At 39.6% G+C, this 144,179-nt stretch overlaps 3 protein-coding genes across 3 annotated transcripts; 2 read left to right on the top strand and 1 right to left on the bottom strand.

The window, feature by feature from the left end:
* Positions 1–10,863: 10,863 nt before the first annotated feature.
* On the top strand, positions 10,864–28,842 carry LOC116506369 (programmed cell death 1 ligand 1-like). The gene is made up of 6 exons (XM_032214075.1): positions 10,864–10,940; positions 15,230–15,298; positions 18,871–19,227; positions 21,275–21,556; positions 26,110–26,254; positions 27,184–28,842. The coding sequence occupies exons 2-5, from the start codon at positions 15,244–15,246 to the stop codon at positions 26,217–26,219; spliced, it is 804 nt and encodes a 267-aa protein (XP_032069966.1). The 5' UTR covers positions 10,864–10,940; positions 15,230–15,243; the 3' UTR covers positions 26,220–26,254; positions 27,184–28,842.
* A 9,268-nt stretch (positions 28,843–38,110) lies between these two features.
* On the top strand, positions 38,111–95,335 carry RIC1 (RIC1 homolog, RAB6A GEF complex partner 1). Its single transcript, XM_032213128.1, has 26 exons — positions 38,111–38,806; positions 51,256–51,363; positions 53,787–53,863; positions 64,941–65,048; positions 67,858–68,000; positions 68,170–68,303; positions 68,862–68,953; positions 71,042–71,130; positions 75,583–75,727; positions 76,608–76,656; positions 77,281–77,427; positions 77,722–77,925; positions 78,392–78,430; positions 78,616–78,726; positions 80,516–80,605; positions 81,281–81,441; positions 81,974–82,112; positions 82,726–82,842; positions 83,552–84,280; positions 84,687–84,845; positions 85,687–85,823; positions 86,040–86,326; positions 86,868–87,065; positions 92,121–92,298; positions 92,421–92,609; positions 93,305–95,335. The coding sequence occupies exons 1-26, from the start codon at positions 38,666–38,668 to the stop codon at positions 93,591–93,593; spliced, it is 4,260 nt and encodes a 1,419-aa protein (XP_032069019.1). The 5' UTR covers positions 38,111–38,665; the 3' UTR covers positions 93,594–95,335.
* Positions 95,336–96,287: 952 nt separating this feature from the next.
* On the bottom strand, positions 96,288–133,682 carry ERMP1 (endoplasmic reticulum metallopeptidase 1). The gene is made up of 15 exons (XM_032213834.1): positions 133,225–133,682; positions 127,758–128,059; positions 126,712–126,839; positions 125,861–125,966; positions 123,334–123,480; positions 122,252–122,344; positions 121,505–121,717; positions 117,337–117,557; positions 116,480–116,654; positions 114,179–114,369; positions 107,359–107,511; positions 103,303–103,505; positions 102,287–102,402; positions 101,305–101,338; positions 96,288–96,378 (listed from the first exon to the last, which is right to left on the bottom strand). Exons 1-15 carry the CDS (start codon positions 133,668–133,670, stop codon positions 96,288–96,290), a joined length of 2,619 nt encoding a protein of 872 aa, XP_032069725.1. The 5' UTR covers positions 133,671–133,682.
* Positions 133,683–144,179: the final 10,497 nt, after the last annotated feature.

Genomic DNA, 144,179 nt, shown 5'->3' with positions numbered 1-144,179 from the left:
CAGAACCTGCTGAGTACCACTTCTGGGCTGGTCCTTGGTGTGAGCTCAGGGATGTGGTTTGTGAACGTGCTGGTTTTAACGTGGGTCCTTCTTGTGCAGATGTGCAGTTCAGGATGCTTCTGATTTGAGCTTTGAACCTGAGGTGCATGTGAAATCCAGAAAGGAACATCACCCTCAGTTATATAGATTCCAACTTGGGTGTCTCCCTTTAATCTGAGGGGAGGGGATTCCGTTCTTTTTTAAAATATATTTTTATTGTTTTTGCATTTAAAATAGTGCAGTGCAGGAAGGCGTTGTGGCCATACAATCACAGAATATATACATAATCTCATCCATTAGCTGTTAGACTACTTAGTACATTTTCTATCCTTCTATACAATCACATTATTTACAGTTTGTTCCAGTCTTGTCACCTTGTCTTATACCAATAATAAAATCTGTTCATAATATTCCGACTCCCCTTTATTTTTTAATTCTAGGGTAAGCCTATCTGCTTCCACACAGGCCAAGATTTTTCTAATTATGTCTGACTAGGATACTTTCTTTTTTCCAATACTGTGATAGGTTATTCACGCCGTTGTCAATACATGGATAACTAAATAAAGCACATCCTTCTTATACCCCTCTGGTATTATAGCTAGGGGGAAAATTTCTGGTTTGAACAGAATTTGAGGGGGATTCTGTTCTTTGATGGAGTCAGTGAGATACAGATCTAAGCATTAGGATTGTATGTTTATTCTGAGGCTGATTGGAAGATCAGGGAGCTGTTAAAGTAGGGTGCCAGATCAGAGACCTTTTAATCAATTTTGCCCAAAATTTCTGATTGGCCATATAGTATAAACTCAGAATGGGTGTTCTCTTGGATACCTTTAGCCTAGCTTCTATTGCTGACCATAAGCCTATGGTACGGCATCTATGTTAAAGATCTAGGACACATCTGCTTTAGAGTCTGCTATATTGGAACATAGGGTGAGAGACAACATAGAGGAGGTTTAAAATGCTTTTTCACATGACCAAAGGCTTTTCCCCCAGGGTCTCTTGCCAAACTTCTAGGCATTTCATTCTTACAGAATTGATGACAACGATGTGATTTGAATTTCTGAGTCAACCAGTAAATTCCTGCAAATGATTAGCAGCGTTTCTTGCTTCATAAATCTGGAACGTGGCTGGGTTTACTTCGTTTCTAATAATTCAGATATAGGTATGTTAGGAAATCAATGTGCATTTTTTTAATTGCACAGTTTGTGAATTGTTACTGTATCAGGCAGGAACTGCCAAACTTTTGATTTCCTGTTGAGATGAAGTTGTTGATAAACCTTTTCCTTTTGAGATAAACTAAAATGTTTGTGTTCTGCCCCTGAAATGACTGAATATGAGCTATATGAGAAACATTTGTCCTTTACAACCAAAGACCTCATGTACGGAAAAATAGGGGAATTCCTTCTAGAGGCCTGATTAACTATTGATTTGTGCTATAGTACTGTGGAGCCTATGGTGGATGAAGATAAGTTGCATAAAGCTTCATAGGCCAATATGTCTCCTGTAGAAGAGAAACATCAAATGCGTGAAATTCCTATGGTGTAACAGTTATGTCTTTCATGAACCTAAAGGGGACGATCCTTTGTACAGTTACCTGAGGAGTGAGTTGTATTGAATAGAATTCACTTCATACACACAAGCACAGACATACGCACACATATACACACACAATCTCTTCCACTCATCTCTTCTCTCATCTATATCTCTCTCATCTAGCTGCATTGTACTCAAGCAAGCAAATGGGTATGTATGTATTATAAAAATAAACTCATACATTTTATTTCTTTGTTTATTTTTCACATTTTTGAACCACCCATCTCCCTTAAAGAGAAACCCTGGGTGGTATACAATGAAAAATCAGAATATAAATCATAAAATTAAAATGTTAAAGTTAAAAATTAAAAATATTTAATCATTCAAAACCAGATGTTAATAACGTGTTTTTTCCCCCTTTGCTTCACTGAGACCTTTGAATATGCACTCTCATAACTTTGTCTCCTGAGAAATTGGACTATTTGGACCTATTTGGAAGAAACGTCCATTTCCCTTATTTGGACTTAATGCCAAGTAAACACACTGAGGATTAATCTTTAATGCAGGAAACCCTAATTTCTGCAGCCAGATTTGGAATATTGAGAAGCTCTTTTGGATACTTGCACAAAATGATGGCATAGTGGGAATGTGGAACCTCAAGAGAACAATTTAGGGGAACCCCAACTGTGGCAATTGCTCTGGCATTTATACCCAAGTCTCTAAAGGGTGAAGTTTGCCTTTAGGGTGGAACCTCAAGAGAACAAGATGGAACAACAACTGATGACCTCCTTTTACTGCTCCACAATAGAAAACGTCCTCACTTATTGCATTACAATATGGTATGCTGGCTTGACAACTGTGGATAGAAAGACATTACAGAGGGTGATGAGCATGGCACACAACATCAATGACTGTCCTTTGACACTACTAGAAGAAATTGCTAGCACTCACTGCCTTAGAAGAGAGAGGAAAATCCTCAGGGATGACTCACACTCTGGTCAGCACTTCTTTACTCTCCTACCATTGGGTAAGAGATATAGAAGCACAGCCAGTCGTACAAATAGGCTGAAGAACAAACTTTATCTGTGGGCTGTCAGACTCCTGAATGCAATATAACATCATGATAGACTTGCCGGGCTGGTGCAACATGTTCATATTGGTGGAATATATTATAATGTAATGTTACACACATATATGTATAGAAGATTGCATGTTGTTAGTATGATTTATTGGGTTAGGGATTCTCATTGTTTCACTGAGTTGTTGATATGTATTTATGCTGGGTGGAGGGTGCCCAAAAGGAGGCTCAGCCAATCTCATTGTACACATGTTGTGCATTGACAATAAAGGTTGAATTGAATTGTGACATTACAACACATTTTGACGGAATCTTGGTTTGCTACAGATGCTCTTGTGGGAGATGCACTTATTCTTAATGACACACTTTGCAGCAGACTATCTCCCCATAGTTATAATTCCTTTTTATTTAAACATAAATTTACCAAACATTTACCAAACATAAATTTACCAAAATAAAATCAGGAACCATTGGAGGGACTGGAATACATGAAACCACATTGGGACTTGTGCTTCACTGTAACCGCTTATATTTCATACCAGTTAGTATTACTTGTAACTCCCCAAGTTATAATGTCTAATTCAGTTGCTAGATTGTTATCCATTTTCTACTTGCAGAGGAAGTCAAGTGGATTTTGTGACAGCCAAGTTCTAAATACGTTGAGACCCCAATCAAACATTCATTCATTCACCAGCCGCTCTATACCAGCTCCATCAACTCTCTGGCCCCGGAGCCTGGAGAAAAAGCCAGCTTTTTACTAGTTTCTTGAAATCCAGCAGGGTTGGGATCATCTGCATCTCCATACAGAGGTTGTTCTCTAGGGCTGGTTTCCAAAATCCTAGTAGGTGATTTTGTCTTTGAACAGGGTCAGGGTTAGATGGGGTGAATGGATGAGACAGGATTCGGGCTTCAGTGACAGCTCTTTATTAGAAAACTATTTACAAATCCAGCACTAGCCCTTTTATAGGGAGGTGTCAGAAGGTTCAGCCAATTGGCTTTGAGTATTCTCCAGACAGAATGGAGGACCTTGGTGGAGCCTATTGCTCCAGACTCGATATATAACAGTCACCAGATAGTGATCCATAGATGCAGTTGGTAATGAGAAGAATGGATCCAATGGAACAATGACCTCTTAATAGTGCTTGATTGTATCCACTTCTAGTTTTCCAGCACTACTTCTAGAGGCATTCTCAGTTGAAGAAGGCAGGGACTATCTCTTGGCCTTAATCCTAAAGTATTGGAAAGTCCTTCTCATATGTTTTCCTTAATGGCCTTTTATTTCCTCAAAAACACTTGGAATGTCTAGTGAGAGGAGGAAATTAAGGGAATTTTTAAAGGTCTTGTCCAATGAGAACAAAGTACAGTTCATAGAATTGTTTAGAGGAAGCTGGGACAATTTTTCTCTGTAATACCCAGAGCAGCATATCACTGACTTCGTGAGATAAATTTCATTGTAGATAAATTCTGTCCGTATCAGATTTTATATTTTGGCTGAAAACCAACAGTCAAATACAGAGAATTAAATGGCTATTAAAAAGATCAGAATAAAGCTGTATAAATGAAATGTTATAACATTTAAAAGCTAATGCATATTTCTAGTTTACTTCCTGTAGTGCAGGGATGGGTGTCAACCTCGGTTTAATTGAGGGCCACATCAGGGTTGTGTTTGATCTAGCAGAGGCCATTCCTTGGGTGGACAGGTAGTCCTTGATTTACAATCACAATTGAACCTAAATCATCCTAAAGGTGCTTTTTCAGGAAGCAATTGGACTTTCTTGTTTTTTCTTGGAAGACTAATAATAATTGAGTGTCAAATTCTGGTTGCTAAGCAAGACAGTCGTTAAGTTGGTTTTACCCTACTTCATTGCTACAATTGCTTTATTGCCACAATTGCTAAGTAAATCACTACAATTGTTAAGTTAGTAACACGCCAATGAATTGTTAAGTGAATCTGGTTTCTTCATTGACTTTGCTTATTAAAAAGTTGCAAAGGGGAATCACATGATCCTGGGATGGTGCAACAGTCATGAGTACATGCCAGTTGCCAAGTATCAGAATTTTGATCTTGGAGATGCTTCAATGGTCATGTGAAAAGTGGTCATAAGTAACTTTTTTCAGTTATAACTTCAAACATTCACTAAAGGAATGGTTGTAAGTTGAGGACTACCTGTACCGGCACATAAAAGTTAATCTAGTATTCCCCATTAGATTTTCTCCAGATATGTTGAGATTGTAATTCTCACTATTCCAAACCAGCCCAGTTACAGGTAGTCCTCGATTTATGTTGCTAATTGAAACATTTGTTAAGTGAATCTTGCCCCTTTTTACGAACTTTCTTGCCACAGTTGTTAAGTGAATCATTGTAGTTGTAAACTTGTTAAATTGAATCTTGGTTTCCCATTGACTTTGCTTGTCAGAAGGTCACAAAAGCTGATCACATGACATTACAATAGTCATAAATATGAGTCAATTGCCCAGCATCCAAATTTTGATCAGGGGGATGCTGCAAGTGTGGAAAAGGTCATAAATCACTCTTTTCAAGGCCATTGTAACTTTGAGCGGCCACTAAATGAATTGTTGTAAGACGAGGACTGCCTATGTTCAAGGCTAACCATCTTGGGGGAAGAGATGTCATGGAGAATGAGGAACATCTGTTGCTCCTAGCAGGCATGGCAATTGCTCTGGCATTTATACCCAAGTCTCTAAAGGGTGAAGTTTGCCTTTAGGGTGAAACCTCAAGAGAACAAGATGGAACAACAACTGATGACCTCCTTTTACTGCTCCACAATAGAAAACGTCCTCACTTATTGCATTACAATATGGTATGCTGGCTTGACAACTGTGGATAGAAAGACATTACAGAGGGTGATGAGCATGGCACACAACATCAATGACTGTCCTTTGACACTACTAGAAGAAATTGCTAGCACTCACTGCCTTAGAAGAGAGAGGAAAATCCTCAGGGATGACTCACACTCTGGTCAGCACTTCTTTACTCTCCTACCATTGGGTAAGAGATATAGAAGCACAGCCAGTCGTACAAATAGGCTGAAGAACAAACTTTATCTGTGGGCTGTCAGACTCCTGAATGCAATATAACATCATGATAGACTTGCCGGGCTGGTGCAACATGTTCATATTGGTGGAATATATTATAATGTAATGTTACACACATATATGTATAGAAGATTGCATGTTGTTAGTATGATTTATTGGGTTAGGGATTCTCATTGTTTCACTGAGTTGTTGATATGTATTTATGCTGGGTGGAGGGTGACCAAAAGGAGGCTCAGCCAATCTCATTGTACACATGTTGTGCATTGACAATAAAGGTTGAATTGAATTGTGACATTACAACACATTTTGACGGAATCTTGGTTTGCTACAGATGCTCTTGCGGGAGATGCACTTATTCTTAATGACACACTTTGCAGCAGACTATCTCCCCATAGTTATAATTCCTTTTTATTTAAACATAAATTTACCAAAATAAAATCAGGAACCATTGGAGGGACTGCTGGATGTATTCATGGAATACATGAAACCACATTGGGACTTGTGCTTCACTGTAACCGCTTATATTTCATACCAGTTAGTATTACTTGTAACTCCCCAAGTTATAATGTCTAATTCAGTTGCTAGATTGTTATCCATTTTCTACTTGCAGAGGAAGTCAAGTGGATTTTGTGACAGCCAAGTTCTAAATATGTTGAGACGCCAATCAAACATTCATTCATTCACCAGCCGCTCCATACCAGCTCCATCAACTCTCTGGCCCCGGAGCTTGGAGAAAAAGCCAGCTTTTTACTAGTTTCTTGAAATCCAGCAGGGTTGGGATCATCTGCATCTCCATTCAGAGGTTGTTCTCTAGGGCTGGTTTCCAAAATCCTAGTAGGTGATTTTGTCTTTGAACAGGGTCAGGGTTAGATGGGGTGAATGGATGAGACAGGATTCGGGCTTCAGTGACAGCTCTTTATTAGAAAACTATTTACAAATCCAGCACTAGCCCTTTTATAGGGAGGTGTCAGAAGGTTCAGCCAATTGGCTTTGAGTATTCTCCAGACAGAATGGAGGACCTTGGTGGAGCCTATTGCTCCAGACTCGATATATAACAGTCACCAGATAGTGATCCATAGATGCAGTTGGTAATGAGAAGAATGGATCCAATGGAACAATGACCTCTTAATAGTGCTTGATTGTATCCACTTCTAGTTTTCCAGCACTACTTCTAGAGGCATTCTCAGTTGAAGAAGGCAGGGACTATCTCTTGGCCCTAATCCTAAAGTATTGGAAAGTCCTTCTCATATGTTTTCCTTAATGGCCTTTTATTTCCTCAAAAACACTTGGAATGTCTAGTGAGAGGAGGAAATTAAGGGAATTTTTAAAGGTCTTGTCCAATGAGAACAAAGTACAGTTCATAGAATTGTTTAGAGGAAGCTGGGACAATTTTTCTCTGTAATACCCAGAGCAGCATATCACTGACTTCGTGAGATAAATTTCATTGTAGATAAATTCTGTCCGTATCAGATTTTATATTTTGGCTGAAAACCAACAGTCAAATACAGAGAATTAAATGGCTATTAAAAAGATCAGAATAAAGCTGTATAAATGAAATGTTATAACATTTAAAAGCTAATGCATATTTCTAGTTTACTTCCTGTAGTGCAGGGATGGGTGTCAACCTCGGTTTAATTGAGGGCCACATCAGGGTTGTGTTTGATCTCGCAGAGGCCATGCCTTGGGTGGACAGGTAGTCCTTGATTTACAATCACAATTGAATCTAAATCATCCTAAAGGTGCTTTTTCAGGAAGCAATTGGACTTCCTTGTTTTTTCTTGGAAGACTAATAATAATTGAGTGTCAAATTCTGGTTGCTAAGCAAGACAGTCGTTAAGTTGGTTTTACCCTACTTCATTGCTACAATTGCTTTATTGCCACAATTGCTAAGTAAATCACTACAATTGTAAAGTTAGTAACACGCCAATGAATTGTTAAGTGAATCTGGTTTCTTCATTGACTTTGCTTGTTAAAAAGTTGCAAAGGGGAATCACATGATCCTGGGATGGTGCAACAGTCATGAGTACATGCCAGTTGCCAAGTATCAGAATTTTGATCTTGGAGATGCTTCAATGGTCATGTGAAAAGTGGTCATAAGTAACTTTTTTCAGTTATAACTTCAAACATTCACTAAAGGAATGGTTGTAAGTTGAGGACTACCTGTACCGGCACATAAAAGTTAATCTAGTATTCCCCATTAGATTTTCTCCAGATATGCTGAGATTGTAATTCTCACTATTCCAAACCAGCCCAGTTACAGGTAGTCCTCGATTTATGTTGCTAATTGAAACATTTGTTAAGTGAATCTTGCCCCTTTTTACGAACTTTCTTGCCACAGTTGTTAAGTGAATCATTGTAGTTGTAAACTTGTTAAATTGAATCTTGGTTTCCCATTGACTTTGCTTGTCAGAAGGTCACAAAAGCTGATCACATGACATTACAATAGTCATAAATATGAGTCAATTGCCCAGCATCCAAATTTTGATCAGGGGGATGCTGCAAGTGTGGAAAAGGTCATAAATCACTCTTTTCAAGGCCATTGTAACTTTGAGCGGCCACTAAATGAATTGTTGTAAGACGAGGACTGCCTATGTTCAAGGCTAACCATCTTGGGGGAAGAGATGTCATAGAGAATGAGGAACATCTGTTGCTCCTAGCAGGCATGGCATGGCCTCCTCCTCCTGCTCCCAGAGACCATCGAGATCAGCTATCCTGTGAGGAAAGGCAACAGGAGAAATGTGGAGGAGGCTTCATCTCGGTCTCACTGATAGCTGATTTCAACCATAACTGGCCATCATAGAAACCCTGACTTAATAATGCCTTTTTTGGGTGGTTTGACTTAGTCCTAAAGGATCACTATTGCTAAGTTTGGATTCAGTATGTGTAATAAAATAGAATATAGAATAACAGAGTTGGAAGGGACGTTGGAGGTCTTCTAGTCCAACCTCCTGCTTAGGCAGGAAGCCCTACATCACTTCAGACAAATGGTTATCCAACATCTTCTTAAAAACTTCCAGTGTTGGAGCATTCACAACTTCTGGAGGCAAGTTGTTCCACTGATTAATTGTTCTAACTGTCAGGAAATAACAGTTATTCCTCAATTTTGATAGGCCTATAACTGAAGCATCTCTATTATCTTTCTTCCTTTATCTGAAATTATTTCCTTATAAGGTGCTGTATCTTCAGATGAAAGCATGTTTGGGTAGTTATATAAATATTTTAAATAAAGTTAATGTCATCATCTTCTACCTTCCTGAGAAGCAATTACTCACTGTCCTTTAGAATGCTGGGGATTTTTCCCCTCCATCCTACACATTACTCCACAGATTGTACAAGTCCTTACTACGGCATTTCCCTTCTCCCCTCCAATTCTCTCAAGGGCTTTCCTTGTCTCTTTTCTACCCTTCCTTCCCATACATTTCTGGCTTTTTTTCAATTGTGTTTTCTTGAGAAGGGAATAGCTGAATCACCTCCTCTCTCCACTCGCTGTGGCTGTTTAGGACTACCGTATTTTTCAGACTATAAGATGCACCAGTGTATAAGACGTATCAAGATTTCAAAGTGGTAGGTAAGTAAGAACAAAAAGTGTTTGTCTGCCCCGGCCCCCAGGAGCACTCCGCAGGCTTCAGCAGGGCTGGGAGAAGGCAAAAAATTTTCCCTTCCCCCAGCCCTGCTGAAGCCTGCGGAGTGCTTCTAGGGGGGGGGGGGAGGCAAAAGACCCCCATTTTTGCAAAAAACAGGTGGTCCTTCTTTATCAACCACAATTGGGACTGGCAATTCAGTCACTAAACAAAACAGTTCTAAGTAATTGTGGTTGGATTTACAGTTTTACTTCAGCTTTCCTTTGTTTTTATAGACCTGCAAAGTTGTAAATGAGAGGACTGGCCACAAAGTTACTTTTCATCATTGTTATAATTGTGAATAGTTGGAAAATGAGGCAGTCACTAAATGAGGACCATCTGTACCATTTTAAAGTAGGCTACCCCATTGCCAACTTATTTTCTGTACCTCTTGCCAGCCTCTCAAGTAGATCAAACAGGTAGCATGATGAACTAAATCTACCCTCTTGCAAGGTAACAGAAATTTGCAAGTCTGAAAGTGCAAATATCTGACAGTCTCTTTTTATCTTCTGATTAATTAGAGTGGATCCTTTCTAAGTTTCTTTCTCCGCCTGTTATTCACTTGTGGCCTCCTTCCCCTTTTATTTCATCATTCCCTACGCAGCATCTCTCTCTCCCATGCTTTTCATTATATCTCTGCTTTGATTCCTTGCCACATCTGCCCTAATTTTGTGTGAAAAGAGCAGGGTGAGCAAAGTGATTGGTTAATTCTTCAAGCTATGCTGCCCTCCCTTTTTGCAGACTACCAGCCAGTGAGAAAGACACCTGCCAATCAGGATAGGTTCATCTTTAGATTCCTTCTATGTCCTTCTCCTTCTCTGTCCTTCACACCCCATTCTAATTCAAAAAAAGTTAAAAAGAAAAAAAAACAATTGGAAACAAACACACTATTACTTTGGAATTCTCTATTATTTCCCCCTTTTTTTTTAAACAGAGGCAACAAATGCCAGTTTCCAGATTCCTCTGTGTTTTTGTGTATGAGGCAATAGAACGGATTTGTCCTTCCTTCCATCTATTCTATTATAACCCCATTTCTCAATTTTAGGATTTGGCACATTTCTTACAGACGTTGTCCAGTGATTGTGTGTGTGTGTGTGTGTGGGTGGTGGTGTAAACATTTGATTAGACAGCTTCAAGTGCCCAACAGGCACCAGGTAGATCATGGGTGTACTTGACTGGGCTTCTATCACCCTCTCCCCATAAACATCACAAGAGGCTGTTGCTGTGAAAAAAGGAAAATCACTTTAACTCACCTCTGGAAACCCAAGACTATCTTACTCATAGAATAGCACACAGATGAAAGCACACTGCAGGGCGGGGAGGAGGGGGGAAATGCCATCAGCATTTCTATTGTCATCAGATGCAAGCTAGGAAATTCCCAATGATGGTCAAAACAAGTGGGAATAGTGATTTTTGCTAAAAATGAAAGCAAATTCCGCTTCCTAGGAGAAGAAAAAACTGATTGTTTTTGCTGCTTTTTTTTAAACAACCAGCTGACTGCAAAGGAAGCAGAATCGTTGCATTCTGGTGTTATTTAGACACTTAGCTCAAGCCAGTGCAGAGGGAAGTCTGCTTGAGAGAAACCAAGGGAAATCATCTGACACGCTCCGGAGGTGAGTACAATCCTGATAAACAACAGTGGTATCTCTCCAGAGTACTAGAACAAGTTTCTCTAATGTGTTAAATCCTTTGCACTCAAAATGAAGAGAATTCAGAAGAGGTTGAGTGCATGATGGAAAAACTCTCAACCATGGCATAGGCAATGTCTTTGTGGCTTCCATCCACCAGGAGGCATTTTTAGCCATGGGCTCAACTGCATGTGGTTCCCAACCACAACCTTGTTGTGTTTGCAGGCAGCTCTCAGTACAATCTTTCCATTTGCAAATCCAGGTTTTCTATGGGGCTTAATCCATCCTGGTTAGGGAAAACCTCTGTTCAGGGGCCCCCAGGAGGACGGGAAGCATGCCTAATATTTATCCCGTGTTTCTTTTGGACCAGGCTAAGTCTTGTCTTCTTTCAGGTGTGTTTTAGTTGTTTTTTTTTCTTCATTTTATTTTAAGGGTTTGTTATTACATTGAGACAGAGAAATGGATGACAGAGGGGAAGAGAGAGAGAGGAAGGGAGGGGGAGAGAGAATATAATAAAAATTAGGTTTATGTATATTGCTTCCATAATTTTTATTTTGTATAATTATTTTCAATCACCTATGTTACACCCAGAGAACTCCAGGTATTGGGTGGATTGTAACAGGTAACAGGGAATATTAGAGTCATGAAAGGCTTCCCAAGCCTGTCATTCCCCATATGTGTTGGAGGTTGAATTTGACAGAATTCCCAGATGCTAAATTGTTTTTTTTTCTTCATTTTATTTTAAGGGTTTGTTATTACATTGAGACAGAGAAATGGATGACAGAGGGGAAGAGAGAGAGAGGAAGGGAGGGGGAGAGAGAATATAATAAAAATTAGGTTTATGTATATTGCTTCCATAATTTTTATTTTGTATAATTATTTTCAATCACCTATGTTACACCCAGAGAACTCCAGGTATTGGGTGGATTGTAACAGGTAACAGGGAATATTAGAGTCATGAAAGGCTTCCCAAGCCTGTCATTCCCCATATGTGTTGGAGGTTGAATTTGACAGAATTCCCAGATGCTAAATTTTAGTCAATGTTTTAAAAACATCCTCAGAAGAATGTGACAAAAGAGCAGAGATTTTGAAATCCTCTGGGGCAGCGTTTCTCAACCTTGGCAACTTGAAGATGTCTGGACTTCAACTCCCAGAATTCCCCAGCCAGCATTCGGGAGTTGAAGTCCAGACATCTTCAAATTGCCAAGGTTGAGAAACTCTGCTCTAGGGGAATGGCATTTCATTTTCCTTTGGCTTTGCTGTTTGGCATAATTTAAAGAGAAAAATATATTTAAATCTCTGTGCATATTCAGAGGAAGGTCATATTTCAGGTAACTTGTTAGCGCAATCTTCAAAAGCAAGTTTCTAGTCCAGATACAAAAGATATAGGTGTCTCCAAGGATTTGGGGGTAGGTAAAACAGTCATGGGGGTTCACAGGAGTGGGCGGGGGGGCATGACTGCAGTTTGCTATAGTCACCACTGGAACCCTTGCACCAATCCAGGTGTCAACAAGTCAGTAGAAGCTGAAAGAGCAACTGATAATCACATGATTTCATCTCCATATGCTTTGAAAAATATTGCAGATTTGGGGGCCCAGACAGCCCTAACATTTATCAAAACCAGAACGCAGGGATTCTCTGGAAAAGGAAAACATTCAATAGAAAACATCTGGTTTTGCTTTAGGAATACTGTGTACAGGACAAGACTAAGTAAAACTAAGACTGTGACTGTCGGGTCAGACCCCGTTCCCTAATGACATCTAAGCCGAGGAAAGCGGGTGCAAAAAAGAGGCAGGCATCTCAATTACAGCCAAAGGATGCTGGCCAGCTGCCTTCTCCCCTCCCTCGGCGTCCCTTGTCTCTTTCCAAGCCTCTTCTGGGAAGCTCTGTGTAGATGCGATTGTTAGGCTCCTGCCACTGTTTCCATTCTGCATTTCACCTCTGTTGGCTTTGAGCGTTTTTTTGTTTTGTTCTCACAATAAAGGTAAAGGTAAAGGGGAATTCCCATTTATGCCTCAATCCTGTTCCATCCTGCTCTTCCCTCTAACTGTGACCAGCTCCTTGAGTCATTAGAAATTTTCTCTCTCTCTCTCTCTCTCCATCTATCTCTCTCTCTCTCTCTCTCTCTCTCTCTCTCTCTCTCTCTCTCTCTCTATCTATCTATCTATCATCTATCTATCTATCTATCTATCTCTCTATCTATCTATCTATCTATCTATCTATCTATCTGGGGGTTGACCATATCATCTGAATCATCACACAGACGACAGCTGTTCTCAGGTCTGCTTTCTGTCATCCCAGAGGGCAGGATATAGGATGAGGGATTTGAAGTACAGGCAGGCAAGCTCTGGTAGGAAGTGAGGGTGAAAAAAGTCTTATTATAAGATGGTGGAACCAATCCAAAGGCTTGCCTTCACTGGCTACAATCCTGCAATTGTGCAGGAGCAGACTGCTATCTACCTACAATAGTTTAATTTGGAGCAGGGGGTTAGGCTCAGTAACTTGATAACTAGCTCATTAATGTTATGATTCTGCCTCACATTGCCAATTTATAGAGCAATTCTCTCTCACATGGAGAGATCAGAAGCAGAGGAAATTATGAGCCTGCATGACACACAAAACGGAGGGAGGGAAGGAGGGAGGCAGACCATGCCAATTCCCCCCCCCAGGTTTTAAAAAGTGTTTATTTTGCAAATCCTCTCCCCCTGAAGCTATCTATCTATCTATCTATCTATCTATCTATCTATCTATCTATCTATCTATCTATCTATCTATCTATCCATCCATCCATCCATCCATCCATCCATCCATCCATCCATCCATCCATCCATCCATCTATCTATCTCAGCAAAGCCCATGGTTTTTCTTCTCTGTGCCTGAGATTGGGATTTCTTTTGTAGAATTGGATTTCACAATTCTTTGAGGATGAGATCAGTCCTGTGACCTTTGGAGTGCCTTTGCATAGAACATGGGATTTAATTTAATAGGACATGGGATTTAATTTAAAAATGCACTTCTATTCTTGGGAAAAAATAAGACTTTTTGTCCTAAATTTTCCTTCTTACCTTACCAATTGGATTGGTATATACTTATTGATGCCTCTTTCCAAGGACCATGCATGAGTAGAACTATTGTATTTGGATAGGCCCTTGGTCTGATCCAGCCTGCCTCTTTTTGTTTTGGCCAAACAGGTAGCCTCAGCTTATGACCATTCATATAACAGCAATTCAAAGTTATGATGATGCTGGAAAAAGTGATTTGTGACAGGTCCTTGCATCAATAACATGGTTGAAATTTGGGGGCTTGGCAACTGGCATGTATTTACAATGGTTGTAGTGTCCCAGGCTCATGTGATCAACATCTGCAACCTTCTCAGGGAACTTCTGATAATTTTCTGACAAAAATAAACCGGGAAGCTGAATTTATTTAACTATTTTGTGATTTGCTGAACAACCACAGCAAAACTGATCATAAAATTGGGCACGACTGACTTACCCGTATTGCTTAATGCAGACGTTCCAGTCTCAAATGTGGTTGTAAGTTGAGGACTATCCAAAGTAGGTTGGATGTCCAAAGTAATGTCAAATACCCTCTCTGCACTAGAGAGTAGTTATTTTTTCCCCAATTAGATTTATTGAAATCTTTATCCATGCATCTTCAAGGCAGTTTCCAAAAGAAATATGTAGAAGCATACTGTCAAATAAAGACATGAAGTAAGACTACAAAGCACCACCTAGTACTAAAACAATGCATGAAAATAGCATGCAAGAGGTAAGTTATCAGGTTAAATGCAACTGTTAATCCATTTGAGCAGGAAATGTGAAGTTCTATGGAAGAACTTTAAACTTGGAAACCAGCCCAGCAAAGTTTCTACTGAATTATAAAATTAGCTCTCTCAATTTGCAACATTGCTGCAGCCCTAGCTATGAGACAGACATGTCATTACTGATGGGCAGGAAGATGCAAATGCTAGTTCATTTCTTCTGGTGAAATGGGAGTTGGAAGCAGCCAAATGTCTTGGGATCTGCCTGTCTACCCATTAAATTTCAAGGCCAGGGGACACATGGCGAATGTATCTGAGTATGGTCTCAATTGACAAGCATGTGGTTTTTTTAAAGATGCTAAAGAGCCATTTCTCTGTGGCAAAGGAAAAATATATCTTCTGTTTTTTACGTCCTCTGTGAATTGGCTTTTATTGACAGAAACATTGCAAAGCATGCTTGACTCAACCTGCTGAAGTAGTACAGTATTAATGATGCCACTCTTTTTTAAAGATATTTCTGGAAAAATGGACAATTTCCTACCAGTTCTGCAGTTTGCCATCCAGCTTCCTTTGACAGCAGGTAAGAGTTTTCTATTGAATATTTTCCGATAATATTCTCAGAATTGTCCACCAAATTTAGAACTTTATGTACTTTATGTAGATTTATGCCAGAACTTTAAACTGTTCACTACTCCCTAAAAATTCAGGTCAGGAGAACTGTGGAGTGATGGGCTTTAAGCTCAAATGAATCAGTGCTTACAGTGCTTTTGATGTGGTCATGATCCTTTAGGTACAAGCACTGTTGTAGTTTAGTGGGAGATATTCAAAAGGACAAGTGTTGTTGTTTGTGTCTCCCTCTTTTCCATTCAACCAGCATAAAGGGTATTCCAAATATATCTGGAATACCAATGGAAGAGAATATTTGTAGCTCTGGTTTGAATTGTGGCATCCTTGATGCTGTGTGGGCTTGGTTGTTTTCTTGCAGAGGTTTCATTCATTCATCCAACTAGGTCAGCAGCCTTCAATCTTTTGGGCACCAGGGATCGGTTCTGTAAAGAGATATTTTTCCGCAGACCAGAACGGGTGTGGTTTTGTGTGCTACCTGCATCCCACAGATGGAGCTTCACTTCTTTGTGCGGCCTGGTTTCTGGCATGCCATGGCCCATTGCTGATTCATGAACCAGGGGTTGGGGACCCCTGAACTAGGTAATATCATCAGTGCTAGAAGGGAGTGGGATTCACTGTCTGTTTGTATACAAGTGGCTTGACCCATCCGTGTTGGTGGGAGCAGTCTTGGTAATCCCTTGATTATTGCTGTTGTTTACTGTTTGATTGTTTGTCTGAGTTGTTAATTACTTGATTGAGGTATTGTTTACCTAGTTAGGTAATATGCAATAAAAGCTCAAAGAGGCCCAAGGACCCCACATATCTGGAATAATCTGCAAAGGATTGGTTCCGGTTATGGATTCAAACCAGTGGTGGGATTCAAATAATTTAACAACTGGTTCTCCGCCCTAATGATTTCTTCCAACAAGTTCACCAAACTGCTCAGAAACTTAACAACTGGTTCTCCCGAAGTGGTGCGAACTGGCTGAATCCCACCGCTGATTCAAACTCAGGGTAAGCAGCCAGGAACCAGAGACATTCTGGGAAAGAAGCCACATCTAAGCAGGCTTGGGGGAAATCATCTGGAACCACCAACCTGATGCTTTGGCCAGCAGTGTGCCTAAAGGTGTCTCCTTCAAAAACCCTTCCTATGTCTCACCTGGACTTTTCATTTTGTAATTCACCACAAAGCCACGATAGCAGGCTTATGAGCTGGGAAGACCATCCTTGTGACATGCCTAAGACCTTCCCTATACAGTCTGAATGCCAAATACCAGCAAAAATGCTGCCCCACATCCCAATTTATGCTATTGAAGATTTCCATTTTTAGAATTATAGGATTTTTTAAAATCATCTTCTTGATATTCACAGACCCTTAAAATTAGCAAAACGTATTTTAGTAATCATAACGAGAAGAAGAAAATGGTACCAACTGCAATAGATAGAGGTAGGTAGGTAGATAGGTAGGTAGGTAGGTAGGTAGGTAGGTAGGTGGGTGGGTGGGTGGGTGGGTGGGTGGATGGATGGATGATAGACATTTGGCCAAGTGTGATTGGACACACAAGGAATGTCTTGGGTGCACATGCTTTCAGTGTACATAAAAGAAAAGATATATTCATTACCAATCATTTTCAGATTTAAGCAGATTGCTTCCCATTTTGCATCAGTTCAAGTCAAAAAGAGAAAAAAAGGAATTCAATTAGAAGTATTTTCCCATTTTCAAATCTTTTTCTCCTAGTAGTTCTATGTTTAGTAGACATTTTTCCTAACATTATCTGTAGGCTGCTTTCATTGAGTTATAACGCTTTTTCACGCTATCAGTGAAAGTACAGCTAGCAGGAAAAACAACCTGATTTGCATACCAGAAATGCAAATGATATTACTGAATAAGTCTACATTAAAATGAGGACCAAAGGAAATGACTATTTCTGAGATCATAGTTACTCATGTAGACAGCCTGCAATGATTAAGACGACCCCATCAATCCCTTTCAATTAACTCAGCTTCTACATTATGGGAGCAGCAAGAAATCTGAGCACATGAATGTGCAATCCCTTAGAAAAAAACATGTCACACTAGTACAGGTAGTCCTCGACTTACAACTGTTCATTTAGTGAACATTCAAAGTTACAACAGCACTGCAAAAAAAGATTCATGACTGTTTTTCACAGTTACGACCTTTGCAGCATCCACATAATCATGTGATCCAAATTCAGATTGCTTTGGCAACTGGTTCATATTTATGACTGTTGCTGTGACCGTCATATGATCCCCTTTTGCAATCTCCTGACAAGCAAAGTCAGTGGAGAAGCCAGACTCACTTAACAACCGAGTTACTGACTTATCAACTTCAGTGATTCACTTAACAATTGTGACAAGAAAGGTCGTAAAATGGGGCAAAACTCTCTTAAGAAATGTCTCACTTAACAACATAAATTTTAGGCTCCATTGGACTATCTGTATAAACCAAAGGCATTTAATTGATTAGAGATCAATTGTATAAAGTATTTCTTTTGATTATATAAAGTATGTAAAAAGAGAGCAAACCAATTCCCTTCTAGCACTGGATGATTGTTACCTAATTTGATAATGAAACAACTACAAGAAAAAATTCAAGCTCAGTGAGCAGTAAAGACCTCACACTTCAGTTAGTATAAACCTTGGTGGTTGTGTTTCATTTATACTCTGGAAATGCACATATTTAGATCTTCAGCATATTTTGGTATTTGCAAAATATCGATAGAAGAGAATATTTGTAGCTCAGGGTTAAACTGTGGGGTCTTTGGTGCTACAGCACTGATGATGATACCTAGTTTGATAATGAAATATCTGCAAGAAAACAACCAAGATCAGAGAGCACCAAGGACCCCACATGATTAGAGATGTGTTCTGACCCCCCGGCCTGTGAATAAACCAGAACACAGGCTTGGCTGTTTGCCACTGTTCAATTACTGAGACAACAAATCCTTTGGCTGAGGGCCCAGGCAACTCACGTTCAATGGAGTAGTTCTGCAGCAATCCAGATAGTTCAAATGAACAGACACGGCTAGAATACACAGATAGATTTCCTTAACTACCAATTCGAATGGTTATTTCCTGTAAATGTCCCCTCCCAACACCTCACCTATAATCTGTCTTGGGAGGGGCCAATCAACAGCCACCTGTGCTTAATCATCTTCTGTGAGTCTGCCTACGGAGTTGCTGCTTCCGTTTCTCAGCCCTTCTCAATCTAGCATCAGAGACAAACTGCCTTTGATCCTCCCCACTGCTCCATGCCTCAAGCACCTCCTAGTGGCCAACCAGCCTCTCTGGTCCCTGATCTGAGTCTGAACCCTGCCCAGGGTCCTCCACATCGTCCAGGGCAGACTCATATGGTTCCTCGCTATCCGAGTCCATCAGCAGCTCAACCGGATCCTGCTGGGCCACAACAGAGATGTATCTGCAGGTTCTTCGTTAACTGAGTCGCAGCACACATACTCCTGCATAAAAATGTTAATTGCCCTGTGAATACTCAAGTATGTTTGCTTCTTTTATTTTTTTTTCCAGCTTTATTCAGGGTGAGTGTTATTCAGCCTCATTACTCTGCAGAATATGGAAGCAACGTGACCATAGGATGTCGCTTTCCAACTGATAATTCCTTGAATATGGCACAATTGAATATCTTCTGGCAGCAAAAACTGTCAGACGAAGTCAAGGAAGTTTACAAGCTCATAAATGGACATGAAGACCTGTCAGGGCAACACCAACATTTTCAAGGAAGAGTCACATTATTATATGAGGAATTGAAAAGGGGCTATTCTATGCTACATATCACCCATCTAAGGATTACAGATGCTGGATGTTACCATTGCGTTGTCAACTATCGTGAAGCTGATCACAAGTACATTGACTTGGAAATTGAAGGTTAGTAGCTATAGAATAAAGGGACGTGGTGACTCAGTGGCTAAGACGCTGAGCTTGTCGATCAGAAAGGTTGGCAGTTCGGCGGTTCAAATCCCAAACGCCACGTAAACGGAGTGAGATCTCGTTACTTGTCCCAGCTTCTACCAAACTAGCAGTTTGAAAGCACGTAAAAATGCAAGTAGAAAAATAGGAACCACCTTTGGTGGGAAGGTAACAGTGTTCCATGTGCTTTTGGCTTTTAGTCATGCCGGCCACATGATCACAGAGACATCTTTGGACAGCGCTGACTCTTTGGCTTTGAAACAGAGATGAGCACTGGCCCCTAAAGTCAGGAACGACTAGCACATATGTGTGAGGGGAACCTTTACTTTTAGCCATAGAATGTCACAGGCAAAAATCTGAATGACATTCCATTATTTTTCAGTGAGAATTTTAGAATATCCTTTTATATATTCAGCACTGAAGACTACCTGTGGGAGAAAAGATGCATTAGTCTATGATAGCCAAAAATCTGAAGAAGTATGCCTTGATAAAAATTGTTAGCCCGGAAATTGCTATCCTGACTTCTTCTGATTTTTAAAGATATATTCATTATGCAAATAGAATTGTGTAAAAGTACATTAAGGGCCCTCTTTGCTCTTTCTCTGTTAACTTCATACTACAGAGGCAAGATCTCAAGGGAGGGGATATTTTATACTTACAATAGCTGTCCTTTATTTTAGAAGATCAGGTGGAGAGCCTACACAACCAGCCTTGGAAGAAAGCTACCCAAGGAAGACAATCTGGTTATGTTCCAACAAAGTGACGCAGATGGGAGTGGTGGGACCAGGGCCATCTCCACCTTCCTCACATCCAATGGTGGGTTCCTACCGGTTCGGCCTGGTTGGGCCGAACCGGTAGTGGTTTGGCAGCCTGGGTCACTGGAACTGGCAGCAACCCAGGCCTGCCACGCCCCCAAAAAATTTTGCGCACACCAAACTGGCAGTAATGCTGGCAGCAACCCACCCCTGCTCACATTCTTGCAATCACAGAGTGATATGTCTCATTATTGCCATCATTTGTTTCATAATAAATAAACAGATTGACCTTCTTCATATCTTCTCAATTATCCCTATGAATATCCAAAGAAGAAATGAAATTCTACTTCCTGCCTCCTATTTTTATGGCTTCACAGAAATTTCCCTGGAAGGGAAGTTCTGAAATTAGCTCTCCCCACTCCTAATCTTGAAAAAGACATATATTTTATAATGGTAGCACTTGGCATTTGTTTCCTTTATATCAGAAGGGTAAAACATTAATGAATGCTTTACCTTTAACATGCAGATTTTTTAAAATGCAGCTGGGAACTTATGTGTGAATTCATAACTATCAAAATGTAGCTGGCAGCAAGAGAGATTTAAAATCTTTCTTCTTTTGTGTGGCCATGATAAAAATGGCTTTTTCTAAGCCAGTATTGGCAAACCTTTTCGGCACCAAGTGCCGAAACGGGAGGGCGCAGGCATGCTGGAAACCAGAAGAGTAGCCGCCTGGTGTGCATGTATGCACCAGGAAGATAATATTCTGGTTTCCAGTGCACCAGCTGGTCTTTGCATGCACATGAGCACCAGAAACTGGAAGACCAGATGGCCAGTGCACATGCGTGTGCTGGAAATTGGAAGATCATCTTCCCAGCAAGCGCATGTGCACTGGTGGCTGCTCTTCCAGTTTCCAGCACTCCCGTGCAGGTAAAGACCAGCTCGCCAGTGCACCAAAACCCGGAAGAGCAATGGGCAACAGCTTGCGTGCTCGGAGAGATGGCTCTGCATGCCACTTCCGGCACGTGTGCCATAGGTTCACCATCACGGTTCTAAGCCTTTGCTATTGGGAGGAAAACTGCTAATAATACCATTGTAGTTTTCTCCCCAGACATTTTTTAAAGACTTGCAGAGTTAATGAAAAAGCACATTTAACAAAAGCAACACAAAATATATTTCCTTGTATAATGTCTTTATCAATCACCTGTAAGGAAAATAAAAACTTCTTAAAAGCTTTATTTCTTTTTATGTAGCGCCTTACAAGAGGATAAACATCCAGGAAAGAAAAGAAGAAGAAGACCACATTTTAACTTGCCAGGCAGAAGGGTACCCTCTGGCTGATGTTCTTTGGTTTTATGAAAACAGAATCAATGACACGATATTTGCAAACACCACACATAAGCTGACAGACACAGGACTTTTCAACATAACCAGTGTCTTGAGAATCAAACCAACTGCTCCTGGAAATTACAGCTGCATATTCCAAAATAAGGAATGGAGGCAAACCTCAGCTCACAGAACAGTATTTCTAATAGGTAAAAAGAATAATGCATTGATTATATGGGAGTTTAATCCTGGCAGAAATGGAAAAGCTAGGGTTCCAACCATAAAAATGACAAAGGATAAAAGTGTTGTGTGAATAGATAGGGATGACTAGCCTGCAATATTGAAGATGCTCTAAAACAGAGGTCCCCAATCTTTGTGGCTTAGTGGCCTGGCTGGGGGTGGTGGAGAGGGAAACTAGTTGCAAGAGTGGTGGGCCGGCATATGCTTGTGTGCGCACATGCAGCCCTTATGCGAATGGTGGGCCAGCATGCAGCTTGTTATGGCCCATCAGTGGCCAGCAGAGCTGGCAGCAGATTCATACAGTGAGGAGGTTGGAGAGGAACATGGGCCAGTCCTGGAGTCTGGGGAAGGCTCTGATGAGGGCTCTGAGGCAGAGGGGGGGTCAGAACCGTATGCCAGTTATCAGCTGTCTTCAGAGTCAGACATCAGTGAGGCAGACGAACAGCTGAAGCCTGTTCCTAGTGTGCGCATGCGCAGAGTTGCCAGATGAAAGGAACAATTAAAGAACAGGGGTCGACTTGGGAGTAAGGCCAGAAGTGGATGATAAATGGCCCCTCCCAGAGGAAATAAAAGAGGAACGAAGGGGGAGTGGAATTTGCAGGAGACAATTAGTTTGCTTAATTGGTTCGTGACTCTCCGAGACTTCTTGCCAGGTTTTGCAGATATCGGCCTGTCAGCTCTCCAAGCCAGATAAGGTCTGGGGTTGTAAATCCTCCCTTGAAAGACTTTGTTGGATGTGAATGAGCAGAATTGACAGTAAATTAATAAAAGAGGCTTTTGTCGGGACAAGGAGTTTGCTTCATGCTCTTGGGAAGCCTCGGTCAGAACACAGCTCAACTTACATGAGCAGTGGATTGGCACACATGTGCATGAATGCCCATCAGCCTACCGCTCATGCAAGTTGAGCTGTGTGCAGGTGCTCTAAGCAGCCACTTATGGGGCCCAATTCCGAATAGGTCATGGTGCAGTAGTGGGCCGTGACGCAGGCCTTGCAGACCCCCTGCCCTGGAAACATGGAGATCAGTGGTTCTCAACATGTGGGCCGGGACCCCTTTGGGGGTCGAATGACCCTTTCACAGGGGTCGCCTAAAACCACTGGAAAACACATATTTTCGATGGTCTTAGGAAGTGAGACACCAATTTTATGGTTGGGGGTCACCACAACATGTGGAACTGTATTAAAGGGTCACGGCATTGGGAAGGTTGAGAACCACTGATGTAGATGATCACTAAGGAATCTAAATGTAGGGTAGTTGAAATAAACAGTCTAAGATGCAATGGCTTAAAATCTAGGAAGAATAATTGAGTGTGTCCAAGTCAGGAAGGAAACCAGTATAGGGAGGAATTTCTCTAATCCAGTCTACCAATTACTTTGTCACTCTCTCAGAGCCACAGATTGGATTTGAGACATAATTGCAGCCTTAGGACTTTAGTGTAGGATTGATACATTTCAGATTCCAAAGAACTTGAATTAAAAAAAAAAAACATGCAAAATTTAAGTATTTGGGGCAACATCTAGAAAGACTCACAAGCTGCTTAAATCAAATAGAACACCAATTAAGTTTCTGTGATGTATCCATTATAATATCCTCCTATGAGCCTCGAGTCCACTTCTCCTCTTACTCTTGTCTTTTCTTATCTTTCACCTGAGAAATCATTACTACCGTAGATGATTACTAAAATCTTCTTTCCTCTTAACAATTATTACTAAACAATTACTAAAATCTTCTCTCAAGTCTGTATGTAATTCAGGATAGCCATCCAAATGTATGTCAGAAATTTTTTTCTGCACATTTGCATGTCATTTTCAAGATGAATGTTTATTCAGGACTAAGAATGGCATGAAGTTTTCCATTTAAGGACAGATTATAAGCAAGGTAGAGTATGCAAGTTTGATGGCACCAGGTAAGGTAAGGCACCAGGTTAAAAAAAGGTCTAGTCTTGCCTGAGGCACAAAAGAAGCTGGGTGACTCTTTCTCTCTGCAAGCAGGTAGTAGCAAATCACTTCTGAAGTCTTGCCAAGGAAACCACAAACAGTTGTCAGGAGTCAACACTAACTTGAACGCACAGGAGAAAAACCATCTGAAATAGAATCCCTGCTCAACGCTATCTGAATATGCAACCAAGATACTGCAAGGAATCTAACCTTCAAGAAGAAGGTTAGAAGTAAATGGTACATTATGAAAATTCAGGATCTTAAAGTCCAAACTCAGTGCAGGAAATATCAAGGCAATTACTACCTGGGCAATTGCAATCATTAGTTGCACAGCTGGAAGAGTGGAATGGACTCACCCCAAACTATAAGAACTAAAAGCACCCATAATTCTAACTTAAATCAGGGATCAGCAACCTGTGGCTCTGGAGCCACATGTGGCTTTTTCATCCCTGTGCTGTGGCTCCCTGTCACCGGTTGGCTCCACAATTGATAGGGCTTTCGGTTAGGACAGGTAGAGGAAAAAGGACACCATTCTAGGAGGAGACTCTATGGTGGGGGAACCGGACTTCCACTTGGGTCCAGAATTTAACTGGGGTCTTCCAGTTTGGATCTTTGTGGCTCCTTGAGTGTTTAAGGTTGCTGACTCCTGACCTAAATTATGGGACCAAACACTTTCCAGTTAGGGGGATAAAATAATCTTATTGTTGAACATGAGAAAAGAAACCATGATGACCTAGGATGGGTCTGTGTTCAGCTCTTTTGAAAAGAAGAAGTCTTCAACCTAAAAACAGAGCATGTAGTATTTTAGCATATGTGCTAATTAGAGACCTAAAGGATTGTGCTATATCAAAGAAATCTTTGAAATATGGTTTGCCAATGTCTTTCACTTCAAGGGCTATACAAGTTGTCAATGCCTCAGACATTAACAGGCAGGCAGTGAAATTTTTTCCAACAATTGGTTCTCCGAACTGCTTAGAAAATTAACAACTGGTTCTCCCGAATAGGTGCAAACTGGCTGAATCCCACCACTGGTTATGGGCCCTGAGAGACTAATACTCAGGCAATTTATTGGTGCATTATTGCAAAAGTGAAATACTTTTTGGATACTGTCAATCCAATGAAATCAAAATAGCAGAATATTTTGCTGGCTTAGAGTTAGTTCTTCTAGGACAGCAATACAAGAATTATCTAAGGGACAATATCTCTGCTGGAACCTGACTTGTATTTACCTGCAAAATTAACTCCCATCTACCATTTTCAAACTGAATCTTAAATGCCAGTAATTCCATGTTCTAGTTTAATGCTTTTCAAACTTGATAACTTTAAAATGTATGAACTTCTCCTCCCACATTTCCCCAGAGGCCAAACTTCCTGTTCCATCCATATTTACTTATTTTAGTTTTAACCAAAAATATCAACTAGAACGCTGGCAAAGAAAGTACCAGCCTCTAGCTTCATTCCCACCCACCCACCCAAGATGTCCCTGTCAGGCCTGCAGCTGGTTCCTTTTGGGATCTTTGGCCTGCCACACTAATATTCTATTATACTATGCTGTTCATTAGTGGGGAATTGGAGGGAGAATAGTAAGGAGTAGAATGTGGTGTGTCAAAATAAAATTCCTTTCTAGAATCCAAGGTCATCCTTTGTCTCGACACCTTTGTACCTGACGGAAACTGGATGGGTGGAACTGCCAGCATGGTGGTGGAAGATTGGACCATGTGATGGATTTGTGGGTGTGGGGGCAAGATCATGAACATTCAACTGGGTGGGGAAACCCTAGGAAGCTCAGATTCGGGTTTCCCCAGATGTGTCAATGTGTCTCTCTTAATAAATTGGAACTTAGAGCAATACTTTGCCTTGCACTCTGATTTAATTTGGGATGTTATTTGGAATGCTGACAGTTTCCAAGACTTAAAAGAGGCCACATAGACATTCTTAAAAGTTGAAAATGGTAGATGGCTGGAGTGCAATGAGAAATGTGCCTACCAACTTCCTCCCAAATTAAAAATAAAAAAGACAGTTGCATAGCCATGTTGTGAACAGGCAAGCCCTTATCATAACAATCATGTAAAGTAAGGATGTCAAACTCAAGGCCCGGGACCCGGATCCGGCCCAGGGAGTGTTTAGATTTGGCCCGCGAGGCCAACTTAGAAACAGCAATGGACCGGCCCACAGTGCCTTTTGCCAATGAAAATCGAGCCCTCCCAAGCTCCATTTTCACTGGCAGAGGGGGGCAGGAGGCCATCACAGTTGAAAATGGAGCTCTAGAGCCAGTTTTTACTGGCAAAGCACTTTGGCCCTGACACAATTGATGTCAAGCTGGCCACGCCCACCCTGGCCATGCCCACCACATCCCTGAGGTCAAATACAACCCTGATGCAGCCCTCAATGAAATCGAGTTTTATACCCTGTTGTAAAGGGTCACATTTCTGTGATATATAAAGCATCTTTGGGTAAAAAAAAAAAATCCATTCTGCCATGGTAAGGATTCTGAAAAAAGATGCATATACCCAATTTTTTTAAACCTAACAATAGAGAATCAGATTTTGTCCAAAATCCCAACACGTTGTATTTTCTTATTTACAGATCAAAGAAATGAAAGAAATGCATCGGGCACTGGGAAAAATTCCATGATCTTGTTTATCCCAACAATTTTGTATAGTGCTATGATTTTATTTACTACCACTAAAGTCTAAGGGTGGGAAATTAATAAATTTGCACACCCAGAAAGGTAAGTGTCTATTTGTTTTCCAATTGAATTGGAAATTTAACTCCATTTGATATCTTAAGTATTTATTGCTTGGCAATTATATAGTACTAATGTATTTATGGGGAACCTTTAACACACATGGCTGTGTGAAAATGCGTGAGTTTAGCAGCTAAGCAAGAAATCCTGGTTACTATTCAAATGGGAAACTCGCATTGTGGCTGGAATGTACAGTAGATAGAGGGAAACTCTAGACAGGTGGCATGGCAATCCCAGTTCCATACTAATGTCAAGAAATGGGGTTTCCACAAAGTCACCAAAGATGAGCTTGATTTTTAATATACTAATTTTCTATTGACCGGGTTACATTTATTTGCTAACCTGATACTTATATCCCCCCCCATCTCTCCCTCCATCCACTGTGTGTGTGTGTGTGTGTGTGTGTGTGTGTGTAAAATCTCGTATTTACCCCATTATTTACCCCATTTACCCTCTATAATTTTGTCTATAATTTTTGTCTATAATTTTTGTCTATAATTTTGACAAGGCTGTTTCTGATAAAAGCAAGTTTGGCCCCTTTACTCTAAGGATTGAAAATGTCTATGCAAATGTGTGATCAAGCATGTGAAAAGCGAAAGTAATTTTTTTTTCTTCATCTGATTAAGCCTATATTGAAACAGAATTTTGGTTTATACTATTTCCTGTTGCTGAATGTGTCAAATCTGTATTGGAAATGAACTTAAGTGCTTTGATTTGAGAAACCAAAGTTGGGAAATTTGAGAAGCTGGGTCTCCCCCAATGATAATTTCTTAACTACGGTATGAAGTGCAGCTTGTAGCACTGATCCCAATTATTAGAAGTCTTAATGTTGGGATGTCCATAGGAAAAGGTTGGCTAACCACAACTCATTGTTTCTTATGTACCTCTTTTTGTCTCTCTGCTATTGGTTTTAGAAGAAGATCTGTAGCATCAAATCAAGGATAAAGTTTGGTGACTGATGCAGATGGAGAATCCTGAGCAAATACAAGAAGCAGTTCTTTTTTGTTGTTTGATCCTCCATTGAGTCTCCTCTTAGAAACTTCCTTAAGGAAGTTGGACTGTAGAGGTAATTAATGCTGATCTCTCTGGTTTTCTTATGTTCATTGTTCATTCCAAATACTTGTGGAAAATGTGCAGGTTAGAGATTTGGGAATTACTTATTTTCAAGACTCCCTGCAGCTTCCAGATATAGCCTCATACAGAACAGGTGATATATAAGAAAACATTCTTCTTCTTGTTGCAACACAAACTCCAGCCCTTATGGACTTGTGTGTGATGTCATGATTTAATTAAGAAGATAGGGTGTATCCTCTAATACTGCAATGAACATTTCCTTATGTTGGCACCTTTATGGCTAGCTGCAGGTGCCTCTGGTCTGACTTCACATTTTTGCTATAGAAATGTTCTTTCTGAAAGCTAGCTCCACCATTAATTATTGCACAGCAGCATCTCAATCAACAGATGATGAGGTCTTAGGAAACAGTTGTGTGCACTAGATCTCCTTCCTTGTAAGACAGCCTGATATTCTCAAGCATTAGGGAGAATGTTGTCCTGTTACTATTAAATTAAAATGTATTTAAATTTTAGCTATTATTGTTCAGTAGATGGCTTCTGGATGGGTATGAAGAGTGGTAGTTCCATTTTGTCCTGTCTGATGCTCTTATGAAACATTGTAACTAACATTTTTAATATATTTACAAAGTATTGTAATATAGCACGTGCAAAGTATGAGTTAGAAATCGGATATCTGCTGTTTCAAACCTTTCTGCAACTATAGTCTTAGACAAGTTTTTTGTATAATAATGACATTCTGGATCTTTTCAATTACAATCAAAAATCTTTGTTGTAGAGATGTTAAAATGCTATAAATTTTTTGAATACTTAATAATGCATAGTTCAGATTAACTGGGATATTAGGTAGTTGAAAAGTGCTGTGAATCTCTGAGGAAGATTAAAAGTAGCAAAACTGAATATTGCCTCAAGACTGATGATACATTAACTAGGATTGATTTTTGCTGACAGTTTAGATAAATTGATTATTGATTTAGTTCCAATTGAATGGTAAATAGGGTTTCCGTTTCAAAAGTATGTAAATAGAAGCTCTAACTTTCCTGACTGCAAATTATATAATTCAGCACATTTATTAGTTTCTATAATACATTCAGATGAAAATGATACTGAATAGGTCTGGCTCATGGACCATTTGGAAAGTCAAGCTTTGGAACTGTTGAAATCCTGTATATATGTGGTTCCAACTATGCAGGTAGTCCTCAACATGTGAATGTAATAGAACCTGCCCATTATGGTTACATATTGTGACTGTCATAAAACAAGTTGTCATGTGACTGGTCCAATTTTACAACTTTTTTTCATGGTCATTAAATGAATGTGGCAGTAAGTAATAAGTGCAAACCCATTTTTTCCCTATGGGCACAGACTTGCGGAAAACCAGAAGGGCCAGTTTTTCAGCAAAAATGTCATAAAATGTAACATGACTATGGGTGTCAACCGTCCCATTTGGCCAGTGCCGGATTTAGATGAAAAGAGGCCCTAGGTTATTCCACTTATGAGGCCCTTTCACCTCCCATTTTTAAGTTTGTAAATTACATGACAATAAAATACATCATTACTGTGATATATATCAATATATATCAATATATATAGCTGGCCTCCCGATGGAGGGCGGCTCTGCTCTGCGGCAAAGGCAGCGAGGCCAGCCGTCTCCCCTGCTGAGCTCAGCTGCCCGGCTCGGCCCCCTCGCCCTCACCTGCCTGGCCGCTGGTGGGCTCCGCGTCGACGGGGCGGCTACTGCTGCGGCGCTGGAACAATCTTAACCAATACATTTTTATGTTTGTTTATTAGTCATATGCGTAGAATTTCTCCTTATTTTCGGTTCAGTGTTTTAGTGTTCACTGTTTTTAGAATAGTGTAATTTTAATTTTGCTAACAATTTGAATGTAGGCCCCTCTTGATCTTGAGGCCCTAGGCTGAAGCCTAGTTAGCCTATAGGAAAATCCGGCCCTGCATTTGGCACATTCAACAAAAGAAATCCGAGGCTCTTTAAACTAATTAAGAGTGTAGCTTTTTTGAAAATGGCAGAAGCAAAGTCAGTTCTGGGATTTTCCTGCGAAAACCCACATAGGTAACTCCCCTTTTCCCCTCCAGGCCACCCACAGTTCATAATTCACCAACTGAGTTCAGTTCTTTTGCTTTGGGAAAAGCTGTCTGCTTCGATTAAAACATTCTTCTTCTGATTAAAACATCTGGCCTTGTCAGATAATGTCCCTCCAGCAATAGACAGTTCACTTGCATTCCATAGCCTCCCCCCACCCTTAGGAATTCACCACTCTCTCCCGTCACTGTTTGGCAAAGCTGCAAGTGAAAACAGGTACAGGTGACTATAGAGTCAAGTCAGATTTGACCAGAGGTGGGTTCATACCAGTTCATACCGGTTTGGCCGAATAGTTAGTAACTCGGCCTGCCACACCCTTGAACTGGTTCTGTCAGCAGTGCCGCCATCTTGCTATTTGCTTCTGCGCATAAGCATTTTTTTACTACTGTGCATGCGCCTGTAGTGCGCATCAAGCATGTGCCTGAAGCGTGTCCCTGAGTGAACCGGCAGTAGCAGAAGCTGGAACCCACCCTGGGTTTGACAGTAGGATGCTGTAAACAGCTATAAATTCAGCTGTGTTGCCAAACATCCAGTCATCTGACTAACATTTTTGGCTTTTTTGCCAGTTTCTGGCAAGAATGCCCATTGGTGAAAATGGGTTTGCTTAATGACCATGGGGTTTGCTTAGTGATTGTTGCCAAAAAAAAAAAAAAAAGTTGTAAAATCTGGCTCTGTCATTTGGTAACATACTTAACAATCATTATTATTTATGACTTGTTTGTCCTCCCTCCCCCTGAATTGTGAGCCGCCCTGAGTCCCCTCAGGGAAAAGGGCGGCATACAAATAAAGTATCTATCTATGACTGTAATTCCAGGTTTAATTATGGTTGTAAATCAAGGACTACTTGTAATTAAAGTCCTTATTATATTCTCATTTTGTTCCAAATGCTTTGCCTGCCTCCAAAGGCCCTGATTTTTTAATATTATAGGTTTTGATCGAGAATAAAGTCATAATTCAATACCACCAATAGTCTAGAATGTTTATAAAATAAATATGGATAGAAAACTAGATTAGAGAATTCAAGTTTTCTTATTACAAAATCAGTGGTTCCAGGTCTTTATTTATGTAAAATATGTGTTTTATGATTAAAGCCCCCACCCCCATTTTTTAGGTTTCCTGGACTTCCTAGTGAATGCTCAAATAATTCTGGTTACTGTCCTTATATTGGAGATAGCATGCACATGCTTTGATTCTATTCGTTAGCATTATTTTATTGGTTCTATGTTTTTAATGCAATGAACCAGAGTTTGGGGAAGATGTTAAGATATTTATGTGCCATTACTTTATATTTAAACAATCTGGATTTTTATTTTATTATTTATAAAATTTATAATCTTACTATAGGGTAACTCTGGTCTGCTTACTATAGGGTAACTCTGGCCTGTTTTCAGTTACATAAAATCTAAAGCATAAAAAGTTAAAAACAAACATTAAAACCAAAAACATACATGGAGGAGGGGAGAGGGGGGATCTCTTATTACTCAATCAACCATCCCCATTGGGGGCCCAAGCCATCTGGCACAGCCACATCTTTAGGCTCTTACAAAAAGACAGGAGGGTTGGGGCCCATCTCATGTTGGGGAAGGGCAAGATGTTCCAAAGGGCAGGAGCAACAGCAGAGAGCCTTCCTTATGGATTCCGCCAGCTGGAATACTCGGGGTGATGGGACTCAGCATGCCTCCTCTGCCAGCACGAGTGGTACAGGCCAATCCCAGGGTGGGTGAGACTCAATTTATCCATTTATTAAGAGATTTTGGTCTATCATGCTTAGTTACCAAAAAGATTATGTGCTCATGGAAAGCACATCATACATGATACATGTATCTTAAATACTAGATACAAAATAATGGATCAAAAAAAAAGTCAGCTCTCAGCCTTTGAAATGGTTCTTTTATCACCAAAAAAGAAAACACTGGATCACGTGGTTCTGTGTGGTCAAAGGTTGTTCAAAACTTGAGTTGCACTATTTTTAATACAGATGTAATTATTATACTTATAGTACTATGAACTAACTCCAATTTTGTTTTTCTTATATTTATTTTTTATATATTTTTTGGAATTATTTTAAGGTAAAATGTTAGTTATAAGAAAAGCAATGAAACATATATTTTTTTAAAAAGAAACTTCCTGCTGTCTCGCAACCTCAATCTTTATCTGTGAATTTTGTACGCTTCAGTGAAAGTAAAACTAACTGTAAAACCCTGGGACTTTCTAAAAATGTCACGCATCCATTGCATGACTTGGACCGCGTGTTTGCCGATCAGATGAGCAGTCTGTTGAGATTGCAGTCTTATGTATTTGTTTCATAAAATTTAATTCTGTTAGGGAGGTCGCCAAGAACTTCTTTACATTATAAAAGAAATCACAAGGCAGCTGGAACCTTGCAAGTTTAACCTTTTTCTTCTTGGCAACTGCAGATATATGAATAGGTATATTCCTGTAGAGTTCATCCGCACAGTGGGTTTGAATAGGAGAAATGCCTCCCCTCTCATAAGGAAATTCTAGTCTTCTAATCTAGTAACGTGCCAACTATCCCTTTCGGCAGTTTGCAAGACAGTTTTAAGATTCAGGCATTAAACACTATTTTAACTGAGCTTTTGATTCAAAAGACAAGCACCATTAATAATGAATAAATCCAGTGTTTCATGTGGCTCCTCGAAAAAATTAATAGCCCACCCCTGCTATAGAATGCAATCAAAAAAGTGAATACACCAGCCACAGGGGCATTTTATACGTATTGCATATTTTTTTAAAAATCCTTTTGCCTTTTTAAAATCATACCCTGCAGATACTTCTGGTGGCAACTGTAGGTGAACCTCTTCAGATAATTCCAAGCAGCATGGAAGCTCAGATTTTAAAAAAGGAGTTCTTTCAGGCAGCTGGATCTAAGGCCATTTAACGCTTTAGATTAGAATAAGGCAAAATGTGTGGGTGGCCTAAAAAAGAACATGCAGAGGCAGCCTTTTCAACAAAGATGTAATGAGGCATTTTTTTCATTCTTCTCAAGACTAACCCAGCTACCAATGTTTTATACTAACATGGAGTCCTTGGTGGCCTTTGAGCTTGGTTGCTTTCTTGTAGACATTTCATTTCTAAACTAGATAACATCATCAGGGTTAGAACGGAGTAGGGATTGTGCTTTATTTATCTACCCATTCCCTTCTAGCACTAACGATGTTATCTAGTTTGGGTAATGAAACCTCTGCAAGAAAACCAAGCTCACAGCACTGAGGACCCCTCATTTCAACAATGAGTTACAGTACAAATATTCTCTTCTACTATATCAGTAGTAGCTGAAGTTTCTAGTACAGACACGAAAGCAACCTCCTGTACAAGCACTGCTGGAGGGGAACCAGAGGTTTTCAGCAGGTGCTTTAGTTTTATTTCTATTATCGTCCAGATACATTGGACAAGTCAACCAAAGCGGGTAAAAGGTCATCCTAGCTTTGTCTTAAATCTGTTTAATAGAGAGAGATTTGGATCCCAAAGCACTTCCAAAACTCAGCACTTGCTCTTTCTGTAAAGGGTACTCCCCAGAGATGGGATTCAATTTTTTTTAACTACTGATTCTGTGGGCGTGGCTTTGTGGGCATGGCAGGGGAAGGATACTGCAAAATCACCATTCCCTCCCCACCCCACTAATCTGCTTTCCAGCTGTTCAGGGCAACAAAAGAAGATCAGCAGGGGGCAGGGCCAGTCTATTTGCAGGTTCTCTGAACTACTCAAAATTTCTGCTACCGGGTCTCCAGAACCTGTCAGAACTGGCTGAATATCACCTCTGGTACTCCCACTCAGTCTGACAGTGTTACCTTGCTGGAATTAAAATCTCTCACAAGGAATATAGTGACCATTTTACCTGCATTTAGTTTCAAGTTATTATTCCCCAGGGAGCCGTTTACCGATTTAAATTGGTCCCTAAATAATTTATCACTTCATCAATGGTTTTATAATTAACAACAGATGTGCCTGTAGGGCAGAAGGTGGGTAGGAAAGAAAGCAGCATTGGTCTGCAATTTTTGTATGCCTGACATTATACAAACACAAGGAAGCGACAGAACTGGTGGTGCCGGCAAATAACTCTGATTAAGAGGGATTATGCTATTAAAAGAAAATATACTACTTGTATTACTGGATTTTCTACTCTTTGATCTAGAACCTTTGAAAGGAAATAATGAGTAAACATGTAGTTGAGACAGCTGTAATATTTCTGCTTTGAACTAAAGTTTAGTTTCTAATATAAGATGTGATACAGCTCCCCCTTGTGTTTTTTATTTATTCAGATTACTAGTCATTTTTGTTTTAAAAATGATGAACACTGAATTTTAGTATGGAAATAGGGAACATTTATTTATTCAGTCAAATTTTGTCTTATTGCTCACCACCTGTTTTTATTAACACATCCAATGTTCATTCAGTAAAGAATGTTCAAAGCCAACTAAAATATAGCATTATCAATACAATACCTTGAATATTCCCATGTTATGTCTTGAAGCATGATGATCAACAGGAATATCCAAGACGGCTTTGATCAAATACAGCTTAAAATAAGGAACTATTTTAAGGACTATTTTGTAATTTTGGAGTAATGGAGATGAACAGTTTTGAGTCCTCTATTGTAAAATTTAAAAAATAAAATAGTATCTTTTAAGTCTTTGATAGCTGATGAATTTTTATTGTTTGTATTTATTTTACTGTATTGTGTTGTTTTGAAGGTTATGGAAAGCTATGTACAGTATATAGCAACAGTAAAGGGGTATCTAGAGGAAGAAAGTCACATTTAGCTTGAGATAAACAAATAAATACTGTAATAAATAAAGCTACTATTCGTAGTAATTTTCTTGATTACATTTATGTGTAGCAGGTGTTCCCATTTCTAAAGATACTAAAAGCAATGGACCATTATGCCTTGGGGGGGGGGAAGAGACCAGCATTGTTGATTTTTGCACAAGAAAAATGGAAATGGCTGTCAACAAAATATATAATGTTCTTATCGTTACAATATTGCTACCCTTTAGAAGGCATTATTTAAAAATATTTTTACTGATCCATACAGAAATGTAATATCCAGAATGTATTTTCAACACAGCTACTTCGACTTTGCAGTAAAAATGCATGTATATGGGAGAAAATAAGCAAGTACCAACTCAGAGTACATTCCAAAAAGAATCTGGCTGCCTTCTATAACTACAGTGAATTATCTCCAGCTGTCATGAGCTGTAATTTCTTAATTGTAAGTTTAATATGCATACTGTGTTTACAAACTTATTTGGGATCACATTTGGTGCTTATCTATTGCAGAATATATTCTGTATTATGAATAAAGGCAAATATTCTGTGTTTGCCCTAGAGGTTCTACATCTTATTAATAAAAATAATGGGAAAATCTCAGAAGAAATGGGATCCTGCTCATTAGAAATGATCAATTATCTTTTATTTCATCATCCATAGCATCCCAGATAAGAGGCACTCTGCTGTACTTCTTTTCTAGTAGTTAAAGCACTGGGCCAGTAACTAGGACTGAGTTTTAATTTTGCCTTAAGCATGAAAGTCAACTGGGCGTTTGTGGGCCAGTCATTTTCTTAGGCATAGGAAGAAGGCAAACCAATTATTATTTTTGACAAGAAAATGGCATGGATTAATCCAGTTAATCACGAAGGATCAAAATGTACTTGATGGAAGGGGGAAAAAAGCAAACAAAATTTTTGTAAAACCTACTCAATTGTTTACTGAAGATGGTTTGGAAAAATGTAGATCAACATATCTAGAAGGCAACTCAATAGGAAAAGCTGCACTAATGCAATCTATTGTGTTTTAAGCTGCTTTTAAAGAAAGTTTAAAAAATCTCTTTGGGCAGCAATAAAATATGCTAAGAGACTCATGCTCCCTGCATGATGGCTAGAGCAGAAAATCATAAAGCTCCCTTGAAAAAAAATGAATTGTTAAAAGTTCTTTATTAATACTGTGCAGCATCTGTTTATTATCTTTAAGCAAAGGCTTCTGATAGTGTTAAATATGAATTGATATTCCTGCTTGGGAAAAAAACTCCGAAACACAGATGGTTGTTACTTCCCAGAGACAATATGTTTACTCAAGCTATTTCAAGCATAGTTTAATGCTTACTGTACCAACAAGTGCAATCATAATACTCTTTTGAATTGTATATTTAATCATGAAATCAGAATAATTAAGGGATCAAAACCTAATTTGCTATTTAGAATAGTAAGTTCAGATTTGAATAAGTCTTTGAGAACAGATACAACTCCACTATTGGCACTATTGGCATTTCCGATTTACACTAGTAATTCTTTTGTAATACAACATGTACAACTTTTATTGTGTTGCTTTTAAATACAGTCAGGTTTCAAGCCCAATTATAGTGAACAGCTGTCAGTAATTCAAAATCTGGTTCCCAGAATATGCTATAACAGCCATATTTTGCTTCTGCTTTATATTCATGTAAACTGAGTTTTCATTATTAAGCACTTCTACTTTTGCAATGGAAGTGTAAATAGGCAAATGCAAATAGGTAGCGTCATCTCTTTAAACTTCTACAGTATGTACAAACTTCTTTGTGAGGCTTTTTAACTATAACTTAATTTATATAACAGAGACAGTTATATAAGAAACAGGAAGACCACTGCTTTCGATATGTTAGTTCTACCATCCAAGAAATCTCTGAGATTTTGTCTATCAGACACAATTTTGGGAATTTCCAGAGCACTTTTTGCATCAGTAATCGTAATCGTATGCCCTGTTTTTAAACCAATCTTCCATTTATATTTATATAAATGGAAGATTGGTTTAAAAACACATATACACACACACATACATACACATACACACACACACATACTTTGCTGCAGTCCTACCTTATTAAAGCAGCCGTAAAGTGAGATTTGAACATTAAGTGTGAAACCTACTGGGTCAGCCTGGACAGCCTCTTAGAACCCCTTTACTTCTATATTAAAAGTCACATAGACAAGAGTTGGAACTTGCAATAGAATAACAGGGACAGTTAGAAGTTACTTAAAGGAAGTGTCCCCATTCACTAACCACAGGATGTTCTCGCCAACGTCCCTATGTCAAAACTTGTGTTAAAAGTCCAAACCACAAAGTTCAATTAAAGTTCGTTAATAACATGTAAGCCATACCTGAAACAAAAGGAGAAGTAAGACCCTCATCTCCTTATAAGGCTTTCTCCTCAAGGTAACCACTAAGAAATGTGTTAAGTATTTCCGTGTTGCAATGCTTTTGAGAATGTATAAGAATGCGTGCTTCGATAATTAAGGTTGTTCAGAACTTGCAATGCTAGCCATGGGCTAGCTTTCTGAACCTGGCTGCCAAATAAACTTTTCCTGTATCCTGAGAAGTCTAACGGCTGTCATTTTCTGCAACATTATAATAAATTAAATATATGTTTCTTTGGTAAATATTTGCACCTCAAACATTTCTGATGTAAATATATCCTAATAGTACGGTCTCCAAATCACTCTGGCTCTCACACACATTTTATTTAGTTTTATTGTTTCTAAGATCTTTTTTGGGGGGGGGGGTTCTGCTTGAACCAACACAAAACTATGTTCTTTCTAGAGTTCAACTGACGAATCAAGCCCTCTCTTCCCCAAATTATAATGCCAGAGATGGCAAAATCTGCCTCAGGTGCAGGTTCATCATGCTCCAGTTTCAAAAGGAACTTGTAAACTAATGAAACTGGTCACTAGATGTGTTGATCAGAGATAGGGAGGGGAACTTAAAGTACAAGAGGCACCTGCCTTTGTGGTAGAGGATTATTTATTAACCACATGGTACGTTCACATCACATTTTGCTAAAAAGCACGAAATATAAAAGGTTTTAGGGAAGCCTGGATGAAATATAGGTAATCCTCGACTTACAACAGTTCACTTAGTGACTAAAGTTACAACGGCACTGAAAAAAAGTTACTTATGACCATTTATCACACTTATGGCAATCCCAGGGTCACTTGATTTATAATTGGGTGTTTGACAACTGATTCACATTTATGACGGTTGCAGTGTCCCAGGATCACATTCTGCAACTCTCTGATACGCAAAGTCAATGGTTCATTTAACAACCGTGTCACTACAACTTAACCGCAGTGATTCATTTAACAAACGTGGCAAGAAAAGTCGTAAAATGGGGCAAGCCTAGCTTAACAAATTTCTCACTTAAGAACATAAGTTTTGGCTTCAATGGTGGTCATACGTTGAGGAGTACCTGTACAGTACATGTACATTTTGGACTGGCGGCTTCAAAATGATCTTTTGCCGGTAAGAACACGTTAAGTGCGCGTCTGCCTAACTCCTTGGCCATCATCGTGGGGAAAGAGAGCCGACTCTGCATCCCAGGAAAGCCAAAAGAAAAACCGTCACCCGCCTCTCCCCCTACCCCCGCCTCGACCTCGCCAACCGCCCCGGTGATCGCCATCCAATCCGCAAAATGGAGAAGTCCTCCACTGCGCAGGAAATGTGAGGGAGGGGGAAAGGGGAGGATTTCTTTTCCTCCCTTCTAGCCTTTCTCGGTGGTTTTTCCGCAGATCTTAAAACGTCACCTCCGGTTTTTGTTCCCGCCCCCCCTTAAGGGCCTTGGAGCCAATCGCGGGGTCCTCTGGTCCGAATTCTCCGCCCCTTTTTCCCTAACCAGTACTGAGTTGCCGTCCTGAGGCGACCAGGGCTCGCTCGCTCCCTCTTTCGGGTCGTATGCGTCTCTCGCTCGCTCTTTCTCCTTCTTCACCCCCGCCCCCCCTTGCTGTCCACCGCCAGACGCCGACGTAGCAGAAAGAAAAAGAGATGGCGGCGGCGGCGGCGGCAGCGGCGGCCGAGGCAAAGGAAGCCGCGGCGGGAAGAGCGCGAGGCACCCGCAAGGTTAAGGCGACGTCGCGAGGGCGCCGTCTCGAGCTGTAACCGTCCTTTCCCCTTAGGACGCCCCCCCCCTACTTCTCCCCCCCCCCCGTCCCGTTGCTTGAACCCGCCAGGAAGGCAGCTGCGACTCCCTTCCTCTTCCGAGCGCCTCTCCGCCTGGCGAGGGGGCGACGCCGGCCTCCCGAGTGGAGCTTCCATCCCTTCGCTATTATGCTGGTACCTCTCGGAAGCGCCGAGAGCGTCCCGGCCGCCCGAGACAGATGCTGAAAACCCTCCAGGCTTCGGCCGCCGTTTCTGCCTGCTAGGACGGCGCCTGGCCAGGACGCCCGGTTGGCTCTCCGGCTATGTATTTCCTCAGCGGCTGGCCCAAGAGGTTGCTTTGCCCCATAGAGGCTCAGGAGCCCCCGCTCGGCATTCAGGCCGACCCGCAAAGGACTTTGTTCGCCGTGTTGTCATCGTCCCAGCTCAGCATCTGGTACAACAGGGTAAGTAAAGTTGTCACCCTATAATCACCACCCTGCCTGGGTTTTTTGTTTTTTTTTCTGGCTACCGTCTCCTCCCGAAGCTCTCTTCTGGTTTTTTCTCCCACCCAGCCAGATTGCTCCATACCTGACTTTGGCCTCTTCCACCTCTTATTTTTGAATAGTGAGAAAGAATTTTGTGTGTGTGCGTGTAGATACATATATACCAGTATATATGTATATACACGTATGAATGTGAATGTATATACATATATATCGGTATATGTGTGTGTGTAGATATAGGTATCTATGTCTATGTCGTATATATGTATGTATATTTCATCTATCTATCTATCCGTCCGTCCATCACTCCCTCATTGGAATGTGATGCTGAATTGGGAAATACTTTGAAAACATGGCTCAAACAAAACTTGTGGCTTTGTTTTGTGGTATGGCTAAGGCGGAACATGTGTGTTAATATTATCCTTTTAAATGTAGGTCTTTTGCCTCTTCTCTTACATCTTCAGATTGACAGCATAGTTTAAATGTATTTTTAGTTACTTAATAGGCTCTAGATGTGTCAGAAAGTTGAGTGTGCAGAGGGATGCTTACTTAAAAAGAAAGGACTTGTTTTGAAGATAAAACAGATTGGTTCTGTTGTAGCGTCCTTGGAATTTTTCAAAATTTTCTTTTAAACTTTACTGGTATTTCTTAATCTCAATTCCAAACCTGCCTTCAGGTACATCCAGATAGTCCTCGATTTAAATTTGCTAAGGAGACATTTGCTCAGTTAGCTGTGCCCCATTTTATGACTTTTCTTGCACCGTTGTTAAATGAATCACTGCAGTTGTTAAGTTAGTAACATGGTTGTTAAGTGAATCTGGCTTCTCTATTGACTTTGCTTGTCAGAGATTTGCTACACTGTAACCATCATAAATACATGCCAATTGCCAAACATCTAAATTTTGATCACACAAACAGTGGTCATAAGTGTGAAAAAGGGTCATAAGTCATTTTTTCAGTGCTGTTGTAACTTTGAATGGTCACTTAACTGAATGCTTGTAAATTGACAACTACCGGTAGTTGTAGTGGCTAGAGCATAGGGAAAAAATAATTTCAAGAAGCTGTTCACTTTTTAAAAAAGTAGTAGAATTGCATTCTCAATATTCTCCTAACTTATATCTACATTTGAGGCATATTCCTCTTGATTATCCATTTTGTATACATGTGACACTTATGAAAAGCATTTTAAGTTTGCATCTGAAATTTTCATAAATTTGAGTTTATTTCATACATTTCTTATTCCGTTGGATATCCGATTCCATGGAAGGAGTAGGACGTGCTGTTTATGTAAATTATATAGAGATGTGTTTAGAAAGAACCAACTAACAGAAATGATGAAGATAATTGAGTGGGTTTAAATTTTGTGTAAGAGTGAAATATCTTTCAATAACAACTTAGTAATGACATTTCTAATACTAATAATGCTGTATACTCAAATTACTATATACATATGGCACCCATTCTGTAATTGAATTTTTTAAATATCTTTTAATGTCCCATCAATCTGTTGATCTAAAGGAAGTTGAATTTTAGTTGTTCCATATGCTTCTAATTCAGTTCATATCTATGATGCAACATTATTTTGCAATCCCAGTCTGTTAGTTCCAGTAGTAATATCTTTGTAAGCAATGGTTTCAAAATAGTCAAGTTAGTGTAAGTCTACAATTCCCTGCAAAGTTATCATTCAAAATAGCAAACTTAAACATATTTATTATACTACTACATATGATTGCATTAGAGTGTCATCTGCCTGAGACAAGCAATGTGTTTTTATATAAGATTTGGTGTTCTATCGAAAACATACCGGTAATACTGGAAGGAAATTCAGAAAACAGTGATTAAAATTAAATGATTGGAGAACCTTCTCTTGGGGTTTCTTAATTTACAAAAAAAGTAGAGGTAGAGTAATAAAAGAAGAGAAATTTAAAAAGTGAATATGAAAAAAATATCATATATAATACTAGAACTGAAGATTAGTGAATCAAATGCAATGGAAGGTATAAGATGAAAAGGAAAATATATAATTATCTACAGTTCAATTTTTCAATGCGTATTAATCATCCACATGGCGTTAAACAATTTAGAATACAGTTCTACATATACTTACTCAAGAATAAACACTGAGCTAAATACCAGAATATCAATTTCTAAATGAACGAGGATTGAATTATGCCATTACATACTAACCTTGGGTTGGCTGTTAGTTGTAAAAGATGAATATAATTTATTTTTGTTTATAATTTATCATTCTATTTTTCTGGTGAGGAGGGCAAGTTTATAATGCATTTGCAAACATGTAAAATGTATTTATCTAGTACATATAAGGGCTTTGATGATGTAATAAGATTGTTCTTATTTTCTTAAATCCAGTGTAATATGTGCTTTTGATTAGGTTCTTTATGCAAATACAGAAAGGCTTTGTTATCATCAATCTTGTTCTAGTATTTCACATATGCATAATTTTTTAGAAGTTTTCTGTATTTTATATGTCCAAATCCCAATAGTTCTGGATATATTACCAACTTTTATTTTGCTCTTCATCCTGTTCTAATGACTTCACATGAAGTTGTGAATTCTCCTTTGATAGAATCTTCAAACAGAAGTTGGATGGTTATTGTCAGAGTTGCTGTAATAGAGTCTGTTTTGAGATGGTGTTGGGTTGGATGACAACTAAGCCTCTTTCCAGCTCTGATTCTAGGAGTAGATTACCAGCTTGTATAGATAAATATTTTTTAGAAAATGCCTAGTTTTATACATGTGTCTATAAACATCAAAGGTATCAATACTTATTTGTAATGTGTGTTATGTAAATATGGCATCAAAATGGTAAATAATTTTCAATATTAACAAGAAGCATTGCTGGGAAGCTAATGTTTTCAATTTCTGATATCAGATTAGAAATTGCCCTTTTTAATTGCAATTGGGATGTTATTAACAATGGAGCTATTTTATGTATATGCTTTGTTATATCCACTAGATAAAATATCACTGAAATGAATTAGATCCAGAGGCTTCTGTCATTAAAGTAAGTAATGGAAGCAATATCTAATAATGATTTTGGGCCCATTACATGGGAACACTGCCTTGAGTTGTGGGATTTAAACAATTGAAAAGAGGAATCTTTTCCATTTCTTTGGAAAAAGACAATAAGATTATGACTCTATTAAAATCTAAGACAGTAGAGGGAAAGGAATAGGGTCAGTGCAAGAGCTAAATTAAGATACTTAATATGACGTTCAAGTTTCAGTTTCCAACCCTTTTGGGCCAGTAGGTGGATTTGGAACTGGGCCATAGTTGAACTAAATAAAGGGGCCAACATCAGAGAACTATTTTTTTTTTACTTCTCTTTTTTTTTTTTTGCCGTGTTTAAATGTTTTATTCATTTTCATTTTCAATTTTGTACATTCACTTATATACTGAATATTTGCAATAATAATAATATAATAATAAAAAAAAGAAAAACCCCAACCTAAACACAAGTCATAACCTATCACTTTCATACACCCCTTCTTCTCCCCCTCCAACTTTCCTTTCTCCCTCCAACGATCACCCCTCTTACTTCCCTTTCCCCTCCTATCTTCCTTTCTCACCTTCCTCACCCTCCTTCCCCTCTCATCCTCCTTACATTCCCCTCTTCCTCCCTCCTTACTTCTCCCTCTTCCTTTCCTCTACTTCTCACTTTGGTGCATTTCTCTATTCCTAAAAAAAAAATAAAAAGAAAAAAAAAAGAGAAAAATAAAAAGAAAAGATAAGGATCAACAGTATACAAGTGTATTCTTCTTATTCTATATATTGAAACTATATCTCCACCCACCCACCCACCCCCAATGAACCCCCCTCCCTAATCCCCTCCGACTTCCCAGGTCCCACACCCGGCATAGTTCAGTACCATTCACCTTCTAAAATATCTTATTAACAATAATAATGAAAATAAAATAAAAAGAACACTCCGAAAAAGAAAAAGAAAAGAAAAAATAAATAAAAATAAAAAAAATTAAAAATCTTTTGCATTATGCTCAGCCTCCCATCATTCTTAAAATTTAAACAGTGTAAATCATTCCATTTATATTTTGTCCTCGTCTCTTACTTCTTTGATATTTACCCCCTTCTTCCTGTAGACTCTCCAGATAGCCTTTCTTAACCTTATATTCAAATATTAGTTTATACAAAAATCGATTTATCTTCAAATACAGAGCAGTCTAATCATACTTTCGCTACTCATCTTCCTACCCTTCGTTTCTCATCTCCATTCCTCCCAAGCCCAAATTCCATAAGATTAGGATCTCGCTCTTCACTTTAAAATCCTGAGCTTTTTATGTTATACTTCAAGCATGTAAATCCGTAAAATATGTGCCCAAAATCCACACCACTTCATTCAATCCCAAGATCCCTTCATCGATATCCCGCTCCACCTTCCCTTCTGCCCCACTCCTCCCGACTCCATTCATCCCAAACCGCATTTCAAATAAATCTTAGTCCCCGCTTTCCTCACAGAAAACAATTCATGCGCAGTTTGGATTGAAATTCAAATAAGTCCTATAAAAGTCCCGTATAATATCTGTCCAAAATAAGCAATGCTTCTTTCCATTCCCCATCGGTACACAGCTTTGCCATTTCACACCAGACAGAAATCCTAAAATTTTAATCAGTCCAAGAGCTTAGAAAGTATTTTAAAGACATCGCTGGATCCACATTCCTTACTCTTCTGCCCTTCCGGAAAGAGAAGGCAACCCTCTGCCTTATGACCACGTGTCCCGCTGCTTTGAAAATATGGCTAAATCCTCAGTTTCGGCTCTTCTGCCTCTCCAGTAGGGGGAGAACAACTCCCTCCTTCTTGTAACCAAGTGAACTGCTGCTTGTCTTTCCTTCACCTTGTCCCTCCGCATTTCCGAGTGAGTCAAGAAGCCCCGCCTTCAGAGTTTTACAATAAAAGTCCCGAGCTTCCGAAACAGAATTAATACGAAATCTTTGATTTTCGAGTGTAACTGTGATTCCAACTGGAGCTTCCCATTTATACTGTATTTGACGATTTCTAAGTTCTTGGGTTAAAAAAGTATAGCCTCTCCTTGCTTGCAGCATCTGGAGCGGGATTTCTTTAAAGACAAACAAATCATGGCCATCGATTCGGAGCCTGTTGTTGTGAAACTTTTGGATGATCGCATTCCTGGATTCTCTTGTGAAAAAGTATATAATTATGTCTCTTGGTAGCTGTCGTTGTTCTGCTACACACGAATTCTGGCGATAGATTTTTCGAATATTCCAATCAAAATTGAATCCCGGACCTCCCACCGCTTGGCTGAAAGCTTCTACAAACGTCTGTTTCAAGTTCTCTCCTTTCTTTTCGGGCAGTCCTCTGACTCTTATTGCAGACGCTTTTCTGTTATAATTTATCATTGTAAGTTGTGTTTGAGTATCTCTAATCTCTTGTTGTAATGCTTGGATGTTGGAAGTCAAATTAGAATTAGCCTCCTCCAAAGTTTCCAGCTTAGTCTCCATTTCTTCGATATAATCTGTCAGAGTAGACATAGCTTCAAACATATCCACCTTTATTTGGGCAATTTTAGTCTGTATTTTGTCGCATAAATCCAGCACAAATTCTTTGATTTCTTGTTTAAAATCATTGAGTATTTGAAAAAGAAGCTCCTGTGTCAAGGAATCTCCAGTAGGGGGTGTAGGAGGCAAAGGCAGCGATTTACTAACAAGTTCTTTAAGCACATGCGGGGGGGATTTTTTTGCCTGCTTAGACCTGGGAGGCATTATAGATAAAAGCTGAGAATAAACAGATAAACAGTGTCTTCACTTGGTCAGTTCTCAATAAATTATTTGTAGATTTTGCTTGTTAATGAGTAGCAGTCTCCGGGGAGATAAAGCTGGTTAATTACGTCATCAATCACCAACACAGTAAAAACGCCATTTTGTAACCGGTTGAACAAAGAAGTTTCAAAGGAAAAACAAGGCTGGTATTTAGATAGTTATAAAAAAAAAACATCACAGGAGTAAGACCCGCTCGTGTTAGCCTTAAGTTGCTTTAAGCAATTTATCATTGTCCTGAGGGGGGGGATCGCCTGTCTAGGGCTGCAAAAAGGCAGCTGCGAGGAACTGGCTGGAGATAAGAGCTCAGTTACGCTGGATCTCTTCTCCGTTCGCAGCCCAAAAAAAAAGAAAAAGGGCTGTGAACTACGAATAAATCCTAGCACCTGAGCTTCTGCCTGCCCCTTTCTGCCAGAAAGGGGTGATATCTATTGATCTTAATTAGATATACAGACCAGAACTCTGAGAGGGGCTCCGTTGAGCTCCTTCGGCGACAGGCTCCGCCCCCAGGAAGCAACATCAGAGAACTATTAACAGATCACTAAATACTGTTGTAATGAGCATGGTGTGTGCCATTTTTTGAAGTTAAGGTGTTGAGGCTAAAGATAATTTAGCAGAATGGTTCTAAACTGTATGAGTCATAACTACAAATACGCAGAAGATACGAAAAGCTTGTTAATAATCAGTAGCATCTTCAGATAACTATAGCTGTTAGAGGAAAAAGTTTGTTAGGCTTATTCTCTATTCCACCTTTCTTTCAGAAGCTTATTTCAGCCTGCTACATTCCAAATTATTTCAGAAGTAACTCCCATAATGGAACAAAGCATTTAGTGAGCTTGTGGGTACTCCCCTTTCTATGTTTTAATTAACTCCTGCTGCTAAGACACTAAGTCATGCATGGGATAAGGCAAGAGTCCCTTCATTCATGATGATTCTTACCTAGTTACAGTTTAAAGCTACTCGGTACCGGGATCACATTGGGATTTGTGAACCTATCTGCATGTCTTTCAAAGTTCCTCCACTTTACCAAGGGTTTTACAGTTGTTTGCCTCAGGATTTCTATAGTGAGAAGATCTCTTCCTCTGAGCGTGCCTGTTTCTGGGATGCTGGTGGTTGAGGCTACTAATTCCAAAGCTGTGGCTAAATAGGACAGCTGTTATCCCATTTAGAGACTAAGAGGAGCTCATTTCATATGGCAGGTTGTAGTTGCTTTCATTGTACATTGCCTTTATTTAGCAATTTAAAACTCCAGTTCAACAGAGCCAGAGTTGGAGAAAAAATACAAATTCTTACAATTTGTATGTCATTCTACTGAAGACAGTTGGATTTGAAAGTTATAGATATTAAAACAGGATCCCTGAAAGATCCTATTCCTCTTACAGAATTATTTTCTTACCTACAAAAACCACTCCTTATATTTTTCTTTACCAATTATGTATTGTTAATAACAAGCTTTTCTTCCATTTTTGTTGAAATTTTGGTAAGTGGAAAAAGGATTTTCTATGCAATCTAGTAGTTTCACAAGTCCCTCCATAGCACATTTTCCATTTTTTCCATTTTTCAGGTACACTATTCATGTTTATGAAATCCATACCATTCAGGGGGCATTGCAAGATTGATCCAAGGTTTATAATGAACTCTAACATGTTAAGGTCCCTCAGTAGTGCTGAGCTGACTTTCCCTTAAATAAAACTGTTCTATTACCCTTTCCCTACATATTTATCTATCTATCTATCTTTCTTTCTATCTATCTATCTATCTATCTATCTATCTATCTATCTATCTATCTATCTATCTATTTATTTATTTGGAGTTTTTATATGCCGCCCAATCCCAAAGGACTCCGGGCGGCTTACAAGAAATATAAAAAGCACATAGCGACAAAACAATTTAAAACAATTCATACATTCATTCTAGTCGGGGCCGGACCTCAACAGTGAGGTCAACAGCCCCAGGCCTGCCGGAACAGCCAAGTTTTTACTGGTTCCAAAGAGTCGGAGCAGCCACCAAGAAGGCTCTCCTCCGAGGGCCCGCCAGCCAACATTGTTTGGCCGACGGCATCTGAAGGAGGCCCAATCTATGGGATCTTACTGGCCGCTGGGAGGTATGTGTCAGCAGGCGGTCTCGAAGGTATCCTGGCCCTAAGCCATGTAGGGCTTTAAAGGTAATAACCAACACCTTGAATTGAGTCCGCAGACCAATAGGTAGCCAGTGCAGCTCACGGAAGATAGGTGTAACGTGGGTATACCTCGGCACACCCAATATCGCCCGCGCAGCCGCATTCTGAACGAACTGCAGTCTCCGAACGCTTTTCAAGGGTAGCCCCATGTAGAGCGTGTTACAATAATCCAGCCTCGAGGTGACAAGGGCATGTGTGACCGTTAGAAGTGCATCCCGGTCCAAATAGGGCTGCAATTGGTGCACCAGACGAACTTAGGCAAAGCCCCCCCTGGTCACAGCCGACAGATGATGCTCCAATTTCAGCTGCGAATCCAGGAGGACTCCCAAATTGTGAGCCCTCTCTGAGGGGGCGTAAATTTTCTCCCCCCAGGGTTAAGGATGGACTGTCTAAACAGTCCTTTGGGGGCAACATCCAAAGCCACTCAGTCTTATCGGGATTGAGCACAAGTTTGTTCGCCCCCATCCAGACCCTAACAGCCTGCAGGCATCGGCACGTCACGTCCATCGCTTCACTGAGCTGGCAAGGGGCAGAAAGATATAATTGAGTATCATCAGCATACTGATGATACTTTACCCCATGCTGTCGCATGATCTCACCCAGCGGCTTCATGTAGATGTTAAATAGGAAGGGGGACAAGACCGAACCCTGCGGCACACCACATTAGAGGGGCCTAGGGGTCGACCTTTGCCCCCGACCAACACTGACTGTGACCTGTCAAAGAGGTAAGAGGAGAACCACCGTAAAACGGTGCCTCTCACTCCCACTTCCCCCAGGCATTGCAGAAGGATACCATGGTCGATGGTATCGAAAGCCACTGAGAGGTCAAGAAGCACCAGGATAGAGGAATATCCTCTATCCCTGGCCTGCCAGAGATCATCGATCAGGGCGACCAAAGCAGTTTCCGTGCTGTACCCGGGCCTGAAACCAGACTGAAAGGAATCTAGATAATCCGTTTCATTCAAGGTCCGTCGGAGTTGAAGCGCCACCACCTTCTCAACAACCTTCCCTAAAAAAGGAAGGTTGGAGACGGGACGATAGTTTTTCAAAACAGCTGGGTCCAGGGAAGGCTTCTTGAGGAGGATTCTTACCACTGCTTCCTTTAATGGTTGCGGGAAAAAACCCTCCTGCAAAGATGCATTGATAATCATCTGGAGCCAGCCTCGTGTCACCTCTCTGCTGGTCGAAACCAGCCAGGAGGGACACGGGTCCAGTAAACAGGTGGAGGCACTCATCGCTCCCATGGCCTTGTCCACTTCCTCAGGGGTGACAAATTCAAACTCATCCCAAAAAATCTGATTAAGACTAGCCCTCAGCATCTCGTCTGGTACTGCCCAAGTGGAGTCCAGGTCTGTCCGAATCTGAGTGATTTTATCCAACAGAAACTGAACAAACTCCTCAGCTCTTCCCTGCAAGAGTTCCCCCGCCTCCTCGCCTTTCAGGAGGGAGTGGGTCACCCTAAACAGGGCGGCTGGGCGAGATTCCGCGGACGCAATAAGAGCGGAAAAATGCGTATATTTAGAGTGGTACCATTAACTTCTGATAATTGTTCATGTCTGTACTTTTCTGTGAGCTGTCTTCTGAACCTCTCTAAATTTCCAGTTTAACCAGGAAAAAAAACCATTGCAAGAAAAAACATTTGCAACACACAGGAAAAACCCAGGCAATTTGCCTCATATTGTCTAGCAAAAATGCCCACCATAGCAATAAGAACCAAAATGGGCATGTAGGCACACATATAAAGTAAACACACATTACAGCAACCCAGACAAAACATTTCAAAGACCAAATATTCTCTTGTATTGGTAAAAGCCATTCCTGTGTATTCTCTGCTACCTCTAGCTTTTTTTCCTGCCCATTTGCTATATATATGTTGCCCATATACACATGAATAAAGACAAACAAGGTAGGGTGGTAACCTCAGAGGAAACAACTTCTACATTCAAGTGCTTTATAAGCGCTTTATCTTTGTGATTTTCAAAAATCCAGTGTGAGCTTGAATTTTTTAAATTGATCCATAAGAGAATTGGTTAATATATGACATATGATTATATATATAGGCATTTTGTTTGTATGCTTATTACAGTGCTCTGCTATGACTCTGTAATTTCCTGCCATTGACAATGCATATTTAATGAGCTGTACTGTACAACACATGAAACAAAAAATAAAGCATATTTCTGAAAAAAATCACTTTCAAGCAAATTGTATAAGAGAATTTTACATTAGAATTTGTATATTGTATATTAGAATTTTACTATAATTTCTATTGAAGGAGAAAATAGTGAAATGAAGTACAAGTATTTCTGATTGGGGGAAGTCATTACAGTAGTACAGGCAGTAAACACTGCTCTTCTTAAATGCTGCAGCCCTCTTTTCCCATTATGCTGCTTTCCTCGGCAGCTTATCTTCTGCAACAAGTTGCCATTAGTTACTGCCAAATGTTATAGGCAAGGTTGTGCTTTAAACTCTATATCAGCCTTTTCCAATTGATGCCTTCCAGGTGTTTTGGATTATAGCAACCATTGTTCTTGACTGCAGGCCTTAAATGGCAATGGAAGTGGAGGAAATGGTAATTGTAATTCAAAACAACTGGAGGGTACCAGATTTAAACAGTTTGAAGTAATATTATTGCAACAGCATATGCCAGAATACCAGTATCTTAATATTCCATATCTTCATTTTAAGATATGACCTTTCAGCTGAATTCCTATCATTGAAATGTATTTGAAGCGTAAAGATAAAGGGGTTAGTGCATTTATGATGTGCTGGCATAGTAGTTTGGGGTTTCTTTGGGCTTGAAGAGTTTAAAAACTAAATTTTTTCACACTGTTAAATTTCATGAGTTACAATGAGAATCTATATTTATTATTATTTATTTTATTCATGGCCCAAATCCAATGGACTCTGGATAGTGTATAAAAATATAAAACAAAGCATAAACATGGCTAAAAACATTGAATCAGATGTACGGCTCCAACTAAAACAATGTAATAAGCAGCAACATCTACAAAATAGGGACCTTAAACAAATAATAAACATTGTCCCCAGATCTGCAACCAAAGCCAGGTTTTCAAGCTTTCCAGACTTATAGGAAAAAAAGTGCCACCCTTGTCTCTGAGGGAATGCTGGTCCAGAGGATGGGACCAAAAGGCATGCTTCCTAGGTCCTACAATTTAACTATGGGGAGCTGGAGCACACTCATACTAGTCAGGCAGAAACAATTGGAGATAATCAGTTTTTCAGATATCCATTTAAAAGATTAAACATGCAGGTTATTTATTTGAATATCCTAGAAAGCAAGCCATTACAATAAAATTAATAAGTAGTTGAATTTATGATCATAGCTTTTCTATCTATTGATTGTAGAATCTGTGATGGAAATACTCCACATATAACACCCTGCTAGCCTTGTTTAGAAAAATAGCATAAATCTATCCAGATATCTAAAAATAGTGCAATTATTTGAAAAGTAAATTATTCAAGAATTATTGTTTTGTAATAAAAGCAACTTGTTGAATGGTACTTTATTTTTATTTATATATTCATAAATGAAAAAAACCCCATAGTTTTGGCATAAATACTATGTTTGTTTTACAATCTTTTAATATACTCTTGGGACCCTTCAAATTGATTCTGGAAGTATGTTATTGATACTCTAGGGAATTTATAAATTAGCATCTTGGTGAAGCATCAGCTTACTTTCCAATGTTTCTAGTATCTAGTTTAGATCTGAAATTTTGTGCTGCAAATGATAGAAATCAAACACTTATTATAAAACAAATTCACGAACAAATGCTCAGTCATTTGTTAAAATAAACATTTCTGAGCAAAATAAAATGTTCTGATCTTTCCAAGTCTGAGAATTGTAATGCAACATTAGCTTTTATTAATACATTTCTCACTTTGGAATGATTAACTGTTCTATCTAAATTGACCCATTTTGAATGATAGCTGTACATCTTGAATAAATCTTTAAAACCAATAATAGTGCATGAGCCATATTTTTAAAGCAGAACGTTTTAAGGCATCATGCTTAATTTATTACTTGCCAAGTAAGTAAGATTATATTGTGGTTTTGAAATAAGGAACTCTTAGATTTTCCTAGCCACAATTCTTAATTAGTTTGCTCAGAGGGAGCTTCTTAAACATGTTAATATATGTTTTTGGTATAATGCATTGAATTTAGGTATAAAACAACATCTTAGAAAATATAAATAAACAATGATTTTTACAGTTCTACTGTAGTTGTCTTTAAAAAGAACTAGGTAGATATGCTATCACTTAAAGTGTTTAAAGCTATTTGAAAGAATTGAATTTATGAAAGTAATAGGTAGTAGATTTAACTTTGTTACAAAAATGATAACATTGAAATATAAAATAATGTAACTATTGTATACTATCTCTCTTCCTATCCCAGCCCAGTGTGCTAATTGTAAGCTACAAAGAAACACTAAAAGCTGTGTCGCAATTTGGACATTATGACCAAGCTGAATGGAAGTCTGACAGTACCACGATAGCTGTTTCGGTAAGTAAAGAAACTTGTATAGAGACATTTTATGACTCTAATAGGCATTTCACATAACGTTTTATTGAAACAGATAAAAAATTAATTAAAGAATAAATTTAAAATGTAGAGTGAGTTGGTATCTATCTATCTATCTATCTATCTATCTATCTATCTATCTATCTATATCTATATCTATATCTATATCTATATATTGTTTAGAGCAACCATGATCTGAGAGTCAGATGCCATCTCTTTAAGCTGTCATCAGATAGGGCTGTTTTACAAGGCTATCACAGAGTCCTTTGGCACTCTTTTTTGTCTTTCCTCCAAATATGTTGGATAATGAATTTAGTGTCCTACGATTCCAGTAACAATTTGTCTAAATACATCTGAATTTGTGGTTGCATTATGCTTCATAAAACCATCATTCTTCATAAAGACATACATTCTGAATTTTGGTATCTCATTCAAACGTGTATTCACATCTTTAAATTGTATTAATCTTTGTAATATATTAAATACAGCAATAGTAGGACAACCTCTTACAGGTGACCTATGCTTACTTCATTTTCTGCTAAGATTTGAAACTCTTTATTTTAATTGTTTAGTATATTCCTGCAATTTGTCAGTTTAATCCTGAGGTTCTCTGAATGATGCACAGGGAGATTGTGAGGCCACAGTTATCCTCCCTTGTATACTTGCTTGATTGGCTAATTTTATTCAGAATCATAGTTGGCCATTAGCTATTTTTTTACTTGTTACATTCCAAAGCACTATTTTAAGGCTGTTTTTATATATATTTGTGTCAAAGTTGTGAAAACATTTATTTTTTAAAAAAAGAATGACAAGATTAGTTTTGGATTGCTTAAAAAAACCTGATAGCATTCTTCTGGGCTGTTGTAGCTTTCCATAATGATAATTACTATTTTTTTGGAAGAATCTATATCTAAACCTATATCTGTTTACTTATATAATTTCCAATGAAAGTTAACGGTAGCTTCTTAAACTTATACAACTGAATATAAAATAATATCGTCAGAATAATTGTTACAGAATAATGTAGGCTAAATGTCAAATTCAGCCTTTTTTCATATCAGTACAGAACTGAGCCTTGTAACATTATCAACTTGTATGGCAAATGAAACTCAAGAATGTGCATCTAGGCTGATGTCAGGTTGATACTTCTACATAGTATTGTCTTACACTTTCTTGTAGCATGACATAGCAAATGAATAAATTATTTAAATACAGAAAATGGTAAAGAATGCAAAATTAAGTAGACAGTGCTATCTTGTTCCTTTTGTTTCTTTCAAACACTGAATTTAATTAGAACATAATCTGGAAATTGTAATATATACTTAGATATATAAACACATATGTCTATATTTGGATTCATAGTAGTTTTGCATCAAATATTAAAGAAAATATTACTAGGAGCAGCTGTGGAAATATGTTTTCCTTCTCCATCTTATTCTTAACTGAAAAACAGGAAACCATGCTTGGAAAGAAACCTGAAACCTTTATATTTTTTTCTCCTTCTGTCTTTGAGAAATATGTTAAATTATTTAAAAAAGGAATCTAGTTAACATTCTTTTAAGTGCCTGTTTTTGATTTAGAGTCCATATTAATTAAATTTTTGGAGAAAATGCTGATTAGTATTGTGGGCAGTTACCCATCAAATGTGGAGGTTACAATTAAATAAAACAACATATTGAAACTAAAGAATGAAAATTCAAAAATCAGGTGTTCAAACTATGATATTGTGTGCTCTCTCTCTCCCCCTCCCTACACCATATAAACTCTGCCTTTTAAGTACCTGTCTGTCTTAAGGTTTTCTTAAACTTTTTTTTTTGCCATTAAGTCAGAATTAATATTCTGACAGTATTAACAGTATTAAAAGAAAGAATGCTCAATTTATGTGGTCAATAAATATAATACATTTTGATTTGATTTGATTTGACTTACAAGTAGACCTTGAGTTATGATCACAATTGGCACTGAAACTGCTGTCATCAGTTGGTGTAGTCATACACCGAGACGTTACATGATCACACTGACTAATGACAGCAATCCTGTTGCTTCGCATTGTAGTCATTAACTGAGAATCGTGGGTCATTAAGCAAGTATCCATTCCAATCAAGACATTCTGGCCTTGGTCCATCAGCTTTTCCAGTAACATGCAACCATAGGGTTACATGGGGGCATTGCAATGGCTATAATTTTGGGCATGGATCATAAGTCTCTTTATTCAGTGCTACCATAATTTCAAATGGTCACAGAAAAAATGGTTGTACCCGAGGACTACCTGTTTCATTTTTTTCCCTTGAGTACAACATTCCATATGTTTTAAATATATGGAGTTTAAATTACTGACAGCTCTTATTTTTTTGGAAAACTTTTAAATCTATGCATTTTTTAATTTTGTCTATCTTAACTTTCAGACTGCAAATGGATACATATTATTTTTCAATCTTATTTCTGCAAGAGACAAATACCTGTATGAGCCAGTCTATCCCAAGTAAGTTTTGCTGTAAATCTTTTATTTGTTCCACTGTACGGGGCTACATGTATAATATCACAGAAACAAATTTCTAGCTGCACAATAGGAATTTTCTTTTATTTTTCTTCCCATCCCTCCCTGATCTTTTTCAGTACTTTAACATTTTGCTAAAAATATTATTTTTGATCCAGAAAACTATTCACATGGAAAAATATAGGGAAAGAAAAAGAAATTGGCTTTTTGTATGACATAAAATATGGATATATTAGTAATGTGTATAGTATATATGTCAATCTTTTTTTACTCCATAATATGAAAATTTTAAATCCTGTTTTAACAGTAGGAGCTTGAAAATTCTATTGAATAAGTGTAAATAAGAAAAAATACATATCGGGACCAGTTGTCTAGAGAAAGAATGGACAGGTCTTAAGTGTATTCAGAAGTTGGTGGTGGTTTCTTGGAAGTGGTTTGTTGGTTTGGTGTATTGGAAGTGGTTTGTTGTTGGCAGAGGTTTGTTGTTCAGTGTATTCTGAAGTGTTATGCAAATTAACCAACACCTAGTTACCCCCAATAATTGTCATGTGAACACTTCATATGAAGTGTTACATTGTAATAAAGCTTTGCTTTCAAAGCTATGATGACCTTTGATGGCATAGAAATGATACTATTATCTTGAATTAACTGCATCTAAGGCAAATTAATTAATTTGGGGATATATAAAACTCCTCAGTTTGGAATAGTTCAGGAGAACTTTGGAACATTCTGTAATTCTTCCACATCAGACTAAACTTTTTCCAGGATCATGCTGTGCCAGGGATGATCTGTAGTTGAAATGGAAGATTTAAAGAGTTTTCCAGAATTGTTTATGAAGCAGTGAGCTCTTCAGCATCCTTATAATGAAATCTTAGTTGAACATTTTAATATTTACCACTTGGTTCCTTAATTTGTGTATAAACAGCAAGTGAAGTTTTAGAACTCAATCTGCATTTTAAAAAATCAATTTCATTTAATAAAAATCTGCCATTGTATTTTGATCATTTTGTTTTAACTTCATGTTAATAAACAGAATTCTATTATCTTCTTTCACTATGTTAAGATATTAGCTAATTTTCAGGGAAGTAAGCTACCATAAATAATGTGAGAATGTAACAACTCCAAATATTCCTTTTCCTAATATCAAATTGTATCCTGTGATTTTGAAAAATAGATAGTTTTCAGCCCAAAATTAAATACTTTATGCTTTTGATTAAAACTTTACTCATCTTTAGAAAGTCTTCTTATCACTGCTGCTTCTAATGATAATACTCTGTCAATATTGGAGGAAAAACTTGTAAATCTATTATGGAAAAATGACAATAATTTCATTCTTTGGAAATGCTATTTGTGAAATATACAAAGTTATGTTTATGATATGTTTATGACAGATACATATTTAGTTCAGAAATGCTCTTAGGCTTGATAGATAAATAGATTTCTAAGAGTATTATAAAACGTTTTTGCTGGCAGTCTCTCATATCTCCTTATAATAGAATTATAATTTCTATACAATGTATGCATATAAAGGATTTTATATGAAATCACTTGTTGCTTTTGCTTTCTGTCATTCATGTGTTCTTTAGGTGATCTTCCTTTTCATTTCTCCTAATTTTTAGACAACTATGGTAAGAGACTGCAGAAATATAGCTCTTGTTGATGTTGCAACATAGATGAAACATTCTTTCCTGCTTCTGTCACCAACTTACATTCAGAGTTTAAAGGTCAAAGCTATTGATGTACTAAAATAAGTTCACAAGGCTATTTTGTGTATCTGAGTATTTTAAATGGGTGTGATCATCTTTTATTTTTCAACTTTTTCAGTGGCTATCAACAAAGAAAAAAGAGTAAAGTGGAGCCATTTCTGTTAAAGGATTTAGCATGGGATTGAATTCCAGCTTGATTCCCCATGACCAATGATGGTTAACCTTTTTCTAAAGGCGTGCCAAAACTATGTGCATGTGTGGTATAGCACGCACATGCCCTAAAGTGCATGCCTACCCACTTGCACATGCGCAAGAAACCTCCCCTACCATGCATGCACAAGCAATCCCTGTGCATGGGAGTTAGATTTTTGCCCTCCCCAGGTTCCGGAGGCTTTCCTGAAGCCTGGGGAGGACGAAAATGGCCCAAGCGGAACTTTGGGAACTAACTTCCGGTTTGCCCATTGGGCCATTTTTCACCCTCCCCAGGCTTCATTTTCGGCCTTCTGGAGGGCCGAGGGAGGTTGTTTTGCCCTCCCCAGGCTTCAGGAAAGGTCATTTTGCCCTCCCCAGGCTTCAGGAAAGGGCTGAGGGAGGTCATTTTGCCCTCCACAGACTTCAGGAAAGTCTCTGGAGCCTGGGGAGGGCGAAAATCAGGCTCAACGGGCCAACCGAAAGTTTGTTCCCGAGCATCCAGTTTGCCCGTTGGACCTGTTTTTTTGCCCTCTCTAGGCTCCGGAGGCTTTCCTGAAGCCTGGGGAGAGCAAAACGACCTCCCTTGGCCCTCTGGAAGGCTGAAAATCAGCTGGTGCGTGACAGAGCTGAGGGCTGCCGTGCCGGCAAATATGATTCCGCATGCCACAGGTTCTCCATTACGGTCCTAGACTGAAAAGATGTAAATAGAATGTTGTAAATGAATTTACATTTAATTCATTTTTTAAATGAAAATGTGATGTCATCAGGGGGGTCCATAAAGGCTTGAAGAAATGTTATGATTTATATCTAGAGTTAAGTATTGGGGGGGGGAGTCCATGGCCATAGCCCATGGCGGTGAAGAAAAGGTTGATGACCACTGATTGTATGTATGTATGTATGTATGTATGTATGTATGTGTGTGTGTGTGTGTGTGTGTGTATATATATATATATATATATATATATATATATATATATATACATACATACATACATACATACATACATACACACACACACACACACACACACACACACACACACATATCTATGTTGCAATACACAGATACGACATCCTCAGCTTTCTATTTCCTTTGCCTAACTGGATGCTGCACCTCCCAAGCAAATCATTTGTTTGTCAGAATTAGAAATGGATATGTCTAGAATTAGAAATGGATATATATAGGAAAGTATAGTTGACAAAAATATAAAGCTAGATAAAGAAAAAACAATTAAGCAAATGAGTTTAAAAGAGTATATACTCTTTCATTTGTTTATTGAGGGAAAGGAGCCAAGGCTATATGTTGATTTTGCGACTTGTGTAGAGAACAGATCACATTTTAGGTTGCATTTATGCAGAAATATTGAATATTCAAAAGGATTCATAAACTTTTATGCACCACAATATATGTATGGCCTTTTCACTATTTAGGTGTACAGGTAGTGTTTGACTTAGAACAGTCCATTTTCCAGGGCGCTGCTCTGAAGAGTCCAAGCAAGGGTTAAATACAGCCAATCTGCCCAGAACTGAATTGAAACTTTAATCCACGCCTCTGGTGCTGACTATCTTCAGTTTTTTTCAATTCAGCTAGCCCAGTGGATGCACTTTCGAGTTTCTCTCCAATTCTACAGATTGCTTGGACTCTCCTAGAGTTTAAAATAGGAAAAGTTTCCTTAATGTGTTCATCACGAGCAGGCTTGGTGAGGGAAAATTCCTTTCTTTTCAATTTGGCTATTTGCTCACCTTTTTGGTCCTCCTGGTGTCCTGGGTTTGCTCGGGCGCCGTAGGGCCACAGGTTGCAACATCTGGGCGCCATCATTGACACTGTCACCTGCCAGGTCTTCCTGTCCCCGGAGCAGGTAGCGAGCCTAAAGAAAGGATTTTACAGGTGCAGTGGTCCCCTCATGCCAAGGTCGTGCAGTTGTCGCAACTCCTAGGCAAGATGATATTGTGCCTGTCCATTGTCCCGTGGGCAAGACTCCATTCTCATCCCTTGCAGTGGCTTCTGCTGCCCTACCAGAGGGCCAACGAAAGCAGCTCGACGAGGTTGGTACCAGTCTCCCCAAAGGTACGTCACTCCCTCAAGTGGTGGCTGTCTCCAGCCCTGGCAAGGGGCACTCCATTCAGGGAACCAGCACATGTCTCCATCACGATGGACGCCAGCCTTTATGGCTGGGGAGCCCACCTCCACAATCAACTCGCGCAGGGCAGGTGGTCTTCGACCGAGGCCTCTCACAGCATCAGTTGGCTGGAGCTGAGAGCAGTCAGATTGACCCTCCTCCATTTCCACCTCAACATACAATGGCATCACGTGAGAGTGCTAACGAACAATGTAGCAACAAAGGCGCACATCAACTGCCAGGGGGCACTCACTCCAGAAGCCGATGCCCTAGGTCAGTGGGCGGAGAAACATCTCCTGTTGATACAGGCGGAGCACATTTCCAGAGCAAGCAACATCCAGGCAGACTGGCTGAGCAGGGCCACGGTTGACCACTCGGAGTGGTGTCTATATCCACTTCTATTCCAACGCCTGTCCCAGAGGTTTGGCTGTCCACTGGTCGATCTGTTCGCCATCCCGGCCAACACGAACCTTCCCAGGTTCTTCATGAGGTTTCACGATCCGCAGGCCGAGGGAGTCAACGTCTTGCACTGCCCATGGCTGCAGGGAATGTTGTATGTGTTCCTGCCATTACCTCTCCTTCCCAGAGTCATCCGGAAGATCTTGTCAGAGGCAGCGGAGGTCTTGCTTGTGGCACCTTTCTGGCCTAGGAGAACCTGGTTTGCTGATCTGATGAGTCTCTCCATCAACCCTCCTTGGCGGATCCCACCACATGAGATTTCCCTCAACCAAGGGGCCCTTCAACACCCAGAGCCCCAGTGGCTGCAACTGACCATCTGGCACTTGAGAGGGATCTCCTAAGCAGGGGCAGCCTCTTGACCAAGGTCATTTACACCATCCAGGTGTCCAGACGTCCCTCCACAACCCGGATCTACGACGCCACCTGGAGGACGTTTGCTGCCTGGTGCACCTCGCACGAGGTATCTGTGACTTCGGCCACGATTCCTGTCATCCTGGACTTCTTGCAAGATGAACTTGACAAAGGACTAGCGTCCAACACTCTACGACATCAGATGGCTGCAATCTCCACGATACTTGCGCCTGACGAACACTCTTCCCTTGGACATCATCCAACTATACGTAGCTTTCTGAGGGGCACAACCAATCTGAGGCCCCCAGTGGTCCACAGATATCCCTCATGGGACCTTAACATTGTTCTTTGTGCTCTGATCAGTCCCCCATTCGAACCACTTCGTTCGGCCAGCATTAAACATTTGAACTTTAAGACCGCCTTTTTGATCGCCATCACTTCTGCGTATCTCAGAGCTGGCAGCCCTATCGGTTTGGGAGGACTTGTGTTTGATACAACAGGACAGGGTGGTCCTTCGACTGGACCCAACATTCATCCCCAAGATCAACTTTCACCAGGCCCAATAGGTCATTCTCCCGGATTTCTGCCCGCATCCCAGGCACCCGAGGGAGAAGCGTTGGCACATGCTCGATGTCCGCAGGACACTCCGCAGATATATCAAGCACATAACTGTGTTTCGTCGTTCCGAATTGCTCTTCGTTTCTTTCCAACCAGCCTCCCAGGGCCGGAAAGTTTCCTCTTGTACTATCGGACGGTGGTTAAGGGCCTGCATTGCCCTCGCTCATGTTCTGCAGTCCAAACCTGTGCCTAGCCACATCATGGCACATTCTACTAGGAGTGCCGCCGCCACGGCACCCTGGGTGACGCAGGCGCCAATCGAGATTTATAGGGCAGCTACTTGGACTTCGTTATCTCCATTTGTTCGGAATTACAAGTTGGACAAGTTTGCCTCGACGGAAGGGGCCTTTGGGAGGTGTGTTCTTCAGGACATTCATACCAGCAGAGAGACCCTGAACGCAACTGCTTCCCGCCCCAGTGACATTTAGCTTGGGTATGTCCCTTGCTTGGACTCTCCAGAGCAGCGCCCTAGAAAATGACCTTTGGCTTACCTGAAGGGTCTTTTTCAGGGCGCTGCGAAGGACAGTCCAACCCCACCCTGGAGTCTGGTTCCACTGGTTTCAGTACAGATGTCCACAGTTCCAGTCGGATTTGTGCCTATGTTGGATATGGTTCTTTTTTGGAATTATTGTTGAACTTCTCAGCGTGCAACAGTTCTACGCCTTCATTGAAAAAATCTGAAGATAGTCAGCACCAGAGGCATGGCTTAAAGTTTCAATTCAGTTCTGGGCAGATTGGCTGTATTTAACCCTTGCTTGGACTCTCCTTCGCAGCGTCCTGAAAATGACCCATCAGGTAAGCCAGTGGTCATTTAGTGACTGTTCAAAGTTACAATGGCACTGAAAAAAATGACCAATGTGACCATTTCCCACGACCATTGCAGCATACTCATGGTCATATGATCAAAATTCAGACACTTGGCATTCATATTTATGATGGCCAGAGTGATCTAGGGTCACGCAATCACCTTTTGCAAACTTCTAATAAGCAAAATTAATAAGAAAGCCAGATTCACTTAACAACTGAGTTACTGACTTAATATTTGCAGTGATTCACTTAACTTTCTTGTGGCATGAAAGGTTGTAAAATGGGACAAAACTCACTTAACAACTCTCACTTAGCAACATTAGTGTTGGGCTCAATTGTGGTCATAAGTCTAGGACTACCTATACATGATAGGTTACAAGTACATATTTATTGCCTTATTTATTTCATGTCTAGGAATACAGGTATTTAGCACATTAATTCTATCTTTCACTATCACACTAAAATCAAGATGAGTAAGAAAGAAAATCTCAAGTGTACAAAGTACTTTGTGTTTACCCAGAATTATATTGGACAAGGATTCCTTATCTACACAGTGCATCATCTGATAACTTGCTGATATGTATTTTTTTTCTGCTGCTACACGGGACATCTTAATTAAGCTTGTTGAGTGTTTTAAAATGTGGTTACGAAGAATTCTTTCTTATAGGTGACGTCAACATATTTCAGTTTTATTGTTTTCTTACATTTTAGACATAGTTGGCATTTTGCACAGGCTGTGTATTTGAGTGAAACTGAGATGCATTTAAGATGCTAGTATTCTGACTATTCAAATAGTTTTGTTCTTTTGGGTTTTTAAAAATGTGTGTATTGCATTATTTTCATATAAAATTAAGCAGTTGTTTATATTCCTAACTATTTTATTTACTGGTTTTGACTGCTTTTCAGTTGTGGCTACTGACAGTCTTTGGGTGATATTAATTCATTTCATTTATTGTTGACTTTTTTTTCCTTTCCAGATTCTTAAATAACTTTGTAATATGTCCAATAAATAAATGTCTTCCTAGCCTGTTGTAATGAGTTATATATTTTTTATAATCCAATGCAATAAACTGAAGAGATGCTACATATTTTGGACTGAGTGTCTTTCAGAAATCATTACTCATCCCTATTTAATGTAACAATGTAGTCAGTATTCATCTGAAGAACAGTTTTTGGTGACTTTGCTATTATATCATAATAAAATGTGATTAATGAAATGTTAATTACAATCTCTCTGTGTTAGTTGGAGTAGCAGAGTGCTCTTAGTCTAGATCAGTGGTTCCCAAACTTTTTCAGTCCACCGCCCCCTTGGTGCTACAAACTGATCCTCAGTGCCCCCCACCCAGTGGTGGAATTCAAATTTTTTTATGACTGGTTCTGTGGGTGTGGCTTGGTGGGCGTGGCTGGGGGGAGTGAGTGGACAGTTGGCATGACGGAAGGAAGATAGTAACAGTAAAATTCAAAACTGTAACAATTAATTACACATTTATTCAAAATCCAATTTAAAAACCTTTGTAGTTAATGTTAATTCAACAAAATTGTTGAACATGATCCAGTGAAACCAGGTTTTCAAAGTCTGATAGTCATTTATCAAAACCCTTAGTAACTAGTAACAGTAAATTTAGTTAAATTTAGTAACTACTTCACTGTTCAGTAAATTCTTAATATGATGGATGGACTTGATGAAGTGATACCAGTTTCCCAATGTCTGGTTTTAAGTCACTTAGCAGGAGTCTTAAATCACCACATTCAGTAATCTGGAGTCAATTTCTTTGCTTGGAGAGAAGTTGGATGACCACACTGAAGCCACGTTCCACCAAATATGATGTTGGAAATGCAACAAGGAGCTTCTTAACCACTGTCCATAGTGCAGGATAGTGATCAGGAATTTCTTTCTGTAACCAAAACTCTTGGTACGATTTCTTGAACTTTGGCTTCAGCTCAATGTCACCAACATTTTCTTGAATTATTTGATGAGATTATTGCATGGTACCTAGGGATTCCCAATATGGAAAGTGAGAATGCGAACATTTTAACAGATCTATATGTTCTTGGGTTATAATTTTCACTAAAGAACCATGGGGATGGAAAGGTAAATATAGACAATGGAGTCCAATCCCCTTCCTCAACAGTTTGGAAGCAAAGAATAACTAGCAAAATGTAGCCTTTTACCTCTTTGGGGAATCATTTTTTTAAAATAAGTATTATGATTTTTTTTTATTTTTCCCAATACAACTCATGCAAAGAGTCATCCACAACTGCATTACATTTTCCACACTCATATTTGTGATTCCTTATAACTTCTTGAAGCTAAATATTTTTAGTACAAATCAACGTATTGACATATATATCACTAATGCAATTTCCTATTCCATTGACATAATTAATACCTTATGTATTGAATACAAGTATATCAAGTATAGATTAAATACGAATTGAAAAACATCTAATTCAAATGTATAAGCTGTGAATTTATTATGTAATCACAGGCAAACATCGCACTTAAGTCCTCTACCCACAAACATTATAAGACATAAAACTATCTTAGCTGGCTGTTGTAAATATTACTCTGATAATTCAACAAGAAATGCTACTGCATGAATCCTTAATGCAGAACACAGCTAAAAGTGATTTTAGCAATTTTCTTCCCAAGTTAATTCAAAATGTATATCCAAACATTCCTCTATTTTTTCCTCAAGCACTAGGGAGGATTATATTCAAAACCGGACACTTTTGCTGTGTGTGTGTGTGTGTTTGCTTCTGGTCTCCAGAAAGAATTTCACCTGTTTTTCAAATTTTGGTCCCATTCGCATCTCCCTTAGGATTCAGCAGCCTTGTAAAGATTCCTGGCTTGCTTATAGCCAGGGCTGCATCGCCGCCTGCAAGCACGGGTGCGGGGGTGGGGACGGCAGCGGGAGCTTATCTTCTAGGCGCTGGCCGCACCGTGCAAACTACCCCCCTTCACCCGGGGAGGGGAGGTCTGACCACCAGCAAAGGGCTTCCGCCAAGGTGCCCCGTGCAGGCAAAATAGCGAGCGAGCGAAGGAGGATCAGGCAGGGCACCGAGGCCCCTTCGTCTCCCTTTGCTCTCACTTTGTCTTGATGAGGTTGCTGCAACTGCTGGGCGTGGACGGACGGAGCTAGTCAGAGCAGCCCGGGCAGGTGAGCAGGCAAGCGACAGAGGATCAGGCCACTCGCTTGCTTGCCCGCCTGGGCTGCCCCACCGCTCTGGCTACCTCTGTCTGTCCACACCCAGCAGTTGCGTCGACCTCATCAAGACAAAGTGGGAGCGAAGGGAGGCGAAGGGGCCTCCCTTTGATCACTCGCTCCCCCCGCCCGTCTGCACTATGTTATCCCTGCCCACCGCTCACTGATTGGCTGACTCACCAATCGCCTTGCCCACCTCTAAGAGCCAGCCAATCAGTGAGCAGTGGGCAGGACTAGCATAGTGCAGACAGGCAGGGGGAGCGATCGAGCAGCTTCTGGATGGGCAGGGGTGAGTGAGCGAACTGGTTCTAAATGGCTCACTAGAAGGGGCCACCTCCAGCACTCCTTTGCCACCCCCCTTGCCTCTTAGCGGCCCCCTGCCGCTCCCCATTACGTCTTAGCGCCCCCCTAAGCCATCCCATCGCCACTTTGGGAACCACTGGTCTAGATATTTCTGTTATATCCAAATGTTTGAGAATGGGAGATAGGAATGAAAGTTAGAGGAGAACAGAGTAGAAAGGGAACAGCATGGTTTCTGACTGCAAGAATTATCTCCCACTTTAAAAAGGCTCTTTAAATTCTACTGAAACCTGATTGTTATTCAGTATTTGAAATATACATTTAAATTTCATATGTAACTGGATTTAGGAGGACTTGGACTCCCACATTAATACATTGTACTTCAAAGCGGTCAATTCTTATTATTTGATTATCTGACAAATTATCGGTATATGATGAGAAATTATTATGGTTCAAAGTTAATGGTAATGGTTCTTCTATTGAGGCAGTATTTTTAATAAACCACTTACAAGAACAATTTGCATGGTGTGATAAGGGAATAGCCTTTAAGGTAATTTAGAGCCTATTCCAGGTAACTCTTCTTGAAATGATCTCTCCCAATAAATACCTTGTGGATGAGATTCTGAACATTTGTAATTTTTGAAAATACTTCATTTTTATTTATTTTTTTCTTTGTAAAGTCTTTTATGGTTTTGATCATGAAAATCATGATACAAATAATTGAAATAAACAAATATGTGTTTTCTGCACATTTAAGTTTTTCTTGATGAAAATTTCTTTCAAGTTCTTTCAAATTGCAACATACAGTTGTTGATTAGATAGTATCTTTCTGAGTACAAAGTAAGTCTTCAGTTTTTATGATTTTAAAACACTGATTAGATTGTAATCTAGTTATAGGAATTGTGGAGCTATTTTGCATAAAACTCATTCTTGCAAAGATAATCTGTAAAACTATGAATATTTGATTGTCTTAGTATCACATATTTGATTATATCAAATGTCAAAAATTTTAAGTATTTTGCAGTGAAATACTGTGTATCTCCATGAGTAGAGGAATCTCAATGCCATGCAATAATTTGAGGTTGAAAAGCATTTAATAAGAATTGTTTTCAGGACCACAGCTTGTAATATAAATGTAGGTGGGTGTTTAGAATGTTTTACTTTATTATGTATCTTCTCTTCAGATCAAGATTTATTTTAAGAACTTATTTTAAGGATTTATTTAACTACAGACTAAATTAGTATGTTAATGTATAGAATTTGGGGGAAATGAATTAAGCATTGTTGGTTCTTTTTTTAAAAGAGGAAGCCCCCATCTTAAAGGAACACCGTATTATAAGGAAGAACAATGCGCTCCATCATTAAATCTAGAGAAGAAACAAGTGCTAGATTTACAAGCAGCTATTACCAGGTACAGTGGCTAATAACTTCTATATTTAATTCTTTACCAGAACAGCAGAAAATAAGGTGATTAATAATGCAGCATATAGTATAATTAAAATAGAAGTGAATAATATCATATTAGAGTATCAATTTTCTTGGCAGTTCCTCAGAATCTTGAATAAATCTTATCATCATCTGCTATCTACTTCTTTTAATCAGAAATGCTACAGCTATCCCCACCAAACAATTTCTGGAAAAAAGCTTACATATTGTTATCAATTTGACTGCCATCTCATTCAGAAAGCGACTCACAGTGAATAAAGAATATTATTAAAACTTGCTATCTTATTTCTAGGCATATCATTTATAAGAATCATTTTTATGGTTACATGCCTAATACAAATGGAACTAATTTACTGTTGAATAACATGAAATTTTATTTTAAAATGTGAATTATACAGGTTTTTTCATTGAAAATAACGTACAGAAGTTCACTCTCTGCAAACAATTGCAAAATAGCTTCCTTGAATAGTAGGTAGAGTTATATTTTAGTGGAATAGCATTGAATAGCAGTAGCCATAGGATAATAAAAACAATTTAAAAAAAGACAACATTTAGGATTTTTAAATTCCTACCATAAAATCATTTTTCTAGATGCACATGCCACAGCAGTGAAGCAATGTGTTATTGTAGAATGGAATAAATTAAGGAACTTCCCAGCTTTGTTATGAATATGAATTTTATAGACTATGTATTGAAAATTAATGTGTTGTGCAGTATGTTTCAAATATAGTCAGAATGGCTATTTACAGACCATTTGTCTTTTTTTGGTTTTTCAAAGCACTCTGGATTTATGAAATTATTTTCAACAAGATTAAATGGACATTTTTTTCTTGTTTCTATTTAATTGGGAAATTGGAATAAATACTTCTGTTTATTCTGTCCGTAGTAGTGCACTATTTTCATATTTTTTTGTATTCTGTCCATAGTAATTCGTTCTTATTTTTTACTTTGGAAACTCAGAATATATCGATTAATCCTCCAAATATCTGTAATCATTCTTGATATATTGAGGGGAATAATTGTATGGTTGATAGCATTGGTGTTCATAGTCACACTGAACTATTTTGAGTAAACAAATAGTTAAAATGGCAGTTGTTATGAGTCTGTCTGCCCCCCCCTCCCCCAGACTCATGAATGCTGGTTGTTAGTTAAATAAAAGGAAGGGTGTTCACAGATATGTATCAATTGCCAAGAGCTCTAGTTTATCTACAAATAAGCATGGAATTGATCATTAACAGTCAGGATACCGCTGGTGCCAACAACAATACTTTTGTAGTGTACTGCTGGCTGAAGTTTGGAACAATATCATCTCTTCTGTTTTGTCTTGTGCAATTTAGATTCTATGACAACCATTGCAAAAACAGTACCGATTTTTGTTACCTTTCAACCATTGTAGCTCCATTTCAACAAATTTCTATTTCAACATTCATGACCTGGTTTTAGTTTAGAAAATATATAATTTTGAATTAATTTTTACTAAATCTTTTCAGCATGGCATTCTTGAAATAAGATCAAATATACTTAGTGGATTTAAAAATTTCCCATCAATATTCAAAGTATCTAAAGAAAATTCTGAATTCACAAGAAATATAGATTCTGCAAGACAGGATGTTTGAACTTCCAAATGTTATTTCATGATCGAGTGAATGAGCATGTGTGTGATACTATTTGGACAGATTCTGTATGACTTTTCCTGCAGCAACACTGAGTGGCAGGACATGGATATTTCTAAAGCCTTTGCATTGTACAACTAGTCCTCACTTATGAACCACAAAATCTGTCATTAAGCAAAGTGGTTGTTAATTGAAATGCTACATGACTGCACGGACTTACATTAGTTCTAGCGGTGATTCTTAAGTGACTCATCACAGGTTGTTAAGTGCAATGTCATGTGACTGCAACTTGCAAGTTCCTGTGACTTCCCTGTTGATTTTGCTTGCAAGCTGGCTGGGGAGGTTGCAAATCGCGATCATATGACCATAGGATGCCTCAACTATTATAAATGTGCACTGGTTGCCAAGTGCCCAAATTGCAATCATGTGACTTTAGGGATGCCATGATGGCCACAACTTTGAGAACTGGTTATGAGTCTCCTTTTTCAATAGCATCATATCTTGGATCAGTCTCTGAATAAGTAGTCAACGGACCACTTGTATATATTCTGTACTATATTTATCTAAAAGTACAAATGTTCACGACCTCAATTGCCAATACAGGTTTTGAACCCCATTGAATTCCCACTGGCTACCTTTGTGCAGCAAGTCCCAAAGAGGGTAAATCTGGTCATGTAACGCCTCCTAATGGTGACCAGTGTAACTGAAAACACAATATATACATTGTATAAAAATAGAACATTTTCCTTTTTCCTTAAAGTGGAGGGGATGGAAATCGTGTAAAACCTTATACATGCAAGCATGAAATAATGTAACATCACATCTCTCTTTGCTCTAAAAGCTTAATAGAAAGTGAACTGTATATACCATTTTGATTAATTTCAGATAGTTGGGAAGCTCTAAAATAGTACCCAAAGTCAGTCTGCGTCTGATTTATTTTGCTTCTCTTTGCACAATGCAGGGCTACTTTCAACAATTCTTGTTCTTCCACCCCTACATCCAGCTCCAAAAAGTTGGAGGATTATTTAGAGATGATAATTAGAGGTGATTGGGTTTATGAATACAGACATGTTGAAAAGTTCTAAAGAGAATTGATATATTAGTAAGATTGACATTTCTTTTATATCAAATATCTGATAAAATAATGTGCCTTGCTTGTAGTTTACAGTCCATGCTAGAGGATCTGATCATTGCTACGGCTGATGGTCTTCTACATCTTATTCACTGGGATGGTTTGACAAATGGAAGGAAAGCCATAAATCTCTGTACAGTACCATTTTCAGTGGATCTACATTCATCTAGAGGTATTTCTTATATGTATATATGGTTGAAAAGTGGGGATTCTAAATTAAAATTTAATATTTTGTAATAATTCATAGCAGTTTCCATTTCTTATATTACGTAGAAATAGAATTGATGAAGAGAGCTTACAATTTAATAATGGCAGCTTTTAATAATTCTGTTCTTTACCAGGTTCTTTTTTGGGTTTTGAAAATGTACACATAAGAAATATGGAATACTGTGCTACTCTTGATGGATTTGCTGTAGTGTTTAATGATGGCAGAGTTGGTTTTATTACACCAATGTCAAGTGGATTCACAGCAGAGGTAAGATTTCTTAGCAGTTCAATAGTTTGATTAGCTTTTCCAAGATATATCAAATTATTTGGTCATCTGTTGTCTGTTTAGTAATATTTGAGCTATGCCTGAGAAATTGTGAAAATACATATAATTAGCCTCATTTACTAGAAAATAGGGTTAATTTACAGAAATCTTCTAAATAAAATGAGATTCACTTTTTTGCAGTAAAATATTAAAGTAAGATTACCCCTGTAAAGAAAGGATGAAATAGACAAGTAATATTTCTAGAATATCAGCTTGTTTCATAATCTCACACCGGCATTATTATATTCTGCTAATAAATTTCAGCTATTGTTTATTGTTAATTTATTTCCTTAAAATATGTTGTTCCCTTGTGCATCATTTATTCTTCCTTTAATATTTAGCACTATATAAAACAAATATTTCAGAATGCATGATACTGTACTTATATCAATTTAAAGCTTGTTGTCAGTTTTAAAAGGGCATATAGGTCATGTCTCATTTTAAGATATAACACAATGTGCTGAAAGCTAAACAGATAACTTGGATAAAATACTCTTGCAGCAACTCCATGGTGTTTGGGCCCAGGAAGTTTTTGATGGGACTTGTGTGGCTGTAAACAACAAGTACAGATTAATGGCATTTGGCTGTGCAAAGTAAGTTGAACATCTTAACTCAGAACTGGAATATATTCTTTTAAAATTATCTGAGGGTAAAATTGTTACTGTGCTAAAGTTACTGAATTCCTAATTATGCCATTCTTTCTCTAAGCTTTTAAATACAAATCCAAAGTTTATTATATCATCAGGAAAACTATCTTGTAAAGGAAGTTATTTAATTACTTAGGTAATTATTTAATAGCGGTTGGTGGAAGTACATATTTTTAAAATCTGCAGTTTTTAAATTCTTGATGGAAAGGTTATATCATTGTGCTTACATTTTGTACATCAACAGTTGTTGCTATAATGATCAATGTTCCCAAGTTGCCAAATCTTTTATGTTCATTGAGCAATATTGGATAACGCTTATACTGTATAACTATGGTTTTAGAAAAAAATCTGAAACCAGTAAGTGTATTTTTGCTATTGTTATAGTAAAAAAAATAGATTTAAAGCAATTTTATCCCTGTTGCTTCTTATCAGGTCTGTTTGCCCAGACCAACCAGGATTAGTCTGCAAAAGGTGTGGTTAACCTTTGTTTCCATTGTTTATTATGGAATTAAAATAATCACCATCCTCATTCCTGCAGCTCAGGTTTGTGGTAAATAGCACTCGAAATGGATTATCAGGCCATGTTTATATGCTTATGGCTGAAAAACAAAGGAGCATAAGGCTTGCTTTGAACTGCTTTTCTTTTTCCTGTAATAAAGTGATGGTATGGAAACATGGGACATTGTTGGGATGTTTGCAAGGTGTTTTTGTACAATTTGCCTTCCTATAAGTTGATTATTATATGCCTTATATTCTGCACACATGTAGAATATGTTTTGATAGACGTTTGTCAGATATTTGAGGTGTGCTATCATATCCACTGCATTCTCCTCAACACTAAAAGTGTCAAATACCTTCACTCTCTCTTCATAATACTTAGTTTTTAGTGCATTAAGTACCCTTATTGCCCTTTCTTAAACCTTTTCAAATTTTCCGAATTCTTCTTTAAAGATCTGGGCAGTGTATTCAAGTTGGAATACCTGCCCCAAGATAAGAAGGCCATTTCTGGTATTGTAATATGAAATGGTACTGTGAAAATAATTTTACCAGAATACTAGATCATTCTGTTGATATCTAAAAGATTATCTATTCATTGTATTTTTAAGTTATTTGCTGCATGGTATAAAAGTAGTTATCTTTGAGGTGAGTATCAGTACCAATGGTTAATTTCTGCATTTTATATTCAGGGCTGAATTTGTGTGATTTTTATTATTATTTTAAATTTGGTTGTTAGCTAGAACAGTCTGTTTTGAAGGGGGAAAAGGTGGATGTGAAAAAATAAATAAGAAAACCAACCAATCCAATCTAACAAGTACTGTGCATAATTATTTATCTAGTAGATCTAGTAGCCAATGGATTCAGTTGGATGCAGGATGTTCATGTAGCATCCACCAGCAGTTCTTTCAAGAACTCATCTTAAATCTAGAATTGGTTTAAGGAAGGCCTGCAGATGCTACATTCATGCCCACGTCATCTTTTTTCCCTTGAATCAGGCTCTCTGCACAGTCCTAATATGATTCTAACATTTGTTTCCCTCTGACACTAATGAGCTACCGGTGGTCCTTGCCTTACAACAGTTTGTTTAGTGATCATTCAAAGTTACAACGGCACTGAAAAAAGTGACCTATGATCCTTTTTGACAGTTATGATCTTTCCAGCATCCCCGTGATCCTGTGATCAAAATTCAGATACTTGGCAACTGGTCCATATTTATGACTTTCTGTGTCCCAAGGTCATGTGGTTTTGTGACCTTCTCACAAGCAAAATCAAAGGGGAAGCTAGATTCATTTAACAATCAGGTTACTAACTTATCAACTGCAGTGATTCACTTAACAACTGAGGCAAGAAAGGTCATAAAATGGGGCAAAATTCATTTAGCAAATGTTTCACTTAACAACAGAAATTTGGGGCTCCTTTGTGGTTGTATTTGAATTAATTATATGAAAATGGACTTATTTTTTACCTTCAGATTTTCATCTGATCAGCTTAATTTTAAAATTCTTGTCTCAGAATTGTGTTTTTTTTCTTTTCTAGTGGCTCTGTGCAAGTATATACAATAGATCATTCCACAGGGGCCATGCAGCTATCTCACAAACTGGAACTAACACCCAAGCAATATCCTGGTAAGCCCAATTATATTGATGTTCAGGTTGGATTTTTTATCATCTTTTTGGTGATATTCCTCCTTGATTTATTTATAACAAGTAAACAATTTGGCATACAGTGGCTGTACAAAAGGCTGAGCTACCCCTCCAATCATCTGGGTCTATGCACATTCAATTATGTATATCCTGTACAGTTCTGTAGCAGGCAATATATGTCTGACAAAAATTTTAAATATTATTACTCTTCATAAAACACAGTCAGGCTGGCCATGTTATGCTCATGGCTGTACCATCTCTGTAGAGACAGTTATTTCTTTCTTTTAAGGAGTAGTTAACAGCTGTTTGTTAACAGTAACAGAACTAGCAGATGTGAACCCAAAAAATTCTAGAAGTTGTGAAAGAGCTATGTTTGCCCTAGTTCTTCTTTTTTTTTAATCTAGTGGTTATAATGGTTTTGCAACCCAGGTCATTCTACTAGTTACCCAACATGAATGCATTGTTTGCTTAGCCTCAGAGAAATCAAGTGGTTGGTTACCAGGAGAAAAGATTCCCTTTACACCAACATTTATACATCTAACACACAGTTTAGAAAGTTATAAATCTTGCTTTGCATTTCCGGGTATTGTGCTCTGACTACAGACTTGTTAGAGAAATAGAGAAACTGCTTGGTAACAGTTATAAGGTTCACTTACGCTGTTCCAATATTTTTTACTAGCTTGGAAGGAATTGTGGCAGGGTTCCAGAGATCTATGACAACTTTGCTAAGAGCTCTGGTAAAAAAATTTCATATCTTTAAGCAAGAATAATTTATACAGAGGAAAGAGAGAGGGCGGAATGTAGATATGCATTTTCTATTTATCCTGATGACTTCTTACTCTGTTTTTGTGCATTACTTCTATGTATCTAATGAGGATAAAACTCTGCAGAGTTTAATAAAATTAAATTGCACCCTGTTAGAATTAATATTTTGAGGAATATTACCTATCCCATAGAGCCAATGTATAAGGTGACCAGACGTCCCGCATCTGGCGGGACAGGCACGCCTTTTCATAATTTTTCCCGCATCCTGGGCCGTTCTCAAAAAAAACCACTTTATTTTGGCGCTCGCTGGTTCCCCCGCCCATCAGCTGCTGCTAGCTCGCTCATTCCGTTCCCCCATCTATTCTATTCTACACTAAAAATCTAAGCCAGCCCAGCCTGCCACTCACTGATTGGCCTGGACTCCAGCCAATCAGTGAGCTGTCTGGGATGGAAAACTTTAAGCACGCGGCATCCCAGCCAGCTCACTGATTGGCTGGAGTCCACTTAAGCACGCCGTGCAAGTCTCCATTTCATTTCGCCTTCGCCGTTTGCTGCTTCACTGGTAAGTAACCGGTGGGAATCGGGAGGCTTCACCGCTTCGGGTGGGCAGCGGCGGCCTTTAGCAAGGGAAGGCCTTCCCTTGCGAAGGCCTTCCGTAGGGAGGCCGCGGCTGGCAGTAGCTGCTGCGGTCTGGCTCCCCCCCCCGCGCCTCCTCCACTAGCCTTTGTCCCTCCACAGTAGGGCGGCTGGGGGGAGGAGATGGCCCTCCTCTCCTTCTCCCACTTTGCGGAGTTGGCGGGTGGGCTGTCTCCTCCCCCCAGCCACCCTACTGTGGAGGGACAAAGGCTAGTGGAGGAGGCGGGGCGGGGGGAGAAAGCCAGCCCGCGGCGGCTACTGCCAGCCCGCGGCCACCCTACCCTGAGAGAGAAACCCGGGAGAAGATGCGGGGAGGGGGGGGAATTTGCATGGGGCGGGCTGCAAGAGGGAGGGAGGGAGTCTGGATTGCTACAAAGCAAATCTTGGGAAGTCCTTTGCGCCGGCCCTCTTCTTGCAGCACGCCCCGATGCGAAAAACGCTGAGATCGGCGCACTTGGGGCTGCTGCTGCTGTGCGACCATCGCAGTGATTTCTGTCAAAGCAAAGAGCTTGTCTGAATGGGGCTGAAGGGAGGGAACCAGGAGCCCAGCGGAGCAAGAGCGCCGCATGCCCACCATGTACCTTTGCCTGCAAACAAAGCACATCCATGCCCGCCGACAACTCCTGCACGCGAGAAACGAGCCGGGCTCCCCCGGGAGACCCCCACCCACCCAACCCCAGTCCGGGGGGGGCTGCAGGTGGGGGAAGGGCAGGGGGTGGTGGAGGAGCCGCCACAAGGGCACCGCATTTACCCCTGCCGCCACCTCATCCTCTGCCATGCTTTTGAGAAGACATGAGGGTTTTTTTTCCTGCTCCTGCCCCCTCCGCCACCTTCCTATTGGCTCCCGCGGCTTCATTGCTCCTCAAAAGCACTGCTGTTGGAGGAGGAGGAGGCAGCAGATATTCCGGTGGCGGCAGGGGCTTTGGGGGTTTATTTCAGCCGCAGCGCCGGGTACAAGCGGCTAGAACTGGCCGCCCGCAAAGGACCTCCCCAGACTTGTTTTGATGAGCACGGAGCGACTGACGGTAGTTTGTGCCGGCTGCGGCCGCTCAAACTAGTGTCAGTCGCCCCCGTGTTCTGTAAACTCAAGCAGCCCCGTCCTCTCCTCCTCCCTCAGTCCTTTCCGCAGCCGCCTCGCCAAAACCTGCGCTCACTCTCCCTCCACCCGCTTTGGCCGCTGCTGGCCATCGCCCAGCCGGGGCTGCTTGGGAACGGAGAAGACCCGGGCATGGAGGGAAAGAGCAGCGCGCACCACACCCAGTCCCGCCGCATCTCTTCCCTGCAGTGGCGCGCCAGGCTGGTCAGGCAGCCTCGCCGGGTCTGGAGCGCTGCTGGCCATCACCCAGCCGCCGCCTCCCCTTCCTCCCTCCCTCCCCCTCGGACGCCTGGAAGGGCCGGTAGAGCGAGAGAGAGAGAGAACAGGGGAATCTCTCGGGACTCGCCGGAGCGCTGCTCCTTTCCCAGAGCGAGGGCGGCACGGGGAAGACGATCCGCTGGAGGAACCTTCCGAAGTGGCCTTATTTTGCGCTATTCCACACCCGGCGTTGGGGCACCGAGACAAAGCGCCCGAGGATAGAGAAGGAAAGAAGGGGGGGAGAAAAGCGGGCGCCCGAGCCCTTTTCCCACATCCCTATGCAGCGGGGAAAGAGAGGTCGCTCCCGGTGAAGCGTCGCCCCCGCGCTCACTGCTTCTGCCGCAGCCACACCAAGGCCAAGACGGGATTCGGGGTTTTGACAGATACCCGTTTCCCCCCCGCGCGGCTCCCTCCGGCTGGAGAGCCATGTAGATCCCTTGTATGGGGAGGGGAGGGAGGGAAGGGGAAGAGGTTCCGCAGGTGGGGGAGGGGAGGGGAGGAAAATGGGGGATGCTGCGGAGGTCAAGGAGATGAAGAAGATCTTCATTATGGCAGCCATCAAATCCTTCGATCACTACGATTTCGCCGCTTCCTCCTCTTCTTCTTCCCTGTCTGCGGTTCTGATTGCAGTTGCAAGGAGTGGGAAGGAGAGGAAGGAAGGAGGGAGGGGGGAAGGAAAAGAAGAAGGGAGGGGGGGAGATGATGGAAGGAGAAAAGATGGATGGAAGGAGAAAGAATGGAAGGAGAAGGAGGAAGATGGAAGAAGAAAGGAAGAAAAAGAAGAAGGGAGGGAGAAAAGGGAAGGAGGTAGGAAGAAAAGGGGTAGAGAGGGAAAGAGCAGAAAGACAAAGAGGATGAAGTTGATAGGCAAGAGGAAGGAGGAAGGAAGGAAGAAAGAAAAAGGGAGGGAGAGAGGAAAGAAGAAAAGATGGAACTAGAAAGGAAAGAAGGGAGGGAGGGAGGAAAGGGGAAGACAGGGAAAGAGCAGAAAGACAGAGAAGGTAGATAGGCAAAAGAAATGAAGCTGAAAGAATGGAAGGAGGAAGGAAGAGAAAAGGAGGAAGGGAGTGAGTGAGGAAAGAAGAGAGGATGGAAGGAGAAAGGAAGGAAGAGAGGGAAAGAGCAGAAGATGGATAAGGTGAAGGTAGATAAGCAAGAGGAATGAAGGAAGAAGTGAGGTGTCTCGAGGAGGGTTAAAACATTTAGTGACCAAAGTTACAATGGCATTGAAAAAAGTGACTGATGACCATTTTTCACACTTAGCGACCGTTGCAGCATCCTCATGGTCACGTGATCAAAATTTTGTTTGGCAACAGATTCGTATTTATGCTGGTTTCAGTGTCCTGGGGTGACCTTTTGACAAAATATAAAAATTTTAATCAAGCACCACCACCCCACCACCCCGTCAATGGTGTCCCTCTTTACCAATCTGAAAATCTGGTCACCTTACCAATATACTACAGTCTTCCCTTCACCTTGTAGCTAAGTCTCTCTTTCTCATCCCAAAAGAATAGCAATGGTGGAATTTAATTGAATCCCTCGTGTACCATTTTGAATTTCCAGAAGAAAAGTAGGATTTCAAAATATTAACCACTATTCAACTACTGCCCATTTTTAAAATAGTTGAAAATATTACAAACAGTTTTTTAAATCTGCCAACAATTTTTATATTTCAATAGATATTTGGAACAAAACAGGAGCTGTTAAACTCATCAGATGGTCTCCAGATAATTGTGTTGTTATGGTGACCTGGGAATGTGGAGGCCTGTCTTTATGGAGCGTATTTGGAGCCCAGCTTATTTGTACTCTAGGAGGTGATTTTATGTAAGTAACAGAGCTATAAAGAGCCAAGGTGGCGCAGTGGTTAAATGCAGCACTGCAGGCTGACTGCTAGATCAGCAGTTCAGCTGTTCAAATCTCACCGGCTCAGGGTTGACTCAGCCTTCCATCCTTCCGAGGTGGGTAAAATGAGGACCCGGATTGTTGTTGGGGGCAATATGCTGACTCTGTAAACCGCTTAGAGAGGGCTGAAAGCCCTATGAAGCGGTATATAAAAATCTGCTAAAAAAAAAAAATCTGCTATTGTGCTTCATATTAGGAAATTTAACCAAAATATGTATCTGCTATTCAACGTTTTATTTGCTGCACAAAGCTTTTAAAACTATTTTTCTTTGCTTAATTATTTAATATCTCATACTGTATATATTATCGACTGAATTAATAAAAAGGATTATGCTGAAAAGCAAAATGCTCATTTTTCTCTGCACAATATTTTTGTAAGTGAAATGTTAATATGCCAATGAGAGGCTTTATCTGCAACTACAAAATCAGTTCTCCCTTCAATGTTTGTTGTACAAACTAGATCTATGTGCTACATATACTGTACTTTCTAAACTCAGAGCTATTTTTAATAGCTACAGAGGAGTTTCCTTCTTTCCTCTGTTTATTAGACTTGATGAAGTTGATTAAACTGATATGATGTGATATTTTTTAATTAATAGAAAAGTACAAACGATACTAAAGATCCCTAAAATATGGTTGGGCAAATATTTATATCTCATACCGATTTTTTTGGGCTATTGGGGTTTAATATATCAAAGATCAAAAGGTGGGACTTGGAACTAGGAAACTAAAAATGCCCCCTTATTAGTATGTATGTGAATTGAAAACCAATGTAATATTTTGTTTATGCTATTCATTTTAGTCATCGAACTGATGGTACTAAAAAGGACCCTCTAAAGATCAGCTCTATGGTGAGCATCATTTATTATTATTTTACTAGTCTTTTTCTCTCTCATATAGGTACATACAATTAAATTTTATTCTAATACTTTGCCAATAAATTAACCTGGACTTATCCACTCTACTTAAGCCTCTTTCTGCATTAATATTCCAATCCAGATATTTCCAGGTTACTTTTTAAATTTAATTTACTTAATTTACACAAAGAAAAATATTCAGGTTCATAAGCAAATAATATTCTCTGCCAGGGACAGATCATAGAAAATCACAGTATGTTGTTCCTTCTGTCAGAATAACAAAATCATTCAGTTCATAGGAACTGGAATATGTCTTGGATACCAGTTCTCAGCAAATACTACTAATATTTCACAGAACAAGGCTGATGTTTGGATAGGGATTTTGTCTGTGGTTTCTCTTAGCACACATGGCTATAAAAGGTATACAGAATTGTGAAAATATCTGTAAATGGTGGGAAAGGGATATAAAGAAGGAGACTAGTGCTTTTCATCAAACCTATTGGTAACAACTTGATATTAGGCATTCTTTGAGTAGTAAAATTCTAGACAGTATTTTTCTATTCCAATCTTTTAGTTGTTTTAAATGATATGTACTTTATTTTTTATTTTTCTTCTTAGAGTTGGGGATCCGAAGGTTATCATCTGTGGGTAATCGATGCAAATAACTCTGGGAATTCAATGACCGAGAGCAAAAACAAAGGGCAACATTTTGGTATTTTGCAATTTCAGTTCATCAAAAGTGCACTCGCAGTTAATCCTTGTATAGTAAGTATTAAATTTTGATGATTTGTAGTGCTATAATAGAAGTGTAGTTACTTCTGTTATATTTTATGTCAAAACATTGCCTAAATTGAATTATATTAAAATTGTTTTTTTAAATAAAATATAAATAAAACAGTATATAATAATGCTGCTGTGCAAAGTTTCTTTGAAACATGAACATGCCACCACTCTTATATAATCTTTTCCCAATTTTATTTGGTTTTCTTATTTTCTTTAAACTTTATTTATGTTACTACTGTTCACTGTCTGAAGTATTGGTTTCTTTTTTATTCACAGAGCAGCCAGGAGCAGGTCCTCCTTCAGGGAGAAGATCGCTTATACTTGAACTGTGGAGATGTTGTGCAAGCTCAGAATCCTAGAAGTTCCTCGGCACATGCTGAACATAAGCCTGTCCGAGAAAGAAGCCAATTTTCATATGAGAGCTTAGATTCTCAGGGTTTAAGCACTTTATTAGGGCACAGGCATTGGCACGTTGTACAGGTAACTTCCTCCCTTGGCACTTGACTGCTTCCCTTTTCACATCTTATATTTTGAATGCTTGTCGGCTTCTGCTGTGAAAGAAGACCAGATTAAAAACTAGTGACTTCCCAAAGATACACCTTAAACTGCTTTAACTTTCTCATATAAGAAACCTATCCTTAGTTCTATAATATCTATTGTCTATTAGGATCAAAACATATTTACTGTTAAAACTTCCTATGAATTTTTTTACTTATGTTCCTGATAGACCAGACATACATGCCAAGAAATATACATATGTCAATAAATATATAAAATGTACATGCAGATAAAGAACGCTGAATATCTACTATAGAGATACCCAGAGATCTTCTGAAAATGGGAATAAATATTTGCTGGTATAATCATGTAATATTTTATCTATTGGCTTTGATGGAATGTGATAATTGTAATAAATTTTCATAATGCTTTTTTTCTTCTTTTAAAGATTCACAATATATATTTAGAGATCAACTGGCCCATAAGGGTAAGTTCCTTTAAAACGTGAATACTTTACAATTTTGATTGTATTGAGATAGAAATTTTACTTTTTATAGAAATGAATTGGATGGGACAGCTTGTCTTAGAAATAATTTCTAATGAAATAGGACAAATAGTATAATTCTTCTGTTAATAAGGATCTGACGTTGCATTTGTTTTCTTCATAAACAGTTTTCAGCCATTGATAAGATGGGGCAGAATGTAGCTGTAGTTGGCAAATTTGGCTTTGCACATTACTCTCTGCTTTCCAAAAAATGGAAACTGTTTGGCAACATTACCCAGGTAAGTGACTGATTATAAATGAATTAGTGAGTTTCTTTCTAAAGATGTTATTACCAATTTATAGAACATCATTGAGGTTTATAGTCTGCTTGCTAATCTGTTGTGTGTAATGTATGTAATGTAATATAATGCATGTAAGATATGTATATATTAAATAATAGACATTTACCTTAAGGCTCATAGAAATAGTTTCTTGTCTCAGTGTTCAGTGATGGATATGACATTTTGTATTTTAGGAGAAAGGAGGAAAGAATCTTGTAAAAACAGGTCATTCCAGTAATATTGTAATTAAAGAATTTCTTATAATTTTGCTAAAAATAGAATTGTTGGCTAATAGCTATTCTGGCAGAATTCATTTTGGATAAGAGGGAGGCCACATTGTTTCCATTGTTTATCAATTTTGTGAATGGAGGAGGTGGATTATAATAAGGGTGAGGAGGAGAAGGCAGACCATGGGCATCTTTATTCCCAAAGCAGCTTAACTGGATTCTTTCTTCTGCCAAAGGCAGCTACAAGTAGCTCTGTAGGAAGGATCCTGGAAGTTTTATGTTTTTTACATTGTATTAGCTGCTTGGGAGGTTTGTTATTTTGAAATGTGAGTTCTAAATAATGTAATAAATAAAATAAACTGAGGGAATCAGGAAGGTAAACAAAAAATAGTCAACATAGTTCTAGACTGCATAAACAGGGATAGAATCAAGATCACATGAAGTATTAATACCACTTTATAATGCAGAGAAGAGCAATAAAGATTATTAGGGGGCTGGAGGCTAAAAGATATATTAAAAAGTTGCTGGAATTATTGGGTATATCTAGTATTATGAAAAGAAGGACTAGTGGTAACATGATAACAGTGTTCCGATATCTCAGGGGTTGCCACAAAGAAGATGGAGTCAACCTATTCTCCAAAGTAATTGAGGGTAGAACAAGAAGCAATGGGTGGAAACTAATCAAGGAGAGAAGCAATTTGGGACTAAAGAGAAATTACCTGACAGTTAGAACAATTAATCAGTGGAACAACTTGCCTCCAGAAGTTGTGAATGCTCTAACACTGGAAGTTTTTAAGAAGAGATTGGATAACCATTTGTCTGAAGTGGTGTAAGGTTTCCTGCCTAAGCAAGGGGTTGGACTAGAAAACCTCCAAGGTCCCTTCCAACTCTGTTATTCTATATTCTATAAAATATCTTCTACTTTCATGCTCAGATTTTTCTGAGCATGAAAAATCCACTTCAAGGAAATACTTCCTGGAGATTTAAGACAATAGCATTGCTTTCAATCGCAAGGGGGGTATGCAGAATATTTAAAATGTGAAATAACTTATTTTGAGCACTAAACAGATGTTTTCAATAGCAAATGGGCCTTTTCCAATGCCATTCAGACTTTACCAAAACCATAAAAAAATTCCAGCAAGTTCAGAACAACATCAAAACATTTCAGTCATCTCGAGCTTGACACAGCTCTTTCAAATTCAAAATGGCATTTCTGGCTCAATTTTTTTCTAGTGGGATAGCATGTTTGTACTATGTTCTCAAGATCAATCCCTAATGATTATATAGTGATGTCAAAGCCAATAACCTGCAGTTCTTATAAATAGTGTAAATATAATATTTAGGATTGACTTCTAGAATACTCTGGGCCAAGGAAGAATGTTTATCCATAAATGTTATTAGAATGTTACTAACATCTTTTTATTATGTAATTGTATTAGCCTTGATTATATTAGTCTTGATGGATAAGCTGTTCGGATTTTTAAAAAGTTGAATAATTCTAGCTTTCCATTTACTTTTAGGAACAAAATATGACTGTTACTGGAGGCTTAGCATGGTGGAATGACTTCATTGTCATTGCATGCTACAACTTAAGTGATCGCCAGGAAGAGGTAAGGCAGACCTTGAATATAAAAGACTGGAATTCTCCCGTTGATGCACTTTTATGGCAACATTAAATAGAAATCTGCCTGTAATATTAGTTATATTAGAAACTTTATTGCCTGCATAGCAATAACAATTACAAATAACAATAACTGTTATTTTCATTTTTCTTTCTGTTCTCAGAAAGTGTTAGGATTAAAATTAATATTCCTCAAAATTCTGATTTTTGTAAATAAGATTTTTTTAATTGCAGCTAAATAACAGGATGTTAGTCTCATTTTTCTTATGAGTGTGATAGTTTAGAAATTGGATTCTCCCTCTAAAATGTTTAAAGATTTACTTCCATAATAGTTATATTGTTTCATACTGTAGGATTAATTGTTCAAATGTCTGCCCAACATTACTTTTGCATTTTGTTTTTAATGTAAGAGTAACATATACATACATCTGATACATATAGAGTGTTCTTTCTTCCTCATCTCAAGGAGGAAAAGGATAGTGAATGAAGAGTATTTAGCATCACAACAGAGATGAAAAATCCATTCTATGAAAAATCTTCAATCAGTAGTAAGGGTGTAGATGAGCGAGCCTTATTATAAGTTCCTCATGAAAGGACAAGGTTTGAAAATTAGTTTAAATTCTCCTTATAAGTTTGTGATCAAAAGTTTTCATTATTCTTTCAGCTAAGAGTATATTTACGAACAGCCAATCTGGACAATACATTTGCTCATATCACCAAAGTGCAGGCAGAAACTTTATTGCTCAGTGTCTTTCGGGACATCATAATTTTGTTCAGAGCAGACTGTTCTATTTGCCTTTATAGTATTAAAAGAAAATCTGATGGGTGAGTATACTTGAAATATGTTATTGCATAATTCATTTTACTTTACTTTTGTTTTAAAGTATGGGTGAGGGAGAAGGAAGCCTTTGGTGAAAATCTCTTGAATTAGATTTGAGTGGTGTCCTTTTTGCTCTTGTTCATTCTGATGTGGCCCCCTTGTAAATATTAACCCAGACAGAGTTCAGTATTACAGGCATTAAGTCATGTTTAGCTCAGCAGGTACTTTATGTTAGATAACTCAACAAAAGTAGCCATAAAAATGAAAAATATTTTCCTTAACCAGTAGCATTAAAAATTGCCAAAGGAATATATAGTTAATAATTAAATATACAGTATAGCCTATTGTAATCTGACTTACTTTTCAATGCTGTTTGCTTTATTTGGTTACATATTTACAATATCTTTGTCTCATCAGGATTGTTGTATTATCTGAAAATTATTATCATAGTGATAGACAAAGATGTTAGAGTACTTCACACATGTTTATTTGGGGCTAGTAGGATACTGACCACTGGACATTTCTTTTGTCTTTCAGCCCTAATCCCACCACAAGTATTCAGGTTCTTCAAGAGGTTTCTATGTCACGTTATATTCCTCACCCCTTCCTTGTTGTGTCCGTTACTTTAACATCAGTAAGAACAGAGACAGGTATCAGCTTGAAAATGCCACAGCAGGTATCTACAGGGTATTTTAAAAATTATTTTAAAGCTAGTGAAAGCAGATTTTCCACTTGAAAACAGTATATATAAGACAACACCATCCCTCATTAAATCTCCCCAATTGTTGGAGCAAGATATATGAGAGGACGTGGTTGATAAATCATGGTGTTTTAGGTTAAAGGCAAGATAAAAATGCATGTGTTTGAACTAATATTGATTTTCCTAATGTGAATATTTTTATGAAGGAATGATTTGGATTTATTGCTGCTTTACAGCTTTGTGTAAATGTTTTTTTTTTTTTAAGATGATGAAATTGCTGTTGTTTTGAATGAGAGTTTACTTGTAAAACTTTTGAGGATTCAATCTGGCTCTATGATGTTCAACATCAAAAATAAACTACGGGGAGAGATAGGGGATATAATGTTATCAGTCTGCTGAATGATAATCAGCTTTACTTTTCGGAGAAGGCAGTTGGGTCATCAGCTTTTCGTTTATGACCAGCATGGATTGAATGATATTGAATAGTATTCTTTTCTAAACCCAGTGCTGATCCTGATGTGTTTGAACTTTCAGAAAAACAGATTCAGCAAAATTGAAAAGGAATAATAAATGTTTGTTTTTCTTTAAGGCCTGTGAAGCAGAGAGCATTATGTTAAATTTAGCTGGACAGTTAATCATGGTACAAAGAGATCGATCAGGTCCTCAGATACGAGAAAAGGAGAGTAGTCCCAACCAAAGGAAACTTGTGAGTTAACTTATGGAAAAATCTCAATGAAAGGAATGCGCATTGTGAATTAATCTGAACGTGTAATACTTTGTTGATCTTACAATTAAAATAAGCGGTTAATAAATGACTAACTTTTCTAAATTCTTGTAACATTGTTTTTCTGTAACAGTCTTTTCTTTAGAAGCAAATTAGAATTAGTTTCAATTATTTCAATTATTATTTTCAAATAGTGCTTACTTACCCAAAATTGTAGGATAGTGATTAATGTACAAGGTTGTTTTCAAACTAACACAACTAACAGTATGAACTGTAGCAATATCTTAATAAATATAGCAAGGACGGAAGGCAAAAATAAGGGATTTAATATCAGTAACAAATATAAGCAGTACTGTAACTTTAGATTGTTTTTAATGGAACCTTTCCTTCATTTCTGTACTTCGGTAACCCGTTTATGTTAATAAAGAGTGAAGAAAAATAGATAACAAGCTGTATTGCTGATTATTTAAAAATATGGGGAAAATACTTTGTAGTAACAGGATAATATGAAGAAAATGATGGAGGAGATTAGGGCGAGTTACATTAATTTAGTAAACTAACATGAATATGCTTATATTGAGGAAGAATGTGATGTCAGCAGAATTAATGTTTGTTGCCATGTAAAATTTGAACAACTTGTGTAAAGGGAGAAAAGAAAATAGCCTAATTAGTATTATTCCTATGTTCTCAGCTGCCATTCTGTGCTCCTGTTGTACTTGCCCAGTCCGTAGAAAATGTTTGGACGACATGCCGCTCTAACAAACAGAAACGGCACTTATTGGAGGCTCTGTGGCTCAGCTGCGGGGGATCAGGTATGAAGGTCTGGCTTCCTTTGTTTCCCAGGGACCATCGCAAACCACATTCCTTTCTTTCAAGACGGATCATGCTGCCTTTCCACATTAACATCTACCCCTTGGCTGTTTTGTTTGAAGATGCCTTGGTTCTTGGTGCTGTCAATGACACTGTGCTTTATGACTGTTTATACACTCACAGCAGTGCTGTTGAACATTTAGAGGTCCTCTTCCCCTTCTGTATTGTTGAGAGAACATCTCAGATCTACCTCCATCACATTTTACGCCAGCTTTTGGTGAGGAACCTAGGCGAACAAGCCTTGCTTTTGGCTCACTCTTGTGCCGCATTACCATATTTTCCTCATGTGCTAGAACTGATGCTCCATGAAGTGCTGGAAGAAGAAGCTACCTCGCGGGATCCCATTCCCGATCCTCTTCTCCCCACCGTGGCTAAATTTATTACAGAGTTCCCCCTCTTCCTACAGACTGTTGTTCATTGTGCTAGAAAAACAGAATATGCCCTGTGGAATTATCTCTTTGCTGCTGTTGGAAATCCAAAAGACTTGTTTGAAGAGTGTTTAATGGCCCAGGATTTGGACACAGCCGCATCTTATCTTATTATTCTGCAGGTAATTATATTCACTCATTTTATTCAGACAAGTGATATGGTGTATTAAGCACACGACCCAAAGGACACATTATTTTGATAGAGCTTTGTCTCTTACAAGTATATATTTATTAACTAAGGACGGAAATAAAAAATTAGAGAAGGATGCTAATTATCTTTGGGAATGAAATTGTCTACTATGCAGTCTTCTGTGTAAGTATAGAGGACCTGATTGATATAATAGGTGCCTCTAGGCCATTCCCAGTTAGCAGTCCTATCATAGTCATGGACAGTAAAATCATGGGCCATGATTATTGGACAATGAAATCAAAGGTGTGAAGTTTGATCCATGCTTTTATCTGCAGCCTTTTCTGTTTGCTTATTGAATCAGTGGCTTCTGTGTAAAAAGTGTTTTATATTGGTTCCAGAATATGGAAGTTCCAGCCGTTAGTAGGCAGCATGCAACTCTGCTATTCAATACAGCTTTGGAGAAAGGAAAGTGGGATCTTTGTCGGCACATGATCAGATTTCTGAAAGCCATTGGCTCTGGCGAATCAGAGACCCCTCCTGCTACACCAACAACTCAGGTTTGAAAGGCACACAATTGCTCTATCATAAATGTCTTCGACACTAACCCAGGTGTAAATTTTTGGAGGGGAGGGTGTTCAAGTCATGTGTGGAACTTGCTAACTATCCAGTTATCCTATCAGATATTTTCCTCAATAAATGGATTTTAATCATACACTAAACCATAGTCCTTTTTATTAATGAATGACTGTATGTGAACATGATTATTTGATGGTTAAGAGTAACTAGAACTTGCAACCCATATTTGACATCTTAAGCAAAGCCTGGATTTGCTTGTGTATAATGTCACATTTTGATCAAAGGGAATAGGAAAAAAGAGTCATATTTTCGGAACTATAGCATAACATTCTCAGTCTCAGCAGAACCACTATTTGCTTATAGTCGTTCTTTGATGTTTGCAATCTGCAAGATGTCCAAGCTAGGCCTATGCTGTTTTGGTAGCAGATGGCAAGGTGTCTGGACAGAGGCTTTCTTCTCTTAAGCTAAGGGTTTTTGATCCTTTTTTGAAAAATAACCAAATGTAGCATTAAGCCTATCTGACGCAGTAGCCACCTTAATGTCATAATATAGCAAGAAAGCAAATAATAATAATAAAATTGAAGTCATTATAAGTAAATGGATTTTTTTTCAGGGAGCATCTTTTTGATGGAGGATTACTTGAATAACTCATCATTGTGAAATTCATTAGAAATATTTCTTTCATCATAAAACCTACTCTCAGCTTTTCTGGTTTTCAGCCAGTCTGCTCTTTGCTTTTTTAAATTTAATCAGTTTAGATACTGTCCAACTCTAAACAAGTCTCCAACTGGTCTATTCTTATCCTCCTTTCCTTCCATGTAGGAACCTACTTCAAGTGGTGGCTTTGAGTTCTTCAGAAATCGCAGTATTAGTTTGTCTCAATCTGGAGAGACACTTCCAGCTGGCAAATCGAATTTGCAGAAAACCCTGAGCATGCCATCTGGCCCATCTGGCAAAAGGTAACCAAGTAGAAGAGAATATATGTCTCTTGCTATATATTTCTTTGCATCAAGCCCCTACATAAATTATAGAGATTATTACTACCTTACTGATTCTATTTGATGATGAAATTTCACAGTACTCCAACTTTTGATTCCTAGAAAATTAGGCCAAATCCATAAATAAAGTAGAAGTTAGTCTTTGGTGTTAACTTTCTTATTTTCCCACCTTTGTAGGTTGAGTAAGGAAAATGATTGTGCTGAGAACATGTACATTGACATGATGCTGTGGAGACATGCTCGCCGTCTTCTGGAAGAAATCAGGCTTAAGGACCTTGGTTGTTTTGCTGCACAGCTGGGCTTTGAGTTGATCGGCTGGTTGTGTAAAGAGCGCAACAGAGCTGCCCGTGTGGAGGATTTTGTGTCTGCCTTGAAGACATTACACAATGATTTTCTTTGGCCATTTCCCATTATTCCAGTGTGCTCTATAAATTCACCTTTGAAGAATGGAAAATGTAGAACAGGTATCTTATCCTCCCTTTTATTTAATTTACCAGAATCTAAATGTAGCTTTAGAGTAAATGGAGTCTTACAGTGCTTTCAATTTGGGTTTTCAGATCAGATTATTATTTTCATATTTGTACCAAATCCATTGTTGGTGCTACCATAGAGGCAAATGTAGCAGGCACTTTGAATTCAAGTGATGTTACACTTTAGCATGTTAAGATTAAACATGTTTAATTCAGTCTTTGAAATTAAACTGTATTTAAACAAAGAATAAAAACATACAGCAAGTAATTGTTGGAAGCAAGTAATTGTTGGAATTGATACTATCTGCTTGATGACTGTAACAGTTAAAGTGTTCATAGGAAATAAAATAAATCAATTTGGTTTGATTGTGTGCAGGTTTCCACTATATGTGGCTTTATTAATCTATACTGAAGCTTGTGGTAGGCATCCTAAATAGTAGGAGTTAGTTACAAGTCCTTGAAATGAAAAGCTTGAAATCTTAAATAACATGTTTAAGGCTGGAACAACAGCTCGTTCACATGCTCTCATTTCTAGTAATAGGCGAACAACTCTTAAAATCACAGTCTGCAGACAGCTTTTTAAACATGGAAATAGACTCTGGCATCCCGGGTATACCAAGGAGTCACAGCTGGTTTGGTGCCATCAGCTCCTCCCAAAGAGAGATGGATACAGCATCTTCCCATGGCCCTCAAATGCAGGAGGCATTCCTCTCACCTTTGTTAAGTAAAGTGGGTGAGTTCTTTATTCTGATATTTGGCTTTCTTTTAGGTGATTCTGGGTATTTTGTCTGAAAATAAAAATATATTTTTCATATATTACAACTGCCATTTGCTTCTTCATCTTTCTTGGGAATAATGCAGAAGGTAAAGGATTAAATAGCAGAGGAAAAACAAACCAATAATATATTTATGAATTCATATTTAGAATGAATTCAAAATAGGAATTCTATTGGCAGCAGCAATCTAGAACTTCATCACAAGATAGCATACCTATATGTATAGTGACCATGCTAGTCTCTTTTGGAATAAGCAGTGTTCACAATGTGCAGAAAAAGAATAATAAATATTAAATTGGAAAAAAAATTATTTGTATCCCACCGTTATTATTTTTATAAACAATTCAAGGTGGTGAACATATCTAATCCTCCTTCCTTTTCCTATTTTCCCCACAACAAGCCTCTGAGGTTGGCTAAGCTAAGAGTGAGTGATTGGCCCAGTCACCCAGCTGGCTTTCATGCCTAAGGAGGGACTAGAACTCACTAGCCTAGTGCCCTAACCACTAGAACAAACTCACTTGTTCAAATCAACATCATTCAGTGTCTGTCCTTATAAGTTATCACTAAACTTCTTAACTTCCCATTCTTAAGGATATCATTAAGCACAACCTTCTGAAAGTCCTCTTACTCTCAACAAGTTTACTCTTTGTACATTTGCTTTGCTATTAGATTCACATTCATTCTCTCCTTAACAGGAGTACTTGGAATGGACAACACCACCACTAAGCGATCATAAAATATACACAAAGTGGTCATAAAATGTCATCCCGTTTGGTTGATGCCACACTCTCCTCTATGCTATTCTGTGACAGAACTTTATTCCCTTCGGGAACTCCCCCTTTCCCCGGGATGGCTTCCTTAAGACGCTTCCTTAATGACGGACCTTGGGATCCCGAGAGGTGGCATGCGAAGAAGAGACTTCTTAGGGGTTTTTTACAGGAATTTTTAAATCAAATTTTAGGGGGGGGGCGGGGGGTTGATAGGGATGGCTCAGACAGGCTTGGTGGGGGGGGAGTCTGCCAGGGCACAGGCCAGAGCTAACTAATGGGTGCAGGTCGGGAGTGCTGGGAAGGGTTGGGATTCCGGGGGAGACATTAAGCCTTTACATTTGGGGGTTCACCATCTCTACTGTTTGTGGGAGAGGCAGATATGATGGGGGCCGAAGGCCAAATTATGTTCAGAGAACGTGGGTCCGCTGTTTAAGAGCAATCGCGCGTTCCAACCCTCATCACCCTTCTCACACCCCTGGGTCCTCGGGATTACAGGACCCTGGTCTCCGGCTGGTGTCGCTTAATGCCAGGTCTGTGGTACATAAGGCTCCCCTCATTTATGACCTCATACAAGAGGGTAGAGCGGACCTGGCGTGCATTACGGAGACCTGGTTGGGCCATGAGGGGGGTGTTCCCCTTAGTGAATTATGCCCACCAGGCTTCCGGGCGTTTCACCAGTCGAGAGCCCAGGGCAAGGGTGGGGAGGTGGCGGTGGTTATTAGGGAAAGTCTCAGACCTCAGGAGGTCACTGTGCCTCAGATAGGCGGGTGTGAGTCCCTTTTTGTGAAATGGGGCCTTGGAGTTCAGGTGGGCCATTTTGTTATGTACCTGTCACCCTGCTACGTTTCATCGGCCCTGCCGGAGCTGCTAAATGTGTTACCTGGATTGGTGGTTGATTTCCCCAGGCTTATGATCCTGGGGGATTTCAATCTGCCTTCCATTGGCGAGACATCCGAGTCAGCTTGGGAGTTCATGGCTTCCATGACGGCTATCGACCTAACTCAGTTAATTCAAGACCCCACCCATAATGGGGGACACATGCTCGACCTGATTTTTGTCTCTGGGCAGTGGATGAATAATCTAGATTTAGGGGATATTTCTATCCAACCCTTGTCATGGTTGGATCATTTCCTCATCAGTCTTGACTTCCATACTGCTACCCCTCACTGCAGCGAGGTGGAACCGACTAGATGGTTCCGCCCCAGGCACCTGATGGACCCTGAAAGGTTCCTGATGGAGCTTGGGACTTTTCCTGAATCCCTTGCTCACAACTTGACCGCAGCCCTAGTGGAAGCCTGGGATAGGGCGGCTACGGGGGCTTTGGAGCGTGTTGTGCTTTGGTGGCCTCTGACCCGGTGTGGATCCTGGGTAGCTCCCTGATTTACCGAGGAGCTCCAGGAGATGAAATGCCGGAAAAGATGCCTAGAGAGTGGTTGGAGGGCCAGCCGGTCCGAATCTGATCGAACACTAGTAAGAATTCATATTAAATCCTACTTAGTGGTGATAAAAGCGGCAAAACGGCAACATTTTCCCACTCTCATCGCATCCGCAGATAACTGCCCAGCCGCCCTGTTTAGGGTGACCCGCTCCTTACTTAACCAAGGAGCTGGGAAAGACTCCTTGCAGGTAGGGCTGAAAAATTTGTTCAGTATCTGCAGGATAAAATAGCACAGATCCGGACAGGCTTGGACTCTGACTGGGTAGATTCGGGTGAGTCGATGGGGATGAATCTTGTGGAGACCATCTGGGATGAGTTTGATCCTGTGACCCCCGAGGGCATGGACAGGATTATGGGGAGACTCAGTGCTGAGTGTCCCTCTTGGTTAGTCTCGGCTTCCCGGGAGGTGACACGAGGCTGGCTCCAGGCGATTACCAACGCTTCATTGAGAGAGGGGTTCTTTCCCACCGCCTTGAAGGAGGCGGTGGTGAGGCCCCTCCTTAAGAAGCCTTCCCTGGACCCAGCTTCTTTAGCCAACTATCATCTGGTCTTCAACCTTCACTTTGTAGCGAAGGTTGTTGAGAGTGCGGTAACACATCAGTTTCCCCAGTCCCTGGATGAAGCTGTCTACCTGGATCCATTTCAGTCGGGTTTCAGGCCCGGATACAGCACAGAGATGGCATTGGTCGCGTTGGTCGATGATCTCTGGCGGGCCCGGGACAGGGGCTGCTCCTCTGTCCTGGTCCTATTAGACCTCTCAGCGGCTTAAGATCCCATCGACTATGGTATCCTACTGCGACGACTCAGGGGGTTGGGAGTGGGGGGCACCGTTTTACGGTGGTTCTCCTCCTACCTGTCGGATCGGTTGCAGTTTGTGTTGCCTGGAGGGCAGGGATAGACCCCGAGGCGCATCACTTGTGGGGTGCCCCAGGGGTCGGTTCTCTCACCCCTCCTGTTCAACATATATATGAAACCACTGGGTGAGATCATCCATGGTTTTGGGGTACGGTATCAATATGCTGATGATACCCAACTTTTCATCTCTACCCCAAACCACCCAAACGATGCCCTCGACGTGATGTCCCGATGCCTGGAGGCTGTGCGGATCTGGATGGGGAGGAACAGGCTCAAGCTCAATCCCTCCAAGACTTAGTGGCTGTGGTTTCCGTCATCCCGATTTGTGCATCTTGTTCCATCTTTGATGATAGGGGGAGAAATTTTAGCCCCCTCAGAGAGGGCCCGCAATCTGGGCGTCCTCCTGGATATGCGGCTTAGTTTAGAAGAATACCTGACGGCCGTGACCAGGGGGGCCTTTTACCAGGTTCGCCTGGTACGTCAGTTGCGCCCCTTCCTGGATCGGGATGCTCTGTGCACAGTCACTCATGCCCTCATCCTTTCTCACCTGGACTACTGTAACACTCTCTACATGGGGCTGCCCTTGAAGAGCACCCAGAGGCTTCAACTGGTCCAGAATGCAGCTGCGCGGGTTATCATGGGGGCACCTAGGTGCTCCCATGTTACACCTCTTTTAGGCGGCCTGCACTGGTTGCCAGTTGTCTTCCGGGTGCGATTCAAGGTACTAATTATGACCTTTAAAGCGCTCCATGGCTTAGGCCCAGGGTACCTGCGAGACCACCTACTGCCACCGATAGCCTCCCACCGTCCAGTGCGATCCCACAGAGTTGGCCTCCTCAGGGTGCCGTTGGCCAGACAGTGTCTGCTAGCAACCCCCAGGGAGAGAGCCTTCTCTTTGGGAGCGCCTTCCCTCTGGAATGAGCTGCCCCCAGAGCTTCGTATAATCCCTAACCTCCGGTCCTTCCGACGTGCCCTAAAAAGCTGGCTTTTCCAGCAAGCCAGCCTGGCCTGAACAAAACAAAATAAATTATTGATCATTTTTAATTTTAATTCGGATTTTTTAAAAAAATGTTATTGTCAATTCTAATTGGGTTTGTTTGGGATATTCTATTTATTTATTTATTTTTAACTTTTGTATTATGTGTTTCTTTTAATGTTGTACGTCGCCCTGAGTCCTTGGGAGAAGGGTGGCATATAAATCTAATAAACTTAAATCAACCAAACCAAAATACAATGTTGTATGACTGTACTGACTTAATGTGGCAGTTGTAGTTGCAATTATTAAGCAAATCCTGTGTAGTCTTGAGTGTGACGTCACATGATTGCCATTTGTGCCCTCCTGCCGGCTTCTCCCTTGATTTTTGTTGGAAGCCGGCTGTGAAAGTCACACATGGTGATGATCTGATTAAGGGACACACAGCCATTGTAATTTCAAGCCAATTGTCAAGTGTCTGAATCTTGATCCTCTGGCCGAGAGATGCTACAATAGCCACAAATACAAGGAACAGTTGTCTCATTCAACACCATTGTAACTTCAAATGGTTGTTGAACATTTACATATTTTACATTTTGTTTCCCCATTTCCCCTTCTTTAGTAAAGTCACTTATTGCTGCTATTTTGGTTTCTTATGTATAACTTGTTTTCAGTTTTCCCAGAGAAACACAATTATCTTGTTTTGATACATTATTTTTTTTAGATAGACTTTCATGCGTCACATATACTAGTGTTCACTGCAGATGTGGTACTTGATAATATGGCATCATCTACATACAAAAATACATGCAGGTTTCATACTTTTCACATTCCACCAGCATCCATATGTATTTATCCATAAAAAAATATTAAACAGCCAAGTATACTATACTGATGAGATGCAGGGTTTTTTGCACATTTTAAATAAGTCACAGAGACATTGAAACATCTATATTTGGTTTACTGTATTTGACAGGTGACGAGGGAAGCATTGGCTCTGCCACGGATCTGACAGAAACAAGCTCTATTGTGGATGGAGACTGGACCATGGTGGATGAAAATTATTCTGCCTTGAGTCTGACGCAGTCTGAATTGGAACATATCTCTTTGGAGCTAGCCAGCAAAGGGCCGCACAAATCACAAGTTCAGCTGCGGTAAATGTGATGGGAGTTTGTATTGTCATTGGGATTCCTTTGAGTTGTTCTTAGTGGATGGGGACCAAGGATAATATACCATGTTTCTGTGCCTTAGACAGTGCCTGTGGGTCTTTTTGTAGGTATTTGCTTCATATTTTCATGGAAGCAGGATGCCTGGACTGGTGCATGATCATAGGCCTCATCCTTCGAGAATCTTCAATCATCAATCAAGTGTTTAGTCTGGCGCAGTCTTCAGAGGTTGATGGGGAAATGTTGCAGAACATTAAGACGGGACTGCAGGCAGTAGAAAGATGGGCTTCTACAGACTGGTGAGTTGCATGAACCTCCTTTCACTATACATAAGATTTAAGCTGCTTTTCTAAGAAACAGCAGTAAACAAAGAAATAATATTGTTCAACTTATTCAAAATTTAACAGATAGCAAAACATAATTTTAATGCTTAATCTCTTTGAGGACAGTATTCTATATGTTGAAATACTACATATAATACCTGATATAATTTATCTGTGGAATTATTTTGTAACTGACTGACTGTTCCTATTAATACACTTGACAAGAGTTCTTACTTCAACATTTGAAGATGTATAATATGAACAGAGAAGTATGTATCCAATGATATGCACAGTATCTTGAATTAGCATATTTCTCATAGTAAAGTAGTAGGTTGCAATACCAAAGTTTGGCTTAATTTGAAAACGCTAGGAAGCTCCAGGACTGTAGATTAGATGGGAAGAAAAACAAGCACCATCTCCACTAGATAAAAGCATTGAAAAATTGCTTGCAGGTTGGCATTAAAAAAAAGTATATTCATATGATTCACAAGAAACCAAGCTCAATTTTAGTGAAAATTAGAGCATCATATATATTTTCATTGTACAAAGGGCATCCACTTGTTGGATTGGCTTACTACACCAAGTTAATAATCAAAAAAGGATAATTACTGAATTTGCAGTCTTAAAAATGTTTAAACTATTTTTTTATTTTCTTATCTTATATGGTTTAGTCCTGGCTATAAGCCATTTTTAACCATTATCAAGCCACAACTGCAGAAGCTGAGTGAGATATCGGAGGAACAGGTGCAACAGGAAGCCTTTCAGCCTACAAATCTGTCAAGAGTGGCTGAACAAGCCAGTCCAAGGGCAGAGGAGAACCGGATTTCAACTAACCACAATGCTAGTCCTCAAAGTGACATTGGTCCTAATACTTCAATTCGACCTGATGAGGACATGATTGGATTGGAAAAGGAAGACCATCCCCTTCAGGAAGGCAATTATGACTGTACTGTCTCCTGACAGCATCAAACATAATAACTGTTTTAGTAAAGCTTCATAATGATGGCATTGAAGAATACTGCTTTTGGAAGAAAGTACAGTAATCATTTTTTTTTTCTTCAAAACATACATTTAGTTTTGCTTTGTTTCTGTTTTTAATGAATACTTTTTTTTACATGAGTAGAGAATTTCCTTGAATTTGGGAATGCTTTCCCAGTAATTTCCTCAGTTCTTTTGTTTATCTGATTGTGTGAAAAGCAGCAATATTCACCTGTATTCCAAGATGTATTTGAAGTTCTTGTAAAGTCTTTCTCTATTTTTACTTAATCATGCAGAATACCTACTATGTATCAGTGTATATGATCTTTATTGATTTTTTTTTAAATGAAAGAAAATTTAATCTTGGAGGCAATTCTAAGATTTACCCATCTGCACCATCCCCAACTCAATTTTTGAACCAAAACTTGAACAAGTTGACAATGAAGCTTGCTGGGATGAAATTTTGATGCATTCTGTGTAGTTTAATTGCCTAAAGGAAATGATGGCCTGATTAAGCTAAATTCTATTCTATAAATTATGCAGGTATCATATATTTTGACATCACCAAATATTATATATTAAAAATTGTAAAATACCTTGTATCTTTTGTGAATACTCTTGTATATTTTCAAGTTTATTGTTTATGCTTTTGGTCTTTGCTCCACAGTGTAGGGTAGCTTTATCTATCTTGCATGTTTGTACTTTTAACTCCAGGAAAACTAAAAGTAAAATTGCACTTCTATCAGAATGCAACTGACTTTCATCTGGATTATTTGCAGCTTCGTTTCATCATTTAGTCTGTTCAGATCCATTCTGAGCAAAAATATTTTAAATGAATTACTGAATCCTTATTTATTTCAATTGTAAAGATGCTTTCCTCAAGATTATTTTTGTGTAAATAAAATCAATTTATATATTACTGCTATTAAGACTTTGTAATGGCAATGTACAGTGTATATATTTAAGCCACCATCTTGCTAATATTTTATAATGCATATACTTGTAACTAAAAAAATGTTTATTTTAACTTTCATACAACAATATTATGAAAAACTGGCTGCAGCAGAATCTCATGTTTGCTTGAGGTACTTATTTTTTCAGCCTGCTGACTCCAGATTGGTATTATAAATACTGATGTGTAATACCTGTAACAGTATTAAAATTTAAATATTGTATGGCTTGTACTGTGCAGTTGGGAAAAATGCAACACTACTACTTTTTCTACAGAAACCTAATACTTATTTTTATAATATGGGTGCAATGAATACATATATGGACCAAAATCACTTATCTTTTAGGTAGTATGAGAATGTGTATCAGCCACAGTCATAGTTCATGAAATTCTCTATGCAAATTCTGAATGAATATATTACGAACAGTCAAAAACATTGCTTCCTAACCTTAGCAAATCGAAGGTGAGTCTCAATCTTCAACTCCCAGAATTCTCAGCAATGGTTATGTTGGCCGTGGAATTCTGGGAGTTGAAGTGGAATTTGCTAATCTTGGAAACCTGGTCAAGAGGGTCAGCAAAAAAAAAAAATACTGGTTATGACTTTATATATTTGCTTAGAAAGGCATGGTCATGTCTTTTTATTGATAAATGTAATTAGACAGTTTTTATTGCTGTTGTGTAACCTTTACCGTTGGTAAGACTATAAGTAGTGGTACATGTGCAATAACTTTTAAATAAAATATAAAGGGGTGGAAATGACCTAATTTTTCCATACTTCTGACATTGTATTTTGTGTATCATGGATGCAAAAATTGTCACTTTCCTTACATCAGAAAGAAGAGATACTACTTTTCTATACTGTAGCGTTGAACATACTAATAGCTCTTACCATTAAACACTACACTGCTGTGGTTCCAGCCTAAGCAGCTTTTTTTTTTCTAATAGCATCCATCATATGCCTTATCTCCACTGCTCTTAATTCTGTTACTCTCAATAAGCTCTTTTCACACCTTTACAATGGGGACATTGTCCTCCTTTGGAAGTTAAGCAGGTTCCTTATCTTACTTGATATCCACATTAGAAGAGAGATGCTGCTCTGAAAGTAGAAATATTCCCAATTGACCAACATATTGCTCTGAATAAGCTGCATAATACTGTTAAAATTGAAGGGGGGGGGGGTTAAATAGTTAAATTGATGATAAATATAAGAGAAAAGACATTCCACATTCGGTTTGCAACAAATCTAAAATTGCATAGAAACGGCTACTTGAGTCACTTTCTAACACTCCAGTTCAAGAGGAATGTCCAATAGTCTCCTTCATTGGGACAGATGATCATACAAGGAGTATCTTTTCCAGTTTAAATGAGAAACCAAGTCACAGTTGTTTTTTATGATGGAATGAGATCCGCGCACACAGACAATTCCAATGAATTTCAAAGCAATAGGGTTTTAAACACAATTCTTCCTGTTGCTAGGAGATGGTGCAGGGCCTGTTTTTTGCATCTGCTTTCTCTCCAAGCAACCAAATGATGAGAATGGGAAGAGATTCCATTTAGCTAATAGATTAAGCAGTAAAGACTTTTCACCTAAATCTGATGGAAGAAATTACTATAGCATGCATATTATTCACTTCATTGAAGAATGAATTGCCGCTGATTTGAAAGGATACAATTGCCTGGTCTAGGAGGTGGTACAATTATTTGAAGTAGGGAACATTTCCCTTTCAGCTGACTTCAAAATGGAGGGCTGTATTGTAGAATTCCTGCAATTCAAAATCTTGCTGGCAGAATACTGCCATTCTGCAATTGTACCAGCTGGTTACAGCAAAAAGCAAAAAAAAAAAAGGGGGGGGGATATGATCTTGTAAGGTTTTTGAGTGCAGCTCAGAATCTGATAAATCCAATGAACACGAGGCAACTGATAATCAGTTTTAATTCTGATCAGAAAGCAAAACTAGGTGACCTTTTATCTCCCACCTTAAACAGAGGAGGGAGAGAAAAAGCCAAAGCAAATTTTGTTCTTGAACTTCTTACAGTTTACACGGCTTGCACAGATCGTCATAGGGTTAGACACATAGTTTCATATCCCATTAGTTCATGCAAACCTCATGATTTTCTCAGCGCTCTGCAAATAAAGGACTTTAGAAGGGGAAAGGGGTACATTTTCTGGCCTATACCCCAGAGCTTTGTTAGGGGGTGCTATCTCACATTGTGTTGCTGAGAATATACATTTTAAGTTATAAGGGAGGCTATTTGGCAATTAGCCTAAAGGCTTTATCTTTGCTGTTGACACATTAAGTTACAATGGAGCTCAGCTCAGTAGGGAATCAAAAGTTGTGTTAGGTACACTCCAGTGGTGGGTTGCAGGTCGTACGCCCCAGTATGGATGTACTGGAGCCTGCCCGGAGCACCGGGTTCCGGTACGATGCTCCGGAGGGCCCAGCCACCCGCCCGCCCGTGCTCCTTACCTGTTTTTAAAGTCTTTGGTGCTTCCTCACACAGCGTGTACAGCACCTGGGCGATGCTCCACTGAGCATACTGGTAGCAACGGGATCAGGAACCCACCACTAGTACACTCTGTGTATGCTCTAATCTTTTCAATCTCTTCCCACAACCCACTTTTATTCCCTGTCTAGTTGGTAACAGCCATGTGAGCAGGTTTGAAATTCAATTTTAGGAGGGGAACTGAATATTGAGATACATTTATGTCTTGCCTCTTAACAAAGTAGTCAATAAATCTTCAATGGAGTGGCAGCTTGACTAGCTGGATTTCCGTCAATATTTGAAGTTCTCAATCCTGAGATTTACCTTATATTTTTCTCTTCCCCACTAATTTACTTAAATGTCCATTTAATAATGTTTTCTTGATTCCTCCCTGCATTCTGATTCCTTTCCTCTAAACTGTTTCTCATTCGCTTCCAAATTCCTAATGTGTTTACTGTTTTAATTTGCTACTAACACATGATGTTACTGTTCGTACAAATATATCATGATCTTGCTGCCAAAACATCTCGCATTTTGATCTCTTTGACCTGTTCACTGCCTCTGATAATGGTGAATCACAGTTGCTTCAGAGTCATTTCCTTAAGGTCTCAGGTTTCATGACAAAGCTCCTTGCTGAGGTGGGGTTTTTTCTGCTTTCAATTTTAATTATTTAATGCTTCTATTGGTTATTATTTCTGTGACTTAGTCTTGTCTCCCTGTAGATGTCATCCCCCGTCCAATTCCATTGTAGACTCCTGTGCCTATTGTTTTTTCTCTCCACAAATGCAACACAGGTATATGGTCTCATCACTTTCGTTCCAAAACCAACTATCATAGTTTTGGGGCTTTATTCCTGCATTAAATATGAGCTGAGTAACTTTGGGCCAGTCATGCTTTGTCAGCCCAACTCACCTCACAGGATTGTTGTGGGGAAAATAGGAAGACAGAGCTGTGTTGGATGTGTTCAACATCTTTAATCTCTATATATAAACCCCTTGGGGTGTGCTGTTAGGATACAGCCTGTTTTGTCTTAAAATGGCTTCTACTGTACTGCTGTAAAATGGCTTCTACTGTGCAGCACAGTGGAGTTGCCATGGTAACGGTTTCACAGTACACTACAAGGGTGCTCCCTCTGGTAAGGGCAGGGGTGGGATTCTACCGGCTTCACTACCAGTTCGCTGAGCATGCACGTCCACAGTTAAGAGAAAATTGAACTTCTGCATTGAAACAAGGAAAAGAGCAAGGAAAACAGCCAAGGAGTGGCAATTCAATCTGCCACCCCTGATCATCTGGGCTTCAGAAGCAGAAATAAAGGTTTGTATAATGCAGGGGTGGATGGTGGGCCCACTTTCATAGAAACAGAGAACCGGCTTGCTCTCAGCTACCGGTTCAGGTGAATACCACCTCTGGGTAAGGGAGAAAATCCAACATTAAAAATTGTGTTTGGTCCAGACATTTCCCCACTATAAATAAATAACCTGGTAATGCCGGGTTATCGGCTAGTTTCTTATAAAGTAAGAAAAGTGGGATAATAAAATTAAATAAATACATGCAGCAGTTTGTACACACCCTTCCATCCCCCACATGCCCTCTTTCCTCATATAGATAGATCAACTGTAGATCTATTTATTTTAGTTGCCATACGTATAGCTGGTGCTGAGGATGTTACTTTCAACACCAATTGAAAAGATGAAGTGCAATTTAAATTATCAGGAATGATTTGCTTCCTTATCCAATATTAACGTGTGTTTTGTGCAAACCTAACAAACTAGTTGCTAAGAGGACGTACTTACCTGGAAACTGTTTCTTCATTAAAATAATGTTACTTAATACAAATTAATTGTGTATGTCTTCCTTTTCCCTATTTCTGACATTGTGATTCCATGTGCCATCTCAAATGGAGCGCTCTGTGGATGAACTAAACTCCCAACTTCTAACTTCCAACTAGCATGATGATTCTGATATGCCATTTAGTAATTAGTAATTTAATAAATTTATATGCCACCCAATCCCGTAGGACTCTGGGCGGCTTACAGAAACAAGATAAAAGTTAAAAATTAAAAATTAAAAAGAGATACAATTTTAAAAAACAACACACCATACATTCCGTCTAGGTGGGGCTGGACCTTGTTCGTGAAGTCAACAGCCCCAGGCCTGCCGGAACAACCAGGTTTTAGTGGCTTTTGGGAAGGCCGAGAGAGTGGGAAGGGTCCGGATCTCTACGGGTAGATTGTTCCACAGGGCCGGAGCAGCTACAGAGAAGGCCCTCCCCCGAGGGGCCGCCAGCCGGCATTGTCCGGTTGATGGCACCCGGAGAAGGCCCAACGTGAGATCTTATTGGTCGTTGGGAAGTATGTGACAGGAGGCGGTCTCTCAGATATTTGCCTGAAGGTTTCAGGTTTAGGAAGATTTGTACATTCACTGACCTGGGAATAAGATTTTTTTTATTTATTTATTTTTTATTTTTTATTACACAGACAACAATGGGAAAGGGAGAAGATGGAAAAAAAGGGGGGGGGAGGGGAAACCCATCTTCACATACAATATGTCGTTTAATCACAGGTGCATCCCTACTAAGTTTATACATCCCGTATCTCTCTGTTGTATATTTAATAAGCACCACAATAAGCTAGGGTTTAAAAAACAAAAAACAACAAAATAAAACAAGAGAAAAAAAAGGGGTGGGGGGAGGGGGGGAGGCCAAAAAGGACAAAAAAAAGTCCAAAAAGGAAAGGGAAAAAAAAAAAACCATCATCACATGCAGCATGTCGTTTGGTTACGGTTGTTTTAACATCTACATCTTCAAATAATATTTACCATCTCAGATATTTCCTCTAATGTAACTAAAGGCCTCATTTTCCTTCTACAATATATATTCAGTTAACATTAGCATTGTTTTCCCCCAGAGAATATACTTCTATTCATTGTTAACCTTGCATTTCATACCTTCAAACAGAGATCTTATTCCTTCATTGTTCAACAAGGCATCGCTGCCTATATATACCAGTTTTCATTTGTTCCCCTATTAGGATTGCCTTATCAGCAGCGAAATATCATTATAGTAAGTTCTTAACCTTATACATTATATCACCATACCTTATATTAGTACTTCCTTATATCATTGTTGAATTATTTCACAGCATAATTATATCATCATTTACTTTTTCCAATTAAGGCATAAGTGTATCATTTTTCATTTCCAAAATTTTGTTTTTTTTCCCTTAGCCATTGATAAAACGAGTCCCATATCTTATAAAATTGTTCATCCTCTTGCTCTCTAATTTCAAATGTCAATTTACTCATTTCGGCACAGTCCATTATTTTTCGAATAATTTCTTCCTCTTTTGGTATTGTTTCATTTTTCCAGTTTTTTGCAAATACAATTCTGGCTGCTGTTAACACATTTACAATCAAATATTTTAAGTCTTTGTTGTAGGTTTCTGGTAAAATTCCCAATAAAAAGACCTCTGGTTTAAAGTCTATTTGTTTGTGTATCATTTTCTCCAACCACATGTGGATTTTAGTCCAGTATCTTTTGGCTTCAGTGCAAGACCTGGGAATAAGATTTAATGAACTCCATGAGACTTCTGGTTGCACATGTATAGACTTGCGTTAACCAATGCAAAACTTTTGGACAACTTTGAGATGAAATGCCATTTGTACATATGGTGGGATTCATTTTTTTTTTACTACCGGTTCTGTGGGTGTGGTGTGCTTGGTGGGCATGGCAGAGGAAGGTTACAGCAAAATCCCCACTCCCTCCTGATCATCTGGGACTCGGGAGGCAGAGAATAGATGGGGCGGGGCCAGTCAGAGGTGGTATTTAAGAGTCGCGGAATCCTCTGACTCTTATTGCGAATGCCTTCTTATTAAAGTTTATCATAACGAGCTGTTCTTGAGTGTCTCTAATTTTTTGTTGTAATATTTGAATATTAGTAGTCAAATTAGAATTAGCCTCTTCTAAACTTTCTAATTTATTCTCTATTTCAGCGGTATAATCTGACAGGGCAGACACGGCTGCAAACGTATTCGCCTTCATTTGGTCAATTTTAGACTTTAAATCACCATATAGCTCCAATACAAATTCCTTAATTTCTTGTTTAAAATCATTAAACATTTGAAAAAAAAATTCCTGTGTTAAGAATTCTCCAGTAGAGGGCGTAGGAGACAAGGGCTGTGATGCCAGTGTAAATTCATTCACAGATTCTTTAGGCACATTTGTAGAGAGACGCTTCGATTTTGACCTGGGTGCCATTATAAATAAACAAATAAACAGCGCTTTCGCTCCCCTCTGTTTCCAAAAAAACAAAAAAAAAATTATTTTGTTAAGGAGCGGTCTGCAGGAAGGTAAAACCGGCTATGTACATCCCCTATCAGTCACCAACGGAGAGAAATCGCCATTTTGAAGTCCGTTTAAACAAAGAAGCCTCTAAGACAAATGGTGCTGGTATTTACGATAGTAATAAAAGCATAAATCTCACAGGGGTGGGACACGCCCGTATTAATCTTAGCTTCAAACAACTTTGCTTTGTCCTGGGGGGGGGGGTCGCCTGTCTAGGGCTGCAAAAAAAGGGCAGCTGAGAAGAACTGGCTGGAGATAAAAGCTCCGCTCACGCTGGATCTAATCTCTGTCCACAGCCAAAAATAAAGAGAAAGGCTGTGAATTACGAATAGACCCTAGCACACAGAGCTACTCCCTGCCCCTTTATGCCAAAAAGGGGTGATATCTATGATCTTATTTAGATATACAGACCAGATCTCTGAGAGGAGCTCGGTTGAGCCCTCCTCGGCAACAGGCTCCTCCCCCCGGATCCGTCATGACTGTCCAATCTTAAAAACCTCCAGTGGCAGAGCACCCGTAACTTCCGGAGGCAAACTGTTCCAAGGACTAATTGTTTTCACTGTCAGGAAATTTCTCCTTAATTCTAGGTTTCTCTTTGATAGGTTTCCACCTATCAAATGTTATTTCATGTCCTGTCCTTAAATGCTTTGCTTATCATAGTCAAAAATATGTTCAGGTACAGCCTGTAAAATGCATGTTGTATCTGTGATATGCTGTATTCACGCTGATGGGCTATCTCTGACAACTTTGACTGAAGGTTCCTGATTTAATATTACATCATATTTGGGTAAATAATTAGATGAATTAAATAATTTGCCATAGCTAACTAGTTATCATGATCAAATAATTCCGTATAAGAATCCTCTCAAGACAAGGAAGAATGAGATATTCACCTACCTATTACTTCAAAGGTTAGCTTTGTAGAATCCCATTGTGTTTGCTCTTTAGAAAGAAGCTGAAAGCGAATAGGGTTTTGGGGAGTAATTGCTGGTGCAGGAAGATACCATGTTTTCCTGTTAAAAAAGGGATTTTTATAAAAGTTATCAATGTAATTAACTGTAAAAGTCCTTTAAAATATTTCAAATTACTGTTAATTCTGTTCCACAAAGTATAATATGGCTAAGTATATTAAAACCTAAAATGCTACTGAAAATGCAAAATGTGACAGCCTTACATGCAAAAGAAATCAAAATGATTAGCCTTTTTCATCTTAACATAAAAATAAAAGGATAAATCTGTCAAAGTAGTGTTTGTCAGAATATTTTTATTTTTAAAAAGCCCACCCTTGTTTATCAGTTCCCCAGGAAATAACGATAAAAGGCTCAAAGTTTTGCTCAAAGCTGAAAACTTTCGCAAAGCGGAATGACAAGAGACGTGAATAACTCTGATGGTATTACTGACAGATGCGGCCAAGCTTATTCAGAAAACATTAACACTTTTTAAACATAAATAGAAAAGGGTGCTTCATGGTATACCCAGAACATTCTTTTTTTCTTCTTTTGTGCTTTCATGTCAATGTTGATTCCTGTGACTGCTTTGTTTCTTGGCCTAATTTCATGCTGAAGATCCCTTTTGCCTTTCAAGATTAAAGGGATTAAAACAGAAAACGCTTCCTGTCCTCTGCAGGAAGTTTTAGGAAACCCGTCAGTCCAGCAAATGGTACAGGAAAAAAGAAAAATGTCACTTCTTCTCCCACTTTTCAAACCCTAAACTGCATTTTCAGACTCTTTCCAGTCTGACTGCGGCTTTGATATGGGCATTGCCCTGTTTTGTAATTGGTTTCCTTCTGGTAGGATTCGCTTAAAATGCAACAGATTTACTGATTCACTTGAAGATACTCTTTTTCAAAAATATTACATCAATGGCTATTTCTGTTAAAACTAAGTAGTTCATTAAGTGTGATCACAACCAACCGAAAAAAGTAGTTCACGGGTAGAATCCAAGGAAATCCACAGAGAGGGGATCCTTCCTCACATGTGGCTGCAATAGAGTCGTTGAGCTCAGGCAGGTGGGGTGTAATGAGCGATATCCCACTGTAGTCCATCCCATTCATCCATATTCCAGAATCACTTTTTTCCAAGTGACCATCTAGGCTATGAAATCTTCTGTTTAAATGCTGGAAAAATGACAAGACAAGAAGTTGCTAAGACTTTGCCACCAGTCTGTGAGGCTTGTAAGCCGCCCTGAGTCCCCTCAGGGAGAAGGGCGGCCTATAAATCTTAATAAAATGTCTAAAATGTCTAAAAAGATACAAAATAACTCACTGGGGCAAAGGATGTCCTTTCTTTACAAACGCCTAGGTGACACCTGTAATGGCCCGAGCACTCTGCCAGCAAAAACGGGGTCCCGAGCTCAGTTTTCACTGGCAGTGCATTGCAGGAGGCTGTGGCAGCTCAAGAGCTCGTTTTCGTTGGCAATAGCACCACAGGCTGGTCCTTTGCTGTTCCAGAGCAGCCCCGCGGGCCAGATCTAAGTACCCTGCAGGCTAGATCCGGTTCCCGGGCCTTGAGTTTAACACTCCTGGTCAACAGCATACAAATCATGACTGTTGCAAGTCATAAAAAAAGAATTATGATCACAGCTTGGACTGAAGAAGCTGATAATATTACGAAAGCAAGGAAAGGTCAGAGAGGAAGTTACTGAGTGAGCAAGTAGGGTGATTATCAGTTTAACCAAGTTATAAGCAGTAATAGCACACTCTGGATACCAGCATGCCCACTCAAAGTTCAAATATACTTTTTCAGAAATGGCTGCTGCTCAGAATTGTCTTAAATCACAAGATGAGTGACAAATAAACATGATAACCTGGTTATGTGACAAACCATAATAATCAAAATTATCCACTGTGATTTACCTGCCACAGTGAAGCCAGCTGACATGGCAAATCAAGCAAGTAACATAAATCACTACAAAAATTTGATCCCTTTTCACAGTAATAACAATTTTCATAGAATAATATATTTGTCAATCTGCTATCCTCAGTTCCTAAAATAGTGCTTAACATATTTGATATTACATTCTGCAATATTACACACACACATACACACACCATACAGAATGGTAAAATGCTCATTTATCATTTAGTTAGGAATATGCCTTTTCAAACCAAGAAGTTGCTACTGAAATTAGTTTGTAAATTTAAATTACCTGTATTTTTGGGAGTATAAGATGGACTGGAGTATAAGACGCACCATGGTTTTGAAGAGGCAGATAAAAAAAAAATTTTTTGCACTCTGCAAACCACCCCAAAACGGCCCGTTTTTTGTGAAACCGGGCCCATTTTTTTTCCAAAAAAAGGACATGAATAGCCCTTAGGAAGCTTGTAGAATGTTCCTGGGGAATGGGGGGAAACGAGCAAAAAAGGCCAATTTTTTGCAAAAATGGGCCCATTTTTTGTCAAAAAAGGGCATTAGGAAGCTTATAGAGTGCTCTGGGGGCTGGGAGGGGGAAATTGAGCCAAAAAAACAGGCTGTTGTTTGCTCACTTTTGCCCTCCCCAGCCCCCAGGAGCTTTCTGAAAGCCTCCTTCAAGCTATGCATGGCCATTTTGGTGAAGGGGGCAGGGTTTCAGGAGGCAAAAAATGCTGTATTCAGTGTATAAAACGTACCCAGATTTTCAGGGTTGTTTTTTTTTTTTTTGAGGGAAAAAGGTGCGTCTTATACTCCAAAAAATAAGGTACTTTAAAGTCAACAAAAATTAATTCAAATGTACATAAGATTTAAAGGCCAAATTAGGAAGTTAATAACTTGAACTACATGATTGATATTCCTAAATTAAATTATTTGTTTGTTTTAAATGTCTACACAGGGTTGTAGCTTTATACGTATTGTTATGTGAATCGCTTTACAAGACTTTGCTTTAAAGGGACTTAACATACAGTATGTACATACCGCATTAGAAGGCACGCCTGTTAGGAAACCACACTTTTATTTATTTAACAGATCTAAGTTGACAGGCCCTTTTATTGCTGTTTTATTCCACCCATTTTAACACATAGTACTTTGGTTGTACTGAACATCTAACCAGCCAGCAAATGTGGGGAAATGCCTAATATTTCTGTAGGTTGATTTAAGTAATTGTTTTGATCTGTAGGACACCTCCATTTCCATTTCTTCTTAATCAAATAAAATCATTTACAGGTACTGGTACAGATAAGACAAACTTACATCCGTTTGCTTAACAATTACTGTTGGCCTCCAAAAAAGTTACACTATAAATTTGAATTTATTACCACTGCCCCACTCCTATGGTCACATGTTCATAATTTGGGTGCTTGGCAATTAGGTTGCACTTACAATTGGTCACAATATCGTGTGATCACATGATCACAATGTGTGACCTTTTTTTGCCAGTTTCCGGCAAAAACTGACATTGGTTAAGCTGGATTTGCATTTATAATCATGCGATTTATCTTTCAACCATCATAAAATGGTTGTAAAATTGGGTCCAGTCACTTGACCACAATGAAAATTCCAGTTCCAATAGCGGTGGCAACTCCAGGACTAGCTGTAGTTTGCTACCATGTGCAAGTTTTATACGTTTCAAAAACAAATGTTGCAACAGTCAAGAGTTACCTTGATATCTTGCCAGTAAAAGGATGGTAATAAATGTTTATGCTAAACATATGCATGGTAAAAGCTATTGTACAACAGAATATGAGTTTGTTTCAATGTTCACATCTTTATAAGGACAGAATCTTTCTGCATATAAAATGAAATGAAATCTTCTATCTAGCTCAGGGGTAGTCAACTTTTTTATACCTACCGCCCACTTTTGTATTTCTGGTAGTATTAAAATGTTCTAACCACCCACCAGTTCCACAGTAATGGTGATTTATAAAGGAGGGAAGTAACTTTACTTTATAAAATTTATAAAGCAGAGTTACAGCAAACCCCTACCGCCCACCATGAAAGCTGGAATGTCCACTAGTGGGCGGTAGGGACCAGGTTGACTACCACTGATCTAGCTGATAGTATAATATTGAGCCATTACAACATAACTCCTGGCTGAAATGTATTATTAACCTGAGTAGGTATTTCAAAGGCCGCTTTGAAGTGTGCGTTGCTATATCCCAGTTCTATACTTTTGAGAGGTTACGATATTCTGTTTTCTTTCATTTGCTTAAGCACTGCCTCACTTGATCATGTCCCAATAGTATGAAGGTCTTCTTGTAAAATCCAGTTTCATATAAGTACTTGTCAATTTAGAGTTTTCAGCAAGAATCGTATTTATCAATTAATGTTAACTGCATCAGACATGAAGTTGGAAATGAACTATTAGTGGGTACATGAACATACAAGCAATGTCCTCATTTCAGTTTTGTAAGTTTTGCCTCCAAACCTCAGGGCAACCTTAGCCACATATTTCGCCATTTGGATTAGTTTTCTTGGGCATTTTGACTACATCTTTCCAAGCCCTGGATTTAATGGGATAATGTGTTGGTTTCAAAAGGTTTGATGACAGCTGTTACAGATGCACCTCTGGAGATGAAGAACAAGAATTTCTACTGAATTCCTCTGGGCCACTTCCATTTCACATAAGGGGCAGATTGTAAATTGATAACTACAGCTGTGTAAGAAATAGAACTCTCACAAAAATCAGTCAGAGATCTGACTAGAGATTTGTGATTATAAGACATTTGGATTGTCTTTTCCTATTTTATATAGGAACCAAGTTGCCAAGACACCCTCTTATATTAAACCATGAAATAATTGGGCAGTATCAGTGAAGATTTCTTTCTGATTCTTCTTTCCCAGTTCCAGGGATGACACGATCCAAAGGCTGAGGTAAAATGGCATATTGAAGAGTGCAAGATAAGCACATCTGAGATTGAGGTTGATGAAAATAAAGTACACATATTAATTTCAAATCACTGGATTTAAGGCAAAGTACTCCTCCTTTCAAAGGAGAGTCTTAAAAAAGCAAAAACAAATCATACATTTCCTTGCAAATTCAGAAACACTTTTTACCTGAAGAAGCATTCGCTTAGGCCTCGGGTTTGCCAAATCCGAACTGAAAGGGAAGAAGATTCCACTGGAAACAAGGATAAATGTGACTATAAAAATAGTTGTCAAAGATATTAAGGTCAACTTTGTGCTTCTGGACAGATAAATAAAGCTGAGCTAGAAAAAAATGGGAAATAAAAGAAAGCAATTACTTTTACTGAATTACTGTATTTCTAGAAAATAAGTGTGTCAAGCAAACTTAAATGTTAAATGTGTTGAAACAAACCATTTTATTTCTTTAAAACGTATCTTTCCACATACAATTTAATTTTAATTTTTTAAGTTTGTGGCGAATCAGAGATCATGTTGAAAGCTAGTGACTTCCCTAAATCCACCCGCAATGTTTCTTGTAGCACAGGCATTTGATTTTGTCCTGCCCTTGACTGAGAGATGGATGAAAAAGCCAAGTACACATTTCCTATTGTTCTACAAAACATGACTTTATGAACATCATAGTTTAAAGAAACTAAAATAAGGTTTAGTCTTTAAAGCTCCAAAGATATCTTAACCAATTCTCAGAAGTGATGGCGGTGGGGTCAGGAAAATGTCCTGAAATTTAGTACCCTTGGCAGGTGCTAAATAAGCTGCAAAGATCTATTGATCAATTAAGAGGGCAGACATAATTTGCAACAAAAAAGGCACAAAACTTTATTTTCTGTTACAGAATTTTGATTTATTTCTACTTCCAAGCCCATTCCATAGATCTTCGGGCTTCCGGGGCGGGACCTTGCTGATGGGGGCAGCTTAACGAGCTGCCCCCGGGTCCCTGGCCAATGTTCCCTCTAATTTTTTTTCAGGGTGAGCGGAAAAGTATAGTGTTTGAGCGGCACAGTTTCATGCCTGAGCACCTAAGAGAGCAACAGTTTGAACTTCTGTCTCGTCTGCTGGACATTTGCACAACATTCCAAGCGCCGAGCACCAATTGTGAGCGAGGTTTCAGTCATCAGGCTGCCCCCACTGATGAATGCCAGGCATGAAAATGTGCTACTCAAACACTATACTTTTCCGCTCACCCTGAAAAAAAAAAGACTTCTGCTCAGCTTTTAGATCATTAGACTGGCTAGAGAGAGACATGGCACCAACAGGTCCTGGGTCCTGGCATTTTGCAGGCAACCTGTCCTCTCACATTCCTTTGGAATGCAACCCATCACATTTGAATTAGATTTTGCCAATTATCCTATTAAAAGATAATCCTATTATTCTAAAATATGACTCTCGATATTAAAAATGTAAATATTTAATGCTGATAAATAATAGCAGTAATTGTTATTTAGTATGATTAAAATCAGTATTGATATATCAATATATCTATCAAAATTGACAATAAACACTAAAATAACAATACAAATATATAATGTGGAATATAAATGTAATAAATATAATATATAAATACAACATAAATGTAATAAAATAATTTATCATGAAACTCTCCCCCTTTAAAGTAATAAGATCAATTAAATAGTCTAGCAAGTTTGGACAATATGCTATATGTTATGTTACTTAAGAATATATATGCCTCAGAATCAGATACAACATCCACATCATTTCCAACTGAGTCAATAAAATGATATGCCATGCCAAAACTATTTTAAATAAAGATATGAAATTAACCAAGTATTGCATTTATTTTTCAAAATGAATGTAGAATTTTTTTTATTATTTAAGTTTTGTACCCTATCTTTTCTAACTAACGTTAACTTTAAAAAGATGTTACATCAGACTACAATACAAGTAATTAAATGAAGACTAAAATAAGTGTTTTGGCATATTGAGCTTTTTATATTTCTTTCTAATATTGCTTCCTTAGTTGAGAACTTCCTCCTCAGCTTACTTACGCATTAACTGTTTGTTGCTTTTATGGCTTATTCATTCACTGCTCCATCTTCAGTTTTTTTCACAGGGGGCAGGGCTTCCTTCCTTCCTTCCTTCCTTCCTTCCTTCCCTCCCTCCCTCCCTCCCTCCACTCCTTTGGCCACCAATTTTGATCCAACTCTCTCTCTCTCTCTCTCTCTCTCTCTCTCACACACACACACACACACACACAGAGACACGTGTTCTTTGGGGGGGTTGAATTACTCCGCCTCACTGCGCAAAGTCGGCTCAGCATGTGTTCGGCCCCTGCTTACGCTGAATCAAATCTGCAGCCGGCGGGACCATTTCAAAGCCGCCAGTCCTCTTGCTCCTTCTCCTTCACCGGCAAAGCAGCAGCGGTGGTGCCTCCCCCTCCGCTCGGAGCACCTCAGCTGGGCTCTGGGTTATCCCTGCCATCGCCTCCACCTCCGCCGCTTTCCTACTAGCTCCCGCGGCCTCAAAAGCACGGCAGAGGAGGAAGGGGGAGGGATAACGCGGGGGCCAGCTCAGGTGCTCCGCGTGGAGAGAGAGGCACCACTGCGGGAGCTTTGCTGGTGAAGGAGAAGAAGCAAGAGGACTGGCGGCTCATCAAAACAAGTCTGGGGAGGTCCTTTGCAGGCGGCCAGTTCTAGCTGCCTGCAAAGGACTTCCCCACGTTTGCTTTGGTAGAAAGCTCTGCGCGGCAGTTAGAAATCTCTGCGCGGAGGTTTCTAGCGATGTGCGCGGCCGCGCACGCGCGCACCTTAGAGGGAACAGTGTCCCTGGCTGCGTTTTCTGCCTAAATACCTGGTAGATAAACTCATTCTTCAGGCAAAGAAGATGAGAGAGAGATCCAGCTGGCAAGAGCTTTTCTTTGAAGTTTGCAGCTTTTTTTTTTTTTGCTGCGAACGGAAGGGGGGCCTACCGAAGGCTGAATCACACCTCCGAGCCAGGAACTTCAGCCATAACCACTACGGCGCAAAGTAAGGAACCCCCGCTTAGGACAATTTTTGATATATCTATTTGAGATTAATACAAGCAGAGTCCGTACCCGAGAACCTTATCTGTCCTTTTTTTATTTTTTAAAAAAAGAAAGAGCTTTCTTTGTGCATCGGGTTTCTAAAAAAATAAGCTCCTAAAATGGCGGATGCCACATTCTTAACTGTCCGACAGAGAGAAAGATCAAAGGAACAGCCAGATAGCATTCTCTGACTAATTAGTTTTGTTTTTCTGAAGAGCTTCCAAGATTTTTTTTTCTTATCAACTTTTAAAAGCTGTAAAAGCCTCCTTGTTAACATAGAGACATTCTAAACAGAGATGAATATGAACTGTTTCATTACAATGCTAATCTTTTGAAACTTGCTTTGTTACAATGCTCTTTTCTGAAACCTTTTGAAAAACTTCTAAGAACAAATAAAGGGGGGACTTAATACTTTCTTCTCTCGCAAGCTACACAACGGGCCAGCAGAGTTTGAATAATTGTTGAATAATTGTTTGAAGAAAAGAAATAATGGCATCAAAATCAAAGTTGGGGAGACGTCCTGTTAGGAATACACCTCACACACTTGGCACAAAGCTGCAGCTTTTACCCTTTACGCCCCCTACTGGAGATTCGCTAACGAAAGATTTTTTTTTGAGACTCTTAGAGAATTTAGAGAGGAGATAAAGAAATTTAATGCAGACTTATATGATAAGCTTGATACTAGGATTGCCAAAACAAAGGACGATATGGTGGGACTTGTAACTGTATTGACAGAATATGTTGCTGGAATGGAAGATAAGCTAGAGGTTCTTGATGAAGCCAACACTAACTTGACATCCAAAATTGAAGTGGTGCAACAAAAAGTTGAAAACGCAGAAAAACAAATTGTTATGATACACTACAAACAGATGGAGCTTGCATTAAGAGTCAGGGGGCTGCGTGAAAACGAACAGGAGAACTTGAAGCAGATTTTCTCAGAGGCCTTTAACCGTCTGGTGGGAAGACCGGGGATCAACTTTGACTGGCAGATCGAAAAAATTTATCGCATTAACTCTTGGGTGGCAAAACAGAGACAACTTCCTCGAGATGTAATTATATATTTTACTACAAGAGAGTCTAGAAACATGATACTACAAGAGTTTTATAATACCAGGCTACAAATTGGCGGACAGGACTTGATTGTCTTGAAAGAAATACCACCCCAAATGCTAAGAGCCAGGAGAGATTATGCTTTTCTAGTGGAAGAACTCAGAAACCGTCAGATACAGTATAGATGGGATGTGCCATTTGGTATTATAATTACATTTGATAAGCAAAAATATCATCTCAACTCTGTATGGGAAGCCCGAGATTTCTATCATAAGACCCTGAAGGTGGGACACCCTGAATCATCTGGATCTGGAGAAAGACTACGAGAAGGACAAGATAAACAGCAAATCACACAACTACCAGACAGAAAGTACCATCTCCTCCTTCCGGAAGGGTAAGGGACCAGAGAACAAAGACCTAGCTGTACGACTACCAGACGAATGGGAAAACAAGGCAGATTGCAACAACCTCAATAATCATCGGCCATTGATCAAGAAGACATGTCTGAACTCTTTGCAGAAGAGAAAGAAAATATTTTACTCTCTCAAACAGTTCAAGAACGATATAATTTGTTTGCAAGAAATTCATATTAAACTAACTGATCCAAAATATCTGTTCAACCTCGAACTTGGTCAATATTTTGTGACCTCTGCTACGCAAAAGAAAAATGGTATAGTTGTATACTTAAGAAAAGATATTAAGGCTGAGTGAACTGAAGCAGATCCCTTTGGAAGATATATCGCATTAGACCTAATTCTAGAAGGGAAAAAGACTTGATGGACAACTTCGAATTTTATACAAATTACTAATGATTTATCTTCTAGGGTGAAGAAGACAAAGATTGCGGCGAGGGTTCTCTTGGATCATAACCCAGTCTGGACGGAATTGGGAAGGGTAGTGCAGGCAAGAAGGTCTTGGAGGTCGAATGGGAGTTTATTTTGATATGAAAAGTATATTAATGATTGTAAAAAATTGCTATCTGAATACTTTGTTCTGAATACGAATAAGGGTATATTCAGGGAATTTGTAGGAGATGTAAGTAAAGCATATATGAGAGGAGTACTGATGAATATAAAAAAATAAATATATTGACATAAACAAGGGCAAAAATGAAAAGAGTTGGAAGAGGAAACCCAAAGAAAAATTTGAAATGTATTCAAATTGTGTTATAGAGGGAAGGAGGTACAAAGGGGACAAAATTAAGGGTTTAGAAATAGACAGATACTTAGATAAAGAGATAAGGCCCCTAGCTAGAGAAGAGTACAGGCAAAAGTTGAATCAACAAATAACTTCTGGGGAAATCCTGCAGGTAACCAAACAATTAAGATCAGGAACAATGTAAACTGCTTAAAGTTTGTGTAATGGTAAGAAGCTGAGTTCAACACAGAGATTTTACTGACTTTTTTTCTTCTCTTTCTTTTTTTTTCTTCCCCCCCCCTTTTTATTTTTTTTATTTTTTAATTTTCTTGGTTTTAATACATCTTAGACTGTGTTTGATAAAAAGCTATACCGTGTACGGGCTCTGGGAAGTCGGGAGGGGGGAAGGGAGGTGGGGTCATAGGGGGGAGGGGGGAGGGGGGAAATATAGTATGTGCCAGATTTTAAAGTAACATGATTGCACTTGTATACTGTTGCTTTTTTTTAATTTTAGTGTAAAAATAAGAAGCTGAATATATCGATAGATAGTAGAAATACACCGAAGGGAGGAGCAGAGGGAAAGAAGAGGGAGGGGTAGAGAGGGTGGGAGAGAGGATCGGAAGGAGGGTGAGATGGAAGGGAGGGAGTGTATTGGGAGAAAGGAGTGATAGAGGGGGAGGGAAAGTAGGAGAGGGGAATGTTGGAGGGGAGAAAGTAAAGTTGGAGGGGGGAGAAAGAAAGGGTGTATGGAGGGTTGAAGTGGTATATTGGTTTTGTATTTTGGGGAGTATTTTCGACAAGGATGGCTGTGTTTATTGCCCAATGTTATATGGCCCCAGTCATGCACAGTATACATCTGACTGTATGAAATGAAAATGAAAAAATGAAAATAAACATATTTGCATAGATCTTGAACTGCACTCCCTGCCTTGCACAAATGAAAATTCACAAAAGGTAGAGGACATGGAGAAGAATGAGAGCTATAAATGGTTATTTGGAACTGAAATATGTGGTCACCTCAGTTCACAGAATGGAAAATTATCCACAAGATACAGCTAAATGTCTCATAATTTTTGAGCTTGACTTCTCTATGTTCTTCTGGGTCTTTTTCCCTTTTAGTTTTTGTGAGAATAAGGGGAAGCCAAGAGACAATACTCAGATGCAAAAGGAATGCTAACACAGTTCTCACATTCAACCTAAGGGAAATTGTACCTCATCTGACAAACCAGTCTATTACTGCAAATTATTTTTAATGACTAAAAAAGAATTGAGTACAGCACAAATGTATTGTCTGATTTCAAATTTTTGCCACAGGAAATTTCTAACTAGATATTGTATAGAAGAGAGACCCTAATTGGGCATTTGGAGATTTGATTGATAAAATACAAAGTCCAACCACAGACATGCTTACTGAAAAAGTAAGATTGCTTTCGAATATCAGAAGGAGGAGGCTGGAATAAGAAAGGAAATGTTGCCTGTCTGTCTGTGTCTTCTCCATTGTATACATGCAAGATAGCAAGATATGCACCTCAAAATCTTCCCAGATACCTCCATTAATTGCAATTCTGCTTGCAGTTAAAAAATTCCTTTTTTGATTGTATTTGCTCCTTCATAGCAAATGTTTTCATGCTGATGGTGCCTTCTTTCCTCAGGTGAGAACACTGACAGGACACATGTTTAAATATACTGTTCAAAAGTTATCAAATAAGTTCAAGCATAGAATTCAAGCCTTTAAAATTATCTTACCAAATAGGAAGACAGAAATATGCATATTGCAAGGACGAAAATACCCATGACTACATCTGGTGGAGCTTCAGAACCACTGCGCCCCATAATGGGAATTAGGATTTCAAATACAAGCCGGAGAAGGTACATTAAATAGAGGTATGGAATAAACATTCCCAGGAGATAAACTGTTACAAATTTCATTGTAGCACCTGTAACAGAGACATAAACCGATTACAATGTAGAAATTGTAGCTATCGACTTTAGCCACCTTCCAACTCAGAGCATTCTAGAAGTTATCTGGTACAGTATTATGTCAATATAATTCTGTTTGAAGGCAATTATTGTGTTTTTCTTACAAAACAGGTAAGATGACTTAACAGATTAAACAATGGCTTAAAAAGCAGGCTAACCAGATTTTCTGACAATATGAATCATCATAGCTCTAGTACTACCATTTTAAAAAGTGGATATGCCAGCAAGTCTTCAGCTCAAGATATAATTACTCAAGAAGGGGAACAATGGAACAAGTCTGGACATGCAAGTGGAGAAAGAAATTACAGACACTAATTTTTAAAATAATTTCCCATGCCTCAGTGCCTTCCAGTGATTACGAGAGTATAATTCTAACTCATCTGAAAGCCAACAGATTGAAGTTTTCTTACAAAGTAGATACATTTATTTTACATATTCTTTCAATCACATGAAGAATGGTTTAAAAAGTAAATCAACCAGATTTTTTAAATCATTTTAAAAAACCCAGCTATTTATGTAAATCTGTACATCAAGGCACAAAAGACCAACCAGGTATGTAATTCATGCATTCTTTAAGTTAAGTTGATAAGAGAGTAGTAACTGTGTGGAAGAAAAAGGCTAACTCAAGGTTCTTTATTTCTGATTGATAAATAAGGGATTTGATAATTGATGGTACAAATTTGGTATAGTATGTCATTTCATCATAGCATGAATTATTCTTTTGGCCAGAACAGAAAGCCCTATAAAAAGCCCACAAAACAAATTTGTGCATTTCTTATAAATTGGTATGTCTGTTTCCTGATACCCTGAGTTGAGTGGAAATTACTTTCAGGCAAACTGGAACAAACATTGAGAGCCACATTGGAGTCTCAACAACAGCAAAATGCAAGTAAATTGGGAAAAATATGTATCTTTTTTTAAATTTACAAACATGTAAAATACACACACATACAAAACTTAGACGTACACCACATTTACACAATACAATATGAACAGGAGCTTCCTGTTCTTTCTAATAGCAATTGCCAATCAATATTGCTCACCTTTCCCCTTCTATTATATTTCATTTGCATTTCACCATTCTTAACCCTCTTATCTTACTCCTCTGTCTGCTATATTGGCTCATTACCTCTAGTAAATTTAAACCACTTGGATAAAATATGTATCATTTGTAACATCACTCAATAAATGATGTGCAGTAAACGTGTTTGTTTTTGCTTCCAATTAAAAACCAAGTTAGAGGAGATATATCCGTGGTGGGTAGTATAGGTTAGCTGCTTCACATGCACATTTTAACAACTGATTTGAATAAGCTGTGTTGACCAAGCATGACGAAACTGACCTTTAGAAAGTTACACAGATTCTTTTAAAACATGTTCAAGAGCTAATTATGAATAATTTGTTCAATTTTATTCAATACCAATTATGGTATAAATACCAATTATGAATTTTAAAAGGAGGAGCAGGAAAGTCTGAACATTGATACCTAAGCTTACATATTTTAAGGGGGATAAACAAGAATTGGGCAATGCCAAAGTTCAAAATTGGTAGATGTGCTTCCTAGTACATTTTTTAATTTGACAATTTTGCTTTTTCTTTCCAACTTCCTATTTCTTCTCCTTATGCAGAAGGCTGCCAAAAAAAGGCATAGAGTGTTCTTGTCAGACATGTGAACTGTGTTTGGATTTGTGATCTCATGCCTTATAGTAAGTGTAAAGTTCCTAGTACCTCCTTATGGCCCTGGAATACTCTGGAGTAACTGACACCAAAACAGTTTTGCCATTTTAGAGTTTTATAAGGACTAAATATGAATACTATAAACCTTACTTAAAGTTTATAGCATCTTATGTATCATTTCAATAAAATGGCCAAAATTGAGCTAATAATTCCCACGGGGATGTTTGGGAGGTTTTAAGAACAAAATAGATGCCATAAGTGTTCCAAAAGGGGCTGAAAATACCAGACTGAAGACATCACACTATCAGCACCATTTACAACATCAGCTCTCAGAGGCTACAAAAATATAGGCTTGGCTCGGCTATGGGACGATAAGTCTTGTTGCCATACCTTTTTCTTTCAATTCCTTATAGGTCATTAGTTTTGTGAGGAGTGGAAAAGCTACACATATTGCACAAACATATGCAGACGAAAGTCCTTGGTAAGTAAGCAGAAATCCTGAAATAGACCAAAGTGCAAGTGGAACATCAAAGAAGAGTTCTCCTAGGAACTGTTCATTTGCATGCTGGGAAAAGAAAAACAAAATAAAAATGTCAATCCTTTTTGATTTAAATTTAAAGACAAAGCATCAAGCATTTTAAGAGCAGAAAATTGCTTCTTAATACACAATATATAGAAAGTTCCACTTCCTGTGTAAACAGGAACTGTCCCAATCAGAAATTGTCTACTACTTCTGACTACAAACACAAGGGCTGCAAAAGGAAGCCTTAGAAAAAGCAAGTATAAGGAAGAATCTAGGTGAACACAGCAGGACAGCTTTCCAGAATCTTATCACACTTTTGAACAAATGTGGCTGTACTAGAAATTTAAAACAGTTATTTTAGGGTTTCAATTATTAAGGAAGGGTCAGCATCATCTTGTCAAAAATCACAATTTTATCCCTGGATTCTGATAGCTTTGAGAAGGTCAAAGGGCAATCAAAATGATCTGGGATTCACATACGGCCTGAGAACTGCTTATTGTGTTATAATGAAATTCACTTGGAAATTTTGCTTCGCTAAGGAATTTAGAGGAAATATCAAAACATGTAATCTACAAGGACCAAATAACAGAAAGTAGGGATAGACTTCTGCCTAGAGAAGAGTTTTACTGAGCAGTCTGACTCATCTAACAGAGATCTTTACATTTATGAAAGGAAAATAATCATTGCTAAATTAAATCATGTAATAAAACATAATAGTACTTACTTTATAATAAAATTTCTTGGCTAATGTATGCACAAAAATCAGTATAGCCAGCGCTGCAGATCCGTAGAGAAAATGGGCGACATAGTAGTGGGTATACCAGCAAAGAGATTGTCCAATAAGAGAAATAAATATTGCCACAAGAAGGATGCCAATGAAGGTGACAAAGAAACCAAGCACTATAAAGCCTAAAGCAACGGCAAATTCCTTCAGATAAGTAATTGCTGGAAGGGGGGAAAAGGAAAAAGATATTAAAATCAGAGATATACTGTTCTATTTCTTTTAGGAAGACTCTAAAGTAATAAGACATGGTTCTTGGTATAAATAAAAAAGGGAAACAAAAACCACAAAGCTTTTTCCTTTCATGGCTGAATTGCAAATTATTGCTTTACATATTTTACCTTTTTGTATTCTAGTCACAGTGTTTCTGATTTGACTTAATTGCAACATGGCAAGGCTTTTACTCTTTTATGGAAGAAACTGATTCTATACAGTATATAGCAGGTTGTGTCTTATTAAAATGAGCAGAAAAATTCATTTTGCTTGGTCCCATGGCTCTCAACTCAGTATTTTTCACTTACTCTCTAAGATGCATTTCTACCGATTACTTTTTCTTCTAGACCAAGAAGCATTTCATGCATAAGCCATCAGAAGCATCATATCAGGGTTATGAAAGGAGAAAGGCAATAAGCATAATAGGCCAATGTCTATATATTTGAACCCCTCTCTGGATCCTCTGCCTAGTTTTTGCACCAAAACCAGGGCTTCCCTACGAGCACCTGGTTCCCTCTGTTTTTTCCAAGGTCTTGGGTGAAGCCACCACCCACAACCAGCTGGATCCTTCACAGCATTTATTGGATGGAACTCATGCCTTTGGATCTTCACCTGACTTCCAGGGAAGCTACTTCTGGATTGTTCTTCTCTTCTCCCCAAACATGAACCAGCACTTGCTATGTGGGGGTGGGGGTGGGCTCACCTAACCTGCTTGAAGAGGCTGCTGGCGTGCCAACCAGCACTCCCTTAAGTGATAAGCATGCCCATTCCCAACTGCAGAAGAGCCTTGACACCCGCCCCACACTTCACATAGCAGTGGTTTTCAGGCCCACACCTCCAGTCCTATAATGGAGATTTTTCCTTGCGTTTCTGAGGATGCTTTGGATTGTTGAGGCAGCATAGGAGCATTCTTCATCCTATCTGGGACCATGACCAGGAACTGTGCAGTTCTTTGAGGTCTTGCCTAATTAGCCCTTTGCACCTTGTTCTGCTTTGGTTCCATGACAAGCTTAAAGTCCCGTTGTCAACCTTAGGGTTAGGTTTAGGGTCTTATGAAATTCTGGAAAATCTGCCTCTAAGCTTGACCTCAGAGTGCTGCAGAATTGCTACCTTCACAGCACCATAATCTCCATCTCAAAACTCATAATTGCAACACAGAGTTAATCTAGCCATCCATCATAACCCTGTTAAGTACTGGTAACTGTCAAGCATGCAACTAGTTTCACCATCTTGTTCCTTTTTGTCCAGCCCTGTGTTTTTGACATCTGTTCTATCAGAGTCCATCAAACAGTCCAAGTCATACACGGATAAGTCAGTCAGTCATCAATGTCTTTCAGTTAAGGGATAATACAAATAACATCGTCCAGTATCATATAATTAGTCTGGTAATCAAAGTTTGCTAACAGTTGCAAAACTTACAATAGCTCACGGCACTTTCTAACAGCATCTAACAAACAGAGAGCTAACAGTCATTCTGACTCCCTCTTATGGCCTATTGAGGAAAATAGCAACCAATCACATTTTACAGTATGATTTAAGAAACAGGTACAACATTGTGACATGATTTATATATTGCCAACCCAACAGTTAGATTATATTCCTAACATGTTCAAACATAGCAAGAAAGTCCTGTGGAACTTCTTCCTCCACCCCCACCCCATATAATTACACTGGCACAGATATGGCTTCAGTCCCATCGGCCTCAGATACCTCCGCCCTTTCCAACATTTTTCCAAACAGTCCACATCCCTCCTTTTTCAGTTTCTGCACAAGCTACTTGAAAGCTCCCTCTTGGCTTTCAAATTTTCTTTCTCTTTTCCTTCACTTCTGCTCAGACTCCTCCAGAGAATCACTCCTGGCTCATACTCTCTCACTGTTGCCTCTCTTTCCTTTGAGATGTGTCACTGGTTCTTGTATACAGGGGAGTCGGCTCCAAAAGCCCAGAAAGCCAACTCCACCCCACGTGGCCTCTAGACGATACATCTACAAATGCTAGTACTCACTACTTGCTATACCACTCTTCCCTAAAACTACTAAAACTCTTGTTCCTCTACTACTTCTCTTTGTGAGCCCTAGTTTTGAAAACAATAAATCTTCTATGTTCCTTAGGCTGCTTCAGGACGTTTTAGTTTCACAAACCACCGTAAACCATATAGTTTCAATTGGGAAACTGTGACCATCCTAGACCAAGCCAAATCCAAAAACGCCAGGGAATTTCTGTGCACTCTGACAAATTAGCCATCAATAGACACATAGACATAAACAATAGCTACATACTATGCAAAAGAGACAATCAACAAGACAAAAAGGAGACAAAAAGACCAAAAGACGTCCCCACCAGCAATCAGCATCCAGATGAGCATAGATCCCAAGATTAACATCAGACCAGCAATCAAGTAACAGTACCCCAATCAAGAAATTGCCAAACAAGCCAACAATAACCAGCCCAACCAAAGAATTTCCTCCAACAACATCAGGGAAAGCCACTAGCATTTAAACTGAGAAACCCCACTTCTTACTAGCACTGATGGCTGTCAGGGTTTTAGGTAATGAAATACCTGCAAGAAAACAAGCAAGCTCAGACGGCACCAAGGATCCCTCAGATCTTAATGAGACAGGGCAGCAACCCAGATACTGGCCTCAAGAAGTTATCACTCCAGGTGTAGCATCTCCTGTACGCTTTGCATTGGATTTTATAAACATTCACCACAACTACGAAATGCCTTAGCAAGCTTCTGGTAACCGGTCTGTTTAGTTTCTGTAGCTTGGCAAACATTCCTCCTTGTCACATATCCATGCTTTGTGTTAACCATTGGCTCTTTAACAAGAGGGTAATTAGCCCCTTGTTGGGTGCCATTTATATGTTATAGTGTGACAGGGTTTAATTTTGAACTGGAGGTCTACCTCTGAGCAAAGGCAGCAATAGACACAGAAACACAGAACAGTAGAAGAGGCCTTATGCTTTCGACTTTATACAGATTATTTACAACGGATATAAATCACAGTTCTGACATTGGGTCTCCCTACTAGGCCTCTCTATCAGCGACCATCCACCTTTACCTCCCCTGCTTCTTCCCCGTTTCTTTCCACTTGATTAGAGAGAAGGAAGAAAAGAAAGGAATTGGCTGGGATTACTTTTTTCCATCTCAGCTTAATACCTTCCATTTCTCAATAGGGGGAAGAATCTCTCTCAGCATCTTCTGCCCAGATTTCCTCCAAAGCCAGAGCTTCCTACCAGCAGCTGATTCCCTGTGTTTCTTCCAATCTTGGGTGAAGCTACTGCTTGCAACCAGGCACACTCCTCCTAGCCCTCCAGGGTCTTGGGACTCTAGTTATTTGCTTCCTGACTTCTAGGGAAGCAACCCCTGGATTGTTATTTTCCTCTCCCCAAACAGGAACCAGCACTTGCCCTTCAATTCAGTTCTTTGATTTACTCTCAAACTTCTCTCCATATTTTGCTCTCCAGTATCTCTGGTTGCTCCAGCTATAAACATTACTCTCCCCCACCCCTTCTCTCCATTCCTTCTCTCACACTCTGTCTCCAATTTTTGGTTAAACTGGCAACATGTCCCATAGCAATTGAGGAGCTCCTAGTAGCCGATCAGCTCATCAGCCTCATGACAGCAGAGTTGTCAAAGCTAAACTTTCTTTTTTTTTCTTTTTCCTCACTCCAATGTCTGGCTCATATCTGCAAAGTAGTGGCTTTGCCAGCCCCCCAAATCCATATGCCACAATATGCAAACAAGGCTTACTTAGTCTTCCTTTACTTTTAACTCCTGCTTCTAATCTATTTTACTTCCTACTTCTTTTTCTATATTTTATATAAGATTGCTTATTCTTAAACAGAACAATATTCCTGGATAATGCCTGTGTGGGACAGAACATGATATGAACTTACCTCTTTTTCTTGGCTGTAGAGCTTTTTTGCTTAGATAAAGCATGGCCACTGACGCAATGATGCAATTCATAATGGCACCGACACGAGCTGGGTAAGCCATAATAAACATGCCAAAAACATCAAAGAAGACAACATTTCCGTGTTGATACTCCTGAGATTTGGTTGATATATCTGACTTTGCTAAGTATTTTAGCACAGCTAAGATATTGTCACCTTAGGGAGAAAAATAGTATATATTAAGGATTTATCTTTTATTAAGTATATCAGCACACCATTTCATTAATAGTATATCATGAAACAATTGGAATTGGGTTTTTTTTTAATTCTCAAAACAAATAAAAATTGAAAGGGGAACAGTAAATGGCTGGACAAAATTCAATATACTGAGGGCCTGGGTTTTTAAAATATAGTTACAAAACATTAATACAAATAAAGAAATAATTCAGTATAAGGGCCAATAATGATAAAGAAGCAAGTAAGATGTAACCAGGGGAAAATTAAAAGAAAAGTGTATAAAAGTAAGATATATCTAAATTGTTTTTAGTAATTAAAATCAACTAACTTTACCCAAACTCCTTAATATAGAAGCAAAATTAATTTATCTACTTACATTTATCCATAAACTTTTTATTTTCAAACATTATCTTTAGGATACTGAGATTTTGGGTCTATTAATTTCAATTTTCGTTAAAGGGAACAATAATCTTATCTTGCCATTGAAAGTCATGAAAAACTGCAAATACTAACCTGCTCTCTGAATAGAATCTGTCAAAATTCGATCCACCGTGTCATATTTTGTATGATAGATGTAACCATTTTCAATGAAAGCCAGGTCTATTCCTGTCAGCATAATAAAATCAAATCATAATATTATTTAATATAATTTTGTAATATAACTTTACAAAGTATTACTAACTAAATTTAATTATTTGACAAATAAGGTTACATTAACTATGAAGAGCCATGGTGGTGCAGTGGTTAGAATGCAGTACTGCAGGCTACTTCTGCTGACTGCCGGTTACTAGCAGATGGCAGTTCGAATCTCACCAAAATGAGGACCCAGATTGTTGGAGGCAATATGCTGACTCTGTAAACTGCTTCAAAAGGGCTGTAAAGCACTGTGAAGTGGTATATAAGTCTAAGTGCTATTACTACTAAAGTTTCTACTAAACAATCATATTTTAATATTTGCTTACAGCTTCATAATTTTGATTGTGTACTTATTATTTATGCTTTTCTTTCTTTCTCACATGTGGCTTCGGAAAATGTTTCAGAAAAATATTAATAAACAGTTTTTATTACTCTGGTTGGTAAAGCTGACAGCGCAGAATGCAGTACTGCAGGTAAACTCTGCCCACAGCCTGGAGTTCAATTCTGATGGGGCTTAAGGTTGACTCAGCCTTTCATCCTTCCTAGGTCGGTAAAATGAGGACCCAGATACTGAGGGGCAATATGCTGACACTGCAAAGTGTTCAGAGAGTGCTATAAATCACTATGGTGTGGTATACAAGTCTAAGTGATATTGTACTGCTAAACCAACATTTACTCAGAATTGGCCCAGCCATAATGGGGAACAAGGGAGGTTCTCCTTGTCCAACTCACCATTCTTAATAAAACCACTGTCTTTGTAATCCCACCATCATTATTTTACTTCTTTGGCTCAGAAAATCTGCTATGTGCACATCAACATTAGACATGAACATCATTGGACAGCTCTGTATCACAAGTTTTTCTTTGCTTTTATTGGCTTGACAATCCTACCACCTATTTTTCATTGTCCTTCCAAGTATAGGCCCAAAATCTGATCCTACTAAGCCTATCTAACATACCTGGAACATTGCCAAAATCTCTGTAAATACGGAAATCTGTGTCTGCAGGGATGACACCACTCTGAAACACCTCTTGAGCCACGATAGAACCAAAAGGGTGCTTAGCAGCAGAGATGTATGCCTGTACCAGCCAAGGGTTTTCAGGTCCTGTAAGAATTAAGAGAATAACTGTGAAATAAAAATAAAATTTAATGTAGTGTTCTATATTTAAATTTGTGCTTTGCCATAAGCAAAACACATGGCTTTGATTCTAAATATGATTACAAAAGCAAATTCACAGGAATTTTAAATTCCTCTTGTCCCATTCCCTTTCCCACATTTAACATGACACACCTGAGAGTGGCTTTTCAGAGGACACGCTCTACCGTGACCCAAGGGTAGTAAAAAAAAAAAAAACCAATGCCACAATTCAATGAAGTCAAAGATGCAAAAAAATTGCTCAACTTATTTGTCAATTGACCACAAGTTTTCCAGATGGTATGATTGGTAATCAGCAAATTTAATTCAAGAGGAACTGTCCCATTTACCTGTACAACTAAGAACAACAATGGTTTGAGAATGTTAGCTGCTCACAAGGAAAAGTCACAAGTCATCTATGTTGCTTATAAATGTTATCATCTTAGGCCATTTGTAAAATTTTGTATGATCTCAAATCACAATATGAATCAATCCTTAGGGAAAAGAAACTGAAGGCTATGAAAAATACATGGCATTGACACATCCTTTCTATCAAGAAAAGGAGTACTTCTTGGTTTGGGTGAATTTCTGCTCAGGGCCAGTCAGGACTCAGTTCAAACTCAGGGAGAATATTATGAAACTTTGTATACTGTCCCCAATTACAATAGAGAAGATGCTTAAGGACTGGAATAACCATAAATTTTCCTATTTCCCCAAAAATGAGGAAAGCCTCATTAATCACAAACTTACCTTAATACTATCCCAGACAAGTTGTATGCAAAGAATGTGAGTAATAAACTCTAAGCTTGGATGAAATCCAAGGAAATTATACAGGACAAATAAGTTGAGATCGTCAGTCAGTGTACACTGTATTTTGAAATTATATCATTTTATCCAGGAATAATTTATATAATCAACCTTATTTGTGGCATTTTTGGACTTTTTAGTTACCTTTGACTCTACAATTAGAAAGACTCTGTGGGATAAACCCAGGAATACCAACATGAATCAGTGTCTTCTTTGTATGATCAAAAATTCATATGCAAACTCCTTCTTCAGACTTAGATATAATAACCAAGGGCTGTTTTCAGAAGCAATATTCATACAAAGGTTTCAGGAATATATTTTGGGCCCTAATTATTGTTAACTATTCTTTAATTCTGTGACTGAGACAGTGACTAACACAGATTGTTATACCCCTAACATCTCCTATATGGAGATGATGTAGACCTTATCTCCTGCTCACCCATACAACTTAGAATGCCAATGAGTTCTGTAGTTCAGCACTGCAAACTGAATAGGTTGGTAGATAATTTCCAAAAACTGAAAATCATGACATTTGCTAAAAGAGCCAAAGTCCAAAAATGAACATAGAGTAGAATCCAACTGAACCCAATTAAATATATAGAGTGATTTTCCCATCCCACAGGAAACTGCAACAGCCAATAAAATGTATTTTTTTTTACTAACAATGAATTAGTACCAGCTGTCTTAAAACTCCTCCTAGGTAATACTTTGACCCAAATGTTGTATGCCATTCAGATGGCTGTTTAGGTAAGGAAGAATCTTCCTTATATAAATTTCGGTAGCAAGCAACTAAATACTTGCTACATCCAGATGGGTTTCTAATGCCTTTCTTAGGTTATAAAGTGCCTAAAGCTGAGATCAGTATATGGAGGTTGATGTTAAACTGCAGCTAAAACTCCAGCTCTTTCATGTTTAATTCTATTAACATTGGCAGATCACTTTCCATCAAGCTGCAGGAATGTCATACAACAAAAATGAATGTCATGTCAGTTCTCATAGACTGATATAGCCCTGGGATACCACTATGCCAAACATATATTTGTGCAGAGACTAAACAGCAGTGACTTCCAGATGAAAATAAACATTTATCCCAGAGAAGCAGGACCTGGGTCAGAAAGGGCTTCTGGAAAGAGGCCAGCTCTGTGTCCTCATTTACCTTTTACACTATTCAACACACATTTACATTCACAAATACCAACTGTATTTAAACTTATTACCAAATATGCCAATTAAATTTCATAAATCTATTTATAAAAGCAATAATTCCCCTTTATCACAGTAATCTGTCTTTAAAAGGCCACAATAAAAGCTCTGTGGTAGCAATGAAACAGTTATGTAACAAAGAATCATTTAACAATTAGCCAGTCTTAAAAACCCAACTAAAAATTACATATAACAGCAAGTAATGAAAACAAAATAATTGTTTATCAGAAATGAAAATCCTATTGTGATCTTCAACTGAAAAGCTGCATCAAAAAGGAGGCATTGTGATTTTGAAATGAAATTATCACAAGACTTATATGAGCGGTATTAAAAATCTTACCAGTCTGAAACACAAGTTCTTTCCCTCCTACTCCAGCAGCCTCTAGATTAATAAATGCTTTCACTGATTTGGCCCACGGGTGTTGTGTAATGAAGCCATGACTAGCCTTGATTTAAACAGTAAAGACAATGGACAGAAAATATGTATTAGATATGTTTGAAATATCTTCTGATTGCACAAAGGAGATTCTAATTCTGGAAAAACGTTGTATTGTTTTCTTGGCTTTCTTGCTTAATTAGTTCAAAGTTTATTAGGTTACAAGCCAGCATCAAAAAACTAATAAACATATATTAAGTGTGTTTATACATTATACAACATAAAATATAAAAAGAATAAATGATATAACAATTCACTAATAAATGTTAAACAGGCCATCTTTTTCATAGTCCAAGAAGAGAATGTGCACATTTGAAAGATTAAGTAATCTAATGATTAATCTTGGCAAGCAGTAGCAGTTACACAAAACAGCCATTTTATATAGTTTCAAGGTATCCTGATCTTCCAAAAGAGCAGCTTGCTAGAATAGTTTTCCCAGCTCAAAGAGGGAAGGACCATTTTAAACAAGCACGGTCAACTCCCTGAGCATTGTAGAGCAAACTATTCTTTTCTTAATTGCAATACAGTGTTTTCATAAAACACATGCCCACACATGTGCATATAATCAAGATTAAGAACTGAACTCAGTTTCACTGTCATGATGGGAAAGAAAAAAAAACTTACTTTTATTTCAAGTATCTGTCAAATCCTTCAGTTTTATACACCTTCATAGCAATTTTAGCATCTTATTAAAAAATAAACTCTGTACGTTTGCTCATATTAAAGTATTAAGAATCTACTCAGTGTTTTCTTACCTGTAAGATACTTTCCTCTGCCCCATTAAAGAGGAATATAACAGATTGTTGCAAAGATTCAGACGATTTTGAAAGCGTGTGCAGTATTTCAAGCATTACAGAACAGCTGATAGCATCATCACTAGCACCTTAACAAAATAAGATATATAACACACTAATTACCTGATGCTGAAACATAATTATAGAACATTTAGAAATATCATAGTATAGAAGACTGGAGGAGCTCCAAACCTGGGTTATGCCCAACAGGTTGACACATTTATATACTTTTCTGCCCATAAAATTTAAACCATTTAATATATAAAAAGTTTTTTAAAAAAAGTTTACTGTTCATTGCAAACAGGAACTGAATTGTATAACTCAACTCTGCCAAATTTACCATTACAAAATTACTGAATTTAGATCATTCAGGTAGAATAGTAGTAAAAAGAAGAAAATTCACAACCTGCAAAGACTTGCAGCATTAATTGCTACTGCAATTTTTTTTCCAGTTGGAATGTTCTATAGGACAAATTGGGACAATGTTCAGTAGATTTTGAATTGCCCAGATGAATTCATAAATATTTTCAAGAATCTAATTAAATGAATAAGTTATATTTGTTTTTAAGCAATATAAATTTAATTAAACATATATTGTTCATACAAACAGTATGCAATTTTAAATGAATATGTTGAGAATTAGTTCAACAGAAAAAGCTGAAACAGAAGAGAAGAACAATTATTTCATTTCTCAATCCAATTAGAATAATTTTGAAATAGTTACTGTATTCAATTACACTACATTTTTAAGAATAGAACAGCTATACCCCAGTGTCCTGTGACTGTCTTTGATGGCTAGAAACACAATGGAATTAAAAAAGAACTCAACAAATATAAAAACATTTTATTATAATGAATTAATGAAGAATTACCTCTGGGCATTAAAAATAATTTTTCAAGTGTAATTAAACTTTTAAATTAAACTTTAATTAAATTTTTAAACAGAAAAGAAACAACACTTTTCTGTGAAATACAATTTTTCCTGTAAAATACTTTGATCTATTTACCTGAAGTATTTGGTAAAGAATCAAAGTGACAATTCAACATCACAGCATGTTTAGCTCCTCTTCTGGGTTCCAGTTTAACAGCAATATTAGTAATATTGTCATAATAACTGGTGAATCCTCCAAGAAAGTCAATACTGAAAGTGCCTGTTGGCCTCTGTATATCTACAGAGATTGTATGGGCATGATTGCTTTTAATTTCAATAGCTTTAACTTGTTTCAAGAGGTAGTCAACAGTGAAAATTTCATTTTCTGGACTTCCAACAATTCTCGGACCAATTGCAGTAATATTTTCTAAATATTTCCTGTGGGACATAAAAAATAAAACATTAGAAAATTATTATAAAATATTTCATAATTTCCACCAATCACTCCATTAAAGAATTTAGATTATTATTACAGAAACAAAAATGTACCCACTTTTTGCCAACAAGAACAGTCAGGTTTTTTTCTACATTTATTATGTATGGTAATTTTTGAAAGACCTAATTCAAGGTTCAACAATTAATATCCCATTTAAACTATTTTGGAGTTCTATCAGTAGTATATATTGCACCAATTGAAAATCACTGACTTAAAACACAGCAATTGATACACATGGGTGAAATGTACAACTCTTATAAATTCTGACTCAAGCATCAAATTTATTGATATGTACTATGAAATAATTCTAATAACTTTTTCATGATTTGTAGGTCATGAGGTTCATATGTAATGCTCTATTACCTATAAGAAAAAATGTAGAAGACTTCAGTACTGCAGCGTACGATTCATACACTTATATGTGACCTACTTAACCTTAAGATCTGGCTATCCCGCCAGGCCTGGGGATAAGATCTTCATACACCCCACCCGAATGTTGAATGAATGTTGTGTTTTATTGCTATTTTTATTTGTACTCACATATTATTTTATGTTTTGTCTTACACCCCCTTCCCATGAGTTGTAAGCCGCCCTGAGTCCCCTCAGGGAAAAGGGCGGCCTATAAGTGACAATAAAATACTAAAATACTAAATACTACTGATTTCTGTGCTTCAGATTTATACATAAGAATAAAGTCGCGCTATTGAGAAAACCTACATACTTTTATATTTACATTATCATAAAAGACTACCACATTTCCTTCAATATGCACAGCATTACATACGTGGAGTTACTGCATTAATGTATATACCGTATATACTCAAGTATAAGCCGAGTTTTTCAGCCCACTTTTTGGGCTGAAAAAAGCCGCCTCGGCTTATACTCGAGTCAGTGAAAAATTTGCCCGAAATGGAGGAGAAAAAGGGGCGGGGCCATGCTGCTGGGTGACGCTCGTGAATGGCCCGGCGCCCCTGTGAGTTTCCCCTCCCTCTGTGTCAGTTTGCCGCGCAGCGCGCACCGCACCATCCCCCCTCCTCACGTTCTAATGTAATGCAGGGCTGTCTTACAATTCCCCTTCCTCCCCCTCCTGCCGCTCTGCAACGATGTCCCACCTCCTCCTTGTTATGGCAAGCAGCCACATAGCGATGTCCCACCTCCTCTGGTACAGTGATCCAATGATAGGAATCACTGTGCCGTGTGTCATAGGAGGCAGGACATCGCTCCCGCGGCTGCACGGGACATCATCATCACAGCGGGACATCGGCATCATGAGGTGAGTGAAGTATTTCATTGAATACACCGGTATTGTGTGATAATAATTTGTTATCCAGAGCAAATTTTTACAGTGGCTACTGTATATTTAATGGGCACAGGCAGGCTGTATATGTTATTCAATGGACAATGGCAGGCTGTCTAATGTGTTATCCACTTACAGAGCTAGTTTACTGTTTTTCTTTGAAATAAATATTCAAAAACATTATTGGTATCTATTTTTATTTTTGAAATTTACCGGTAGCTGCTGCATTTCCCACCCTAGGCTTATACTCGAGTCAATAACTTTTCCAGTTTTTTGTGGTAAAATTAGGTGCCTCGGCTTATATTTGAGTCAGCCTATACTCGAGTATATACGGTAATACAAAATCAATCTGGAATATAATTCAGGTTCAAAATATTCTAAAGTTGAAGAAATTGTAAAAGTAGGGAAGTTTCTTCTAATGTTATTGGACTATTTTCCTTGATAAATAAACATGAAACCTGGAACTTGTAGATGTTTTTAAACAGGAACTGAGATGGGTAAAATTCAGCAGGTTCTGACAGGTTCTGGAGAACAGGAAATTTTGAGTAGTGGAAAATACCACCTCTGGCTGGTCCCAGGAGTGGGGAGGGAATGGGGATTTTGCAGTATCCTTACCCTGCCATGCCAACCAAGCCACACCCAAAGAACCGGTAGTAAAAAAAAATGAATTTTATCACTGAACTGAGATATTTGGCTTTTCTTGTAGCAGTAGAGGTATAGTCTGCAACCTATCTATATGTAGTATAACAGGACTATGTATGCTTTGAATATTATTTGGAAGGGCTTCCCATAAGCACAGAATCTCCCTAATTAAAGTGACTTTTTTTCCCCTCAGGAGAAGACAATGCTGGGAAAAGTGGAAGAAATTAAGAGAACAAGCAGGAGCAAGATGGATTGACTCAGTTACCATGGCAATGGGAACAATGGGAATTGGAAGATCAGAAGCACCAGATTAGGAAGAAAATTTATCCATGTAGTTACTAAGAGTTGATAGCACCTTGATGGCACATAATCCATCAACTTCTTTTCAGGATTGCGTAGAAATCTGAGAACAATGACTACTTAATATTTGCTGCCAATATTTAACTTACTGTCTTTTCCCTGTTCTAGAAGGCTAGAAGGACAGATCCTTCTTTTAGTGGATCTTAGCTGTTTGCTGCTTAGGGAATAACCTGTCCAGGGAACTACATCTTCACCTGCATTAAAGTGTCCAAGCATTTTCATAGTGTTGTATTCATTCAATATGATTTAAGTAACAGTATAATAGAACAGTATGTTATTATTTTCACTTTACTGTTTTAAATTCTTTTATAACATACATTTTCATGAGAAATTTGTAATGTACCTAGATTATATTAGTTACTAGGGAGATTTATAACATAATAGATAGTAAAAAGAAGTATTAATCTGCTTGTAAATTAAGTGCAAATTATATTAGTATGGTAGCATTCATTATGAAGCAAGGTGAGTATGTTAAAGATTCTAGACTCAAAATTAAATTATAATCAAATCAATATGAGTTAATTCTATATAAACACCATTTTGGATAGATGAGAAATTGTTCAAAAAGATCAAAGATCAAAAGATACTGAAATATAACTGATAGCTCAAATTTCATTTAAGAAATTAATAAAAAATAATGCATTCTGCATCAGCTACTTTTATTAAAAGAAATGTTGTAATTGATTTTGTTACTCACCCCTAAAGTCAAGAATAACCTACAGAATAATATTCACAGAAAGCTAGAAAAATGTTTATTTATATATATACAGGTTGGTATAAAAATGTGGATACCATATCTACAGATATAAGAAAGAAATATTCAGAGGATTAAAGAAATGGAAGCAGTATAAAAAGGGGATATGTCACTCTTTGCCCTTTCCTGATTTCATAACTTTCAAAAATATAAAGATGGATCTTACTTAAATATTGTAAGAAATAGAAATAGCAAATGTAGATCATTTGTCTATTCAGCATTGCACTAAATTGTCTATATGGTTTCCACATCAAAAGAAGGTTGCACAATTTACACCAAGGTTTAAATAAACCTCAAATTAACCATACAAAAGTAAACATTGGGTAAGGTGATACAAAAATCTACAAAAGGCATTCACTCAGAGTGATTCATTACTGGTGTGGTTATTCTTCCCATTATTCAGGTCACTGCAGGAGAAAGCCATTCAATATTTAACTGGCTTGATGTATGCCTCTATGCCTCCAAATCAAACATTTTCACCTCAATAGTGAAGTACTGCTTATTCTCTAAATATTGAAAGGAACTCTTATCTCTTTTCATTATGTTCATTTTGGCTTCTACAAATGCTCCATGCCAAGTGATATAGATTGACCGATCTTACTTCTCAATACAATAGCAGAGTTGGAAGGGACCTTGGAGGTCTTCCAGTCTAACCCCCTGCCTAGGCAGGAAACCCTATACCATTTCAGACAAATGGCTATCCAACATCTCTACAAGTTCTCTCTGCACATGCAGTGGGCCTGAGGGAAAATCAGCAAGGATTGCTCAAAAGGGAATTGTCTAATATCTGAGCATCCATTGGGACAGAGGGGGTGTAATAAATTGCATAAATAAATACATATATTGCTTAAATAAATTTGCATGAATACATTGCATAAACAAATTGCACATATAAATAAAACTCACATACAAACTCTTCAACTTCAAGAGAGAAATGTTTGGTTCTGAGCAGCAAATATTATTTATGTTCTCGTTAAATATATTTCTTTGCATACTCTCTTCTCCCAAAAAGATTATCTACCTACCTACCTATCTTGTATGCATAGGGATTTCCCATTATTTTATTCCTATAAGAACTCTAAGATAAACTGGGCCAAAGGAGAGTGATTGTCCCAATTTCATCCTGTGAGTTTCTACGGCTGAACCTTGCTCTTCTTATTCCTGGTCTGTTCACACCACAGCCCAAATAGAGAATACAATTCATTTTTCAAAGGAGAATAAAGATAACTATGGCTTTTGTACTTTCCTTCTTGAATCAAAGTAGTAACCAATAGACTTTTACTGTCACTCTGTTATTGTCCGTGCAGACCAGATCAGAAAGCAGAGCAAGGATTCCACAAATAGCATTTTACTATTGCAAGGTATAATAAAAAAGTAATCTTTTAAAGCCTGCCAACTTCCTTCTGCCCCCTTATACCAGACTCAAAGCAATGTTATTTCAAATTTATTTGTCACATCTTCATTCTGAGGACTGAGTTATCCCTTATTTTGCCTTAAATGTTCTTGCATCTCTTCCTTAAGGTTATATACACATTCCTCTATACCAGTGTTTCCCAACCTTGGCAACTTGAAGATGTCTGGATTTCAACTCCCTACTGGGAGTTGAAATCCAGACATCTTCAAGTTGCCAAGGTTGGGAAACACTGCTCTATACTTAATTGGAAATGTCAAAGGCCACTATCCTCTTTTACATAAAATAGAGATGTAGAACCTACAACCTGGTGAGATAAAACCAGGAATTCAGGAGAAGCCCCCCACCCTTTATGGTTTACTGAAGGACTCTATTGGCCTAAACCTAATTTCCCTCCAAAGATCAACCAGCAAAGTTTCTCGTTTAGCAATAATCATGGAAAAATGGGAAGACCCTCGCGAACGTTAGTATGGCAGCAACACTGAACGAAACGCGCAGTTTCTTCTCTTCAGTGAATTATGTATCTATATATCCCTATAAAACATCACTCGGACTAGGTGCTTCTTATTCCAAGCGGATCAATTACCCGTCCTCTATTGGCACCCACGGGGAGGCGGGATGAGCGCACGGCACTGTCAATTACCTGGCGCGCGGGGCGTTGAATTCCGCGGGGTCGCTCGCCTCGTTCACCAACTGCTGGAAGGAAACATGCACGAGCCCGCGAAGACCCAGCAAGTAGAGGAGCAGCGCGAGCGCCGTCAGCAGCTCCGGGAGGGAGCTCGCGCCTCTCCCTGCCGACTTTTTCTTGCCGTCCCGCTCATCTTCTTCTTTCTCCCAGAGTTGCTTCGGAGGCTCCTGCTGCTGCTGCTGCTGTCCCCGCCGTCGGCCTTGTTGCTGGTTATTATTGTGTAGCGGCGGCTCCTGGCTCCGGAGGCGCCTCACCGTGCTTACTGCCGCCGAACTCCGCTCCATTCGAAATCCTGAGCCGGTCCTTGCTAAAGATCCCGTCGGGACTTGCCGCGGTGTAAGAAGCCTACGGCAGCGAGAAAGGTCCAAAACTTCCTCGCCGCAATCAGTACCGCTTCTCATTCTCGAGGGAGGGGGGCAGGGAGGGAGGGAGAAAAGGAGGAGGACCTTCCTCCGAGTCCGCCAATCGGCGGGAGCGCGCGGCTGCGGGAAGCTGCAGCGGCTCTGTGAAAAGGGGCGGGAGGAGAAGGAGGGAACCTGAGAGACGGGGGAAAAAAGAGCCTCGTTTTCTCTTCTTTTTTGTCCCCGGTTTTTTCTTCTTCGCCCTCCGACTGGTCTCGTTTCTCCTCCCCCCTCATCATCTTTCCCCTCCCGCTTCCCTCTCTCGCTCTCAAACTCACCCCTCCCCTCTCTTTCACCCACCTTCGCGCGCGCGCCCCCTTCTCCCCGCTTTTGCCTTTTCTCCCCGCCCCGCCTCACCTACGGGCGCTCTCTCTCTCTCTCTCTCTCTCCTGAGCCGAGCTAAGCGGCTTTCCTCGGTTCCTTCTGTTCCTGCCATCTCCCATCCGCTCTTGCCCAGGCATTTGCCACTCCCTTCTCCCTTCCCCAATTTTCTCTTTCTCCTCGCCCACCCCCCGCGTCACCCACCTATTTGCCTTACAGTCTTTTTCATACCGTTAACAGTAACGGAGTTAGAAGGGACCTTGGAGGTCATCTAGTTCAACCCCCTGCTCAGGCAGGAGACCTATTCTAGGGATTCGAACCACGGAACTGTGGATGGAGGAGCTCAGAGCCACTGAGTTACCTGAAATCCAAGAGCGGAGGCGGTGGGGACAGCGGCAGCACATCTTCCTCTTCGTTCTCTTTGTTTTCTCTTTTCCTCTGCTTTGGCGCTGCTTTCTACTCCCCCTATAGTGGAAGTGAATTATTTTTGAATGGTGTATGAAACTACCTCCAGAAAACAGGCCTCGGAGAACACTTTTATCACGCCATTCAAAAGAGCAACAGAAAAGAAGTTTCCTGACCCAACAATTAATCAGTGGAACAACTTGCCTCCAAAAGTTGTAGATGCTCCAACACTGGAAGTTTTTAAGAAGAGATTGGACAACCATTTGTCTGAAATGGTATTGGGCTGTGAGGGCGAACCTATGGCACGCCTGTTCCTTTTTCTGGCACACATGCGCGCACGATGATTAGCTGGCCTTTGTACATGTATCAGTGCCGGAAACTGGAAGAGGTGGTCTTCTGTTTTCTGGCAAGTCCATGCATGCTGGCCAGCTGATTGTCGCCTGCATACATACCAGTAACTGGAAGACTAGCTGGCTAGCATGCATGCCCATGCCAGAAACCAAGAGTTCATTGGCCAGCACTCCCCCGGTCAGCTCCTTCCGGGTTGGGGCCCCAATGAGCGTGTGTGTGATCATTTTTTGAAAACTTCTAACAAGCAAAGTCAATGGGGGATCCAGATTCATTTACTAACTTAGCAACTGCAGTGATTCACTTAACAAACATAGTGTCAGCCTCTGTTTTGCTGCTTGCTTTCAGCTGCCATTGAAACGGGGACGGGGGGGCATTGAATGTGGTTGGGGAAATGTCAGCACAGGAGGATTGTACAAAGGAGGTGTTCTCACCATCTACTGCACATGCTGCAGATAAAGGATTTGCCACCCAGACCAACTGTCCGGCATACCAGCCTGATGATGCTTTTTGAAGATGTCTCCCACATGACACCTGTGGGGGTGTACTGATTGGACTTTGGACTAAGGTTACCAGGAGAAGGGGTTGGGTCACATATTGATATCTATGATTACGCACGTTTTTGCCTCAGACCTCGCTTTGCTTAGCTACTATCTACTCATGACCAGTAAAAGTACTCTTAATTCTGCAAAATGGAGTTGAGTGGTTTCTTTCTTGGTTACTGAGTGAAGCAGCCTTGACATTAAGCGAGGTCTGAGACACGCACTCATCCCGGAGCTGATAACTTCCAAGGGGAGTGCACCCAATTCTTACACCACCACCACCACTCCCTGGAACATGTCCCAGCAAGGCAGCGACCAGGAGGAGAATGAGGAAAGCCTCATGAAACAAATTGCAGAGGCTTGGAAAAAGAAACATTCCAGTCGTGATCCTGGGAAAGAAGCGGACCTCCATGGAACAGAGGATAGATATCTCTGCCTAAGAGAGGCTGGGGGACAATCAAAAGATGTATGGTCTTTCCTTTGGCAGCTGTGGAATTATATGCAACAGTTCAGAGACGTATTTTTCATTGAAGAAGCCAAGGTAAGAAAAATTGCAACGCCTTGGGGAAGTAAGACAGCTTTGGGGATGGAGGCTCCGCATGATGCTGAACCCCCCCCCCTACCGAGAGACTATAAAAGATTTATGGCTGCTTTGAATAAATACTTTGATGTTTCGCTCACGGAGCTACAAATGAAAGCTAAAATTACATCCCTTACCCAGGGGAACAAGAACTGTTTAAACAGGGGGACCTCCCCCAAATTGCAGCACTGCTATGAACTGGCTGCGGAGATGGGAAGTGATTTAATCCATGACAATTATAGCGAAGATAGTGGGAGAAAGAAGGCTACCCCCCAACCTCCCCCCAGGAGCTCCAAATAAAAGGAAAAGTGGTTCTGCAAGCAAGCCCAAATTTCTCATCCCCAAACTGAGCCCAAGGCCCTCTAATAGGGGGGAGAGGGGGCCAATATGCGGACGATACCCAGCTGTATCTGTCCGCCCCGTGCCAACTCAATGAAGCGGCAGACGTGATGAACCGAGGCCTTGAGGCCGTTATGGACTGGATGAGGGTTAACAAGCTTGTGCTCAACCCAGAAAAGACCGAGTGGCTGTTGTGTTTCCCTCCCAAAGATCCGACCAATATTCCATCACTCAGGCTGGGGGGTCAAATTTTATACCCCTCAGAGAGGGTTCGCAACTTGGGAGTCCTCCTGGATCCACAGCTATCGTTTGACCACCACCTAACGGCTGTGACCAGGGGGGCATTCGCCCAGGTTCGCCTGGTGCGCCAGTTGCGACCCTACCTGAATCGGGAGGCACTCACAACAGTCACTCGGGCCCTTGTGACCTCTAGGCTGGAATACTGCAATGTGCTCTACATGGGGCTGCCCTTGAAGAGCATCCGGCGACTTCAGCTAGTACAGAACGCGGCCGCGCGAGTGATTGTGGGTGCACCTCGGTTCACCCACATAACACCTATCCTCCGCGAGCTGCGCTGGCTACCTGTCGATCTCCGGATGCGCTTCAAGGTGCTATTAGTCACCCATAAAGCCCTGCATGGTAGTGGATCTGGATACTTGAGAGACCGCCTTCTGCCAATTACCTCCCTGCGACCAATTAGATCACACAGATTGGGCCTCCTCCGTATTCCATCGGCCAGCCAGTGCCGGCTGGCAACTACAAGGAGGAGGGCCTTCTCAGTAGTAGCCCCGACCCTTTGGAACGAACTCCCCGTGGAGATTCGTACCCTCACCACCGTCCAGGCCTTCCGCACAGCCCTTAAGAACTGGCTAGCCCGTCAGGCCTGGGGACAAGGATAGCCGCCCCTCCCGAATGATGAATGTATGTTGCTTATTATTTTTATTATATGTGTCTATGTCATTGTTTGTATTTCCCCCTCCCTGATTTTATGTGAGCCGCCCTGAGTCCCCTCAGGGAAAAGGGCGGCCTATAAATGTTAATAAACAAACAAACAAACAGAGAAACCGCCTGGGAGGAGGAGGGAGACCGCCATGAAAGCATTGGAGGCTCGTTCCCAAATCCACCCTGCCCCAGAGGAATCACCCTCCTCATCGGAGGAAAGTGAAACCGGAACTGATGACGATCGTCTAGTAAGCTCCCGATCGGGGCCCATGACTATCCCAGTGAAACTTAAAGTGCCCTCTACTGGAGTGCAAGAAAATATGCTGGCTCTTTTAGATTTGGGTTGCACGCGTTGCATCGTTAGCCCCGAAGTAGTGGAAAAATTGGGCCTAAGATTAAAAACCTTGAAGGTCCCTATTGCTTTTTGCCAGCTCAATAGCTGGAGGGTGTCCGGCCCATTTTGTGACTGAGCCAATAGACATGTGGATGGAGACTCACCAAGAGTCAATAAGCTTTGTTGTGGCCCCAGGAATGGATCGGCCTCTTATATTAGGTTTACCCTGGTTGCGTAAATGGAATCCACACATCAATTGGAGGAAAGGGTAGATACGCATTCGATCTGCTACACCCCCTGAAGGAGAGGAGGAGGCTCCCAAGCGGAGTAAAGGAGAGGGGGAGACTCCCAAGCGGAGTAAAGGAGAGGGGGAGGCCCCCAAACGGAGTAACTTTTCTAGTATATCCCCTAAAGGAGAGGGGGAGGCTCCCAAATGGTGTAATGTTGACCCCAAACTAGCAGCCAGGGGGCAAGAAAAAATTGAGGGGGAGGAGAAAATCCCAAAAGAATATTGGGACCTGAAAGATGTTTTCAGTGAAAATTCATCTGATAAATTACCCTCACACCGTGCCACTGATTGCAGCATTGATATCCTTCCCAGAGTAACACTTCCGAAACCTCAAATTTGTTCAATGATCCCTCGTGAAATGGATGAGTTAAGAAAGTTTATTGACAAAAATTTGCAAAGAGGTTTCATTGAGCCTGCTAGGCCCCGGGTGGCTGCCCCTGTTATGTTCAGAGAAAAGAAAGATGGCTCCTTTCATTTGGTGGTGAATTATAAAAATCTGAACGCTATCTCTATTCAGAATCTGTACCCATTGCCGTTAATGAAGGACATGCTAGCCCAGTTGGGAAAAGGAAGAATGTTCACGAAATTAGACCTGCTTGAGGCCTATTACAGAATCAGAATTAAGGAGGGTGACGAGTGGAAGACTGCGTTCAATTGCCCTCTTGGTTGTTTTCAATTCCAAGTATTGCCATTTGGCCTACAGGGGGCGCCAGCTGTTTTCATGCAATTGATTAATGATATTTGCATGACTACTTTACAAAGGTGTGATGGTCTATCTTGATGACATCCTTATTTACACGGAAACACGTGAAGAACATGTGAAACTGGTCCGCTCAGTGCTAAAAAAAACTCCGAGCAGCAGAGCTATATGCGAAATTGTCTAAGTGTGAATTTCATCAGGAGAAAATTGACTACCTTGGGTATCGCATCTCCCATGATGGCATCGAGAAGGACCCAGCAAAGGTCCAAGCTGTAACTGAATGGGCACACACCCACAAACAGTTGCAAAGTTTTTTGGGATTTGCGAATTTTTATTGTCAATTTATTCCCTCATTCGCCAGCATCGCCCTCCCTGTTACGAACCTCCTGAAATCAAAAGGGGAGGCCAAACCTAGACCAGGAAAGCCCTTAAATTGGACTATGGAGTATCAAGCCGCATTTGAAAAGCTTAAACGACTATTTGCAGCTGAACCTGTTTTGAAACTCCCAGACATGGATTCGCCATTTGTGGTCCAAGCAGATGCAAGTGACGTTGCAGTGGGGGCAGTATTGCTACAAGCTAATGCTGATGGAAAGCTACAACCTTGCGCTTACACCTCTTGAAAGCTGACTGAGACAGAGCGAGACGATGGGCTATATGGGAAAAAGAGGCTTTTGCAGTCAAGTGGGCTTTAATGACCTGGCAACATTTCTTAGAGGGAACAAAACACCCTTTTGAGGTGTGGACTGACCATAAGAACTTGGGAGGCGTTAAAAAAAAACCCAGAAATTATCCCCCAAACAGATGAGATGGGTACAACATTTTAACAGGTTTGATTTCACTTTAAAGTATATCGCAGGGGGGGGGGGGAAGAACTTTATGGCAGATGCTCTATCTAGACTCCCTCAATACAAGAGCTCAAAGCTTAGCGTGGTTCACCCAGTCATCCCAGCGAAGAATCTTGCTGCTCTGGTGGTCACCAGAAGCCAGAGCAGCTCTAATTTTGAGGTCACAAAGGACCTTGTCTCCAAACTCAAGGAAAACCTTGAGTCTGATGAGTGGTTTAAACATCATTCGAATGAGTGTACCATGAAAGACGGTCTACCTTGGATAGGGGCTAAATTGTATGTTCCTGCTGCCATTAGAACTTTGGTTGTACAACGGGCCCATGATTCATGCATGGCAGGCTATTTTGGATTCGTGGAAACTCTGCATCTCATTAAAAGGCAATTTTGGTGGCCGTCATTGAAGAAGAACATTGGGTCCTATGTGGCCAGTTGCCCCACAAGTGCTGCTGCGAAGCGCCCACCAGGGAAACCCCAGAGCCTGCTCCAAAGCGTAGCCCGTCCGGAGGCACCATGGAAGGAAATATCTATGGATTTCATTGTGGAATTACCAGAAAGTCAAGGAAATACTGTGATTTGGATCGTTACAGACTTATTTTCCAAGGAGGTTCATTTTGTTCCGTGCTCCAAAATTCCGTCAGCTAAATCCTTGGCTAAATTGTTTATTACACATGTATATCGCCTGCATGGTGTACCAGACCACATTTTCTCCGATAGGGGGGTCCAATTCACCTCCTTATTTTGGAAGGAGTTTTTGAAATTGATTGGCTCCACCCAGGGACTAAGCTCCACCCACCACCCGCAAACTAACGGAGCTTGTGAAAGGACTAATTCTGTTTTGGAACAGTACCTCCGATGTTTCATTAATTATCAACAAGATAATTGGGTTGAGTTGTTACCTTATGCTGAAGTGGCCTACAACAATTTGGTGCACAGCAGGGTTTTACACCATTTAAAATAATGTTTGGCCATGATTTTGTACCTGTTCCAGAGGTGCCACGAGAAAAGCTGCAAGTCCTGTCCCTTTCAGAATGGAGTGACCAACTCCGCAAAATCTGGCCTTTGGCATACAAGGCGTTGGATGCTGCTCATCGAGCACACAAGAAACAGGCTGTCAAGAAGAGGACTAAGCAAAGGGAATACAAGATTGGAGATCGTGTGCTTTTGTCTACCAAATTTCTCCAAACCACCCAGAAGTCTAAGAAACTAGGTCCTAAGTACGTCGGTCCGTTTCCAATTGTAAAGATTATTAACCCTGTATCGGTGTGACTGGAACTGCCAAAATACCTTAAACGTGTTTACCCAGTGTTTCATGTCAACCTTTTGAAGCCGAAACACACTTCCTCTCTGCGAGTTCCTCTGCCTGCACCACCTGCCCCTCTCCTCATTGAGGGAGAGCAACATTTTGAGGTTAAGGAGATTTTGGACTCTCGGAAGCATAGAAAGCGAATTCAGTATCTCATATCCTGGAAACATTTCCCCCCCTCTCATGCTGAATGGGTCGATAAGTCCCACGTGAGGGCTCCTCGACTTTTGCGGAAATTCTACTCTACCTACCCCGACAAGCCATGACCTGAATTGACTTGGACATTTTCACCTTCCCTTGTTTTTGTTTTCTGTTGTTTGTGAGTCTGTTTGTTTTTGTTTTTTTTTCTACAGGGATGATTTCCTTTCCTGACGGAGGGCTGGATGTCAGCCTCTGTTTTGCTGCTTGCTTTCGGCTGCCATTGAAATGGGGACAAGGGGCATTGAATATGGGTGGGGAAATGTCAGCACAGGAGGACTGTATAAAGGAGGTGTTCTCACCATCTACTGCGCATGCTGCAGATAAAGGATTTGCTGCCCAGACCAACTGTCCGGCATACCAGCCTGATGATGCTTTTTGAAAATGTCTCCCACATGACACCTGTGGGGTGTACTGATTGGACTTTGGATTAAGGTTACCACGGGAAGGGGTTGGGTCACATATTGATATTTATGATTACGCACGCTTTTGCCTCATACCTCACTTTGCTTAGCTACTATCTACTCATGACCAGTAAAAGTACACTTAATTCTGCAAAATGGAGTTGAGTGGTTTCTTTCTTGATTACTGAGTGAAGCAGCCTTGACACATAGCAAGAAAAATTGTAAAATGGGACAAATCTCACTTAACAAATTTCCCACTTAGCGGCATAAATTCTGGGCTCAATTGTGGTAGTAAGTTGAGAACAACCTATAACTCTTGTACAGTATAAAAAATATTCTTAGACATTCATAAATTTATTTCTCAATGCAATACAATACAATAGCAGAGTTGGAAGGGACCTTGGAGGTCTTCTAGTCCAACCCCCTGCCTAGGCAGGAAACCCTATACCATTTCAGACAAATGGCTATCCAACATCATCTTAAAGAATTCCAGTGTTGGGGCATTCACAACTTCTGGAGGCAAGCTGTTCCACTGATTAATTGTTCTAACTATCAGGAAATTTCTCCTCAGTTCTAAGTTGCTTCTCTCCTTGATTAGTTTCCACCCATTGCTTCTAGTTCTACCCTCAGGTGCTTTGGAAAATAGTTTGACTCCCTCTTCATTGTAGCAACCCCTGAGATATTGGAATGCTGCTATCATGTCTCCCCTAGTCCTTCTTTCTATTAAACTAGACAAAACGGTTCCTGCAACCGTTCTTCATATGTTTTAGTCTCCAGTCCCATAATCATCTTTGATGCTCTTCTCTGCACTCTTTCTAGAGTTTCCACATCTTTTCTACATCATGGTGACCAAAACTGAATGCATACTGCTGGCTCATATTTAAATGGTTGTCCACTAGGACTCCAAGATCCCTTTCACAGTTACTACTGTTGAGCAAAGTATCACCCATACTGTACCTGTGCATTTAGTTTTTGTTGCCTAAATGTAGAACCTTACTCTCTTCACCATTGGATTTCATTTTATTAGATAGTGCCCAATGTTCAAGTTTGTCAAGATCCTTCTGTATCTTTAGTCTATATTCTGAAGTGTTGGCTATTCCTGCAAGCTTGGTGTCATCTGCAAATTTGATGAGTTCCCCATTTATTCCCTTATCTAAATCATTGATGAAGATGTTAAAGAGTACTGGGCCTAAAACAGAGCCTTGGGGTACTCCACTGCATACTTCCCTCCATGAAGATGCAGTTCCATTGAGGACTACACGTTGAGTGCGGTTGGTCAGCCAGTTACAAATCCATCTGGTGGTGATGCTGTCTAACCCACATTCTTTTACTTTATCTAGTAGTAGGTTATGGTCTACCTTTTCAAATGCCTTACTGAAGTCCAACTGCATACTTTATGGATTGAGTTTCACCATGCTTCTCCTGAGGAAGTGAACAAGGCCATGGGAGCAGTGAGTGCCTCCACCTGTATACTGGACCCGTGTCCCTCCTGGCTGGTCTCGACCAGCAGGGAGGTGACACGCGGCTGGATCCAGACTATTGTTAACACCTCTCTTCAGGAGGGAACCTTCCCGCCCCTCCTAAAGGATGCGGTGGTGAGACCCCTCCTGAAGAAACCGTCTCTGGACCCAGCCATTTTGAGCAACTATCGCCCAGTCTCCAATCTTCCCTTTGTTGGGAAGGTTGTTGAGAAAGTGGTGGCCTCTCAACTCCGACGGTCCTTGGATGAAGCCGATTATCTAGACTCCTTTCAGTCGGGCTTCAGGCCTGGCTACAGCACGGAAACTGCTTTGGTCGCACTGATCGATGATCTCTGGCGGGCCAGGGATAGGGGTCACCCCTCTATCCTTGTGCTCCTTGACCTCTCAGCGGCCTTCGATACCATCGACCATGGTATCCTGCGACGGTTGTGAGAGGTGGGAGTGGGAGGCACCGTCCTTCGGTGGTTCTCCTACCTCTCGGACAGGTCACAGTCGGTGTTGGTCGGAGGGCAGAGATCGACCCCAAGGCCCCTCAACTCCGGGGTGCCGCAGGGTTCGGTCCTGTCCCCCCTCCTATTTAACATCTACATGAAGCCGCTGGGTGAGATCATACGCCGGCACGGGGTTAAGTACCACCAATATGCAGACGATACGCAGCTGTATCTGTCTGCCCCGTGCCAACTCAGCGAAGCAGTAGAAGTGATGTGCCAGTGCCTGGAGGCTGTTAGGGTCTGGATGGGAGCAAACAAGTTGGCACTCAATCCAGACAAGACCGAGTGGCTTCTGATGTTCCCTCCCAAAGATTGGCCAACTATTCCATCTCTCAGGCTGGGGGGTGAAATTATACGCCCCTCAGAGAGGGTTCACAATTTGGGAGTCCTGGATCTCCAGCTGACTTTAGAACACCATTTGTCGGCTGTGACCAGGGGGACCTTTGCCCAGGTTCGCCTGGTGCACCAATTGTGACCCTACCTGGATCGGGAGGCCCTTCAGACAGTCACTCACGCCCTTGTGACCTCAAGACTGGATTATTGTAATGCGCTCTACATGGGGCTGCCCTTAAAGAGTGTTCGAAGACTTCAGTTAGTCCAGAACGCAGCCGCGCGAGCGATTGTCGGTGCACCCAGGTACACCCACGTTACACCTATCCTCCGTGAGCTGCACTGGCTACCAATTAGTCTTCGAATCCGCTTCAAGGTGCTGGTCGCTACCTATAAAGCCCTACATGGCATCGGACCTGGGTACCTGAGAGACCGCCTCCTGCCGATTACCCCCCATAGATCAATCAGATCTCACAGGTTGGGTCTCCTCCGGATTCCATCCGCCAGCCAATGTTGGCTGGCGACCCCCCCGGGGGAGAGCCTTCTCTGTTGCAGCTCCAGCCCTCTGGAATGATCTCCCTGTCGAGATCCGGACCCTTACGACCCTTCCGGCTTTCCGCAAAGCCACCAAGTCCTGGCTGCTCCAGCAGGCCG

The sequence above is a fragment of the Thamnophis elegans genome, chromosome 3, assembly GCF_009769535.1.
Source record: "Thamnophis elegans isolate rThaEle1 chromosome 3, rThaEle1.pri, whole genome shotgun sequence".
NCBI classification, from domain to species: domain Eukaryota; kingdom Metazoa; phylum Chordata; class Lepidosauria; order Squamata; family Colubridae; genus Thamnophis; species Thamnophis elegans.
The sequence above is the reverse complement of the archived record's forward strand: the minus strand, read 5'-3'. Positions and strand labels throughout refer to the sequence as shown.

Bases quoted from the DNA above. Each gene is read 5' to 3' on its own strand.
- ERMP1 (XM_032213834.1), bottom strand. From the start codon at position 133,670: ATGAGAAGCGGTACTGATTGCGGCGAGGAAGTTTTGGACCTTTCTCGC. The intron at 126,840-127,757 runs GTAAATAGATCA...TATTTTGTTAAG, and splicing joins TTCTTTACCAAATACTTCAG to GTGCTAGTGATGATGCTATC. The intron at 121,718-122,251 runs GTTAGTATTTGC...TTTCTCCCTAAG, and splicing joins AGATTCTATTCAGAGAGCAG to GTGACAATATCTTAGCTGTG.
- RIC1 (XM_032213128.1), top strand. From the start codon at position 38,666: ATGTATTTCCTCAGCGGCTGGCCCAAGAGGTTGCTTTGCCCCATAGAG. The intron at 65,049-67,857 runs GTACAGTGGCTA...CCTTGCTTGTAG, and splicing joins TTACAAGCAGCTATTACCAG to TTTACAGTCCATGCTAGAGG. The intron at 80,606-81,280 runs GTAAGGCAGACC...TTATTCTTTCAG, and splicing joins TAAGTGATCGCCAGGAAGAG to CTAAGAGTATATTTACGAAC.
- LOC116506369 (XM_032214075.1), top strand. From the start codon at position 15,244: ATGGACAATTTCCTACCAGTTCTGCAGTTTGCCATCCAGCTTCCTTTG. The intron at 19,228-21,274 runs GTTAGTAGCTAT...CTTTTTATGTAG, and splicing joins CATTGACTTGGAAATTGAAG to CGCCTTACAAGAGGATAAAC. The intron at 21,557-26,109 runs GTAAAAAGAATA...TCTTATTTACAG, and splicing joins CAGAACAGTATTTCTAATAG to ATCAAAGAAATGAAAGAAAT.